Below are 104,555 nucleotides of genomic sequence, written 5' to 3' on the forward strand. Positions count from 1 at the left end.
AACTATGATGATTGGGCAGTTTGTGAATTTTTTTATTCATTTCTTCAAATTTTTTATGATGCTACTAATATATTAAATGGTAGTTATTATCCAACTACTAATTTAGTGTTAGATATTTTACTTCAAATTGCTAAAAAATTTGCTCAATACAGATATAATAACATTTTAAGTGAATTTGTTTTAAATATGAAAGAAAAATATAAGAGATATTGGTTAGATATTCCATTCTTATATGGATTAGGCCTTGTTCTAGATCACAGGTTTAAATTACACGTAGTTAACTGTATAATTACTGATATAGGCCAGCATTTAGAACATGATTATACGTCTTATTTGACTGACTTTAAACAAAAATTGGATAACCTTATTTCTTTATATGAGAACAAGTACAATCGAAGTGGAAGTGGAAGTGGAATGTTCAGGAGAGAGGATCCGGACCTTAATGCAGCCCTCCGTCAAGGATCGAGCAAGTGGACGTATGTGGAACGTGGCAGAAGTAGCAGCTCCAGCTCATACATACATGGATCAAATGAGCTGAATCGCTACCTACAAGTGGACCTGTCCTTTATGACGATGAAGGAGCAACATGATATGGATATTCTTCAATGGTGGAACCAACATGAAAGTCGATTCCTAATTGTAGCCCAAATGGCACGTGACATTTTATCTGTGCCAGTTTCTACAATTGCATCCGAGTCAACATTTTCAACGAGTGGTCAGATTGTTGAAGACAGAAAATGTTCTTTAACCGATGAGATGATTGAAGTGATAACGTGTTTACGGCATTTGACTCATGCAGAAAGAAGACTACAACAACACCCTGAAGATCCTGAACTACTTGAACTCTTTAGGAATACAGATTTGAATGATGTAAATATTGTTGACGACGAAAATGAATAATTTAATTAAAAAAATTATTTAATTGTTTATTTGTGAAGCGTGAATGTGTGAATCGTGAATTTATGTTAAAAATTAAAATTAACTATTAATTAATTACTTATTTTATTATTTTTTAAAATTAATTAAATTTTTAGAAACTTATTAATCTACCCCTAAAAAATACTAAAAACCCCCTACAAAATTTCGTTTCGCCCCCAAAATATAAAAAAAGATCAGGGGGAAAAAAATTGTCCAGGCCCATAGGACTGGTCCTAGGACCGGTCTTGGGCCCATAGGACCAGTCTTGGGCCCATAGGACCAGTCCTCCTAGGACCAGTCCTTAGGACTAGTCCGGGTCCTCATTTTGCTCATGGGGCCAATGAGCAACTGGTCCCATTTGGGACCAGTCTCAAACGGGCCCAGGCCCGGGCCTGCTTGGGAATAGTCCCTGCCCATCTCTAGCCTCAACCTCTTGGGATTAGACCCTGTTTCTGTAACCATAGATTTTTTGCATCTACAAGTCATACAAACACTTTTTCTAAAAATTAAAAGAAAAATGATTTAAGTTTCATTTGACTCAATGAACAGACATTTTTATTAATCAATAGATACTTTTCTATCAATAAATAAACACATTTTTTACACATTTTTATCAGTGCGCACACACACACACACACACACACACACACACACACACACACACATATATATATATATATATATATATATATATTACTAAAAAGAATGACCTTTGATTGATAGAAATGTTTGAATATTGATACAAATGAAAATAAGGTACTTTTTCTCTTTAGATTTTTAAAATAAGTGAACTCCAAGTCTCCAATTAATAGTAACCCTCTTATTTATTATTATTATTTTACATTGAATTGTTAATTATAAGTTAACCAACTTGCCAACAATTATGATTTATTCTTTTCTTTTTGTTTTCTTAGCTTTCCTTTCAATTAATTAATTGAAATTCTTAATTGTTACTATAAAGAAAGAATTTAAAGAATCCTCATGGGACGCTAATTGATGTTTTTCATATTTTATATTATAACATCATTAATGAGTTAATTGTAATATTAACATTCTTACGGTGGCCTCACAAAGAATTTAGAATAATATCATTAATAAATTAATTATAAGTTTTTCAAATATTAATATTAGAATGTCAAATGCATTTTGATTGAATTAATCCATTACAACACAGGTAGATACATATTATTGACGAAATGGTTTACATTAACCATCACTGGAGTTAACCAAATAAAGAAGAAGAAAGTCGTGGAGTGAGAAGAAGTTCGAGTGGATTGGCTTTAACCAAAGTTATTGCCATCCCTTCACCCATGTCAATACCTCATCAAACGGGGTTGCAAATTCAAATTTATGCAGCAAACAAGCAAGTGTAAGTTGCATAACTTGAAGGGCAAACGACACTCCAGGGCACATTCTTCTCCCGCTACTAAATGGCATGTATTCAAAGTTCTGGCTCCTCACATCAAAATCCTTATGCGTCGTAAGAAACCTTTCTGGCTGAAACTTACCAGGCTCCGACCAAACACCAGGATCACGATGAATCTTCCAAAGATTGAGAAAAAGCCGTGTGCCTGCTGGTTCATAGTAGTCAAGAACGGTGCAGTCTTCCATTGATTCGTGTGGAACCGAGAGTGGAGCAGCAGGATATAGACGCAGGGGCGTAGCCAGATTCTGAGTTGGTTCAAAATATCAAAATTTATAAATTTATAATAAAATATATACCGAAGTAATAAACATAAAAATATAATTTTAAAAGTTATACATACCAAATTATCAATTTTACAATTGTCCTCGATGACTTTATATATTATGAACACGTTGTATAATCTTCAAATCTCTACAACTTAGGGTTTCATCAATTCTTTAAACCATTCAAAATTAACTTAATAACTAACCAAAATTTATCAAACCCAACTTAAAACAACAACGAATTAACCCATACCTTAACAGAAAAGATTAAATCAAAACCTATATCAAAATATAGTAATTCAATCTTCTAATTTCAAACTCATTTATTAAACTCAAAAAAAAACTTATAACTCTTGATCTTTCATCAATTAAAAAAGCTAAAAGAAAAGAATTTTAAGTAAAAAAATATAAATATAAAATGAGCATCATTTTACCTTGTAATCCAAAAGGGTAGTCTTTCTTGAATAGCCAACTAAAATGAAAAATATAATTTAAGAGAAAATGAGAGGAAATGAAGAGAAGAGAATAGTTAAAAAAGTGTTAATTAATAATTTATTTTGTGAGATCAATGTGAAGTTAAATGAGGTTAAAATTATAAAATCTATAAAATATTAATATTTTTTAAACTTTTTAAAAGTTAAGTGGATTCAATTGAATCCACAAGTCTCAATGTGGTTACGTGCTTGTATAGACGAATGGTTTCCTTGAGGATGGCCTCGAGATATGTTAATTTTTTTATGTCCGACTCCTTCACTTGCCTATCTTTACCAATCTGGATGTCTAATTCATGGTGAGCTTTCTTTAAAAATCTAGGTTGTTAATAAGTAAAGAGGGAGCCCATGTCAACGTAATTGTTGTGGTGTCTGTGGCCGCCAAGATGAGAGTCTGCAAAGTTGTAGAGAGGGAGTATTGTTGGCCAACATGTTAAAATTGAAAAATAATTAGTGTTAAAATGCGTTTCCTTCATTAATAAATTATGAGTTTAAATAGAAGGTAAGGTGTTCTGAACCTCACTATATATATAAGGTAAGTAAGAGAAAAATAATCAATGTAACAATGTAATAATTAACCACTATTGAGTGGCCAAATGATAAAAGAACAAAAGAGGTTTCATGAGCTCTTGCGTTCGAATCCCTACAAGTCTTAATAAGGGTGATCATTAAGAGGCTTACTTGATCGTCAATTTCAGAGTCCCAAATAATTAGTTGAGGTGTGTGCAAACTCGTCTGGACAACCCCGATTACTAAAAAAAAAAAAAAAAAAAAAAAAAAAAAGAAATTAGACAATTATAAAATTAGTTAATAAAGACCTACCAGGCATGTAGCTTTATTAAGGGTATCAGGATGGTGACCAGGAAACAACTCTGGATCATTGAAAATGGACATCAACACATCCATAAAATCTTCTTGATCTCCCTTTTCTTTTCTCTTGTGCTCTTCCAACCATTCTTGAATATGAATGTCTAATTCTTTAGCCGTCTTCTTCATTAACTTCTTGTCTCCTCCTATATCCAACCACTTGAGATATGGTAACGCATCTGACAACATAAACTTACCACTCAATGCCATAAAGTTCGTCAGTTCCTCTTTCCATCTAGTACTCTCTTCTCTTTCTCCCAAACTATACACTGCTTTCCTACAACTAATCTCAGAATCATGTTAAGGCTCACGTTCCCTAACCATTTTCCCATATCCACCAACACTTTATTCCCACTAGCAATACTCTTCTTCTCAACCCAACCCTCGTATAACTCTTTTAAACTAGTTTTTACCTCAGATTCTCGTACATTTCTAAGCTTCTCAAGACGGTGGTTTGAGAGAAGCTCAACTGTGGCAATCTTGCGAACCTGGCGCCAATAGTTGCCGTATTGGGTGAAACCAAACATGGAAAAATTGTAACTTAACAGCCCCATGCACTACAACAAAAATGGCTTTTAGCTATGATTTTGTTAGCGACAATTTCAAAATTCGTCGCCAAAGGTAACTATTAGCGACGAAATATGAAATTGGTTGCTAATAGTTTCGCAGACCTTCTAATCCTCACACAAGATGGCAGGAAGCAAATTGACGATGGACATAGTGACAACATAATTCGTCATACAATGTTTTTGCCGACAAAAATAAAAAAAGCAACACCCAAATTGTTTCGCGACGTAACTATATGTCGCCGTGGATACTTTTAAGAGATGAAAATAATACAAAATGTAACCAAAAGTATTTTGCAATGCAAATGCACGACACCATAAATTTTTTTTGCGACGAAAATATATAAAGCAACGCCAACGAAGTTTAGCTACGCAACAAAAGGCCCATCGTAACACCTTTTTGGTGACAAAAATATAAAAAATGATACAAAATCCATCTGGCTACACAACAAATTGTGCGTCAGGAAACGTTTTTGGCAACGAAAAATATAAACAACGACACAAAATCCATCTGGCTACGCAACAAATTGTTCATTGGGAAACGTTTTTTGCGACGAAAATATAAAAAACGACGCAAAATCCATCTAGCTAAGCAACCAATTGTTCGTCGAGAAACGTTTTTAGCGACGCAAATATAAAAAACAACGCCAAAAACGTATTGCGACGTAATCTATGTTTTCTCGTGAAAATGTTTTGGTGTCAGTTTTCTTAAAATCGTTGCCATTAGTTTGTTAGAATTTAATTTTTAATATAATTTTATATTTATATGACAATAACTGAAAGCATAAAATTAATGAGTAATTAATAAAAGAAATCAAAATTATTATTATTATTATTTATTTTGTAAATACGAAAAGAACCATGGGGTAAATTGTTTCTCAGGTTTCCATTGTTAGTAGCTTAAGTTTGGTACTTGTTTGTTACTGTTTAGAATCATTATTATTTATTATTGTTATTATTATTAGATTATTGATAGTACTATTTTTTTATTTTATGATAATATTATTATAATAATTTTATAATATTATTTAATATTTATATTTAAATATTAAATTTAGTACATTAAATTAATAATATTTATTAATATTAAAGCAAACAAATTAAAATTAATGCACAAAGAAAAATCACATCACAATTATGCAAATTAAATTTGGATGACAATAATAAATATTATTAATTCTCAATATCATCTTCAACTTGTACATCTTCACTTCTAGTGGTACAATTTTCATCATTTATCTCATTTTCACTATCATCATTTATGAAACCGATATCATTATTACTAACTCTACTACTTGGCTCCACAAATTGAACAACCTCTAGTTCCACATCCACCCTATGAAGTTCTTCTTGTTCATTAACTTCCGCATCAATATGAAAACTAAATTCATTTGAATTATTGGCTTGATATGCATTCTGTGTTGTTGATTGATCTTTCTCAATTTTATCAGGAATGTCGTACAAATGCCTATGTTGCACCTTTTGTATAACTTTCCAATTGGCCCCTAACTTAGGATTATCAATGTAGAAAACTTGTTTAGCTTGATATGCTAACACATAAGGATCATCGGCATACTATTTGTGACTCACATTGATGCTTGTAAAGTGAAAATCCCTTCGCACCCATTTCTTTTTAGGGTCAGTGTCAAACTAAGTGCATTTAAACAAAATCACACTTTTGTCATAAATATAATTCACTTCAACAACTAAATCAAGAATTCCATAAAATTCCATTCTCTCACCACCACCACCACCATTATCATCATCTTCAAGTTCCTCATACACTAAAAAACCACTATTTTGGGTTGTGAGTCAATCATCACGATCTTTCACAGTGAATTGTACTCCATCAACAATACAAGCAGTATATTTAGACACTCGTCTATCAGGCTTACACGCTAATGAATACAAATCATCAAAAGCCTCAATTGCTCCTTGAGAACGTAACACTTTCATCTATTAAAAAAGATGATTAAAATATATGATCAATATAAAAGTTGAAAACCACAAAAAAATAAAAAATAATAAGACTCCAAAATGTTCGACGACTTACCCGATGTTCAAGTCAGTCAGGAAACACTTTTTGTTGCCTTTTCAATATTTCAACCTTTGAAACATTAGTGCCTTCACTTTCTTTTTCCAATTCAAGCATGTGCTCACTAAACATTTTTTCATAAGATACAACAAAAGATTAAACAAAGTTAAAACATATCATATAAAATGAAAAAATAAAAACCTCACAAAAACAAAAAATTCATAAGGTTAGCAAAATATCACTTACTCTAAATAATCATGCAATTTTACACAATTATTAAGCATGTACCAATGTATTTTATCAATTTCTGCTTGTGGTAACTGCATTGGTTGCCTTCCACCACATGGACTAACTCTATGCTTAAAAATAGATGCATCACCAACTTTGTCATTGTCATCAAAATTACGCTCTGATCGGTTGAATTTACTATTTAGTCTCAATATCATGAAGATACATAGAACAAAATGTCAATGACTCATTAACAATGTATGCCTCAGCAATAGAGCCTTCGGGTCTTGCTTTATTCTTTACATAAGATTTATAAGTTCCTAAAACCCTTTCAATTGGATACATCCATCGAAATTCAACTGGTCCTGCAAGTCTTGCCTCACGTGGTAAATGAATAGCTACATGAACCATGATATCAAAAAAGGCCGATGGAAAAATCCTTTCTAATTTACAAAGTATTAACACGATCTGTTCCTCTAACTTATGCAACACATCCTTTGTAACTGACTTTGCACAAACTTGTTGAAAAAAATAAGATAACTCCACCAATGCAGTATAAATGTTACATGGCAAAAATTTTCGAATGTCAATGGGAAGAATTCGTTGAAGTAAAACATGACAATCATGACTTTTAAGTGATCCAAGTTTACCATCTTTAACACTTATATTTTTTGATATGTTAGCTACATAACCATCAGGAAATTTAATCGTCTTAAGAAACTTACAAAAGTCTTTTCTTTCTTGTAGTGTCAAAGTGTATGTTGCATGTGGTTTAATGTATATATCACCAAATGCAATTCCTTCCTCATGTTCATATCTTGCAAATCCATTCGAGCTTTATCAATATCCTTCGATTTTCCATCAATGCACAAAATTGTCCCAACAACATTATCACAAATATTTTTCTCCACATGCATGACATCTATATTATGTCGTACTTTTAAAGATGACCAATATTCCAATTCGAAGAAAATGCTTTTTTTTTTTCATCCAATTCAATTCTGCTGGTGTACGTTTTCGCTTTCTATCTTGATTATTTGGGTTCTTTCCCAATTTCACCATCTCAACACTTCTTAATTGATTCAGAATATCGACCCCTAATAACTCCCTCGGTGCAGCTCGAGTTTCTAGTTTATTATTGTGTAGTCAACTCCATCTCCATGCATGCCCAAAATGTAAGAATCGTCGACGATCTGTATAACATATCTTACTTCTCAACTGCGTAGATGAAGTCTCCTTGTTACATACTGGACATGCCATATAACCTTTAGTGCTCCAACCCGATAGATGTCCATATGCTGGAAAGTCGTTAATTGTCCATAAGAGAGCAGCATCATTTGAAAACTCTTGCCAATTGAAAAATCAAATGTCAACACACCAATAGACCATAACTCTTTGAGTTCTTCAATTAATGGACGTAAAAACACATCAATTTCTCTATTAGGTGATTGTGGTCCTGGTATAAGAAGAGACATCATCAATTATGGCTCTTTCATACATTTCCACGGTGGTAGATTATAAGGTACAATAATAATTGGCCACATGCTATACGTATTAGACATATTACCAAAATGATTAAAACTATCTGAAGCAAGTCCCAATCGAACATTTCATGCATCACTAGAAAATGATGGATATAACCTATCAAACTCTTTCCACTCCTCCCAATCAGCTGGATGTCGAAGTACACCATCATTAACTCGCTTCTCACTATGCCATCGCATATCAACCGATATATGACTTGACATAAATAATCTCTGCAATCTCGGTTTTAATGGAAAGTATCTAAGTACTTTATCTGGTATCTTTTTCCCAGTGACATTATTCAACTTATAACGAGATTCATCACATACATGACAATTTTCCAATTTCTCATTTTCTTTCCAAAACAATGCACAATCATATTTGCACACATGAATCTTTTCACATCCAAGTCCTAGGTCCTGTAAAATTCTTTTAACACCATAGGTGTTTTTTGGCAAACTTGAACCTTCTGGTAGTACCTCATTCAACAATGTTAGCAACATATCAAGTGACTTGTTGCTCGAAAGGTTGAGAACCTTCAAATTCATTAGCCTAACCACAAAAGTTAAAGCAGATAATTTACAACTCGGATACAACTTCTTCCCTGCCTCACTATATAAATGATCAAAAGGTTCATGCTCATTGTTACTATTTTCCTCATCAACTACATCTACTTCTACATTCATGTTATCCTGGTTGAAACTAGTGGAGGTAGCAGGGCGACAAACATCACTTAACACATTTAACATATCATCATTAATGTCTACACCATTAGAAGTTGGTTAGTCCATGTCAGTAGAATGCATTGGATCAGTTGGCCCTCTTACAGCATCAAATAAACTATCTCCATGAAAAATCCAATTTTCATATGTCCTCAAAAATCCACTCATAAAAAGATGTTTCTTAACAACACTGATTGACTTAAAGAAGGCATTAAGACACTTACGACATGGACAACGTGTGTTCCCATCACTATCAACATGATTTCGAGCAATTTCAATAAATGTGGCACACCGTTGGCATATTCAGTTGACAACCTATTAGGATGATGAATCCAACTCTTATCCATCTACATCATGCAATTAGAAAGATTATGAACTATCCACCATACATAGAGAACAAACTTGATCAACTTGATTAGAAAATATAAGACACGAAACAGAATAAACATTCGCACATTGGGGGAGAAGACTAAAATAATATTTGGGGAATTTAAAGAACAATAAAGACATCTAATAATACTGATTTAAATTAATTAATGTTTAATTCCTACTGGAGGAAATATATTAAGTTATTATCTAATCCACCATTGAAAGATACAAGACATAAACAAAAGCTAGCTTATTTTGTATGATAAGACTTCTATTTATTTTGTGTAATACCAGCATTTATAATGTATTGCAAGAATGCTTTTGTTTGGTGACTTTTCCAAAGGGAGATTCACACTAGTCTACTTGTCATTTTGCCCCAATTCATTTTACATTAAATAAACAAAAGCTGGCAATTTGGACCGAACTTTTCTAATTTGATTCTCAGTCTATTGGCACTAATTGAGGCAAATGAGAATAAGTGATGTACTTCTGCATATATAGATTGGTAGTTCATGTGACAATCCCATGTTTGTTTGAGTTGATTGAGGCAAAGTAGGAAAGTGAGATATACAAGACATAGCTTCACATTCAAAAAAGAAAAAAAAGCAAACGGTACTCCATCAGAATCAAGCAATTCAAAACATTTTGTGCATACACAAGACATAGCTCCACATTCAAATCTAAACATTTAAAACTTTGTATGCATATATCTCAACCATTTTAATTGATATAGTTTTCAAAGTGAAAATATATAAAGATATGTTCGTTAGGCTCTCAAAATATATAAAGAAAATGTAGCATAAAAATCTAACCCATGAACACCGTTAACCCAACCAGCAAGAGAAGAAATAGCAAAAGCCAAAAACTATAAATATACATATATGAGAAAGAAATTTTATACACGGGGAGAAAGATTGACATTTCATACCAGTGAAGTTTCGTCGATTTGTGCAGAGAAGAGTGAAGGTTGCACTGTTGCAGAGAAGAGATTGAAGTTTTGTGCGTAAATGAGAGAAATTGCATACACAGGGAGAAAGGCGTATAAGCTGCAAAAGGGTTTTAGCGGAAGAAGGGTTTTAGCGGAAGAAGGGTTTTAAGCGAAGAGGTAAAAAAAAAGCTTGACTTGTTATTGGTTTTCTGCCCCCAAAACGACGTAGTAGGCATGTTTTGTAAATGCCAAGTGGATTCATTAAGAAAACCGTTTGATTTTTCAAGTGATTCTATTTAGGTAAGGAAAATGATTATTATTGGATCCAACCAAAATACTGGATAATATAATAATTTAAAAACTAATTATATTTCTAACATTTTTTAAATAATTTAAATTATATTTCTACCATTTTTTTTATAAATAATTCATTGTATTTCAAATATATTGTAACACTATTTTAAAGCTATTGTATTTTATCATAATGCCTATATTACTCGTGACAAAATAACATTTGATAAAATTAATTTTGTCACAATATAGTATATTTCTTGTAGTGATTATCACAATTATACAAATTAAATTTGGATTACAATAATAAATATTATTAATTCTTAACATCATCTTCAACTTGTACTTCCTCACTTTCGGTGGTACAATTTTCATCACTCATCTAATTTTCATTATCATCATTTATGAAACGGATATCATCATCATTAACTCTACTACTTGGCTCAACAAATTGAACAACCTCTGGTTCCACATCAACTCTACGAAGTTATTTGATCTTGTTCATTAACTTCCGCATCAATATGAAAACTAAATTCATCTGAATTACACTCTGGTCTGTTGAATTCAGTCTCAATATCATAAAGATACATAGAACAAAGTATCAACTCATTACAATGTATGCCTTGGCAATAGAGCCTTCGAGTCTTGCTTAATTCTTTACAAAAGATTTATAAGTTCTTAAAGCCCTTTCAATTAGATACATCCATCGAAATCCAACTGCAATTATCAAGGTTTTAAAAACCCGGCTCGGACCGGTCAGTTCAACCGATTGAATCAGGAACCAATGATCGAGTCGAGCCGGTTCAACTAAAAAACCACAAATATTAAATGATCTAGTTTGAATCGCGGTTGTACCGGATTTTTTGTTACGAACTGCCGGTCCAACCAGTTCAACTCAGCGGATGGACATTTTCATTTTTATTATTTTTTTATATGTCATGTTGACGTTAGAATGATGTCATCACGCTGACATCAGCATGATGACATCATGGTTCAACCCAGCGGTTGAACCGGTTCGACCGGCCAACCCGGTAACCTGACCGACTCACTCCTTGAGTCGGGTTTTAAAACCTTGGCAATTATCAATAGTCACGGTTGGATTCTAGGATGAGTGATATCAACATCCCCTTTATACACCCTCTTTCTATTACTCCATAATGTAAACTAGGTCTACTAATATGAAGATATACACTAGTGATTGATAAAAAAAGGCACTACAACAAAAAACCGGCCACTCAATTGATATCTTAATAATATTATTAATATTATTTAGGTTTAGGTTAATATAATAAACCTACCGTAAAAAAAGATAAAAACAATAAACCCGCCACTCAATTGATATATTATTAATATTTTTTAGGTTTAGGTTACCATATTATCTACAGCAACCAACTAGCTCACAATTAATGCCCATAAACCCGCCGCCTAAGATGATCATTATCTCTTTATTAGAAAGAAAGTTACATATAGCCGCCATTATATTCTTCTGCCTTCAATTTGTTTCGCCAACATATTTTATCTCAAACTCTCTCTCTCTCTCTCTCACTTCAGTTCATTAAGGTGCCAATAGCGTTGTTAAGGTTGGTAGGGAAACACAGCAAATTAAGGGTAAACATTTTATTTGCGTTTCAAAAAAGTTTGGAATTTTAATTCTTTTTTTTTTTTTGGTGGATTCAATTCATTGTTTCAACGTTGTTGTTTGGTAATTTGATTTCTTTTTAGTAGTTAGAAATCTCTTTTTGATGATTTGTTTTATTTTGTAATTCAATTAGGGATTTGTAATTTATTTTAAGAAAATTGTGCGTTTTAATTTCCATTTTATGGATTAAATTCATTGTTTTAACGTTGTCGTTTTGTAATTTGATTTCATTATAGTAGCTAGAATTCAACAGAGTATAAACTTGATTCTTGATTTTCCTTTTGTATGCTTCGAGTTGTTATTTGGCTGATTTGAGGGCAATTAGTGTTGATTAGTTTTGTTTAATTTTAATTTATGATAGTAGTAGGATAGGGCTTATTTAATAGTACAATTTAAGGTTTTTTTTTGTTCATGTGTGCTTTATAAGTTGAGATAACTTTTAGGCAGTGTAAGTTTTGTTATTCAAAATTGAATAATATTTTGAGAAACTAAGATACAATTTAGAAGTCAGAACTATGTTCTCATCTCATTAGGTTTGTTTTTGTTTTTTTTTATTATTATTATTATCTTTTATTTTTTAAATCTAAAAGCTGGTTGGACGGATAAAAAAAAAATTGGAAACATTATGATGACCATTTTATGTTGAATATTTCGTGAACACAATTTTTTAAGTACTAGACTAACTAGTTCACCTTTATAAAACTATCCATGCATGGTTAGCAAGCCAAAACTTTGATATTAATTATTTTATCTATGTTAGATGTTTAATAAGAATAGGAACAAGGGTAAAAAAAATCGACACCGAGCACGATTACTTCTCATAATACTTATATTTTGTCAACTCCTACAGCATCTGCTTCTCCGGCATGGACTCCCCCGACATTATGTCCTTATTCGACTCTTTCGGCTTCAATACATATTACATCTATCAGTCCTATTGGAAATGATGGTATATCAGGTTTGAAATTATTTTATTTTATTCATTATTAATATTGAATGTAAATTTTTAAATATTGCAAGAGTCTCCTCCTTCAAAGAAGAAACTATGTATGACGACACGTGGAGTAGGCACCGAAGATATTGTCAAAGTCTCTGAGAAGATTAGGATTGTGATGGATCCTGAAACTGGGAGACCCACGTGCGAATTAGCTTCAAAGCGACTGTCAAGTGAATATGGGTTTTGGTACGAACCATGGCTCCACATCATGCTAAAAAGTGGATGAAGATTGACCTTGATGATAAAAAGTTGATTATGACTCGTTTATTGGTAAACTTGTTTTTAATTTTATTAATTACAATTTTCTAATTACTAATATATTGAATTTTTTTTTATTTAATTTTTTTTTTTTTTTTTGTAGACAAAGTTTGATATTGATTTGAATGATCCTTTAGTCCTTGAGTACCTTAATTGTCTTATAGGTAGGGCTTATCACGATAATCGTTATGATCATGTCTGGTATTTTCAAAGTTTTAAGGATCCTGAAGAAGGGCGACGACACCCTTATAAAGATGTGCGACCAGAAGATTGGGATTGGTTATGCACACATTTTGCTAGTGAAGATTATCAGGTAATAATTTTTAATATTTATGATTTTTATTGTTAACTTTACATGGATGATTTATACTCAGTTGCTTAATTATTATTTAATGCCTATTATTGAAATATCTAATATTTATTTTGGCCTAACTAAAATATTATTATGTATTTCATTACGCATCACTATTCAATTTTCAGAAACTTTCAAAAGTAAACAAGGCCAATCATGCTAAGGTGTCGTACAATCATTATGGTTGGTCAAAACCCTTTGTTTTTCACCAAATAAAAAATTCAGACGTTTGAAATTTTTATTTTTGAGTAATTTTTTATTTAAAATGTATATTGTAACTGTTATTTATTTGTTTATTTTTTGAATATTAATTGTCTTTCATTTATTTTTTGAGTATTAGGATCTTCCTGAAGGCTAGCTCCAAGGAGAGGTGCATTTATTCCATGACACTCATTTTAGTAGTAAAAGAAATACTTGGATAAATGATAAAGCTAGGGTTCGATATGTAAGTATTATGTAGTGTATTTTATTTATTTATTTTTTTTTGGGTATAAAAGTTTATTATATTTTTATATTATAACCTAATACCTTTTAATTTTTTATTTTATAAAATTATATTGTTTTTATTTATATATTTGTGCGTATGTACATATATATTATTTTTTTAGAAACAAATGAAGAACATTCTCAATCAAGAGCCTGAAGAAGGTTCTTAGCCACCTACTCAATTAGAGATCACTCAACAAGTTTTAGGAAAAAATCTTGGTTATTATCGTGGATTGGGTTATGATCCAAAACCACCTGCATCTTTTAAGACTTCAAGGCGAGTCGATCAAGAAGTTTTAGATGAACTCACACACTTGCGTGAGAAGGTGCAAGAACTACAAGGCATAAGGGAAGAATTATGCCTCGTAGTTCTTGCACCTTCTCACGCAAGAGTGTGAGTTCCTCTAAAACTTCTTGATCGACTCACCTTGAAGTCTTAGAAGATGCAGGTGGTTTTGGACCATAACCCAATCCACGATAATAACCAAGATTTTTTCCTAAAACCTGTTGAGTGATCTCTAATTGAGTAGGTGGTTGAGAACCTTCTTCAGGCTCTTGATTGAGAATATTCTCCATTTGTTCCTAAAAAAATAATATATATGTACATAAGCACAAATATATAAATTAAAACAATATAATTTTATAAATTAAAAAATTAAAAGGTATTAGGTTATAATATAAAAATATAATAAACTTTTATACCAAAAACACTACATAATACTTACATATCGAACCCTAGCTTCATCATTTATCCAAGTATTTCTTTTACTGCTAAAATGAGTGTCATGGAATAGATGCACCTCTCCTTGGAGCTAGCCTTCAGGAAGATCCTAAAACTCAAAAAATAAACAAATGAAAGACAATTAATAGTAAAAAAAAATAAACAAATAAATAACAATTACAATATACATTTTAAATAAAAAATTACTCAAGAATAAAAATTTCAAACCTCTGAATTTTTTATTCGGTGAAAAACAAAGGGTTTTGACCCACCATAATGATTGTATGGCAACTTAGCACGATTGGCCTTGTTTAATTTCGGAAGTTTCTGAAAATTCAATAATGATGCATAATGAAATATATAATAATATTTTAGTTATGCCAAAATAAATAGTAGATAATATTTCAATAATAAGCATTAAATAATAATTAAGCAACTGAGTATAAATCATCCACGTAACGTTACCAGTAAAAATCATAAGTATTAAAAAATATTACTTGATAATCTTCACTAGCAAAATGTGTGCATAACCAATCCCAATCTTCTGGTCGCACATCTTTATAAGGTTGTCGTTGTGCTTCTTCAGGATCCTCAAAACTTTGAAAATACTTGGCATGATCATAACGATTATCGCGATAAGCCCTACCCATAAGACAATTAAGATACTCAAGGACTAAAGGATCGTTCAAATCAATATCAAACTTTGTCTACCAAAAAAAAAAAAAAAAATTCAATATATTAGTAATTAATAAAATTGTAATTAATAAAATTAAAAACAAGTTTACCAATAAACGAATCATAATCAACTTTTTATCATCAAGGTCAATCTTCATCCACTTTTTAGCCTGATGTGGAGTCATGGTTCGTACCAAAAACCCACATTCACTTGATAGTCGCTTTGAGGCTAATTCGCACGTGGGTCTCCCAGTTTCAGGATCCATCACAATCTTAATCTTCCCAGAAACCTTGACAATATCTTTGGTGCCTACTCCACGTGTCGTCATACATAGTTTCTTCTTTGAAGGAGGAGACTCTTGCAATATTTAAAATTTTACATTCAATATTAATAATGAATAAAATAAAATAATTTCAAACCTGATATACCATCATCTCCAATAGGACTGATAGGTGTAATATGTATTGAAGCCGGAGGAGTCGAATAAGGACTCAATGTCGGAGGAGTCCATGCCAAAGAAGCAGATGTCATAGGAGTTGACGAAATATGAGTATTATGAGAAGTAATCGTGCTTGTTGTCGATTTTTTTTTTTTACCCTTGTTCCTATTCTTATTAAACATCTAACATACATAAAATAATTAATATCAAAGTTTTGGCTAGCTAACCATGCATAGATAGTTTTATAAAGGTGAACTAGTTAGTCTAGTACTTGAAAAATTGTGTTTATGAAATATTTAACATAAAATGGTCATCATAATGTTTCCATTTTTTTTTATCCGTCCAACCAGCTTTCAGATTTAAAAAATAAATAAAAATAATAATAATAACAAAAACAAACCTAATGAGATGAGAACATAATTCTGACTTCTAAATTGTATCTTAGTTTCTCAAAATATTATTCAATTTTGAATAAAAAAACTTACACCACCTAAAAATTATCTCAACTTATAAAGCACACACGAACAAGAAAACCTTAAATTGTACTATTAACAAAGCCCTATCCTACTACTATCATAAATTAAAATTAAACAAAACTAATCAACACTAATTGCCCTCAAATCAGCCAAATAACAACTCGAAGCATACACAAGGGAAATCAAGAATCAAGTTTATACTCTGTCGAATTCTAGCTACTATAATGAAATCAAATTACAAAACGACAACGTTAAAACAATGAATTTAATCCATAAAATGGAAATTAAAATGCACAATTTTTTTAAAATAAATTACAAATCCCTAATTGAATTAAAAAATAAAACAAATCATCAAAAAGAGATTTCTAGCTACTAAAAAGAAATCAAATTACCAAACAACAACGTTGAAACAATGAATTGAATCCACCAAAAAAAAAAAAATTAAAATTCCAAACTTTTTTGAAACGAAAATAAAATGTTTAACCTTAATTTGCTGTGTTTCCCTACCAACCTTAACAACGCTATTAGTACCTTAATGAATTGAGGTGCCACAGAGAGAGAGAGAGGGAGAGAGAGAGAGTTTGAGATGAAATATGCTGGCGGAAACAAATTGAAGGAAGAAGAATATAATGGCGGCTATTTGTAACTTTCTTTCTAATACAGAGATCATGATCATTTTAGGCGGCGGGTTTATGGCATTATGAGCTAGTTGGTTGCTGTAGATAATAACATATTAACCTAAACCTAAAAAATATTAATAATATATCAATTGATGGTGGGTTTATTATATTAACCTAAAACTAAATAATATTAATAATATTATTAAGATATCAATTGAGTGGCGGGTATTTTTTGTTGTAGTGCCTTTTTTATCAATCACTAGTGTATATCTTCATATTAGTAGACCTAGTCTACATCATGGAGTAATAGAAACAGGGTGTATAAAGGGAATGTTGATATCACTCATGCTAGAATCCAACCGTGATTATTGATCATTAAAAAGGTTTTAAAACCCGACTCAGGGAGTGAGTCGGTTAGGTTATCGGGTTGGCTGGTCGAACCGGTTCAACCGCTGGGTTAAACCATGATGTCATCATGCAGATGTCAGCATGATGATATCATTCTGACGTCAACATAACATATAAAAAAATAATAAAAATGAAGATGTCCATCCGTCGGGTTGAACTGGTTGGACCGGCAGTTCGTAACAAAAAATCTGGTACAACTGCGGTTCAAACTGGATCATTTAATATTTGTGGTTTTTTAGTCGAACTGGCTTGGCTCGATCATTGGTTCCTGATTCAACCGGTTGAACTGACTAGTCCGAGCCGAGTTTTTAAAACCTTGATAATTGCAGTTGGATTTCGATGGATGTATCTAATTGAAAGGGCTTTAAGAACTTATAAATCTTATGTAAAGAATTAAGCAAGACTCCAAGGCTCTATTGCCAAGGCATGCATTGTAATGAGTTGATATTCTGTTCTATGTATCTTTATGATATTGAGACTGAGTTCGACCGACCATAGCATAATTCAGATGAATTTAGTTTTCATATTGATGCGGAAGTTAATGAACAAGATCAAAGAACTTCGTAGAGTTGATGTGGAACCAGAGGTTGTTCAATTTGTTGAGCCAAGTAGTAGAGTTAGTGATGATGATATCCGTTTCATAAATGATGATAATGAAAATTAGATGAGTGATGAAAATTGTACCACTGAAAGTGAAGAAGTACAAGTTGAAGATGATGTTGAGAATTAATAATATTTATTATTGTAATCCAAATTTAATTTTATAATTGTGATCTGCAACATACACTTTGACACTGCAAGAAAGAAAAGACTTTTGTAAGTTTCTTAAGACAATTAAATTTCCTGATGGTTATGCAGCTAATATATCAAAAAATGTAAAAATGGTAAACTTGGATCACTTAAAAGTCACGATTGTCATGTTTTACTTCAACAAATTCTTCCCATTGGCATTCGGAAATTTTTGCCATGTAACATTTATACTGCATTGGTGGAGTTATCCTGTTTTTTTCAACAAATTTGTGCAAAGTCAGTTACAAAGGATGTGTTGCACAAGTTAGAGGAACATATCGTGTTAATACTTTGTAAATTAGAAAGGATTTTTCCACTAGCCTTTTTTGATATCATGGTTCATGTAGCTGTTCATTTACCATGTGAGGCAAGACTTGCAAGACCCGTTGGATTTCGATGGATGTATCCAATTCAAAGGGTTTTAGGAACTTATAAATCTTATGTAAAGAATAAAGCAAGACATGAAGGCTCTATTGCCGAGGCATACATTGTAGATGAGTCATTGACATTATGTTCTATGTATCTTCATAATATTGAGATAAATTCAACCGATCAGAGCGTAATTTTGATGACAATGACAAAGTTGGTGATGCATCTATTTTCAAGCATAAAGTTAGTCTATATGGTTGGAGGAAACTAATGCAGTTATCACAAGTAGAAATTGATAAAATACATTGGTACATTCTTAATAATTGTGTGGAATTGCATGATTATTTAGAGTAAGTGATATTTTGCTAACCTTATGAATTTTTTGTTTTTGTGAGGTTTTTATTTTGTCATTTTATATGATATGTTTTAACTTTGTTTAATCTTTTGTTGTATCTTATGAAAAAATGTTTAGTGAGCACATGCTTGAATTGGAAAAAGAAAGTGAAGGCACTAATGCTTCAGAGGTTGAAATATTGAAAAGGCAAAAAAAAAAAATGTTTCCCTAACTGACTTGAACATCGAGTAAGTCGTCGAACATTTTGGAGTCTTATTATTTTTTATTTTTTTATGGTTTTCAACTTTTATATTGATCATATATTTTAATCATCTTTTTTAATAGATGAAAGTGTTACGTTCTCAAGGAGCAATTCAGGCTTCTGATGATTTGCATTCATTATCGTGTAAGCCTGATAGACGAGTGTCTAAATATACTGCTTGTATGTTGATGGAGTACGATTCATTGTGAAAGATCGTGATGATCGACTCACAACCCTAAATAGTGGTGTTTTAGTGTATGAGGAACTTGAAGATGATGATAATGGTGGTGGTGGTGGTGAGAGTATGGAATTTTATGGAATTCTTGATTCAGTTAAGCTACAAACAAGTACCAAACTTAAGCTACTAATAGTGGAAACCTAAAAAACAATTTACCCCATGGTGTTTTTCATATTTACAAAATAAATAAATAAATAATAATAATAATAATAATTTTGATTTTTTTTATTAATTACTTATTAGTTTTACGCTTCCAATTATTGTCATATAAATATAAAATTATATTAAAAATTAAATTCTACCAAACTAATGGCAACGATTTTAAGAAAATTGACACCAAAATGTTTTCACGAGAAAACATAGATTGCGTCGCAATATATTTTTGGTGTTGTTTTTTATATTTGCGTCGCTAAAAATGTTTTTCGACGAACAATTTGTTGCTTAGCTAGAGGATTTTGGGTCATTTTTTATATTTTTGTTGCCAAAAACGTTTCTCAATGAACAATTTGTTGCGTAGCCAAATGGATTTTGCATCATTTTTTATATTTTCGTCACTAAAAACGTTTCCTGACACACAATTTGTTGAGTAGCTAGATGGATTTTGAGTCGTTGTTTATATTTTTGTCGCCAAAAATGTTTCTCAACGCACAATTTGTTGCGTAGCTAGATTGATTTTGTGTCATTTTTTATATTTTCGTCGCCAAAAAGGTGTTACGACAGGCCTTTTGTTGCGTAGCTAAACTTCGTTGGTGTTGCTTTATATATTTTTGTCGCCAAAAACATTTTATGGCGCCATGCATTTGCGTTGCTAAATACTTTTGACTACGTTTTGTATTATTTTCGTCTCTTAAAAGTGTTCACGGCGACATATAGTTACATCGCGAAACAACTTGGGCGTCGCTTTTTTTATTTTCATTGGCAAAAACATTGTATGAAAAATTATGTCGTCGCTAAGTCCATTGCCAATTTGCTTCCCGCCATCTCATGCGAGGATTAGAAAGTCTACGAAACTATTGGCAACCAATTTCATATTTGTCGCTAATAGTTACCTTTGGTGGCGAATTTTGAAATCATCGCTAACAAAATCGTAGTTAAAAGCCCTTTTTGTTGTAGTAAGCCACTGGAGTGGAATGTGTTTATAAAATAATTTAGAATATCACATCTAAGGATTATAATTTTTTTTTTCTTTATCTGTGCGTAAATGATTTCTTAGAGAGAGTTGGGCGTCAGAAGCCCAAACGCAAGTAAACTAACTTAAAATAGCTATAACTTTTGATCCGGAAAGAGTTACAAGGCTTATAATATGTCAATGGAAAGCTCGTTTTGAGCCCGATGATGTGGCAACCTGGTTCCCTGGTTGAGGGTCATTTCCGGATCCAAAATCCACTATTTCAACATGTTTAAGGGTCATTTAAGTTTTTTACGCGTTTTTTCCTATTTTATTTAGGATTTCATTTTTTAATTAATTTAGATTTTATTTTTTTATTTATTGAGAGTCTTGTTAGGGTTGGTTGTCACCACCCTATATTATTTAGATTTTACTTTAAATTGTAAGAATTAAATTTTTATGATTGAGACTCATTTGCCAATTCTAAAAATATAATTAAGTGTTAACCTTATTGTTACGCTAACTCATTAGTAAATTAGACGTGATTGATAATTATTAAATTTTAAAAATTATATAAATGTACATACATTTGATTTGTAGTGCCATACCTTTTTCATCGACTAAATCTTAACGTGTAATTGTTATCTAAAACATATATTGATTTGACATGTTATACATTATATATTAATACACTAATCTTATAGACTAAATCTAATGTGTATGTAAATGCCATTATGTTATCTAAATCATTCCTTGATTTGACATATCATATATCTTATATGGAAAAAATCTTAATGCTTATATAAATCTAATTTCCTTATAATTCACGCCGACTTTGAGATTTTTGTGAATCATCATTCCTTTTTATCAATTTAATTATAAAAAATCTAGAATATTAAAGGATATAAACAATTACTAGGAATTACTTAATGATATTGTAGTTACATTGAACGTGTTACCCCAACTAATATGAGAAAAAAAAAATTCCCAACTTTTAGAATTCATAACTTTTTTTTTTTTTAATGAACTGAGTATCTGGGTGAGTTTGTACACATCTTAACTAATTATGGTAGTCTATTGAACGTCTATCAACTCAATATTCCAAAATAAGCCACAAATGTATAGTCTCAGAGTAATTCAAACTAAGAAAGTCAACATTCTTGACCGTCAAAATCAAACACTTGGGGTTTTTAGAATTCAAACTTTACATCTCAACATCACTAAAAGACAATTGTAAGATTTTTACTGTTGAAGAAGTTTATACTTCTATTTTAAGAATGAGCTGTGATATTATGATTTGAATTCTTAATTTAATTTTTTTTTTTTTATATTTCTTATGAATAGTTCATCTTTATTAATCCAAATAATAATAACAGAGAAGTTATACTTTATATTTAATGCTGGTTGAACATTTCTAAACACCATTATTCACAAGCAATGTCAAAAAATTAAGTTAAAAATTGAAGTCACAATATTCGAAACCCTTAAAAGGTACATATATATATATTTTTTAATTTTTAATTTTGTAATGAACTTCTATCTTACTCAATTTTGTACCTATTTCCTATTGACAAAATATCAGTTGGAAATCACTTTAGAGAATGTTATTGAGAAGTAGCCATTTCCTAACCAGCAAACACCAACTGCCAAGCCGAAAGGAATGGTAGCTGCGAAATAGGATGTAATTGAGCCCAAATGGCAAGAGGCAAAAAGCAAAATAATAACCAGCACCAAGAATAACCAGCACCAGTAGTAAAATAGTAAAATCTATTAGACATTAATGGAGGTGATTAGGGCTTTATATCTAATCTATATTTTCAGACTTTAAAAAATTAGTTGAAATACACATAAATTAATCCAAAGGCTTGGATAAGGAAAAAAGGGAAAACACCCCAAAATTAAAAAAAAAAGGGAAGGGGGGAAATAATCATCTGACAACCCTTGGCTTTAACTCCTTCCATGTCATTCATTTGATTGCGAAAACTAGCAATCTCCTGAAGCACAGAGAGTCACTTGTTCCGACATGCCCACTTGTGTGATCTGGTCCCCATTGCATTCCTGGAAATTGGCCATCTCACTACTTCTCTTTAATATCTTGTAGTTGTATCTATATAGAGCATCTCTCTTTTGCCCATGAGCTTTGAAGGCTTCCCACCCTTATCACTTTGATTATACACTCATTATAAGACAAACACAACAGAGATCAGAAAATATCATAGATTATTATTGTGTCCTACTGTATATCAATATAAAGTTAGTATTAGCATGCTTAAAGATTATCATTGATTATTTGATGATATAATCTCCAAAGGAATGAAGTAGCTGATTGATATTCAAGAATTATTGATTTGGTTGGAAAGGATGTTAGAAGAAAATTGATGGTCCGTATACTTCCAATTCTAGTGAGACAAAGGCAAAGGGACATTGACAAATACACTTTTTAGCTCGTTTTCAACATGAAGATTGATAATAAAACAGTGAAATGAAGAAAAAAAGATAAGCTACAATATACAAGAAGAAACTACACTCTCCTTTCACTCCTTCTCTGCTCATCCATGGATGTATTGCCTATAAAACACTCTACTCTCTCATTCAACTCTCAAAACTGCAACTGCAAAGGGAATTAGAGAATAAGTGAATGGCTGCTTTACCTTATTTGCAGCTTGTGTTATGACTCAAAGTCAGTTTCACGTTCCATTTTAAACTCAAGCTTCATAGATCGGCAATCAAAATGTTCTTCATAAGAACGCCTCGTTTGAATTTTTCAAGAGAAATCTTTCTTTAAGGAATGTCGCTAGCGACCAGAAGCAGAAAGCGAAGGAGCCTAAAACTGATGAAGAAGGTGCTTTACTTCAAATCCTTTAATTTCGGTCTTTCTATTTTGTAAGGTTATGTTTTAAAGTTTATTGTTTTGGAGTTCTGTAGAAATTGATGCTTGGCATTGCGTTTAAGAGGTGCTTAATTCTGATGAGAGTTTTCATGCTTTTTATAGCAACAACAATTAGTTTGAAGGGCATTTCGTAACCAACAATTTATTTTTCTTGTCAATCAAGGGCCAATTTTAGCATGTTCTTGGTCATTGACAGTGCTATGAAGTTTTTCTGATGGGACAATTTGCTTCTTTGCAGCTTCCTGGGTACATTTGTCCCAGATTCAGGGGCCATGCATCAAGCATAAATATCATGCAGATTTACACCATCTTTCTCTACGGAAAGCTTTGAGCTCCCAAAGGCGTTCTATGCAACCGCAGAGGTGTCCGTGATATGCTGATAATAAATGGAATCTCACATACAATTACTATGAGAAGATAAATGTAAAGCAGGCATATTATCTGTCTATGGAGTATCTACAGGTTTGCCTGTGCTACCAGTGATTTTTGAAGGCATATCCCTTTGGATTCATACTTTTTTGCTAACAGAAGTATTTATTATGTCACAATGTTGCAGGGTAGAGCATTGCTTAATGCAATTGGCAATTTAGAGCTCTCAGGGCCTTATGCTGAGGCTTTGAAAAAGTTGGGTCACAATCTAGAGGATGTAGCTAGGCAGGTTTGATACTTCTATAATACTTTCATCTAATAAAGTTTTGTTGAATCTCTTACAATTCATTTCATCTCGTCAATTCTATGCCTAGCTGTGGCATAAGGGAATGACAGGGGTAGAAACGTACTGGTTCTGTAAAACCCTAGAAAGTAGAGAACTGAAAAAAAAAAAAAATAGATTTATTGATTTGAGTTATTGAAATCATAGTCTTACTCCATGACTTTTAAGGTGTAGAAGCTTCAAAGCTGGTTCTGAAACTTCAGAACCTTTCTCAACTCTTAGTAAAACACTTGGTTAGGACATTAGTGAGCTGAACTTTCTAAGCCTAAATAATCTATTGTTTGATGAGAAGGGGTTAGGCGATGATTAGAAGTCAATCTTGATTATTGAATTATTTCAACATTGAATTCTGAGCAAATCAAGAAGTGAATCATAGATTATATTCTGATGTTGCCATATTCACTTATATATAGTCTTGGACAGTGCATAATTTTGCTAATATGTCTCATTCTTTTCAAAGAACTTAAACAATGTCGAATATTGATTCTTTTTATTTTTCTGATTTATGCCTCAGGTTTGGCATTCTTTTTTGACAAATTTAGCTAAGATAGTCACATTTTTTCTTTCTAAGTGTTTAAATTTGCCGACTGATGATCAATAGGAACCAGATGCTGCACTTGGTAATGGAGGCTTAGGACGGCTTGCTTCCTGCTTCCTGGATTCCCTAGCAACTCTAAATTACCCTGCTTGGGGATATGGACTCAGATACAAGTATGGCTTGTTTAACAAGCTTATTACTAAAGATGGCCAGGAAGAAGTTGCAGAAAGTTGGCTAGGGTTGGTTCATTTGATAATCTTCTTTCTTCATTTCATATATCGTACTCTGTTTCTCAATATGTAGATTAATGAGTATTTCCTTGCAGATGGGAAGTCCATGGGAGATCGTGAGGAAGATGTATCCTATCCTGTGAAATTCTACGGCAAAGTCATTTGGGCCAGATGGAAGTAAAAAATGGGTTGGAGGAGAAAATTAGTGGCTGTTGCCATGATGTCCCAATACCAGGGTATAAAACTAAAACCACAGTCAACCTCGCCTATGGTCCACCAAAGTTGCACCGGAAAATTTGATTTAGGTGCTTTCAATGCGGAGATCATGCAAAGCATATGCTGCTATAAAAAATGCTGAAAAGGTTTGGAATTAGGAAAATTTGTGTTCTGTTTCTACATTTTTGTTGGTTTCTATTATTTACACTTCAACAACTGATTTGTATTATATAGCTCCAATATAGAGTTACACTGAAGTCTGTTGTGTTCAGATTTGCTACATATTATATCCTGGGGATGAATCAATTGAAGGAAAGACTCTCCGGTTGAAACAACAATATACACTATGCTCTGCTTCACTCCAAGGATCATTGAACGGGTGAAAGAAGATCAGGGGAGTCTGTAAATTGGGAAAATTTTCTGAAAAGGTTGCAGTGCAGTGAATGATACTCACCAACACTATGCATCCCAGAGTTGATTAGAATATTGATGGATGTGAAGGGTTTGAGTGGAAGGAAGCTTGGGATATACTCAAAGGTACTTCAACTTAATGCGGTTTTACAGAATCATATAGAGACCAATTGTAGTTGTAATCTTTATTATTAATTGTTTCAACCAATGTTTAAAACTTACTCCTCAAGATTAGTCAATAGAAAACAGTTGATCGAAGCAATTATTAATTTAACATAAAAGTGAAAATTTTAGTCTTCATTTATCAATGTTGTGGTTAACTTATCAGTTTCTGGCTTCAATGTGCTTATGTTGTACGCTATGCTGCTTTATATTGTTGATCTGAGGTGTGTGTGCATTATTGTCACATTGTGGTGGCTCACTCGTACTTCAACTACTCATTAATCATTTGGTTTTGGCTTCAATTGTTAATAATTCTTTTGATTCTATGACCTTCCTGCCAGAACTGTTGCATACACAACCACACAGTTCTACCTGAGGACTGGAGAATGGAGTTTGGAGCTTATGCAGGAATTGCTTCCTCGACATGTTGAGATTATAAGGATGATTGATGAAGAGGTTAGATTGTAAAATAGGTGTTGTTTAGGTCTAAAAACAATTCAGCCTCTCTTTGTGGGCGTTAATAGGACACATGTACCTGAGCATAACTTTTTTCCTAGAACATACATAACTTTTATTTCTTCTAATATCATCTAATAAATATAAGTGTGTTAACCAGCTTATCCAAACCATAATAGCTGAATATGGCACGAGGATCTTGATTTGTTGCAACAAAAAATGGAGCAAATGAGGATTCTAGATAACATCGAGTTGCCTGAGTCAGTGCTGAATTGTTTGTTAAGTCAAAAGAAAACTCTGTGATTGATCCTATTGAGGAAGTTGATATTTCTGATGAAACTATACCTAATGGTGAAGAAGAAGGATCCGAAGAACAGGAAGTGGAGGAAACAAATGAAGTGACCTCGAACCAGATCCCACACTACCAAAGTTGGTCCGGATGGCAAATCTCTGTGTTGCTGGTGGGTATGCAGTGAATGGAGTCGCTGAGATTCATAGTGAGATAGTGAAAAATGAAGTTTTTAATGATTTCTATGAGGTAAGTATGTTAATAGGCTACTTCTTTAACTATTTATTAGACATTGTTGAGTTGGTGTCTACATAGGACTTTACTGCTGATCAATGTTTTCATTTATCACTGCAGTTGTGGCCGGATAAATTTCAAAATAAAACAAATGGGGTGACACCACGAAGATGGATTCTTTTTGCAATCCAGATCTCAGTAAAATCATAAGCAAATGGACTGGGACAGAAGATGGGTAACAAACACTGAGAAGTTGGCCACACACGTAAGGTAAGTGCTATTGCTAACTTGAAGTTTTATTAAACATTTCAGTATTGGCCCTTATTCTTTTTCATTCCCATGTGATAAAACTAGATTATGAATGGAACATTTTTGTTACTCCGATATAAGGTCTTTATAAACATCATTCATGTTTGATTCAATCACGATATAATATGTTGACTTTACTAAACATCAGTGAAGTACTGCTTTATGTTTGATGAACTAGCTCACTGAAGATATGGGTCTTTTGGGCTCTAAAATTCATATTCACTAATCCTTTCACTTGAAAGATGTTCCAGCCGTTTTGCTTTCTTCAATTGAATTACTGCAACTATTCAATAATGAATTTTAACTTATGCCTGAACTGGTATTTTAGCTAACATTCAATTTCAAAGTGGCATTTTGAATACATAGACAACAAAACTGTCTTTTCAGAGAGTTATAGTTAGATCTAATTATGTTCGCATATGCTTTTTATAAGTTTCTCTGGTAACATTTGGATCTCCAGTATTGCTCCCAACATAATTCTCTCAAATGTTATATTTGGTGTTGATGGAAACCCAACTCTCAGACTCACTTTCAGCAATAGTTTTCACACTTTAACACGTATAACACAGATATTCAACCACAGAACACTTAGAAAATAAAAGGAAACTCTGAAATTTACAGAAAAGAAAAGAAAAAGATAATACTGAGCTTTGAGGGTCAGTTCCTCCTATTCATATTCCCTACTATTTTTCCATATCCCATCCTACGCTACTGCTCCCCTTTTAACCTTGCGCTAGATTCCCTCTCCAACAAACTCTATCAAATTCATCACACTCGTCACCCTTTCATTGCGCCAGCCAATTAATTCATAATAAATTCATCACACCCGTCACCCTTTCATTGCGCCAGCCCATTTGCCATCCATCAATCCTTCATTGCTGCCATCCGTCAACTCTTTGTTGTGCCATCTGCTCCTTTCTTTGCTACCTTGCCACCTGTTCAGCCTTGTCATACATTCATTTCCCTTTTTGCCCTTTTTCTGATAAACCATTTGGTTACCGGGGGCCCATCAATACCGTCCCCAAGGAGTGTCACCTTGTTCTCAAGGTGGAAAGAGGGAAATTGGTGGCAAATAGCTTCGTTGGCCTCCCAAGTGTTGTCATAAGTTGGTAAAGTCTTCCACTTAATTAACACTTCATAAACTGCCATCTAACAGACATCGTTTTCTTAGGACATCCTCGGGCTCTACTTGCAGCATTAGATTACGGTCAAGGATGTCGAGGAGGGGTTGTGGCAAAATAGGGTGGGAGGTGGCTTTCTTGAGTTGTGAAACGTGGAAGACATCATGTATACAAGCTGCAGGGGGAAGATTTATCCGGTAAGCGACTTGACCCACTTTTTCCGTGATCTTATAAGGACCATAAAACCTAGGGCTGAGCTTCTCATTGACTCTGCGTGTCAAGAATTTGAGATGATAGGGTTGAATCTTTAAATAAACAAAATCTCCGACGACGTAATGGATTTCTTGTCTTTTCTCATCAGCATAACCCTTCATACTCTCCTGGGCTTTAGCCAAGTTGGCCTTCAATTCTTCCAAAATGAGATTTCTTTCAGTTAGTTGCTGGTCGACATCATTTACAACAGAATTGTTCTCATTATACTTGAGGATAACTGGAGGGTCTCGACTATATAAGGCTCGAAAGGGGGTCATGCCCGAAGAGCGATTGTATGTGGTGTTAAACTAGTATTCTGCCCATGCCAACCACTTGGGCCAATGTCAGCGCAAGTAGGTTTCTACACAACGGTTTACTACCTCTGATTGACCGTCAGACTGTGGATGGTAGGCAGTACTCATATGAAGCTGTGTTCCTGATTATTTGAACATTTCTCCCTAAAAGATGCTCATGAATACTCGGTCCCAATCAGAAACTATAGTGCGAGGGAGCCCATGTAACCTTACTATCTCCCTAAGGAATAGGCTGGCCACATCTTTAGCGGTGTAGGGATGCTGCAAAGGGAGGAAATCAAGGTTCTGAAAACCGGACCGGACCGTCCGGTCGGACCGGTTCGACCGGTGACCGGCGGCATTTCCGGTCCGGAATACGTAAAAAATCGCTAATTGCATTTAAACCGGATTGGACCGCGGTTGGACCGCCGGAATAGTGCCGAATCGCGGTCCAATCGCAGTTGAATCCTTCGGATTCCGGCACCGATCGAGGGAGAAATCACCGCCATTAGACTTGACGGCATCTCCACTACAAAACCCTGCCATTTTCAGTGGTCGTCGTCCAACCATCGTCGCTCGCCGTCCACCTAAAGTTCACGCGACCGTCAGAGTTCTTTTGTTGATTCCGGCGATTTCCGACGCCGATGGAACTCCTTGGCACCATCATCAGAGTCGCCGGCACTTACACATCAAAAGCCCCAAGATTCCAGCTTCGATTGGCCGTCGATCGTCGCTGCCGTCACCACTCACCAGAATCTTCGCATGACAGGGGTGTTTTAGATAGATTTCAAACCTTAAGGGAGTATTAGAGGGGTGTTTTTGATGAATTTTAAACTTTTAGGGACTAAAAATAATTTTATAGATTACGGTCCAACCGACCGATCCAACCGGTCAAACCGGAAACCAGACCCTTGAACGGGTCATTGTCCGGTTCGGTTTTCAGAACATTGGAGGAAATGACTGTATTTCGTGAGGCAGTCCACTACTACTAGAATAGTATCTACTTGATGAGCCCTTGGAAGTCCAATTATGAAGTCCATTGAAATATCCTTCCAGACTTGGGATGGAATGGGCTATAAGGCTTCATACTTATTTTGCTAGCAGGTTGGGCAAGTTTTTACAAATGCTTGGATGTCTTGTTTCATCCCTTTCCAACACACCACATGCGCTAGCCTTTTGTAGGTTCGAAAAAACCCGGAGTGACCCCCCAAAGGAGATGAATGAAATTCTCGCAGAAGCTGTTGAACTTGTGAGCTTGACTTAGGGAGCACCAAACGATTATCGTAGTACAATTGATGGCCAATTAGCTTAAAATGCGATGACTGTTAGGATCCATAATCAGATCTTGGCAAATTTTCTTCAACTTATCATCCAACCGAATAGCCTCCTCCCATTCTTTTTACAAACATATAGTTCTCATTTGCATATGTGAAACAAATGCCCTGAAATCTGTAACTGTCTCATAAGTTGTCGTCACATAATTCATAGAACTAATTTGAGTTTTCACAGTTTGCAGATAATGAGGATCTTCAATCTGAATGGAAGGAAGCAAAAAGAAGGAACAAGATAAAGGTTGCCTCCTTCCTCAAAGAGAAAACTGGATATATTGTCAACCCTGATGCTATGTTTGATGTACAGGTTATTTCCTTCCAATGACTTTTGCTTTTTGTCCTTTTTCTAATTGCAACTGATATTGAACTATTTGACTCCTGAATCCTATATATATAAGCGCGTGATTGGAGCTGTGAAATCTCATATGGACTTGAAACAATTTGCACATAGTAAGCTAGTTCAAGCAATTGTAGTCCCTTTTAAAGTTCTAGGTAGAAGGTTATATTCAAATTTGAATGGTTGGTGATCACATATGAATCATGGCAATCCTTGTGTTTGATTTTAACCTTGACCTTACAACTGATGTTGTGAAAAAACTATCTAAACAACCTTGTTGGCTGCTTTTACTTTCATTTTTGCTTTTGATGGTTGAAATAATTGGATGGATGTATTATTAGGTGAAGCGCATCCATGAGTACAAGCGGCAATTATTGAACATTATGGGAATAGTTTACCGCTATAAGAAAATGAAAGAAATGAGTCCCGAGGAAAGAAAAGCAAACTTTGTACCTCGGGTATGCATATTTGGAGGAAAAGCATTTGCCACATATGTCCAAGCCAAGAGGATAGTAAAATTTATCACTGATGTTGGGGCTACAGTGAACCATGACCCAGATATAGGAGATCTCCTAAAGGTATTGTTTGTCATAAATATTAATGACAATTTATTTTTAGTTCTCTTTATTCCTGTTTCTTATATCCGCAAGGACTTACGTAAATTTTATTTGCTTCACCAGGCTCTCAGCATACTTAATACGTAATTTGTATTTTATAATGAACAACATAAATGTTGTTGATGATTGCTAATATCCAAAATTTCCGTGACAAATAAAAAACATAGATGAAGTTAAATAACCTTCAGGACCTTGTTCTTTGTATTTCTCTTAGGTTGTGTTTGTTCCGGATTACAATGTCAGCGTTGCAGAGACCCTTATCCCTGGCAGTGAGCTCTCCCAGCATATAAGGTATTAGATATTTCTCTAATCATCAAGTCTCACATAACATCTCTCAGAAGAAGAAGAGGATATTTATGCTAGCAACACAAATGGAAAACTTCTTAACTGCTTGTTCGAGTTAACATTAGTATTCTGCTGTTTAGGTAACTTATTGTATGAGGTTTTCTATTGAAAAGTGGGCTATTTTAAGTCACATGAAAGCAATGACATGTGCAGCACAATGTCATAACACTATGCATGGTCTGAATTACTATTAATTTCCAGTGTCAATTAGTTTCATTTTTAAGTTACTGACCTCCTTTCTGTTATTAGTACGGCTGGAATGGAGGCCAGTGGAACCAGCAATATGAAGTTTGCAATGAATGGATGCCTCCTAATTGGAACATTAGATGGAGCTAATGTTGAGATTAGGGAAGAGGTTGGAGAAGATAACTTTTTCCTCTTCGGTGCACAAGCTGACGAAATTGCTGGCCTAAGGAAAGAAAGGGCTGAGGGCAAGGTTAGCATTATAAACCAGTTTAAAAGTCCTTTTTTTTTTTTTTTTTGCACAGGCAGCCATGACTGCTGAATTGAGGACATATGGTAGGAGATTGTCACAATCTTATCTAAATTGGTATGTTAAATGCAGTTTGTGCCAGACCCCCGGTTTGAAGAAGTGAAGGAATTTGTGAGAAGTGGTGTTTTCGGTCCCTGCAATTATGAAGAACTAATGGGATCATTGGAAGGAAATGAAGGTTATGGCCGCGCCGATTATTTCCTTGTTGGCAAGGACTTTCCTAGTTACATAGAGTGCCAAGACAAGGTGGATGAGGCATACCGAGACCAGAAAGTAAGCGACGTTATTCGCTAATTATACGCACATAAATTAAAGTATAAATATGCATATAAACTTACAATAGGTCCATAAATGAACCAATTTAGGAGTTCTACAGACTTAACCCCCAACAATGTAATTTTATGGTGTTCGAGTATTTACTGTATTCTGATGTTATTTGCATTGGAACAGAGATGGACCAGAATGTCAATCTTGAACACAGCCAGCTCATACAAGTTCAGCAGCGACCGCACAATTCATGAATATGCCAGAGACATATGGAGGATCAAACCCGTCGTGCTGCCATGAAAGGTGGGTACAGGGTACTTAAATTAGTGGGAAATTAACGCAAGTTTAATTGAACCCACACAAAGAAATGTTGATAGCTAAATGGTTTATAGCATTTGTAGGGTTGAGAGATGTGAGAGATCTGAGTAGTATAAAATAGAGTGAGCAACATTTCTTACTAGTATTAGTTACGCTATTTTTTGTGTTGGTTCAATCAATAAATGTATTGCACTTGCATTGCAGCTGGTAAAAACCCTGCATCTGATTGTCCCATTAATAGAAATTTTGAATATCACCAGCTTCTGCATCCTTCCTGCCGATTATATGTTTTTACTATTGGTCTGCCGTAGTGTAGGAGCTGGAATTGATGGAAATTTAATGCAACAAGTATTACCATGGAATATACAATTGTATTTTCTTTTTAAGGCCCAAAGGAAAATATATAATAAGAAGATGCATGCTGTGTGATTGGTATCTTTTTATCAATAGAAAAATCTTTCTATTTTCTCTCAAACCAAACGCTCACCTTTTATTCTTATCAATTTAGGAAAATGATTGAAGATTAGGATTTGTTGCATCGATAAAATACTATAATAATTAGAGAAGACCATGGGTTGTGGGTGTAAACAAATTCAGGAAGGAACAAGTAACACTTAAAATTATTAATTAAGCTTCTACATCCTTCCAAGTTTTAGGAAATCAAGAATTTTGAGTTCCCTTAAAAATATAAAAAAGCAAGAGAAGAATTTAATATAATCTCTCGAATTCAAGTCCTCACGACTCCTAATAAGGGTAGTCATTGAAACTCTTACTCGATCACTAGTTTCAAGGTCTAAGGGATTAATTAAGGTGCGTGCAAATTAACACAAACACCTTGATTAAAAAAAAAAAAAAAAAAAATTGTAGGAAATCACTTTGTTTTAATTAATCTCCAACACGTTGATCCCTTGTCATTAGTAATCATCAAATTATTGTCTTTTTACATGATGTATTAACAAATAATATATTAGTTAACTAAATGAGATTAAGAATTGTAGAAAAGGATGCGTTGGGGAATTGAAGTGGATGGAAAGCAGCCTAATATTCCAATAAGAAACTCATTTTCAAGAGTGTAGCTTTCTGATTGTGAATGCTGCATGTCATATATATTGATGATGCGATTATATAACTTACCTATGCTATGCTAAAGCAAAATGTCCCCAGTAGTCATTTCCAAAGAGGTTCTGAAAATTCAGAACCTTTCTCAACTTTAGTAAAACAACTTGGTTAGGACATTAGTGAGCTGAATTCTAAGCCTAAATAATCTATTGTTTGAGAGACGGGGTTAGGGATGATTAGAAGTCAATCTTGATTATTGAATTATTTCAACATTGAATTTCTGAGCAAATCAAGAAGTGAATCATAGATATATTCTGATGTTGCCATATTCATCCTTATATTAGTTTGGACATGCTATAATTTTGCTAATATGTTCATTCTTTTCAAAGAACTTAAACAATGTCGAATATTGATTCTTTTTATTTTTCTGATTTATGCCTCAGGTTTGGCATTTTTTTGACAAATTCTAGCTAAGATAGTCACTTTTTTCTTTCAAGTGTTTAAATTTGCCGACTGATGATCAATAGGAACCAGATGCTGCATGGTAATGGAGGCTTGGACGGCTTGCTTCCTGCTTCCTGGATTCCCTAGCAACTCTAAATTACCCTGTTGGGGATATGGACTCAGATAAAGTATGGCTTGTAAACAGTTATTACTAAAGAGGCCAGGAAGAATTGCAGAAAGTTGGCTAGAGGTTGGTTCATTTGATAATCTTCTTTTTCTATTTCATATATCGTACTCTGTTTCTAATATGTAGATTAATTGAGTATTTCCTTGCAGATGGGAAGCCATGGGAGATCGTGAGGAATGATGTATCTATCCTGTGAAATTCTACGGCAAAGCATTTTCGGGCCAGATGGAAGTAAAAAATGGGTTGGAGGAGAGAAAATATGTGGTGTTGCTTAGATGTCCCAATACCAGGGTATAAAACTAAAACCACAGTCAACCTGCCTATGGTCCACCAAAGTTGCACCGAAGAATTTGATTTAGGTGCTTTCAATGCTGGAGATCATGCCAAAGCATATGCTGCTATAAAAAATGCTGAAAAGGTTTGGAATTAGGATAAATTTGTGTTCTTTTCTACATTTTTGCTTGTGTCTAGATATTTACACTTCAACAACTGATTTGTAATATATAGCTCCAATATATGATGTACACTGTAATGTCTGTTGTGTTCAGATTTGCTACATATATCCTGGGGATGAATCAATTGAAGGAAAGACTCTCGGTTGAAACAACAATATACACTATGCTCTGCTTCATACAGATAATTGAACGGTGTGAAAGAAGATCAGGGGAGTCTGTAAATGGGAAAATTTTCTGAAAAGGTTGCAGTGGCAGATGAATGATACTCACCCAACACTAGCATCCCAGAGTTGATTAGAATATATGATGGGTGAAGGGTTTGAGCTGGAAGGAAGCTTGGGATATTACTCAAAGGTACTTCAACTTAATGCGGTTTTACAGAATCATATAGAGACCAATTGTAGTTGTTAATCTTTTATTAATTGTTTGAACCAATGTTTAAACTTACTCTCAAGATTAGTAATAGAAAACAGTTGATCGAAGCAATTATTAATTTACATAAAAGTGAAAATTTTAGTCTTCATTTATCAATTGTTGCTGGTTAACTTATCAGTTTTGGCTTCAATGTGCTTATGTGTAAGCTATCGCTTTATATTGTTGATCTGAGGTGTGTGTGCATTATTGTCACATTGTGTGGCTCCATCGTACTTAACTATCATTAATCTTGGTTTTGGCTTCAATGTTAATAATCTTTGATTCTTGACCCTCTGCAGAACTGTTGCATACACAAACACCAAGTTCTACCTGAGGCACTGGAGAAATGGAGTTTGGAGCTTATGCAGGAATTGCTTCCTCGACATGTTGGATTATAAGGATGATTGATGAAGAGGTAAGATTGTAAAATAGGTGTTGGTTAGGTCTAAAAACAATTCAGCCTCTCTTTGGGCATGTTAATAGGACACATGTACCTGAGCATAACTTTTTTCCTAGAACATACATATACTTTTATTTCTTCTAATATCATCTAATAAATTATAAGTGTGTTAACCAGCTTATCCAAACCATATAGCTGAATATGGCAGAGGATCTTGATTTGTTGCAACAAAAACTGGAGCAAATGAGGATCTAGATAACATCGAGTTGCCTGAGTCAGTTGCTGAATTGTTGTTAAGTCAAAAGAAAACTCTGTTGATCCTATTGAGGAAGTTGATATTTCTGATGAAACTATACCTACTGGTGAAGAAGAAGGTCGAAGAACAGGAAGTGGAGGAAACAATGAAGGGACATTGAACCAGATCCCACACTACCAAAGTGGTTCGGATGGCAAATCTCTGTGTTGCTGGTGGGGAGCAGTGAATGGAGTCGCTGAGATTCATAGTGAGATAGTGAAAAATGAAGTTTTTAATGATTTCTATGAGGTAAGTATGTAATAGGCTACTTCTTTAACTATTATTAACATTGTTGAGTTGGTGTCTACATAGGACTTTACTGCCTGATCAATGTTTTCATTTAACTGCAGTTGTGGCCGGATAAATTTCAAAATAAAACAAATGGGGTGACACCACGAAGATGGATTCTTTTTGCAATCCAGATCTCAGTAAAATCATAAGCAAATGGACTGGACAGAAGACTGGTAACAAAACTGAGAAGTGGCCACACTCCGTAAGGTAAGCTGTATTTGCTAACTTGAAGTTTTATTTAAAACATTTCAGTATTGGCCCTTATTCTTTTTCATTCCCATGTGATAAAACTAGATTATGAATGGAACATTTTTTTGTTACTCGATATAAGGTCTGGTAGTTTTGCATCTTATAACATCATTCATGTTTGATTCAATCACGATATAATATGTTGGACTTTATAAACATCAGTGAAGTACTGCTTTATGTTTGATGAAATAGCTCACTGAAGATATGGGTCTTTTGGGCTCTAAAATTCATATTCACTAATCCTTTCACTTGAAAGATGTTCAGCCGTTTTGCTTTCTTCAATGTGATTACTGCAACTATTCATAATGAATTTTAACTTATGCCTGAACTGGTATTTTGCTAACATTCAATTTCAAAGTGGCATTTTGAATACATAGACAACAAAACTGTCTTTTCAGAGAGTTATAGTTAGATCTAATTATGTTGCATATGCTTTTTATAAGTTTCTCTGGTAACATTTGGATCTCCAGTATTGCTCCCAACATAATTCTCTCAAATGTTATATTGGTGTTGATGGAAACCAACTCTCAGACTACTTTCAGCAATAGTTTTCACACTTAACACGTATAACACAGATATTCAACCACAGAACACTTAGAAAATAAAAGGAAACTCTGAAATTTACAGAAAAGAAAAGAAAAAGATAATACTGAGCTTTGAGGGTCAGTTCCTCATTCATATTCCCTACTATTTTCCATATCCATCCTACGCTACGCTCCCTTTTAACCTTGCGCAGATTCCCCTCCAACAACTCTATCAAATTCATCACACTCGTCACCCTTCATTGCGCCAGCCAATTAATTCATAAAATCATCACACCCGTCACCCTTTCATTGCGCCAGCCATTTGCCATCCATCAATCCTTCATTGCGCCATCGTCAACTCTTGTTGTGCCATCTGTCCTTTCTTTGCTACCTTGCCACCTGTTCAGCCTGTCATACATTCATTTCCCTTTTTGCCTTTTCTGATAAACCATTTGGTTACCGGGGGGCCCATCAATACCGTCCCCAAGGAGTGTCACCTTGTCTCAGGTGGAGAAAGAGGGAAATGTGGCGAATAGCTTCGTTGGCCCCCAAGTGTTGTATAAGTTGGTAAAGTCTTCCACTTAATTAACACTTCATAAACTGCCATCTAACAGACACGTTTTCTTAGGACATCTCGGGTCTACTTGCAGCATTAGATTACGGTCAAGGATGTCGAGGAGGGGTTGTGGCAAAATAGGGTGGGAGGTGGCTTTCTTGAGTTGTGAAACGTGGAAGAATCATGTATCAAGCTGCAGGGGGAAGATTTATGCCGTAAGCGACCTGACCCACTTTTTCCGTGATCTTATAAGGACCATAAAACCTAGGGCTGAGGTTCTCATTGACTGCGTGTCAAGAATTGTGAGTGATAGGGTTGAATCTTTAAATAAACAAAATCCGACGACGTAAGGATTTCGTTCTTTTCATCAGCATAACCCTTCATACTCTCCTGGGCTTTAGCCAAGTTGGCCTTCAATTCTTCCAAAATGAGATTTCTTTCCGTTAGTTGCTGGTCGACATCATTTACAACAGAATGTTCTCATTATACTGAGTGAAACTGGGGTCTCGACTATATAAGGCCGAAAGGGGGTCATGCCGAAGAGCGATTGTATGTGGTGTTAAACTAGTATTCTGCCCATGCCAACCATTGGGCAATGTAGCGCAAGTAGGTTTACACAACGGTTTACTACCTCTGATTGACGTCAGAGATGTGGATGGTAGCGAGTACTCATATGAAGCGTGTGTTCCTGATTATTTGAACATTTCTCCCAAAGATGTGCTCATGAATACTCGTCCCAATCAGAAACTATAGTGCGAGGGAGCCCATGTAACCTTACTACTCCCTAAGGAATAGGCTGGCCACATCTTTAGCGGTGTAGGGATGCGCAAAGGGAGGAAATCAAGGTTCTGAAAAACGGACCGGAGTCGGTCGGACGGTTCGACCGGTGACCGGCGGCATTTCCGGTCCGGAATACGTAAAAAATCGCTAATTGCATTTAAACCGGATTGGACCCGGTTGGACCGCCGGGAATAGTGCCGAATCGCGGTCCAATCGCAGTTGAATCCTTCGGATTCCGGCCGATCGAGGGAGAAATCACCGCCATTAGACTTGACGGCATCTCCACTACAAAACCCTGCCATTTTCAGTGGTCGTCGTCAACCATCGGCGCTCGCCGTCCACCTAAAGTTCACGCGACCGTCAGAGTTCTTTTGTTGATTCCGGCGATTTCCGACGCCGATGGACATCCTTGGCACCATCATCAGAGTCGCCGGCACTTACACATCAAAAGCCCAAGATTCCAGCTTCGATTGGCCGTCGATCGTCGCTGCGTCACCACTCACCAGAATCTTCGCATGACAGGGGTGTTTTTAGATAGATTTCAAACCTTAAGGGAGTATATTAGAGGGGTGTTTTTGATGAATTTTAAAATTTAGGGACTAAAAAAATTTTAGATTACGGTCCAACCGACCGATCCAACCGGTCAAACCGGAAACCAGACCTTGAACGGGTCACTTGTCCGGTTCGGTTTTCAGAACAATTGGAGGAAATGACGTATTTCGTGAGGCAGTCCACTACTACTAGAATAGTATCTACTTGATGAGCCCTTGGAAGTCCAATATGAAGTCCATTGAAATATCCTTCCAGACTTGGGATGGAATGGGCTATAAGGCTTCATACTTATTTTGCTAGCAGGTTGGGCAAGTTTTTACAAATGCTTGGATGTCTTGTTTCATCCCTTTCCAAACACACACATGCGCTAGCCTTTTGTAGGTTCGAAAAAACCCGGAGTGACCCCCAAAGGGATGAATGAAATTCTCGCAGAAGTGTGAACTTGTGAGCTTGACTTAGGGAGCACCAAACGATTATCGTAGTACAATTGATGGCCAATTAGCTTAAAATGCGATGACTGTTAGGATCCATAATCAGTCTTGGCAAATTTCTTCAACTTATCATCCACCGAATAGCCTCCTCCCATTCTTTTTACAAACATATAGTTCTCATTTGCATATGTGAAACAAAAATGCCCTGAAATCTGTAACTGTCTATAAGTTGTCGTCAATAATTCATAGAACTAATTTGAGTTTTCACAGTTTGCAGATAATGAGGATCTTCAATCTGAATGGAAGGAAGCAAAAAGAAGGAACAAGATAAAGGTTGCCTCCTTCCTCAAAGAGAAAACTGGATATATTGTCAACCCTGATGCTAGTTTGATGTACAGGTTATTTCTTCCAATGACTTTTGCTTTTTGTCCTTTTCTAATTGCAACTGATATTGAACTATTGACTCCTGAATCCTATATATATAAGCGTGTGATTGGAGCTGTGAAATCTCATATGGACTTGAAACAATTTGCACATAGTAAGTAGTTCAAGCAATTGTAGTCCCTTTTAAAGTTCTAGGTAGAAGGTTATATTCAAATTTGAATGGTGGTGATCCATATGAATCATGGCAATCCTTGTGTTTGTTTTAACCTTGACCTTGCAACTGATGTGTGAAAAAACTATCTAAACAACCTTGTTGGCTGCTTTTACTTTCATTTTGCTTTTGATGGGTTGAAATATTGGATGGATGTATTATTAGGTGAAGCGCATCCATGAGTACAAGCGGCAATTATTGAACATTATGGGAATAGTTTACCGCTATAAGAAAATGAAAGAAATGAGTCCGAGGAAAGAAAAGCAAACTTTGTACCTCGGGGATGCATATTTGGAGGAAAAGCATTTGCACATATGTCCAAGCCAAGAGGATATAGTAAATTTATCACTGATGTTGGGCTACAGTGAACCATGACCAGATTAGGAGATCTCCTAAAGGTATGTTGGTCATAAATATTAATGACAATTTATTTTTAGTGTCTCTTTATTCCTGTTTCTTATATCCGCAAGGACTTACGTAATTTTATTGCTTCACCAGGCTTCAGCATTATTTAGTATTTGTTATTTTATATTTTTTTTTTTATATTTCTTATGAATAGTTCATCTTTATTAATCCAAATAATAATAACAGAGAAGTTATACTTTATATTTAATGCTGGTTGAACATTTCTAAACACCATTATTCACAAGCAATGTCAAAAAATTAAGTTAAAAATTGAAGTCACAATATTCGAAACCCTTAAAAGGTACATATATATATATTTTTTAATTTTTAATTTTGTAATGAACTTCTATCTTACTCAATTTTGTACCTATTTCCTATTGACAAAATATCAGTTGGAAATCACTTTAGAGAATGTTATTGAGAAGTAGCCATTTCCTAACCAGCAAACACCAACTGCCAAGCCGAAAGGAATGGTAGCTGCGAAATAGGATGTAATTGAGCCCAAATGGCAAGAGGCAAAAAGCAAAATAATAACCAGCACCAGTAGTAAAATAGTAAAATCTATTTAGACATTAATGGAGGTGATTATTGGGCTTTATATCTAATCTATATTTTTCAGACTTTAAAAAATTAGTTGAAATACACATAAATTAATCCAAAGGCTTGGATAAGGAAAAAAGGGAAAACACCCCAATAATTAAAAAAAAAAAGGGAAGGGGGGAAATAATCATCTGACAACCCTTGGCTTTAACTCCTTCCATGTCATTCATTTGACTGCGAAAACTAGCAATCTTCCTGAAGCACAGAGAGTCACTTGTTCCGACATGCCCACTTGTGTGATCTGGTCCCCATTGCATTCCTGGAAATTGGCCATCTCACTACTTCTCTTTAATATCTTGTAGTTGTATCTATATAGAGCATCTTCTCTTTTGCCCATGAGCTTTGAAGGCTTCCCCATCCCTTATCACTTTGATTATACACTCATTATAAGACACAACACAACAGAGATCAGAAAATATCATAGATTTTATTATTGTGTCCTACTGTATATCAATATAAAGCTTAGTATTAGCATGCTTAAAGATTATCATTGATTATATTTGATGATATAATCTCCAAAGGAATGAAGTAGCTGATTGAATATTCAAGAATTATTTGATTTGGTTGGAAAGGAATGTTAGAAGAAAATATCTGATGGTCCGTATACTTCCAATTCTAGTGAGACAAAGGCAAAGGGACATTGACAAATGCACTTTTTAGCTCGTTTTCAACATGAAGATTTGATAATAAAACAGTGAAATGAAGAAAAAAAGATAAGCTACACAATATACAAGAAGAAACTACACTCTCTCTTTCACTCATTTTCCATGGATTGTATTGCCTTATAAACACTCTATCTCTCTTCATTCAACTCTCAAAACTGCAACTGCAAAGGGAATTAGAGAATAAAGTGAATGGCTGCTTTACCCTTATTTGCAGCTTGTGCTTATGACTCAAAGTCAGTTTCACGTTCCATTTTAAACTCAAGCTTCATAGATCGGCAATCAAAACTGTTCTTCATAAGAACGCCTCGTTTGAATTTTTCAAGAAGAAATCTTTCTTTAAGGAATGTCGCTAGCGACCAGAAGCAGAAAGCGAAGGAGCCTAAAACTAATGAAGAAGGTGCTTTACTTCAAATCCTTTAATTTTTCGGTCTTTCTATTTTTTTAAGGTTATGTTCTATAAGTTTATTAGTTTTGGAGTTCCTGTAGAAATTTGATGCTTGGCATTGCGTTTAAGAGGTGCTTAATTCTGATGAGAGTTTTCATGCTTTTTATAGCAACAACAATTAGTTTGAAGGGCATTTCGATAACCAACAATTTTATTTTCTTTGTCAATTAAGGGCCAATTTTAGCATGTTCTTGGTCATTGACAGTGCTATGAAGTTTTTCTGATGGGACAATTTGCTTTCTTTGCAGCTTCTCTGGGTACATTTGTCCCAGATTCAGGGGCCATTGCATCAAGCATTAAATATCATGCAGAATTTACACCATCTTTCTCTACGGAAAGCTTTGAGCTCCCAAAGGCGTTCTATGCAACCGCAGAGAGTGTCCGTGATATGCTGATAATAAACTGGAATCTCACATACAATTACTATGAGAAGATAAATGTAAAGCAGGCATATTATCTGTCTATGGAGTATCTACAGGTTTGCCTTGTGCTACCAGTGATTTTTGAAGGCATATCCCTTTGGATTCATACTTTTTTGCTAACAGAAAGTATTTATTATGTCACAATTGTTGCAGGGTAGAGCATTGCTTAATGCAATTGGCAATTTAGAGCTCTCAGGGCCTTATGCTGAGGCTTTGAAAAAGTTGGGTCACAATCTAGAGGATGTAGCTAGGCAGGTTTGATGCTTCTATAATACTTTCAACTAATAATAGTTTTGTTGAATCTCTTACAATTCATTTCATATAGTCAATTCTATGCCTAGCTGTGGCATAAGGGAATGACAGGGGTAGAAACGTACTGGTTCTGTAAAACCCTAGAAAGTAAGAGAACTGAAAAAAAAAAAAAATAGATTTTATTGATTTGAGTTATTGAGAAATCAGTATCTTACTCCATGACTTTTAAGGTGTAGAAGCTTCAAAGCTGGTTCTGAAACTTCAGAACCTTTCTCAACTCTTAGTAAAACAACTTGGTTAGGACATTAGTGAGCTGAACTTTCTAAGCCTAAATAATCTATTGTTTGATGAGACGGGGTTAGGCGATGATTAGAAGTCAATCTTGATTATTGAATTATTTCAACATTGAATTTCTGAGCAAATCAAGAAGTGAATCATAGATTATATTCTGATGTTGCCATATTCATCCTTATATTTAGTCTTGGACAATGCTATAATTTTGCTAATATGTTTCATTCTTTTCAAAGACCTTAAACAATGTCGAATATTGATTCTTTTTATTTTTCTGATTTATGCTTCAGGTTTGGCATTCTTTTTTGACAAATTCTAGCTAAGATAGTCACATTTTTTCTTTCTAAGTGTTTAAATTTGCCGACTGATGATCAATAGGAACCAGATGCTGCACTTGGTAATGGAGGCTTAGGACGGCTTGCTTCCTGCTTCCTGGATTCCCTAGCAACTCTAAATTACCCTGCTTGGGGATATGGACTCAGATACAAGTATGGCTTGTTTAAACAGCTTATTACTAAAGACGGCCAGGAAGAACTTGCAGAAAGTTGGCTAGAGGTTGGTTCATTTGATAATCTTCTTTTTCTTCATTTCATATATCGTACTCTGTTTCTCAATATGTAGATTAATTGAGTATTTCCTTGCAGATGGGAAGTCCATGGGAGATCGTGAGGAATGATGTATCCTATCCTGTGAAATTCTACGGCAAAGTCATTTTCGGGCCAGATGGAAGTAAAAAATGGGTTGGAGGAGAAAATATAGTGGCTGTTGCCTATGATGTCCCAATACCAGGGTATAAAACTAAAACCACAGTCAACCTTCGCCTATGGTCCACCAAAGTTGCACCGGAAGAATTTGATTTAGGTGCTTTCAATGCTGGAGATCATGCCAAAGCATATGCTGCTATAAAAAATGCTGAAAAGGTTTGGAATTAGGATAAATTTGTGTTCTTTTTCTACATTTTTGCTCGGTGTTCTAGTATATTTACACTTCAACAACTGATTTGTATATATATAGCTCCAATATATGATGTACACTGTAATGTCTGTTGTGTTCAGATTTGCTACATATTATATCCTGGGGATGAATCAATTGAAGGAAAGACTCTCCGGTTGAAACAACAATATACACTATGCTCTGCTTCACTCCAAGATATCATTGAACGGTGTGAAAGAAGATCAGGGGAGTCTGTAAATTGGGAAAATTTTCCTGAAAAGGTTGCAGTGCAGATGAATGATACTCACCCAACACTATGCATCCCAGAGTTGATTAGAATATTCATGGATGTGAAGGGTTTGAGCTGGAAGGAAGCTTGGGATATTACTCAAAGGTACTTCAACTTAATGCGGTTTTACAGAATCATATAGAGACCAATTGTAGTTGTTAATCTTTTATTATTAATTGTTTCAACCAATGTTTAAAACTTACTCCTCAAGATTAGTGAATATAAAACAGTTGATCGAAGCAATTATTAATTTAACATAAAAGTGAAAATTTTAGTCTTCATTTATCAATGTTGCTGGTTAACTTATCAGTTTCTGGCTTCAATGTGCTTATGTTGTACGCTATTGCTGCTTTATATTGTTGATCTGAGGTGTGTGTGCATTATTGTCACATTGTGATGGCTCACTCGTACTTCAACTACTCATTAATCATTTGGTTTTGGCTTCAATTGTTAATAATTCTTTTGATTCTATGACCTTCCTGCCAGAACTGTTGCATACACAAACCACACAGTTCTACCTGAGGCACTGGAGAAATGGAGTTTGGAGCTTATGCAGGAATTGCTTCCTCGACATGTTGAGATTATAAGGATGATTGATGAAGAGGTAAGATTGTAAAATATGGTGTTGTTTAGGTCTAAAAACAATTCAGCCTCTCTTTGTGGGCATGTTAATATGGACACATGTACCTGAGCATAACTTTTTTCCTAGAACATATATATACTTTTATTTCTTCTAATATCATCTAATAAATTATAAGTGTGTTAACCAGCTTATCCAAACCATAATAGCTGAATATGGCACAGAGGATCTTGATTTGTTGCAACAAAAACTGAAGCAAATGAGGATTCTAGATAACATCGAGTTGCCTGAGTCAGTTGCTGAATTGTTTGTTAAGTCAAAAGAAAATTCTGTGGTTGATCCTATTGAGGAAGTTGATATTTCTGATGAAACTATACCTACTGGTGAAGAAGAAGGATCCGAAGAACAGGAAGTGGAGGAAACAAATGAAGTGACATATGAACCAGATCCCACACTACCAAAGTTGGTCCGGATGGCAAATCTCTGTGTTGCTGGTGGGTATGCAGTGAATGGAGTTGCTGAGATTCATAGTGAGATAGTGAAAAATGAAGTTTTTAATGATTTCTATGAGGTAAGTATGTTAATAGGCTACTTCTTTAACTATTTATTAAACATTGTTGAGTTGGTGTCTACATAGGACTTTACTGCCTGATCAATGTTTTCATTTATTACTGCAGTTGTGGCCGGATAAATTTCAAAATAAAACAAATGGGGTGACACCACGAAGATGGATTCTTTTTTGCAATCCAGATCTCAGTAAAATCATAAGCAAATGGACTGGGACAGAAGACTGGGTAACAAAAACTGAGAAGTTGGCCACACTCCGTAAGGTAAGCTGTTATTTGCTAACTTGAAGTTTTTATTAAACATTTCAGTATTGGCCCTTATTTCTTTTATCATTCCCATGTGATAAACTAGATTTATGAATGGAACATTCTTTTTGTTACTCATATATAAGGTCTGGTAGTTTTGCATTCTTATAAACATCATTCATGTTTGATTCAATCACGATATAATATGTTGACTTTACTAAACATCAGTGAAGTACTGCTTTATGTTTGATGAACTAGCTCACTGAAGATATGGGTCTTTTGGGCTCTAAAATTCATATTCACTAATCCTTTCACTTGAAAGATGTTCCAGCCGTTTTGCTTTCTTCAATTGAATTACTGCAACTATTCAATAATGAATTTTAACTTATGCCTGAACTGGTATTTTGGCTAACATTCAATTTCAAAGTGGCATTTTGAATACATAGACAACAAAACTGTCTTTTCAGAGAGTTATAGTTAGATCTAATTATGTTCGCATATGCTATTTATAAGTTTCTCTGGTAACATTTGGATCTCCAGTGTTGCTCCCAACATAATTCTCTCAAATGTTATATTTGGTGGTGATGGAAACCCAACTCTCAGACTTACTTTCAGCAATAGTTTTCACACTCTAACACGTATAACACAGATATTCAACCACAGAACACTTAGAAAATAAAAGGAAACTCTGAAATTTACAGAAAAGAAAAGAAAAAGATAATACTGAGCTTTGAGGGTCAGTTCCTCCTATTCATATTCCCTACTAATTTTCCATATCCCATCCTACGCTACTGCTCCCTTTTTAACCTTGCGCTAGATTCCCACTCCAACAAACTCTTAACAAATTCATCACACTCGTCACCCTTTCATTGCGCCAGCCAATTAATTCATAACAAATTCATCACACCCGTCACACTTTCATTGTGCCAGCCAATTTGCCATCCATCAATCCTTCATTGCTGCCATCCGTCAACTCTTTATTGTGCCATCTGCTTCTTTCTTTGCTACCTTTGCCACCTGTTCAGCCTTGTCATACATTCCTTTCCCTTTTTGCCCTTTTCTGATAAACCATTTGGTTACCGAGGGTCCATCAATGCCCTCCCCAAGGAGTGTCACCTTGTCCTCAAGGTGGAAAGAGAGAATTGGTGGCGAATAGCTTCGTTGGCCTCCCTCATGTTGTCATAGGCCGGTAAAGTCTTCCACTTAATTAACACTTCATAACTGCCATCTAACAGACGTCTTTTTCTTAGGACATCATCGGGTTCTACTTACAGTATCAGATTACGGTCAAGGATGTCGGGGAGGGGTTGTGGCGAAATAGGGTGGGAGGTGGCTTTCTTGAGTTGTGAAACGTGGAAGACGTCATGTATATGAGCTGTAGGGAGAAGATTTATCCGGTAAGCGACCTAACCCACTTTTTCCGTGATCGTATAGGACCATAAAACCTAGGGCTGAGCTTCTTATTGACTCTGCGTGCCAAGGATTTGAGACGATAGGGTTGAATCTTTAAATAAATAGAATCCCTAACGACATAATGGATTTCTTGTCTTTTCTCACCAGCATAACCCTTCATACTCTCCTGGGCTTTAGCCAAGTTGGCCTTCAATTCTTCCAAAATGAGATTTCTTTCCGTTAGTTGCTGGTCGACATCATTTACAATAGAACTGTTCTCATTATACTTGAGGATAACTAGAGGTCTCGACTATATAAGGCTCGAAAGGGGGTCATGCTCGAAGAGCGATTGTATGTGGTGTTAAACTAGTATTCTGCCCATGCCAGCTACTTGGGCCAATGTTGTGGTTGGGGTCCCACGAAACAACGCAAGTAGGTTTCTACACAACGGTTTACTACCTCTGATTGACTGTTAGACTGTGGATGGTAGGCAGTACTCATATGAAGTTGTGTTCCTTATTTTTTGAACATTTCTCCCCAAAACGTGCTCATGAATACTCAGTCCCGATCAGAAACTATAATGTGAGGGAACCCATGTAACCTTACTATCTCCCTAAGGAATAGGCTGGCCACGTCTTTAGCGGTGTAGGGATGCCGCAAAAGGAGGAAATGATTGTATTTCGTGAGGCGGTCCACTACTACCAGAATAGTATCTACCTGATGAGCCCTTGGAAATCCAACTATGAAGTCCATTGAAATATCCTTCCGGACTTGGGATGGAATGGGTTGTAAGGCTTCATACTTATTTTGCTCCAGGTTGGGCAAGCTTTCACAAATGCTTGGATGTCTTGTTTCATCCCTTCCCAACACACCACATGCGCTAGCCTTTTGTAGGTTCGAAAAAAACCCAGAGTGACACCCCAAAGGAGATGAATGAAATTCCCGCAGAAGCTGTTGAACTTGTGAGCTTGATTTAGGGAGCACCAAACAATCATCGTAGTACAATTGATGGCCAATTAGCTTAAAATGCGGATGATTGTTAGGATCCATAATCAGATCTTGGCAAATTTTCTTCAACTTATTATCCAGCCGAATAGCCTCCTCCCATTCTTTTTACAAACATATAGTTCTCATTTGCATATGTGAAACAAATGCCCTGAAATTTGTAACTGTCTCATAAGTTGTCGTCGCATAATTCATAGAACTAATTTGAGTTTTCACAGTTTGCAGATAATGAGGATCTTCAATCTGAATGGAGGGAAGCAAAAAGAAGGAACAAGATAAAGGTTGCCTCCTTCCTCAAAGAGAAAACTGGATATATTGTCAACCCTGATGCTATGTTTGATGTACAGGTTATTTCCTTCCAATGACTTTTGCTTTTTGTCCTTTTTCTAATTGCAACTGATATTGAACTATTTGACTCCTGAATCCTATATATATAAGGGCGTGATTGGAACTGTGAAATCTCATATGGACTTGAAACAATTTGCACATAGTAAGCTAGTTCAAGCAATTGTAGTCCCTTTTAAAGTTCTAGGTAGAAGGTTATATTCAAATTTGAATGGTTGGTGATCACATATGAATCATGGCAATCCTTGTGTTTGATTTTAACCTTGACCTTACAACTGATGTTGTGAAAAAACTATCTAAACAACCTTGTTGGCTGCTTTTACTTTCATTTTTGCTTTTGATGGTTGAAATAATTGGATGGATGTATTATTAGGTGAAGCGCATCCATGAGTACAAGCGGCAATTATTGAACATTATGGGAATAGTTTACCGCTATAAGAAAATGAAAGAAATGAGTCCCGAGGAAAGAAAAGCAAACTTTGTACCTCGGGTATGCATATTTGGAGGAAAAGCATTTGCCACATATGTCCAAGCCAAGAGGATAGTAAAATTTATCACTGATGTTGGGGCTACAGTGAACCATGACCCAGATATAGGAGATCTCCTAAAGGTATTGTTTGTCATAAATATTAATGACAATTTATTTTTAGTTCTCTTTATTCCTGTTTCTTATATCCGCAAGGACTTACGTAAATTTTATTTGCTTCACCAGGCTCTCAGCATACTTAATACGTAATTTGTATTTTATAATGAACAACATAAATGTTGTTGATGATTGCTAATATCCAAAATTTCCGTGACAAATAAAAAACATAGATGAAGTTAAATAACCTTCAGGACCTTGTTCTTTGTATTTCTCTTAGGTTGTGTTTGTTCCGGATTACAATGTCAGCGTTGCAGAGACCCTTATCCCTGGCAGTGAGCTCTCCCAGCATATAAGGTATTAGATATTTCTCTAATCATCAAGTCTCACATAACATCTCTCAGAAGAAGAAGAGGATATTTATGCTAGCAACACAAATGGAAAACTTCTTAACTGCTTGTTCGAGTTAACATTAGTATTCTGCTGTTTAGGTAACTTATTGTATGAGGTTTTCTATTGAAAAGTGGGCTATTTTAAGTCACATGAAAGCAATGACATGTGCAGCACAATGTCATAACACTATGCATGGTCTGAATTACTATTAATTTCCAGTGTCAATTAGTTTCATTTTTAAGTTACTGACCTCCTTTCTGTTATTAGTACGGCTGGAATGGAGGCCAGTGGAACCAGCAATATGAAGTTTGCAATGAATGGATGCCTCCTAATTGGAACATTAGATGGAGCTAATGTTGAGATTAGGGAAGAGGTTGGAGAAGATAACTTTTTCCTCTTCGGTGCACAAGCTGACGAAATTGCTGGCCTAAGGAAAGAAAGGGCTGAGGGCAAGGTTAGCATTATAAACCAGTTTAAAAGTCCTTTTTTTTTTTTTTTTTGCACAGGCAGCCATGACTGCTGAATTGAGGACATATGGTAGGAGATTGTCACAATCTTATCTAAATTGGTATGTTAAATGCAGTTTGTGCCAGACCCCCGGTTTGAAGAAGTGAAGGAATTTGTGAGAAGTGGTGTTTTCGGTCCCTGCAATTATGAAGAACTAATGGGATCATTGGAAGGAAATGAAGGTTATGGCCGCGCCGATTATTTCCTTGTTGGCAAGGACTTTCCTAGTTACATAGAGTGCCAAGACAAGGTGGATGAGGCATACCGAGACCAGAAAGTAAGCGACGTTATTCGCTAATTATACGCACATAAATTAAAGTATAAATATGCATATAAACTTACAATAGGTCCATAAATGAACCAATTTAGGAGTTCTACAGACTTAACCCCCAACAATGTAATTTTATGGTGTTCGAGTATTTACTGTATTCTGATGTTATTTGCATTGGAACAGAGATGGACCAGAATGTCAATCTTGAACACAGCCAGCTCATACAAGTTCAGCAGCGACCGCACAATTCATGAATATGCCAGAGACATATGGAGGATCAAACCCGTCGTGCTGCCATGAAAGGTGGGTACAGGCTACTTAAATTAGTGGGAAATTAACGCAAGTTTAATTGAACCCACACAAAGAAATGTTGATAGCTAAAGGGTTTATAGCATTTGTAGGGTTGAGAGATGTGAGAGATCTGAGTAGTATAAAATAGAGTGAGCACCATTTCTTACTAGTATTAGTTACACTATTTTTTGTATTGGTTCAATCAATTTAACATAGTTTTTTGAATTCAAGTCCTCATGACTCCTAATAAAGGTAGTCATTGAAACTCTTATTCGGTCGGTAATTTCAAGGTTTAGGAAATTAGTTAAGGTGTGCGTAAATTGACCCGAACACTCCGGGAAAAAAAAAATTGTAAGAAATCACTTTGTTTTAAGTGATCTCCAACACTTTGATCCCTTGTCATTAGTAATCATCCAATTATTGTCTTTTTATATGATGTATTAACAAATAATATATTAGTTAACTAAATGAGATTAAGAATTGTAGAAAAGGATGCGTTGGGGAATTGAAGTGGCTGAAAAGCAGCCTAATATTCCAATAAGAAACTCATTTTCAAGAGTGTAGCTTTCTGATTGTGAATGCTGCACGTCATATATATATACTGATGATGTGATTATATAACTTACCTATGCTATGCTATGACCTAGATATGCTAAAGCAAAATGTCCCCAGTAGTCATTAATTATTGTTTGATATTTGATCTTCTAATTATTATTTGCTCCTCCCATGTTATCACTGATCACATCGACTTAGGCATCATTCCATTTTCAACTCCAAGCAACTGCATATGCATGCAGATCAAGCAGAAAGTAATCTTTATCAAGAATTTCACCTATTACTATTAATTAAATTCATATTTACTTCCCGAGTTCGAGTCTTCATGATTACTAATAGAAGTGGTCACTAGAGTTAGTATCTGACTAATAGTTTCAGAGTCCTAAAAGATTAATTGAAGAACGTGTAAACTGACCCATGACATCTTCGGTCAAACTTCATATTTACTTGTTAATTAATTGCAAGTAACTGTCCCATAAACTTGTTGAACAAGAGGAAAGAATATAATTCTATCTCATTAATAATATTAATTTCATTCATCACCCTCCTTATATATCAACTTTCCCACCCCCATAATCACACCGTCTTTCATTTTTTTTGGAGCTTACAAGTGTCCTTAATTATTAAGCATCTCTATGATTAAGGGATTAATTACAAAGGTTGATTTGATTTATCAAAATATATAATTTATTATTCTTCTAATCTTCAGCGATCGCGTTCACATAGTGTGAGCAGTTGAGATTCTAGCAAATAAATTTCTTTTTATCATCAATTTGATGATCCTCCACTAACTCTCTGTAATCATGTTATATACTGTATATATATATATATATATTTGAATTTAAATTTTTAACCAATTACATCATCTAATAATAATAATATCATCAAGATTCAATGCTTCTAGTTATAGTATTACATAAAAATATAATAAATATGGTTGGCCCACTCATGCTTCATCGTATCAGTAGTGACAGCAACATGAACTGTTTAGTCGGTGTCGGCCATTAGCTCTCAACCGTTGGATCATACTATCTCCTATTTATATTCCTATATATGCATTTATATTATATATACCATATACGCTACGCAAAGCATCTCTAATAGTATTTGGATCATCAAACTGACGCAAACCAATTTTTCAAATATGTTTGTGTGTGTGTGTGAATTATAAATAAGCATCCACTACCACTACCTTCATTCACGATTCTGCTAGTTGCAGGCAGGATCATAGCAAAAGAAATATATTGAAGTGCTCCACTGCTTCTCTCCTCAAAAACAACACAAAGCTTCAAGTTTGATCGATCGGGCCTGGGAGTCAGCTGGCCCTAAGGGGGATACTCTTTCACCTCCCAGAATCATATTATACAATTCAAGATATGAACATTTCTGGGCTTAATTACGCTATGATGAACAGTGAGTTGAAAAGTATAGAAAAATAATAGGTTATTGAAGCATACATTAAATAAGGTTTGACTGAAAAAAAGAGGGTTAATAAATGGAAGGAAGGGCATAGCAAATAGCAAGATGGGAGATGTAGGTAGGCAGCGGCAGATGAAATGGATGGAGGACCATTCCTGCTTCTGCCAAATATTTAACCCACATTAACATTATGCTTCTAGCCACCTATATATACTTCTATTTATTACTTATTACTATTCTTCTACCCTCTCTCTCTCTCTGCCGTCTTCTTTAATTTATATTTATGATGTCACACTTATGTCTTATCCCCCTCATATATCATAACCTAATTAAACCTAATAAAACTAAATGAATCGCCATGTATCTCTGAACCCTTCTTCTTCTTTAATGCCTAGCTTCTTGCAATGAGGTTAGTTGGCAAGGACAGTCTTAAATATCGTTAAAGCAACAATTAAAATGAATCAATTAAGTCTCTATTAACCATAGAATGAAACTTATCTGGCTTCCCACCAAATGAATCCATCTCTCAATGATAAGCTAATAATATATAATCTAATCTACACCATTAATACTTCACATCATATATATTATGTTTTACCAGTCAAAGCTAGCTACCTCCTCTATCCAATACCCCAAATTAAAACCTCCGGAAGTATTAACTTCTGTAGATGCAGATCATGGAGAAATATTGAGGTTCAACTTAACAAGTTAGCTAGGGTTCAAGACTCAAAATATGTGACAGATAATGGAGAGATACTTCACATCATATATATTATGATATATCCATGCATGCAGTTGATTTTAACAAGTGACCGAAATCTTTGGCACCATAAAATCAATCTCCATAAGATCTGTAATGAAGGAGGTGGTGATGATGATGATGGTTGTTGTCATGTTTATTAAATAAATGATTATGACAAAGAGGGAATGTATATTTATATATTACTTTTATAAAGGTTATATTTAAACAAATTATTATATTGAAATTGGGTGGAGCCAAAGCAAGGAAGACCACAGGGTCCACACTGTACGCTGAAGACGAAACCGCAACCGAATCGAATTGACCTATCAATCCCCAATAACACCTTCATGAATAATTTTATCACATTGCTCCATTCTTTTCTTTTCTTTTCTTTTTTTTTACCAATTAATTTATAAAATTGACCCGCTTTGGTTTTCATTCAAGCACAAACAGTAACACCTTTTCGGTTCATAATTAATATAAATATAGAATTAAAACAGTCAGAGGATTTAATAATCTGTAGCTCTCAAGCAAAATATATAAGAATTTGAAATTTTTGGACAAACCCTCTCCCAACTTATCCTCAATTATATTATTATTTTACTAAATCAAAGTCAATATTAACCTCTCACGTATATACATGATATAATATAATATAATTCAGTATTTCTCACATGCACAAATGACTTTTTTTATCTCCAAGACTCCAACAGAAGATCCCATGGTTTTAGGGCATTTGACTTGACTTAAAATACAAAATGAAATTTGTCTGCATCTCTTTTCCCCTCTTCCCCAAACCAAGTTTTTTGTTTATTTAAAAATCACCGAAAGATATAATATTGTAATTCTCAAAAAAAAAATTTAATGTTTGATATAAAATAATAAATTGACTACTTTTTTCCACTCAGTTTAATAATACTTTCTCACCTATAGATTTTAAAAATACTACTTTAATACCCAAATTTATTTTTCGATAGCAAACATAGAACAAACTCATTCCAGACTATTAGGGCTTTTGAAGAAGGGATGCCGATGAGTCTTTTAATGGTGGAAGGTTGAATTTTGATGGTTGGGATTGATCAAAATTTGACTTAGGAAGAGCGGCTATACAAACCTTAATTGCTCGATTGTTGGCCATTGGCGAGGCCAGTGAGAGTCTGGTTTGAGAGGTTTTTATGAATAATGATTGGAGAAAAGAATGGTAATGGTGTAAGGTTACAACGATGCTAAAATAAAAAATAGAATATAAACTTAGATAATAAAGTAGTATTTTAAAAGTCTATGAGTGGATAAGTATTATTAAGAGGGGAAAAATCGTTTACTCTAAAATAATTTGGGATTGGGCATGGTCGTAGATATGCAATGCATAGAGACGGGTATGGCTTAAAGGTCCCGCAAGTCACAAGTTGAAGTTGATGGTTGAAAAGTAACGGAACTTAGATTTGATTTACATCCATCTTATTATACATTATTACTGATAACCCCACTCCATTCAGAAGATTCCACAATGTAGTTGTGGTGGACCTTCACCCTCACCATCACCACGTGTGTCTTCACCCTATTAATCCCATCTTTGAATGCAATTTAATATCATACACCTTATCACACTAAAAAGATTATATCTTTTCTTCATGGAGATGGAGGTGAATTGAAAAGGACGTGCTTGCTTAAGGATCAAGTTAGCTTTATACTATATATTATACAAATAAATAAATATTACTAAAAGATCGAGATTCGAATCCGTCCCCACAATTGGCTCTTTCTCCTTCAAATAGTCGTGCCCCTTCAATCTAAATCTTATATTTAATTAATATAATTCAAAAATATCTAAATACAACTTGATTCCCTTCAATTCTACCTTTTAATATAATCTCCATCAACGGTGGTGGACAATAAATTGGACCACTCTTACTTTCTCAATTAATATCTATTTATAACCCTTCAAACTTTGTTACCTTCAACATTAATTGTTGATTTTGATTTATCATTTTCGTTAATTTTTTTTAATTATTATAAAGTTATTGTGTTGCTTTCGCTGTTTCACCATATATGGCCATGTTTTAATTGAGTTTTGTCCAATTATTGGCCATTTTAGTTAATTATTTATTTATTTATTTATAAATGTGATTTAATTAACATTGAGGACATAACACCTCCACGTCAAAGGGTATTGTGTACGGACTGAGTTTCAGCCACAAAGTTTACTGTTAAATTAACCAACCACTCTGCAAATCAAATCTAAGTTAGGAGATCCAGACCGTTTGTTTCCAATTTAATTAAATTACATTTCCACCCTGCCGTCACGCATAATAATTATAATAATACGATTTTTTTATTATTATTTTTTTACCGTAATCAATCAATCCCAAGTAAAAATGTCTAATAAAAAAAGTAATTAATTGGTAAAATATTTTTCTTGCATTTAAAAAGTGCATGACTTCAAGTTAATGAATCCAAAAACTTAGTTTTGAAATCAACATCAACCTTCAATTCGTGGGCCAGTCCACCTCCCCAAAAAATGGATATTTTTTTTTTAATTATATATCATAAAATTAATAATGTTGGTAATAATACGACAAAAGTATTATTCCCGCCCTTTAATATTTCATCTATTATTTTCTATTTCCCTCACGCCTGCTTATAAATAGGAGTAGAATTACCTAATTATCACATCAATAATTGATTCCATTCTTATTAATTAAATAAGAAATAATAAATTAATTAATTAAAAAAAAAAAAAGATACCGGCGAACATATATATTTAGCAACAGCACACCATAATGGACTTACTTGAGTGGGTGACTTTACAGCCGATGTTAACTGGAGATTAAAAGTAGGGCTTGTAGCTTGTTGAAAAAAGAAAATTGTATGTTTCTTATAATAAAACAAGTAAAACGATTTTATATTTAAATTATAAAAATATTATTTAATATCAGACTAAATTCTGCTAGTGTATGAGTAAGATAATAGATATGGTCAATTCAATTGCATATATATATAAAATATAATTCCTGAAGGCAAGTAGTCTCAATCATGCTCCACAAATTATAAACAAAAAATTGATGTTCACAATTGTAAACCTTTCTTTATCTATTCAGTAAGCAGCATTATACTTGGTGAACCCACCATCTTCACGCCCACTCTTACTCATCACCTTAGTTTTAGTGACACTATACATTGCAATTGTACAGTCTCATTCAATGAATGTTAACTCCTCTTTAATGTCACTCTTTATTGGGAGTAGTTGAATTTATATTTACCAAATAATGTGAAAAAAATATATAGTTATTAATAAGATGTTAAAATTGCATTCAACATCGCACCATTTATATAGACTAAAAAGAAATTAATTATGACATAAGTGTACCCATTAATTAAGCATATCATATGCTCTCTCCACGAAGAAAAAAAAAATGTATTATTGGATAATGATAAACGATCAAATTTTGTTAATTATTCCGATAATGATACTTGCGTTGTTATTAATAAATTAGTAAAAAAGAAAAGAAAAAATATTAATTTTCCCAAAGTGAATTTAGGAGTAGAATTGTGAAAACAAGGTGCTCGGCTCTTGTCGGGAAGGATCTCTCTATTACACACCATGACACCACTATTTATTCATGCGTGTGGGACCCATATCGTCTGCCTCAATATTAACCTCCCCGTACTATTGCGGTTGACGGCGATTTTTCTAACTTATCTCTTTTCTATTCCTTCTCTCTCATCATGTATTTGACACGACAACAAAAACAATTTCAATTTAAACAAAAAAAAAAAAAAACCTTGAAAAACTACGCGTCCTTCCCAACACAACACAACCCAACCCCAAAACCCTAACATATACACACACAGGCTCTTTCTTTTTTCAAAGCTCCTTCTTTTTTCAAAAAAAATAAACACTTTATCATTCTTATTGCCTTTTGTCTCTAAATCTTTCACTCTTTGTTTTTTCAACTTTCTTCACTCTTCTCCGCTTACCACCACCCGATCTCTGCTTATAATGGGTGATAATCAGAAATCTGATCCAGGTGGCACCACCGTCTTCAGTAGCGACTCCAGCTGGACACTGGCTGAAACTGACACGGACAGCGTTAATTACTTGTTCACCACAGATAGAGACTCTTGTATTCTCAGCGAATTTGGCTGGAATCTTAATCCTCAGAATACACGCTCTGTGGCTGATGAGAGATCCGATTTCGCGGGAAACGACCTCGGGTATACTTTGCCGGAGACTGCTAGTAGCGCCGACTTACATGCTGGTCCGATAAATCCGGTAGCGTCTGCTGACGTGTCGACGTCCAATCCATCTGTGTCATCGAGCTCCAGCGAGGATCAGACGACGGAGAAGTCTACGGGCTCCGGCGTTAAACCGCCAGAGATACCGTGAGTGGGAAATGAATGAAATGAAATGACTAGTTTCGTAATTAAATTTTCTTTCAAGGGCAAATGACTTGTGTTTAGTGTGAAAATTTAAAAATTTTAATTATTTAAAAATTTTAAAAAAAGAAAAGGAAGAGAGAATGAAACACAGTATCAAATCCATGAATTGTAACCAATTCCTTTTGTTTTGCAGTGAGAGCTGTGTCCGTACAGTGTAGACAGTGTCAAAAATGTATGTTCATGCAAGTTGGGATTTGTTAACTGAGAGGCCAGTTTTGTAATTTTAACGAATGTGTTGGGTCGGGGCTGGTCTGGTGAAGAGAATTTTCATTAATTGAAAGTGTCTTCTTTTGTTAACTCCATGAACACCGCCGTTATTGCGGCACGAATGGCGTGCTCTTACCTTTTTTTTTTTTTTTTTTTCGGCTTTTGGGGAATATTTTTTGGGTCCAAATTATGTATACTTATTACTTAGATGCAATTTACAAAAAGGAAGTATATATTAGAAACGTTAATTCTAGATACTAGTGCTAAAGAAAGAGTGGCGACCGTATAAATTAGAGAGAATATCTTTATATTTTTTATTTATGAGATGCTTGTTTTCAAGTGTGCTTCTCTTGTTCTTCATTTAACCCCGCCCGCAGATATTTTTCCTTATCTTGAAGTGTAATTTATGTCTGTAATTTGTATGACATAATGCTTCTCTTAATGGGTTTTTCACAGTTACTTCTTTACGGTTCTTGATTTCTTGTATAGAGTCAGTCATTTATTTGTTTAACTCCTGAACTTATATAACTTTGTTACCAAGAAGATCATCTTCTCCGTCTATTTTCGCTTTTCTGATCTCAGGCTTATAAACTTGTTTCCTGGGAATATGTTCCTGTCACCGTTAGGCTTATATATTTATATATTTGTTTTTCCTTTAACGCTAGGTATTAGTTTGTAGCCTGTAACGATAACATCAGCAGTGGAAGGATAATCAGTTTTACGCTATGTATACATAGTTCATTAAGCATTCATTTCTTCAAACACTGAATGTATGATTCAATGATATCATTTTGTCCCGAGAACAAGCATGAAAAATGATTATAGCTAGCCTTTGTTGTAAATGCTTTTTATTTTATTTTTTTATATATTTCTGCAGTTGCCGATTGCAATATTAAACCTAGGTAGAAAAATTGACATGGTTTTCGTTGCTTTTGAATTTTATGATTGAGGGATTGCAATACTCTCCTCTTTTGCATTTTGGTTGCGGCAGAATATTGGAAAAATCTTCATGGTTCTAGGGAATAGTAGCAGTAGACAGCTACATGCGTACACTTGTTGTTGACCTTTTAACTAACTTCCGACTTATTAAATATTGGTCTCCGTTTATATGTTCTTTTCTCTTTTCTCTCTTTTGTCTTGATTTTGAAGTATTATCACAATTGTGAAGCTGAACCTTTTAACATTTCACATTAATTTATGCTCTTCCTTTACATTGTATATCAGATTTTCACAAAATTTTCATTCCTTGAGCCAACGTATGGACTATTTCTCAGCAATTTTTTTCCTCTAGTTTGAAAGAGAGTAATCACCAAAAGGGAACACCTCTCTTCATGTAAATATCTACATTCTTCATTGGTTTCATTGAGTTATTCCAAGAGAGCAATCTGTTATACATATCCTATGATCATTTTATGTAGTTGCAAATCCCATTAAGATGTTTCTTTTGTAGGAGATTCATGGCCTTCAGTTAATTATTTTCTTTGATATTTTAGATTTTTTTGTTATTTCATAATTATAGGTAAATTATTGTGCAGGAATAAGGTGAGAAAGAAAGGACAAAAGCGAATTCGGCAGCCACGGTTTGCATTTATGACTAAGAGCGAAGTGGATCATCTGGAAGATGGCTATAGATGGCGGAAATATGGACAGAAAGCTGTTAAAAATAGTCCATTCCCCAGGTCTGTTGTTAGCTCCCTTTTTAAAAGGAAACTGACATTTTCATGCTTTAAATTTAATACAAATCTTCTCTCTCCCGTCTTAAGGTTTATAGATGCAATTTTGTGATTTAACTCGCGAGTGATTGTCTGAGAGTTTTGCTTCATATCCTCTGCCCCCTTTTAACATATAGTGGGTGACTTTTTCATAGTTTCATTTTCTTTAACCTCCCAAATCCAAAAACTTCTCTTAGAATCAATAAATATCTAATTTTGAAAGAATTTATTATTATTATTTTTTTCTTTAGGATAGTGTTTTCAATGTTTTTGCTTTCTATGAAACAATTAATTAGATGAGAGTAATTCGGTTGATTTTTTTTTGAAAAATTATGCGGGTCAAAATTTTAGCCATCCCTGTTGGTTTAAGTCCTAATATTTTCCAACTTTATGTTAGATCTTTAATTTCAAATATTAGCTAAAAAAAAAAAAGTAACTATATGTCAACTAAGCTGTATAGATCAGCTGAAATATCCTTCACAATCTTTACTCATATGTTGTAGGAGCTATTATCGTTGTACAAATTGTAAATGCACTGTGAAGAAGAGGGTAGAACGCTCCTCCGATGATCCCACTATTGTAATTACAACTTATGAAGGTCAACACTGTCATCATACAGTTGGATTCCCTCGTGGTGGAGTCATTAATCATGAAGCTGGCTTTGCTGCCCATTTGACTCCTGCATTCTCACCTTATTATTATCCGGCAGTTCAGAATCAGATGCCACATGAAAGGCCCAGTATTGTACGGTCCCATCAAGATGAAGCAGGAGAACCGCCTGCCTTCCCAGACCCAACCCCACAGCTGCCCACTGATGAAGGACTGCTTGGGGATATTGTGCCTCCTGGAATGCGTAATAGATGAGACAGAAAACAATGGTACGTTTTATTTCACTTACTGAAGCTGAATTCTTAAAGTATGCATGTTAGAATGTCTGGAATGCTCTTGAAATCAACCCACTATTAGTTCCCTTAACATCATTCATTGAGTCAAGTCAACCCTTAGCACTTAAATTTTTAAATTTTGTTTACACACCTAGGTGATTAGAGATGTCAAAATTTCTCTTGTACAGCACGTCTGGGAACTGTGCAAATTCGACAATTAAGAAGTGATAGATTTGAAATGTGCGTACAAAATGTTACTCGATTGAGTTCGATCTCTAGGTTATTTATTGATCACTTAGAGGTCACAGAATTTCACTAGAAAGTCATGGAACTTGGTGGTTTGAATCTCAGATTGTAGAAGGCCTTTTGACATATAACCCCATCCCCACCAGCACGAAATATGAATATTTCCACTAACATTAGTCAATAGACATCTTAGAACGATTACTCTTGTTTATATGTGGTAGGCCAATCTCTTGCTTGTGATGTCCATGGCATACTAAATTGCTTCCCAGTGGCAAAACATCATTAATGCCGACAACTTGTATTTCCCATTGGCTGTAAACTTATCCGGCTACTATTGCTTCGGATTTGGCAGTTGACATGTGGACTCATTCTGCCCACTTCGTTATGTTTATCAAGTTTCCAAAAGCTTTTTGGGTAGCTAACTTTATGTAAGACTTCTAATAACCACTGGAATGCCTTCTAATGACGTGTTAGATGTCCTCTCCCGTAAGAAAAGATGCTCTAATAAAGTTTGATTTAAAATATCTTTTAATGTTGTGCTTCATAGCTCCTTGTAGGCCTGAAGTGGGATCTACATATTCAAGAAACTATAACCATTACATATATCTTAAGGTTAGTATTTGTGCAACAATTTGAACCTTTCATTGGGTCTGAAGTGGTTGGTACCTTGTCCTTTATTTTGGGTTGGGTAAAATTTTCAAAAAGAGACTACTCTTTGAGAAATCGAGTCACAACTCTTGGAAACTGACTAGATTTGATGCTTTAAGCAATTTACTACTTTCGAAACCAATTTCGTAGTGCATACTTTATGATCACTTGTGTTCATTAAAGTGTTTATCTTTTCTTTTTTTTAAGGAAAAAAAAAAAAAAAAGGAAAAGAAAACTGCTGGGCTTTTCATTTGGTTAACGCTGGTTAAAGCTGCTTTTGAATTGATGCATAAATGCTCATATGAATATTTAAACTTGTTTGAAATGAGAAAGCAATACCTTTTGGTGATTTGAATCTTTGCCAAACTCTAAAGTCTCTATTAATTTAGTTGTCTATAACGTACGTCCTCTGAGTATGTGATACGTTAACATGCCTAACGATAAAAGCAGGAAGAAATATCATCAGCATATGATTATTATTTTGAGTTATCGAAATGGCAGGCTTGGTAAAAGAGTTTAGGTTCATAACCCTGAAAACAAATACATACCATTTAATTAGTGAAGAAAAAGTTGAAGTTAAAAAGAAAGAAATATCTGGTTCTAAAGTGCAAGCTACACGCAATCTTTATAGAACAAAGATGAGGTGTGGTGAGGAATCTGACAGTTTATATATGCCTTGGTGAATTTGTTTGTGATGCTGGCTGTCTCTCTTTTCTTTTTCCTAATTTTTTATTCATATTTTTGTTTATAGTGTGTGTGAGGCTAATGTTGCGTATTCTCTCACGGTGCTCATGAATTATTATAAATATCTTGTTTATATTCAGTAGTTTGATATTAATATATAGTGTTTCTGAGAACAAAGGGATTCTTAATAAACTAATGCTTGTACAGGTACAGGTACAGGTACAGGGATGAGTGGTAGAGAAGGGAGAAAAAAAAAATATCTTACCTTGTTAGCAGGAGCGTGCCCATGTTGCTATCGATTTTGAAACTGGAAACCCTCCTCTTTATTGATATAAGTACCAGTTTGGTTTCGAGGTTGGCCTCTGGGATGGGAAGAGAGACATGTTATTTGATGATAATATATGTAAATATTGAAGATAGCTTTGGAAAGCTGTAACATAATTGGTGTAGCCAGTTTGATTAAATTCTAGAATGAGCAGATTATTGGAAGATTACTACTAACTTTGTTATGATTCTTATAACTAATTATTTTTAATCGATTTGAAAGGAATCCAGATCCTAGATAGAGTGCTTTTTTTGGTTTGGTTTTGGTTTATGTAGAGAGAGAGAGAGAGAGAGGAAGTATTTGTTCATGGTTTTCTTTCTTTCGTACGTGAAGGTGATGGGAAAATTGAATAAAATATTTGAAATGAAAATGTTGCGTGGATTTCAATGTTGCTTCAGAGTCAGGCAGAGGCAGTCAGTCAGCCGACATTACTTTTTCACCCCTCTTTTAACCTTTTCCCTCCAGACATAGTCGCTTTTTCTTTTTGACCTTTAACCTTTTCTTTAGGTCTACGTTATGCCCCCCTTTCACTTCAAAACAGTATTCACTTTACCGCATTTTTTTTGTCCTCATTTTATAAATCAATTAACTATTCCTTTTACGAATATAACAGTCTCTCTCAAATACTGCTTCACAAAGTAATTAGAAAATATCATTTGACGTTACATATAATTGATTGGTTAGTATCGTATAGGATAGGATAGTATAGTATAGTATAGTATAGTAGAGTAAAAGAGAAGTCATTGTCAAAATTAATGGGCGCCCGTGAACACAATGATGCCCCCTACCCTTTTCAGCCATGTGATGTGGTCTTGTTTTAATTTAAACTATCCTACACGTGTCTTTTTTTTTTTCTCACTCACGTCACGTACTCCACCTTCATCGCCACTCTCATCTCTGATAAAAGTCCCGCCTTATTCGGGTGATTTAATCGCCAATTCCTCGCCTCACAGTTAGGCCGTTAGTTAGCTTCACTTCCACTCACTTATTATTCTATTTATATTGATCGGGTGGTAGGTATGCATCTTAAAACTGATTTGTTGTTATATAAAATTTTAAATTGGTAAATACAAAAAATGGGTGGGTCTTCTTCTCAATGTATCATTTTCCTCGTAAATTAGTTATATATAAAAAGTTAGGCCGATTTTAGGGTGGCACGTCCTAATTTCATAAAGTTTGATTTGATGCAGATTTTGGAATGAGGAATATATTACGGTCTTCATTGTTTCTTTAAATTAGGTGTTACGCAATATCAAAAACAACTTTTTTTTTTTTTTTTTTAATGATTGAAGGTGTTCAGACCGATTTATGTTTATGTACACTTCAACTAATCCCTTAGAACTCTGGAATCATTAGTCAGGTGCGAACTTCAATGGCCACTACTATTTAGCAACCGTGGGAACTCGATCTCAAAAGACCAGATCATCTTTTTACTCTTTACTCTTAAGAGGACTCGAATTTGATAGACTATGTTAGATACTTCGCTTGTCTATTAAATATCAAGAACAACTATGCCACATAATTTACTCCCCCAAAACTAATATCTATTATCTATTTAATATAAATAGTTTGTATATTTTATCCTAAAAACGGAAGAAAAGATGAAAATAAAGGGTTTGCATAAATAATTGAACTTGGTTTGATTTTTGTTTGAAAAGAGAAATAAGATTGTTTTTAATTTAAAATTAAAAAATATATATATAAAATAAAGGAAGAGAGATACCAAAATGAAAGACCTATTAACATTTGCTTTTATATATATTTATAATATTTTAAAAATAATTTTACACATTAGTAATTATTTATTTGTATATAAGTATTCATAAAAATAAAGTTGGTAAATTAGTAACATAAATTGAAGTAGTATTGTGATTGTCATTATTAATTTATTCATAATTACGATGGAATTGATTTAAATGCGGATCATAAGATAAAAATAATGGGCCTAAATCAGAACAAAAGCCCATATCAATTGACTAAGAACTTGAATGAGAAACGTGGATGGCCCAAGACTTTAATTCTTTATCCACTTCTTGATTGATTGGATTCACTCATCAAAGGCCCAGGCCCAAAATAAGCTCTACCCTGATCCACTAAAACACAAAACAATACCAGTATTTGGAATTAATATAATTGGAAGAAAATAAAGAGCATAAAAGAGGAAATGAGTGTGAATGTGACATTATACAATAAAATAAAAAAGGTAAATTTACATTGAAATTTAATTGCAAAAATATTCCTTAGGGTTCTGAATTTCAAAGATGCCCCCTCTTCCTTAGATTCCCCACTATTAAAGTTGCAACTAGAAATGACAAGTATAAAAGCATTAATTCTTTTTTATTTATAGATGTCAGTTGTGAACATTGATTTAAATACCTTATTTTATCATATGAAAAAATAAATAGAAAACTATAATGAATTAATGATCCTATATTTGTTCTAACAATTTAAGACAAAAATATTAACTTACTGTAACCTACCCATTAAAATAACATAAGAGCCTGACCAGAAGGCCGGTCCCAGGTCCATGTAAACAGGCAGGCCGAAACATAAAAGCAACCCAATCATCTACACTCGAAATGCTGCATTATTATTATTATTATTATTTAGTCTGCACTTTTCAGATCCATAAATGGAAATTTTGATGGAAATAAAACTTTGCAATTAACCCTAAGGGGTTGACTTGACTGTAAATGAGGTTTACTAGGGTTCTTTGAGTTTCTGGGTTCAAACCTTAGGGTCACGTACCACAATAACATTCTGACTTATATAGTCCTTTAGGCTTTAGGGTGTTCAATGGATCATAAGTACAAGCTGGCCTAAACACTCGGTTACCAAAAAAAAAAAAAACACTTTGCAAAAGTTTTTAAATAGTGAAAAGGATGAATAGATGAGTCGGGTCAATCACCCATTGGGGAGTCTTGTTTATAGTTTTAGATAAGAGTAATATTACACCAACAATTATTTCTCACAAATTTTCTCTCATAACCCCGACGTACTAGTTTGTAATTAGTCAGCTTGCAATTAATTAGTAGGACCTACACAGAACCCATGTGAGACCTGTTGTAAACTATTATCACGTCAGGATTGTAAAAAAAGGTTTGTGAGAAATGGTTGTTAGTATAGTATTATTCTTTGTATAACTCTACCTGAAGCTTTCTTTGAAACTAAAATTGTATATATATATATATATATATATATATTATATAATGCCAGTTGACTTAAGCCTCCATCCATCTCTCTCTCTCTCTCTCTCTCTCTCTCCATGTGTGAGTGTCTATCACACACACTCAAAGTATAATACAATAAAATAAAAAAGCAAACATTAAAGAGAGCATAACAAGTTATGCGAGAAAAACAATGCATAAACAGTGAGATAAGTTATTTAGTTCAATGGTAGGTGACTTAACAACCACCATCAGTCACATTTGCTCTTCAATAATAAATAAATGAAAGTGAATCAAGTTTTGATTCCTCATAATGTCACAAAACTAATCTTTACTTGGAACTTAAGAGTTTCTCAACCACTCCTCAAATGATCTTCACTTCCCTTTCAATGCCAAGACACCTAAATACCTTTAAGACCTTANAGCATTAATTCTTTTTTATTTATAGATGTCAGTTGTGAACATTGATTTAAATACCTTATTTTATCATATGAAAAAATAAATAGAAAACTATAATGAATTAATGATCCTATATTTGTTCTAACAATTTAAGTCAAAAAATATTAACTTACTGTAACCTACCCATTAAAATAACATAAGAGCCTGACCAGAAGGCCGGTCCCAGGTCCATGTAAACAGGCAGGCCGAAACATAAAAACAACCCAATCATCTACACTCGAAATGCTGCATTATTATTATTATTATTTAGTCTGCACTTTTCAGATCCACAACTGGAAAGTTTTGATGGAAATAAAACTTTGCAATTAACCCTAAGGGGTTGACTTGACTGTAAATGAGGTTTACTAGAATTCTTGAGTTTCTGAGTTCAAACCTTAGGACCATGTACCATAATAACATTCTGACTTGTATGGTCCTATAGGCTTGTAGGGTGTTCAATGGATCCTAAGTACAAGTTGGCCTGGACAAAAAAGCTTTGCAAAAACGTTTAAATAGTGAAGAGGATGAACAGATAAGTCGGGTCAATCAATGTTGACCCATTGGGGAGTTTTGTTTATAGTTTTAGATAAGAGTAATACTACACCAATAACCATTTCTCACAATCCTAATGTGGCAACTCGTAATTGGTCAATTTGTAATTAATTAGTAGAACCCATGTGAGACTCGTTGTGAACTGACCAATTACGAACTGTCACGTCAGGGTTGTGAGAAATAGTTGTTAGTATAGTATTATTCTTTGTATAACTCTACTTGAAGCTTTCTTTGAAACTAAAATTGTATATATATAATGCCAGTTGACTTAAGCCTCCATCCATCTCTCTCTCTCTCTCCATGTGTGAGTGTCTCTCACACACACTCAAAGTATAATACAATAAAATAAAGAAGCAAACATAAAGGAGACCATAACAAGTTATGTGAGAAAAACAATGCATAAACAGTGAGATAAGTTATTTAGTTCAATGGTAGGTGACTTCACAACCACCATCAGTCACATTTCCTCTTCAATAATAAATAAATTAAAGTGAATCAAGTTTTGATTCCTCATAATGTCACAAAACTAATCTTTACTTGGAACTTAAGAGTTTCTCAACCACTCCTCAAATGATCTTCACTTCCCTTTCAATGCCAAGACACCTAAATACCTTTAAGACCTTATTGGATCGTCTTTCTCTGCCAAATAAACTTCTCTTTTTCTTTTTTTTTTAATAAAAAAAATAAGACCTGGGGTTGACCTTAAATGATGAATTATTCTATGGTAGAGAGCAGTGATAATAATTGGAGCATGTGAGGTATGTTGTGTAAAATGAGAACCCTTTTTCATGTAAAGAAAGGATCGCATTAAAAATCAGCAGATGCATTTACTCAACAGTATGTTAATAAGTTCTCTCTCTGAATTACAAATCCTTTGGCTTTGCCTTACAAATGGCTGTGCATGCATAACTGTAGTAAATGTAAAAACAGAGTTTGCCTTTGGCTTTCGCATGTAAATTTGTAAAAAGGAAGCTTCTCTCCTAATCCATAAAAATGCACGCTTTTTAGTATTTCCCATAAAGCAAGGTTTAGGTGGTCCCAGATTCTTCTAGTAAAAAACTGGAAATTCCTTCAAGTTTTTATCATAGATTATACATTAATATTTTCATTACTTGTATAAAGGATTTCAGTTAATTAGGACTGGTATAAAACTAAGTTTGTGTTAACAGAAGACCATTGGTACTTACTGACAAAGACAACTGATATCCAATGGCTTCATATATAAGATAAGGCGATTCTGATGTCTATGTTAAACCAGAAATTTGTTTAAGTTAGCTTGTGAGTTTAAATATGCAAGAAGAAAAACAAATTAACATCAATGTTTTAAGATGAAACACATAAGTAAGTACATCAAGGTTTTGCAATTAAATATGAAGATAATTTTGTAAGGGCTCTCCTTAAAGTCCATAAGCAACAAATAAACATTTTATACCTCTAAATCCATATCCTTGAATGTGAAGCAAAAGGAAAACACAAAAAGCATTCACCAACCTGTCCTGTTTGTACACTCTAAGCCTCTCTTCCATCTTCTTCATCATCATCAAACTATGCTAAAAACTTCTGAATTAGAGATCAAAACCCACCACCGGCAGCAACTCATGCTTCTGTTACTTCCAACCAAACCAAACCGAACCTACCACTGAGCGAACCCTGCTTCGGCAATTGCCTCTTCCTCCATTGGAGCAGGAAGATTAAGATCAATTAGACCATGCATTTCATTTAACTGTTGCTTAAGTACCACGGTTCTATCTTCACTTCCTCCAACAAAATGGGACCTCTTGTGACCTCCTAAAGCTTGGCCAGACTTGAACACCCTGAAGCAGAATGGACATTCGTGGCCCTTACTTTTCTTGGATCCCAATCTTTTCTCAACACTGCAGGACACACTCTGCTCAATTGGGTTTTTGCCATTGCAAGACTTGGAAACTTTATTATTATTATTATTAGGAAAAGAATCCGTCTCTAATCTGTTTTCGCCGCTCTCGTTTATTGATTCGCAGCAGCCATTCATCTTACTATGGCTGGCTGTGTGTCCCCAAAGAGACCGATGTGAATGGAAGACCTTGTTACAGGTCAAACACTCGAATTGGCTTCTCTTCTGAGCGTTGTTGCTGAAAATTTCAGGACTTGAAGAATCATTCTTAGCTCTCTTTCTTGAATCATGTTTAGTTGAAGCCCTGTGTACTTGAGCATAATCTTCTTTTTTGGTCAAATCCTTCCCAAACTCAGTTCTCTTGTTAGAACTTTTCCCCAATTTTACACCACACTCCTCAAATCGAGATTCGTATTCCTCTCTAGACTTCTTGAATTCACCATTCCTGATAAACCCATCAACAGAAGCATCAGATTCAACCTTCTTGGGTCCATTTCTAAAATACCCAGAATCAGAATTATCAGAAACATCAATTTCAGCAGATTTAGACTTGCCGTCTCTTTCTTTCTTCATTACCACAAACTCATTACAATTCGAGACACAATTCAGACCATTCTTCCCAGAAATTTTCATATCAATAGACGATGATTTAGCTTCCAAAACCACTGAATTGTTATCAGAAGAATCAGCAAAAGAATTCAAGCCCTTTTTATAACTAGAATCCCTGGACAACATCATCAAACACATAGCCACCTCTTCCTGTTCGTGCTCTATCCCTGAAACAGCTGAAGAACCATTTGCAATATCAAAAGAAGAAGAATTATAAACATCAGTACTCTTGTAACCAAGTCTCTTGGATCTCCTTAGCCTACTTGGAGCGGATGTTTCAGTATCTGATTCACTATCCATTATAAGTTTTTGCTTCAAATCATGACTACCCTCTATATGATCTTCGAAACCGGTTTTAAACTTCTCAGAATGACAAGCCATGTGACCACAAAGAGCTTTCAGAGATTGAAATCCTTTACCACATTCTTTACAGACCATTTCTTGCTGTAAAGTAAGTGTGCTTGAATCCGCAAACCTCTTTGTTCTCTTTGGATTCTCTCTAAGAACATAACCAGATTGTCCACCAGCTTCGAGCCCCGGCTCCTTTTTAGTGCTTCTTCCATAGAGAATCTTGTCTATGTCGAGCTTAGCCACACCTTCTTCCGCTGCAGCTGAATTGCCGCCATTATTATTCATGTGAGTTCTGATGTGACCGCCCAAGGACTTGCCACACGGATATCTCTTGTGGCAAAACTTGCAGATGAACTTCTTCTTTTGATTTGCTTCCATTTGTTGATCTGATTGTGATCACTAAAAACTAAAAAATACCCAGTAAACAAAACGAGATCAGTAACTCATAGTTTACCTTAAATCTTCAAGAATGCTGCATTCATCATATTAAGCAAGGTGATGAAGAAACAGAGAATCAAATCCAGATCGAAAAGCAAACAAAATGGTCCACCCAGTTTGCTTCTTGTTTTCTTAACTACTGATTGATCAGGAGACGATCAACTACCATGGTGTTGAGATGTGACAGTTTTTTATTTGTGCAAGTACGAGATCCGACCCATGAAAAAGAGACCCCTTGAATCCCATTTGTTCAAGTACACATATACATAGCATAAACCACTCTTGAATATTAAAAAATCAATGGAGTTTCAAAAAAAAAAAAAAAAAAAATGAAATTTCAAAGAGACGGTCCGCCAATGATGGCGATGAAGGGGCATATGAAGAGAAGAATCAAAGCAAAAACCATGACTCTTTCTCTTTCTCTCTCTCTCTCTTCTTTGTTTTGTTTTGTGTTGTAGTTGGAGGAGAATTCCATGCATGGAAGCAAAAGATTAAAAAGGGAAGAAAAGATAGGCAGCACGTGTACTCAAATGAGGACCCTTCGGTGTTGAATTGAACGGTCAGGATTTTGAGTCTTTTGAGATCCCAAGGAGTGAGGAGTACTAGATTTATATTACCAAACTGAAACTGAAACTGAAACTAGAACATCCAAACTATGCCCTTTACTTTGTCTCTCTTCGCTTATAACTTCATCCACAACAACTCAAAGTGATAGCTCAGAATCTCCAACCGTTATTGATTTCAGCTTCCTCATTTAAAGACACTTCATTTCCATTTCTTTTTTGGCCTCATCCCTTTATCAATTTGTTTTAGTTATTGTATTTTATTAAAAAAATATATAAACACTGTTCTTATCTAAAAAATAAAAAATACTAATTTTATCCTAATGTAACTTACACAATCGCTGATGCCATTAGTAGGAGTAAAAGACTTTTTTTCATCCAAATAATGGTTTTATAACACTTTTTCACTCATAGACTTTTAAAATACAATTTTATTATCCAAATTTAAATTATGTTTTCAATTTTGACATCGTTGTAACCTCATACCACCATCATTCTCTTCCATGATCATCACTCATTAAAACCCCTCAAACTCTACTCTCGTCGACCCTACCAATCGTCGACAATTGAACGATTAAGGTTTGTGCAACTGTCCCTCCTAAGTCAAATTTCAATCAATCCCAACAGCCAAAATCCAACATTCCACCACCAAAAGTCTCAACGGCCTCCCATCTTCAAAAGCCCTAACAACCTTGACCGAGTTTGCTCTATGTTCACCTTCAAAATATAAATTTGGATAACAAAATAATATTTTAAAAGTCTGTGAGTGGAAATGTATCATTAAGCTATTATTTGGGTGGAAAAAAAAAAGTTAACTCCATTAATAATGTAAAAAAAAAAATTGTTAATCTATTACCATTTAGTGGCCTTTCCTAAGAGTATACTTGGGGGGTTCAAAGGATATTAAATATTGTGACCTGTCTTTTCTAAAAAATGTTTGGTACAAATTTAAGATCTCATTGGCATAATTTCAATAATGGCAACTAACTGCAGCTTGACCCTCACAATGTGCCAACTCTTCAATTTTTTATTGATAATGGTCTCCCAAAAAATTAGCACCTCAACTGTGCTATAGTTTACGTTTCACCAATCGCCTTTTATTGTAACTGTTCCTCTGATTATGAAATCAAATTCAATGTGGAATTGTTTATAAAGTAAATTCTCATAAAATTGCTGTGTTGTTTCCTTTGACGTTCAAGTCAAGCCAGATTTGTAATCATCCTCTTGTCTAATGCGGCAACAATTAGTCTAAAATCTTTTTATTTCTCTTTATTCTATTGTCTACGGTGCAATGCATCTTCCTTGGTTGGTTTCACTTTTGTTTTTCTAGGGAACGAGGAGGACCCATTTCATTGATAGGTTGAACCCAAATAAATTAACAAGTAAATACCACGACAAGGGAAAGAAAATGTCTTAAAACATGGAAATCAAGCATTGGCAACATTATTACCTCTAGATAGTTTGACTGTTCGTTTGAGATTTTTGAGTGTATTATTCAAGAAATCTCGAGTTTTAATCTCCACGATTATTAATAAGGAGTAATCGTTGAAAACTTATCTGATCGTTAACTTTAGAATGTTAAGAGATTAGTCGAGGTAAATATAAAGTGGATCAAACACTTTGGATAGCAAAAAAACAAAAAATAACGAAAGTCCTGACAACATGTGTTTCCCAAAAGCTTGAAAAGAAAGGGATTATATTATATGGGTTGGTTGGTTCTACAGTCAGCCGACGTGTTACCAGTGCTAGGGCTTTGTCTTGGTTCGTTGGATTCAAGATGACCTAAAGGCGAATAGTTATTAGCTTGTTTTACTGTTTTCAGCGATTATCTCTGAAATTGACCAAAGATGTGGCCAACCAATTTAAAAGATATCACCATTACTGAAAGGATTGACTTTGAATATAAATATTATCATTATACTAACGATCAACGCGTTTTTTTCTGGTCAATCTCTACACGAAAGTGCTGCATCACTAGAAAGCAGCAATACGCTTTTTTTACTTTGTTTTGTTAATTCAATTTCTTCAAAACATTCTTATCCAATTTAATCTTCCACAGAAGCGCAAAAAGAAGTCTCCTATCAAATAAAAAAAACACGCTAATCCCTGGAGCTAGTCAAAACAAGACTACCTGACATAGCTTAGCTGGTCACCGAAAGTATCGAGATGGAGAGTTCATGAGTCAATCCAACCACAAAACTTCGTCTTTCTAGCACTAATTGTTACGGCGACTTCAAGTGTACAGTTAAAAGACAAAGGCACCACCAACAAAATTTGGGTTGTGCAATTATTCAGTGGGGAATGAAAGGGGATTAAAACTTTAAGTTATCACACTAGTTCACTTCAAATTCGATGTAGAGGAGTACTACACCAAACATTAATCAACAAGAACCCAAAGAAAGAGAAAAAAAGAAAAAGGAAAGAACACATCAAAACCTTTCCCACTGATACTTCAGTTCAGTATACACGAAAAAAGGGGAATCATCTCCTTTTTCCCTATCCCACCTGTACAAAACCCTTGACAAGTGTTGTTCAAATGCCTTATACATGTCAAATTACTGGGTATTATTTTATCTTCCTTTATTAAAGTAATTCTAAGTGACACTTTTGGGACCCTAGCAAGAGTTCTGGTTTGGGCAACTCAAAACTGACAAAAAAGATTCCACTGGGAGTGCTACAATTTGCTCATGTACATTTCAATATTTCATTCCACAAAAGAATGTACAAAGAAATTCGGAGGACAAAATATCCTATTTTTAAATAAAAGAAGTTTTCTTGCATGACACTCGTTAACTAAGTTGTGGCCCTACTGAGGTACCAGTAGGGAATTTCTCAATGAGCCACTAACAGATGCCTTAGTCATATCTTGTCTTCGTATCCCAAGTGCCTTGGCCAAAGATCTCTTCAATAATGTTGCATGTAGGCAGGAGATCAACACCTTTTATCGGACTTGGATACCTTCCATCCCAAACTTTAGCATCACAGGAATCCAATAAATTTACATGACCAACCAGATCATTACACTCGTCAAGTTTACCATGCAAACTTTTACAAAGGTCAGTCTTTGCTCCACTTAAATGCAAGGCATGTACAGCATCAAGTGGACCACAAGAATCGACCATGTCATACTCAAAAGACGTACACGAGTCATCTTGAACACTAAGACTGTCACCAGCTCTCCCTGTACTTGTATCTACATGTGGAACTACAGAATCAACCCCATCCCCATTCGATGACATTTCCATGCATGACTGAGATAGATAATCTAACCCATAATCTTCTTCAGTTGCATCAGCACCAAAATTTCCGACATCTCCATCACTGTCATCACCATCATCATCATCTTCATCAGAACAATCCTCTTCAGAGTCTGCTAGCTCATCTTCAGCAACAGGAGACACAATGGCAGAGTCTTCATCTTCTCCTGAAACTTGAACATCATACTGATCCCCATGATTTCCATGCCACTCATCATCATCGCTATCGATAGCCAGAGAGTAACTTCTATTCTGAGTAGCCCGCCTCCGGAGCATGAAGACATTGAAATAATAACTGACTATTTCTTTTTTGGTTCTGGAAGGGAACACTGCTGACAAGTGCTTCCAAAAATTCCTACCTAATGATGCAGGATTAGAATAAACAGCATCATGAAAGGCCTGTTCCTCTTCTTCAGTCCATTTCCAGGACACCACCTCTCCCATGTCACATAAACCCAACTTAACAAATTTTTCATGCCCAAGGGATTTCAAAAGCTTTTCCCGTGCTTCCATGATATGCTGTTGTACACATCTGACAGAGCCCTCGTCCAGGCAGTCGCAGTCCATACTGCCGTCTCCAACCTTGTCAGTGTTCTGTGCAGACGAATTTGAGTCAGGCATCGGAATAACACAAGTCCCCATCAGCTTCTCTTCATAGTCATTGTCAACATTGTTGTCTAATCCCAGATAATTTGAGGAACTGTCATTCATTGTGGCTTTACAATCTGATATGTTCTTGTTTGTGTAGGGGTCCCAAGATGGAAGGCTGGCCTGATGATTTGGTCCAAGAGGAACTTGTTTTTTGGGGGAGCGGTCCAAGACAGAAGAATAGGAATTATCAAATGGAACAAATATTCTCCGTGGGAAGTCATATCCAAAATGTTCTAGCGAAAGAGATGCATAAGATGTTGACTTGGACCCAACATCTTCCTCACTGGAACTGCTGGTGAATTCATTAACAACAGTTTCACTTTCAGATTCCCTTTGCCATCCATGTTGATAAAATCCATCCCCATATTCACCTGGTTCAAACAAAAATACTATTAGTTCAAGTAAAATTTCAACATTTAAAAAGGTTAGCACTTATATTTCAACCATCGTCTTACCCGAAAAAACAGTTTCACTTATATTACAAGGAACTTGTTGATATTGAGTCAGCTTATTGTTAACATCAAGCTGTCTTGAATGTTTACAAGGTAGCTCCTGGAATTCTTCATCATCAAAAGGCCGCTTAAATCCCATGTCTTTAACCTTAAGCTGCAATATAATCACTTAAGAGTCAAGCCACAATGTCTACGATACTGAACTACAGACAACGGTACACGCAGTAGTTCTAACAAGCATTGTTGGTAATATCACATTCCCAGTCTCTGTTCCTTTTTATTTTTTTTTTATAAGAAAAGGTTAAATCATTTACACTAAGAATTCCAAAATTACAAAAACGTGATTAAATGTTATAAAGCATGAAAATGAAAACCAAAGTAAGGGAGTATTGCCACATTCATTGTAGACTGTAGTTCAAATAAATCACTATTCATCAAAAGAATTCAAAACATGCATTACCTCGATGGGTATTGCTTACTGTCAAACACTCCGAAAAGGCATAAATAAATTGTAGGCAGTAAATAAACAAGTACACTTACTGGTAAGTAAAACTTGATAATCTAGTAACATAAAGAATAATAAAAAAAAAAAAAAAAGCTTAGGAAAATGATATTCACAGTAATTTAAATCAATTTTCAATTTTCTATGAAATAAGCTTAATAATAAAAACTCAAATTAATAGAAAAAGATTATACCTCAACAGATATGTCGAGATCAAATTTCAGACGACTTGAGACCCTTAAAGGCTTAGTTTAGACGAAATCAGACGGAATAATACCCTAGAGAAGCTTAATTTGACGTGAATTTACGTTTCCCCAATTGACATATAAAAATACAAAGAAACCCTATTTTATAGAAACCCTAATTTTTTCTACAGAAACCTAACCCTAGAGTCCCAATTTACGGTCAAAAAGACAAATTAACGACACAAAAAAACACGAACCAGTTTCGAATCGATCAAAGGAACCAAACCCCTCTCGAAATTTACAGATTTGAAACACCCTAACGAACCGAAAAATTCGAAACCTAGAACGGAATCAGATCGAGACTTATCTACAAAATTAGAATCGGATGAGGGAGAAATATTAACATAGATCGATAATAGAATTTAAAAACACGAGAGATCGAGAGATTAAGGGTCTCAATTGAGGAGATCGAAACCCTAACCCTAGGATTGTGTAAAATCAACGACTGGGGTTAAAAGAGATACCTACAGATAGAGAATTATGCGAATTGAAAGAAAATATTCGTCGATTTGAAGATTAAAGCAAAAACTTCTATGAAAAACAGAGATCGATTTTGGGGAAGATTGGACGAAACAATGAGTCGATGAGAGAAAAGGGCATACGGTTCGTGCTTTTTGTAAAGCAAGCGGTCTGAAAACAAAACCGGGTTAATTTTGAATACCGAAATTCTCGTTTAGTTTGAGCTGGATTCTGTACTCCTATTTAAGACAAACCGGCCCGGGCTTAAGTGAAATTCCTATAAGGTCCCTACTTCAGTATTTTGTGTTATTTATGCTCGGGATTCGCATAAAGCTGCCCATTTTAATTTTTGTTGTAGAAAATTCATTACCCAAATGATTTTTTTTTCCTACATTTAGCAGAGTAATTTTTTTTAATTTAAATTTCGAACCAAAATTAGAAAAGAATATTCTTTTTAAATTAAAAATTCAGAGTGGGTGTATTTTTAAACTTGTAAAATATAATTATAACACCCATTATTCAATTTTTTTTTAAGACTAAAGTAGTAATTGGGTTTCTTTATTTTAAGTAGATTTTTTTCCGAGTGTTAATCTAATCTAATATTAATATACATATGTATATAAAATCAAGGTGTTCAAAGTCGAATCCAACTTAAATATACCAATATTAAATCCAATAATTTGATAGATTAAATTGATTTTATACGTAAAATAATTATAGAGCACTTATCTTCCTTTAATAAAGATAGTTTTTAATCTGCTAAATATTTTTATTGGGTATGTTAACATTATAAATATTTAATTCGTGCTTCACAAAAAATAAAAATTGAGAATTTAAATTATTATTGTTATGATTTTAGTTCATTATAAAATCAATTATTCAATTTGAAATGTCATTAAAATCTGGTTAAATTTATTAATTTACAATTAACAATGTATGTTAAGTGTATATATACTCCATCAAATGATTTCTTCCAATTAAAAAATTTGCGCTGTAAATGAAAGCTGTATTCCAACTTCCAAGTGGGAAGAAAATTTTATTCGTGAAAAAGTATTTGTTTATTTATTTTTCTCTAAAACAAAGTAAAGTTTTACCAACTACATGAGACTTTTCTATTTACATAAATACCAACATGAGAAATTAATGTTCTTTCTTTTTCACAGCTACCCTGCCAATAACTTAATCAAAACTCTCTTAATCTTAATTCAGTAGAGAATAGTCCATCCTTTGCCAAATAAATTAATTCATCAGCCAGCAATACTGTCAGGCATAAGGTAGAGAAACTGGTACTAACATTCGATAAAATACTGTTTTATTACATTAAATCAAGTAAACAATAATAAATTCGGATATTCTACTAACAGTACCTGACACCAATGAGTCTGGAACCAAAGACAATATGTAAAGTAAGAAACAAGTATTATAATACTATTATATATTACCCGAATGGGAAACAAAACACAAAATTATACGATGATGCTTTTATCTTTCAAGTATCTCTATTCTACCTCAACCCTGCAAATATTCTCCTTGTATAATGCCCTTTTGAGACTTCTTTTTCTCGTTTATGCCATAGCAGGCATGTCCTTGAGCCATGCATCCAGTGGCTTACCAATGGAGTAAACTATGAACCCAATTTGCCTCAGCTTCTCCATATCCACAACATTCCGACCATCAAACACAAATGCTGGCTTCTGCATGTTGTCATAAATCCTCTTGTAATCAAGGTTTCTGAACTCATCCCACTCAGTGAGTATGCAAATCCCATGAGAATCCTTTGTTGCCTCATAAGCATCCCAAGTAACTTTAACTTGCTTGACAGCAGAAGGGCTCATTGGCTGAAGATGAATGGGATGGTCCCATTCATACTTGTTCATTGATAGATCCCTCATTATCTGTTCCTCAGGAACCTGAGGGTCGTATATGCTCAACATTGCCTTGTCACCCAACAGCCCTTTGCAGACATCAATGGCAGGGGTCTCTCTAGTGTCACCAGTGTCCTTTTTGAAAGCAAATCCTAGAATGGCAATCTTCTTGCCTGAAACTGTGTTGAACATTGAGGAAACCAGACGATTCACAAACCGGGTCTTCTGATAGTCATTCACCTTAATGACCTGTTTCCAGTAATTTGCAACCTCAGGAAGGCCATTGCACTCGCAAATATAGATCAAGTTCAAGATATCCTTCTGGAAACAAGATCCACCAAAACCTACGCTGGCATTCAAGAACTTGGGCCCAATTCTTGAATCCATACCAACAGCATGTGACACTTGGGAGACATCTGCACCAGTTGCCTCACAAAGTGCAGACATGGCATTGACAGAAGAAATCCTCTGTGCCAAAAAGGCATTAGCAGCAAGCTTTGAGAGCTCAGCAGACCACAGATTGGTGCATATAATCCTGTCCACAGGAACCCAATGAGCATAAACATCTTTCAGAGCTTGAATTGCCTTTTTACCTTCTGGGGTTTCCCTCCCACCGATGAGGACTCTGTCAGGGTTATAAAGGTCACTAATGGCAGTTCCCTCAGCAAGGAATTCTGGGTTGGACAAAATTTGGAAATTAATCCCTTTGGCATTGTGCGTCAAAATCTTTTCTATAGCCTCAGCTGTTTTCACAGGGACTGTTGATTTCTCAACAACAATTTTATCAGATTTGGACACATCAGCAATCATACGTGCTGCACTCTCCCAATAGGTCAAATCGGCAGCCTTGCCAGCGCCAAGCCCTTGAGTTTTGGTGGGGGTGTTAACAGAAACGAAAATTATATCAGCCTCGGAAACATGTTTCTCCACATCAGTACTAAAGAAGAGATTATTCCCTCTGCACTTTTTGACAACCTCTTCAAGGCCTGGCTCATAGATAGGAAGTTGATCACTATTCCAAGCCTGGATTCGTGACACGGAGATATCAACAACAGCTACTGAAATGTTTGGGCACTTCAGAGCAATCACAGCCATGGTCGGCCCACCCACATATCCAGCTCCAATGCAACAGATCTTTACCATTTTTTATAATCTATAAAATACAAATACAAACAAAGTTATAATTTTAGTATACACAATCAAAACAAAAACAAAAACTAATACGAAAGAACAACAAAATTCTGATCAAACATTCAGCAAATGAATCATCTTGTTTCTGTCATAAAATTGAATTACGTTTAAATATTCAAAAACGACAGTTAATTACCGAAGGATGATTTATACACTTAAATTTCGTTTGAATATTCTAGTGTTTGTGTTAAATTGTTAATGTTAAAGAGAGAGATCAGATCTGGGAACATTAAAATAAACCGATCAAGATCTCCAAACAAAAAGAAATGGAAATCTGTGAAAATGAAATGAAAAGCATTCCCATTTTATAAACAAGCAAATTGGAGCATCGCCACCTTCTAAAATTACAATTCAAACAAACAACAGATATGCGCTTATTAACACACCAATGGCATATAAAATAAAATCACGACAAACAAAAAAGGAAAAAAGAATTGACCTGAAAGCAAAAACACGCAGAAGAAAGAAAGAGATCAAGGTACCTTGTTCTGCGTGAGATTTAGATCTAAATAGATGAATGCTTATAGAGGAAATGAGATGTAGGTGGCGAAGAATGAGGAGATCTAAAGGCTGTGATTTGTATTTATACCCATTAAGTCCCCATAATTAAAGGATGTTTTAAGCTTCTAACACGTTGCATTCTCTCCATTAACCTTTAATTTTATTCTTCTTTTTGTTTAGTTTTCAGATGAGCCACCGACACAAAACTTAGATTCGAGGGACTCACCCTTCACTTTTGTCTTGTTCTTGTATACATATTTATTTAATTGAAAAAGGACTTTTTACCAACCCAAGGTTGCATTAATGACATTTTCCACCTAAAAAATTTCAAAATATCACTTTTCCACCCAAAGTTAATATTTCATTATTACCCAAAACAAATTCTTTTTGTCACCACCATTTAAACCTTTGGTTTCCTCTCTACAAAACATCTCTCACTCTGTTACCTGATTTCTTGTCGATTGTTGACTATCGTAAAGTTAGAGTTTCTTATTCTTAGCTGATTTACGACTAATTCCGACAATGAATATTCAATCGATTACCACCATTTAATCCACCGGTCTCCACTATACAAATCCCCTCTTATCTTGGCTCCTGGTAACTCATCAAAGGTCAATTGAGAAAATAAAGTATATTTTGGATATTAATTGTATATAAGTTTTTGGTGAAAAAGTTGTATTTTAAAACTTTTTGGGTGAGAAAATGTCCTTTACTCTTATTTAATTTTATTTGAAAGTGGGACCGTAACATTCTTCTGAATCTCCTTAGATATATTTTTAAGAGTAAACTTTTCCCTCCCAAGGTTTGGCAAATCTATGTTCCCACCCCTAGTTTCATAAATTGCAGATTTATGCCCTTAAATTAACAGAAAACTGTTTAATCTAACAATTGAAAAGGTAAAATGGTCATTTCAAAGATGAAAATTTTAAAATAACCCTTCATTTCTCAAATCACCCCACCAAAAAATTTCAAAATAAACCTTCACTTCTCAAATTCACCCCACCAGCAATTTCAGGCCATTCCGACCTGTTTCCAGCACAATCGACCCCTCCCGACACCACCATTACAATCCCCTCAACCCCCATACCAAAACCCCTAACCTCCCTGCCTAATTGAACCCCCCAATCGTCGGTTGTCGCGTTTAGTGTCAATCGGCGTTTCATCCAAATTTTAGCAGGTTTCAGCACCGAAAACCATCCCCAAGACCACCAATAGCATCGCTGGCTTCCCCCCACCAAAACCCCCAACATCATCAACGACAATCGCCCGCCGATCGTCGCCGCCTCTCCCTTAGGTTTTCGCGTTTTGTCATGCCTTTCCAGCCAAATTCTGGCACCTCACCGAAGTGCAATCGGGTGGAAAAGTTACGGGTTTTGGTGAGAAGGATAAGGGGATGCTAATGGTGGTGTCGGGGAGGTCCAATGGTGTCAAAAATCAGGCCGGATTTTTGGCTTGGTCGGGATCTCCTCTAGGGGTTATTTGAGAGAAATTTGAGATATGGGATTATTTTAAGAGAAAAATAACAGTGTTAATTTAAGGGTGGAAATCTGTAATTTATGAAACCAAGAGTGGGAGACTGTAGATTAGCCAAACCTTGGGTGGGAAAATGTCGGTTTACTCTATTTTTAATAATATAGATTGAAAGTAGTATAAATTTCTGAAATGTACGAATTAAAAAATAAGATTGAAATATTATTATTATTATTATTATCATCATTTTTATTTTTTTAATTAAAAGATAGAATGATAAATTAAAAAACGGATGTTTCATATTCCTTCGTTGTAAATATGAATATAAGGAGAAAGCTTTAGAAGGCAGTAACAGTGAGGAAACAGTTGGGTGGGGGCCAAAACGACACAGAATTTGAGTAATATTTAAGTCATAGAATTATTTATTGAATAATAAATCACAATGGCAGTTAGACAATTGAATATGAGCTGATGAAATATGTTGGTAAGCGTGAGATGAGATGAACCAGAATAATTATAGAGGTGAAACAAATGGTCGGGTTAGACGAGTTAATCCTAACCTGACCCGCATCAACTCAGGTTCAACCTAGCCTATGTAAACCCCGTCGAGTGGTTGAGCCTTCATAGGCCAACCTGACAAATTATGGTTTAAAAAAAAAAAACCATCCAACCCACGGGTTGGACAAAAAAATTAAATTAATTCTTTTTTTGGGTAAAAACTCATTTTACCCTTAAAATATAGTGGTTTTATAGTAATTGAATGAGTCCTTTAGGTCATTTTCTTTTCCCATTTTTTTTTTTTTTTTTATAAATAGAGCCTAAATTCTCATATTTCCTCACATCCCAAATTCTCTCATTTTATTTATTGAAATCTCTCAATCTCTTTGTTGTCAATTTGCTCTCATTTTAATTTTTATTAGTTTTTGCAATTTTCAATTCATATTTCCAAATTCCAATTCTTCTTCTTTAATTCTTTAATTCTTTGTTAGGGCCAAAAATCGTCCTTGGCCCAAATAGGAGAACGGGACTAAATGAGGAAGAGACCAGGCCCAATCCCGATGCGGCCCAATCCGGATTAGACCTATTTGATACGAGATACAGTCGGCCCAAACCATCGAGTCTAGGCCTCCAAATCCCAGTTCACTTCCTGGACCTATGAGCAAGTCTAGAGCCCACGGGACCCACAGATCACTTTCCTATTCCAGATCAGTCTCCTATCCGATGTCACCTTCCTGTTCAGGTCACTTTCCTACTCGAGGTTACTTTCCTGTTCGGGATCACCTTCCTATTCGAACACTGGTAAGACAACTCACCACCGCCCTAATTTCTCTAGGGTTTGTATCAGAGTCACACTAGGACTCCTACTTCCACCAGGATTGGGAGACCAGACAGTCACTATATAAGCAGAGGTCAGCCCTCTCAAAAAAGACATTACATTGCACCTTCACACCCGAAGCTCCTACTTGAGAGCTTCACATCACTGTCGTAGTCACAGTCCCCGACTAGACTTCCAGTAACGTCTTTACTCTCTAGCCCTCACTATACTAGCCTCTTTCAGCCTTGTTGACTTGAGCGTCGGAGTGCCTACGGCAAACACCACCCTGGTGTTTTCCGTTCGCTTCACGCTTGTTTCTCTACGTGTGCAGGTGCAGCGGATCGCTAGTGGCCTCAACCTCACGGGATCAGATCCCCCTTTCGTACAGGTAGATTTTTACGTCTACATTCTTCTATATCCATTTTTTTTTTTTAAAACTAGAATGGATAGATATTTCCATTCCATCAATTTCGATAATGAAGAAAATTATCCTAGTCCTCCTGAATTTGTAGGAGATTGTGTGTGTATTGAGAAGTTTTTATATATTTATTGTGTTTTGCTAGTGATTTTCTTGTTTTCCACCATTTCCAAGCTTTCCCCCACAGCCTCCCTACCTTGACGCACACCACCTGCTCGACCATTTGCCCCAACTAAAATCCAAGCCTTTCCAGACATCACCACCCCACCTGTTCGACATTTTTCCCCTAGCCAGCCTTCTCCCAGCCTTCTATCACTACACACAAGGCTAGGTGTTGGGATGGTGCTGAAGTGTGTGCCCGGGCATGCGCACATTGCTTGGCATTGGGAAGCAGCCAAAAATCTGGCTGTTTTAAATGGCTAGGGTCACAAAATGCGACTTCATAAAATGCGTTTCTTTTTTTTTTTTTTTTTTTTTTGCAAAAACTCATTTTATGAAGAAAATGTAGCAGTTGAATGGGTCCTTTTGGTCATTTTCTTTTCCCATTTTTTTTCTATAAATAGAGCCTAAACTCTCATATTTCCTCACATCCCAAATTCTCTCATACTCTCATTTTATCTATTGAAATCTCTCAATCTCTTTGTTGTCAATTTGCTCTCATTTTAATTTTTATTAGTTTTTGTAATTTTCAATTCATATTTCCAAATTCCAATTCTCCTTCTTTAATTCTTTAATTCTTCTATATCAATTTTTTTTAAACTATAATGGATAGATATTTCCATCCCGTCAATTTCGATAATGAAGAAAATTATCCTAGTCCCCCTGAATCCTGAAGAAAATAATGCAGTAAATTCAAATAGTCCCACTTTCTCATTCTCAGAATTCGATACTATTACCCCCTTCCTCCCCATGTTGATGCTGCTACAGCTCCTGGTGGTTCTAGAAGTCCTCCTCGTAATCGTCGTCCTCGTCCAACTCCATCTCAAGCAGAAGCGGGTTCATCAACTGCAGTCGGAACCAACGACAAGCACACATCAGACGTTTGGGTGCATTTTGATAAGTTTTACGAGACAGAAAATAGAGTTCAAGTGAAGAAAGCAAGATGCAAGTATTGTGGAAATATTTATAAAGCTGATGCAGGTAATGGTACTAATACTTTAAAAAGGCATGCTAGTAAACATATGAATCAACAAAGAAATAAAGAAACCAATCAAACTCAAATAACTAATATGGGCACTACTTGGCGTTATAATTCTGATGTATATAAAGAACAATTAGCTTTATATATTGCTGCAATTGATCAACCTATTAATATGGCTGAAGATAAATATTTTGAAAATTTTATTAAAAAATCATTTTTTCCATGATTTAAAAATTATTCTAAAACTACAACTAGAGATGATTTAATAAAATTGTTTGGGAAAATGAAATTAAAATTAAAAAATAAAATACATAGTTGTCATGTCAGTGTAACTCTAACCGCCGATATTTGGAGTGGTAGAACTAAACAAGATTATATTTGTGTGATTAGTCATTATTTTGATAACGAATGTAAATTAAATAAATCTTTATTGAAATTTAGATTAATGTATGTAGATCATAGTGTTCAACAAATTTATAATAAAATTGTTGAAGTTTTAGAAGATTATGATATTGTTCACAAAGTGATAAGTTTAACTTTAGATAATGCAAGTGCTAACAGTAGAACTATAGATTTTTTTAAAAAGTAATTTTTCTTTTATGACAATTTGAAGTTTTTTCACCAACGTTGTGCATGTCACATTATTAATTTAATTGTGAAAAGTGATATGAAAAAAATTAAAAATAATATTGATAGAATTAGAGATTCTTTAGCTTGGATTACTAATAGTAATAAAAGAAATGTTAAATTTCAAGATACTTGTATAAAATCAAATATGTCTCCTAGAACTTTTGCATTAAACATGTCTGTTAGATGAAATAGTACTTATTTAATGCTTAATTCATGTTTATCTTATGCAAATTTAATTAGTTATTTTGTAGCAAATAATAGAGATCTTAATTATTTGATAGACAGTGATTGACATATAGCTCAAAAAAATTTATTCTTTTCTTAAATTTTTTATCAATCTACTTTACAACTTTCTAGTGTGTATTATCCTATTAGTCCATTGGTAATACATACAATTATAAAAATTTCAGATTTATTTAAAAAGAACATAAACAATGAAATTTTAGCGGGACCAATAGAGGCAATGAAATTAAAATTTAAAAGTTATTGGAAACTCATTCTTTTTCTTTATTGTTTAGCTGTCATATTTGATTTTAGAATTAAATTAGCGCGTTTAGAAAATGGTTTAGACATGTTAAGTGAAAATTTACGAGACGAAGCATATGTCAATCAACAAGGAGAGATAAAAGAGTGTCTTGCAAAGGTACATTTGCAATATGAAAGCAGGTATGAGAACCAGCAAAGAGGCGAAATACCTGAGGAAGTAGCATCAGAAAAAATAAATGAAGATTTCAACTCCTAGAGTGCACTTCATAGGCCCAAGAGGACCTAAACCTGAAGCATAGCTTCCTCTTTAGAAGCACAACAACGAATATATTGTCCTCCATGCAGCTACAGAGTAATAAGCTTCATCAATATTTGGGAACCCTCGACGTGTTACCAGCAGATCCACAAAAAAGAGCAAACTTTGATGTCTTAAAATATTAGAAAACAAAAAATGTATTTTTTCGGTATTATCAAGTCTTGCTTTGGACGTTTTTTCTGTTCCTGTCTCAACCATCTCATCCGAACAAACATTTAGTGCAAGTAGAAGAATTTTAAATGACAAGAAGACTAAACTTTCACCAAAATTGATTGAAGTCCTCACATGTCTTCAAGATTGGGAACGGTCGCGCCATCAGGATCAATATGAGGTTATCGACGATACTTTAATAAAATCACTTCAATTTTGTAATTTAGATGATACAAATGAGTGAAGTCCTAGTGAACCCTCAAATTAGTTGTTTTATAAATTGTAACTTTGTAATTTGTAAATTAACTGTTAATTATTGCATTCTTTTTTCCTTACCAAGTTTTTGTCCCAATTGGGTTTTCCTTGGTAAGGTTTTTAATGAGTCAATAGTTGTTGTAATTTCTTATTTCTTATTTTATCTTTTGATAAATGAATAAATCTAATTTTTTTATATTACAATTTAATTATATTAAAATTGAATTAATATTTGAAATGTTAACAAAAAAAAATTAATTTAATTGAATTATTGATTTTTGAAAAGTTAACTAAAAAATTATACAAAAAAAAAATCAAAAAAATTTCAGGCCAACCCATCCCCACCCGCACAAAAACTCGTCGAGGTAGGGTTGGCAAGCTAAGCTAGGCCAACCCTTCTGATCAAAGAGGCGAGCTTAATCCAGCTCGCAATTTTGGTTAGCCGGTCACGAGACGGGACGGGTCAGGCCAGACGGGTTATTTTTCCACATCTTCCATATCGCATATTATAAAACCTTATAATATATGGTCCAATATTCTCAAAATTGGAGGATTAATATATTATATTATATATATATATATATTATATTATATAAGATAAGGTAGACCGTAGACCGTAGACGTGTGAGACACTTAAAGCTTGTTTTACTTTTAATTAATGAATGATTAATTTATTCTGACAAAAGAGGACATTGCTTGGAAAGTGTTCTCTTATGTAATATTCAATAATAAAACTACTTGTTAGATTGGATTATTGAGTTTATTAAATTAAATTAATAATAAATCAAACAAAGTTTGAGTACTTTAATGAGCAATATCGAATTATGGTTGAGATAGTGAGGAGCAAATAAAGAATAAATATAAATCCAGCTAATTATTGGTTTATGTTCATGATAAAATGTTGAAGAGATAAATTATACTCTAAAATTAATAGGATAAATTTGATTAGTCTTTTTTTTTTTTTTTTAACTTACCACAATATATATAATTTATTAAAGGTTTTTTTTTTTTTTTTTTTTTTCAAGTAATCCAACATTTATTTCAATATTAGAATACAATTGATATATATTTTTTTATGAATTTTTAATAAAATATTTATTCAGAAAGTTAAGACATATATTTTTTATTAAGAATGAGCTTATATTTGTAGACGATAAAATTTATAGTTGTTTGAAAGGAACAGATCTTCTGAGAAGCAAGGACAATTGGATGGACCTGCACAAAAACAGAGAACGAACATGAAGGCTCGGAGGACACTGGTGTGGTGTTTGTTGTAGGCACTTTGACGCTCAAGTCAGCACGGTTGAAGGTGTTTTAGTGAAGGTTGAGAGCGGGAAGGGTTTACTGTAATAATGCGTCTAGGGCAGGACTTATAATAAAGTGGCCGGAACACAGCTTTGCGAAGGCTAAGGGTGGCAAACTTAGTCGGAACTAAGCTTTACGGCGGGAGAAGTGGCGGCTCTTGTGAACAAGAACTTTGAGAGCTAAAGCTTTAGGCTCTTTGTCAATCCAAAATGAGAGGCATGACTCATGTTTATATAGGAGCTCAGGAGAGCTTGAATCCGAGTAGAACTATGAGTCCTACTCGGTATGGGAGTTTAAATTAGGATGAAACTCTTTTTTCTTGCCTTTATTGGTTCAAGAGTACTAATTCATGTAAGATATTGAATCTTTGATGAATTAGGAAGGTGATAGGATTCTGATTCCTATTTTGGGATGAAAGTAGGCTAATGGGCTGGAGCCTGCTTTAACTTAACTTGTGGAAAGTCTCACCTCATGGAGTGGCCCAAACTCAAGTTGGCCCAATTCGTAGGGTGGCCTTGCTCATAAAGAGGCCTAACTCGTAAAGTAGTCCAGCTTGTGGAGAGAGCTGACTCATGGTATGGTCTAGCTTGTAGAGTAGGTCGGCCCGTAGAATGTTCCTGATTGCGAAATCGGCCATCCCATAAGATGAACTTAAGTGTAGGCACAATCGAGATTGGGCAATCGAGATTGGGTTAAGGCACAGGGACGTATTTAGTATGTATTTCATTATTGGGCCTAGCAAGGTCTAGTACGATTTTTAGCCCATATAATATTTATTCAAAAAGTTAGAAATATTAGTTCAATATTAGAATACAATATATTTTTATCAAGGACCATGAAATATAGTCAAGATTTAATTATGATATCGGGTAAATAATAATTTGGGTAAAGAACCATTTGATTGACATATATATATATCAACTTTCAAATGCTAGAGTGTTGCAAATCAATGTGTTAAAATTCTATGGCACAATAACTTTATTGTTTTGTTAAATATATCAAAATTAGGTATGTTTATAAATTAATATTCCATCAATATCATTCCATATATACGTACTTATGCATATTTTTCATATCGTTAAAATTCAATAAGAAATTATTAATATTGTGAAAATAAAAAAATTAAAATACGTTTGACATATATGTTTGAAAACAAAAATAACTGAATGGAAAGAAAAAAAAATCCATAACCTATATAATTTGATAAAACTGCTCACAACTTTATTTTTATGACAAGATTTTAGGTTCGATTTATGTTTTTCAAAGCATGTATGGCAATTGGCAAATATGTGACTAGAATGAAAATTAGAGTTAATGACATTAATACGATATATAATATAATAACAAAAATCCTAAGGCTTTAAAAATAATAGAAATTCCTCTGCCGTTAAGTTTTAAGGGTGCGTTTGGTTGGAGGTTATACTCCATTACTTCAATAATGTCATCTTATATTACTTATATTACCATGTTTGGTTATCAATTAATATAAGATTTTGATAATCCTCCAAGACCAATTGTAATTACTGTTAATTATACAAATGATAATCTAAATACCACCATTTTATTAGGTATTGTAAGATTACTTGGGCTTCATTTGGCTCACATAATAGTATTCCCAATAAAGTTAAACAGTCAAATTGCAAAAACTCACAATATTATTCAACTTTTTTTAAACCCCCTAAATTTATTAATTTAATTAAATACCCCTAAATATTTTTTTAGAAATTGTAAAAACACCCCAATAACCCACATTTACCAGATTCTAGCCACCACTGCCAGAAGATGGCCGGAATCTGGTATAATGGTGCACTATCAGTTGAATCTGACCGGTAGTGCGCCGATCTAGCCCTTTCCGGCCAGATCTAAGGCCAAAGATCTGGCCGTTGATGGCCAGATCTTTGGTCGTAGCCAGTCGTCAACGACGGCCATATCTTTGGCCATCGTTGACGAGCAAATGCGGCCAGATCTGGCCGACAATGGCCAAATCTAGCCATAGATCTGGCCTTTGCCGGCCAAATCCACCGTGGATCTGGTCGGAAAAGGCCATATCGGCATACGACCAACAAGATCCAGCCTATCATGCACCGATACGGTGACTCTGGCCACCCTCCGGCGGTGATGGCCGGCTGTCTGTATTTAATGGGTGGGTTGGGGGTGTTTTTGTTAACTTTTAATGTTTTATTATAGGGGTGTTTAGTAAATAAACAAACACAGAGGGTATTTTTATTAATTTCTAAATCCTACATCGTAATACCCGCCCAATTCAACTTTTTTTAACTTTTTTCAAAAAAAATTTATAAAAAGTGTAAAAAAGTGAATAAAACGGAGCCTTGGTAATTTTAATTTTGTTACAATTTTACTTATAAAATTTTTAGACAATAATGCCCTTGTTTTGAAAACAATTTACAATAATATTCATGGACTATTTATCCTTATACACAATTTTTTAGGAAATTATTACCCTTGCACTTCCATCGAATTACCCAAGACAGATGACCAGATCTAGCCACCACCAGTGGCAGTAAACCACTATCACCGGATGCCGACGACCATGGCCGGAACGGTGCACAACCGGCTAGATATGGTCGACCGTACACTGATATGGTCGTTAACGACCATGGATCTAGTTGAAAATGGCTATAATAAATCTGGCTTCGGCCAGATCGGTGAATGGTTGACCATTTTCGGCTTGTCATGCATTGTTCAGGCCATTGCCAATGGAGGTGGCCAATGGTAGACAGTGACAGTGGCTTGGGTGGGTAGGGGTGATTTTATTAAAATTAAAACTTTTATTGTGACTGAGGTGTTTTAGCAAAATCTCAAATATAGGGGATTAAAAAATAGTTCAAATAATAATAACAATATGAAAAAAAGGGCAATTCAGTAATTTATATAACATACCCACTAATTTATTCATTCCAACGAAATATATCACTATAACATACCCACTAATATATTATAATCTAACTAAACACATTTAATATAACATTCCTAATAATTTTTAAAGTAATTTATCTTTTTATTAATATAATATTTTCAGTAATACAATATTTCCTAAACCAAACGTGCCCTAAAGTGTTAAAATACTGATTGAGGATAATTAGGTAATAATCCTTTCGCAAATTAATGTTATTAACTTTGAAAGTTAGGGAAAATAAGAAATTGATGTAGGATGAGAGAATAGTAAGTTTTAAAAAAAGTCGGCTGCCTTTGGAAACAAAAGGGAGACTTTATGTGAACGCAAATTACATGAATTACGAAAAAATAAAAAATAAAGGTGAAAATAAAACTTTACGCGGTTACGGAACAAAACCTTTATCAACCCACAACTAACTAATTGGTTGATGTGGCACAAATTGAGTCACATCTCAATAATTCTCCAGCTAACTTATTGTCTAAAGTCGGGTCCCGGATTCGAGTCAAATCGGTTTGTTTCAGGATATATATTGGAAATTAAATATTGTATTTATTTCAATTTTTAATAAAATTATTTTGTTCATTTTCGAGAACCATACACATAAATTGGAATTGCTTTGAGTTGACATTAATGTTATGCTTTTTCAGGTTCATGTCAGTAGTCAAACTATGTATGATAAAATAATCATCCCTGCTGCTTTTCCAGATATTGATAAAATATGGCTTAATATATAAGGGAACTGATAGAATTTGAGGTAGATTTCACTCCGACTTCACTCCTTATTCAATAAGACCTTATTAAATGGGAGGATTATCATCTCTTATAAACTAGGAAGCTTGAGTATGCCTAGTCAGTATGAGACTCTAATACTCTCCCTTATGGTCAAGCTCATATATTGGATCATGCCTGTTATTTGAGGTAGTTGTCGGTAATCTGGGCTCTGATACTATGATAGAATTTGAGGTGAGTCTGACTCCTCACCCAATAAGGTCTTATTGAATAGGAAGATTACACCCTCTTATAAACCAGTAAGCTTGAGTGTGTCTAGTCAGTGTGAGATTCCAACAACAATATCAAAAATCTTCTTTTAACTTTTCTTATATCAAGGCAAAGAAAACAAAGGGAAGGAGTGGCAGTTTGTATTATCTGAATTTGGTCTCCACCTGAGCTGACTTAATTTGCTGCAGATTTGTTTGTTTGTTTTACTTTCTAGGCCATTGTTGTTACTGTCTGGTTTGCATTTAACTTTGCATACAACACAACTCTCCATATGAAATAAACCAGATCAAAACCAACAACGTTTAAGTAATTAAATTACAATACAACTGCACTTATCAAACACTAATGCAATTAGTAAGTTGTTGATGCTTGATTTTGACACCAACTAATCACACTTGGGAAAGGCTGAGTTGACGCAGAAGACAAACATGTATATGGGGGTATTAGGTTGAATAAGAGATGAAGAACAATGTTTAAAGTGGTTCGGATGCTTAAATAAGCGAATCCTACGTCCACTTGTATTGTATTAATATATGAGATCAGGTCGCGTTCAACAAGCTGATTTATAGCTTAGAGAATACAAGTGAATACACGAGAGAGAAAGAGAGAGAGAGAGAGAGAGAGAGAGAGAGAGAATGTATACAATTTCAGAGACAAATTAGCTAATCCCATAAACGGGAGAGGAGCCCTCTATTTATAGTATGATGAATTGAGGTAATGATTTCTGAATCTGTGAGTGGGTCAGATTGCCGTGCAAATCCTTCTTTATGTCCCGTTGCTCACCTGCTCGATTGATTTTCTCGACTTGTGCAGGGATTGGACACGTGGAACGTTTCCAGCCTTTCGCCACTCTGGTGCATACCCACTACACTGGCAAGAGCATGCTGCTCACATCAGCTGCGACGTGGCTACATCTGAACGGCTGTAGAACCTACCTAAACTCTGACCGCCCACGCTAACAAGGCTTGGCGTCAACCCTACTTTTTCAAGCATAACAGAAGTCCCTAGTTTTTAAAGTTTGAGGATCGAACCTTGAGAACTACACAATTATGCCTTGATTTGATGTGCGTCGAATGAACACTGGTCGATCTGACCTGGTTGCAAAGAGGTCACGGAAACATTCCCATGCAGGCGACCTGAAATGATATTCCTCAAGGCCCGCCACCTGTTCTAGATCTTATCCAGTGCCATAACGATGATTCTAGTCTTCGACCGAGGTTCTCAACCTGATTACACTTGGCAGATTTTTTGTTGAAAGTAAAGTCACATCGCTTCGCAACTGACATGCGATGAGGGCAAAGAGTCACGTCGCTTGGCGATTGACACGAAGAAGAGTGTTTAATGTAACGACCTCTTCAGATGTTATCCGTTGCACTTTTGCAGCTGATACATTAAATAGAACACCTTTTGCTCTGACAAACGTGTCATGTGTACAATAAGTGCCAACCATGCGCATTAAATGCGAGCCATGCTGAAACGACATTCCCTATCAGAGCATTAAATGTGGATGTGAGCGCATTTAATGGGGAGGAGGGAAAAGATCCGTCGCTTGAGTGTTTCAACGGAAAAGAATGACGGTTTGGTTTCTCGAAGCATGTCGGTCACTCTTCTTCACTGATTAGCGACACGTGGTAGCAATCAATGGTGAGAACTGATTTCCGCTCAAATGTCGTTTGACTTTGGGAAAACAAAACGCTACTTCCTTCACTATAAAACCTCAGGCTCACCTCAGGTAATTGCGCAATATTCACTTATTCAAAGAGAGCAAGAAACTTTCATGAGCCTTGGTTTTCCGTCTTTCAGACTGGTGTGCGCTTGACACTCAGAGTAGGAGGATCAATCTTCATACTCGAGAGGTAAGGATGATTCTCCTATTATTTCCCTTTTTCTGTTTTTTGATGATAGCCATGTGGTAACGATGATCGTTTGCTGGTGATTGGCTGAAGAGTAAGCTTTCTCCTAGGGTTTGAGCCATTGGGGATGGCTCAAGGATTCTTTTTAGGTTTTTTTTTTTTTTTTCTAGGGTTTAAGGGAGGAAGTATTTATTTTTTCCTCCATGTCATCATACGTAACAGTGTACGACAACTGAGTGATTCCTGCATGTCACTTTTTTCAGACCCCAGAAGAATGGACCCTTCAACGACCAGGACAGATGAGGGAACTAGCTCGCTGGTTTAGGATGCCCCAGCGGGTCCCTCTTAGGAGATTCTATTGGCAATCACTGCCAAGGAGATTCAGAAGGTGGTAGACTAATACACTCTCAGCGTAGAGGTCTTCCAGCATAGGACGTACACAACTCAGAATCCGCCAGAAGGAATGGCTGCGATCCAAGAATATCTTTAAGAGTGGAGGGTTGATCCCTTTTCACCATTTCGTTAGGTCAGTCCTAAATCACTTCGGGATCGCACCACTACAGCTTACGCCGAATGTGTATATGATAGCTGTGGCTATGTATATTGCATGCGGCAAAAACGGTTTGGGCAAGCTAACCGCATTAGAGCTCGATTGCTCTTACATCTTGAAGAAGAGCAAAGATAAGGATTCCTTCTACCTTTCGAAGTGGGAATACATAGTTACCCTAGCAATGTTGAGGCGTACTAGACGAAGTTTTTCTTCTTTCGATATGATGTCATTTGCCAATTTCAGGAGCCGAGTAGGTTCTCTTTTCTTTGATTTCGTGAATTTCCATTTAGTCTTCGCTAACGAGCTTTTGTTTCTTCGCAGTTAACAAGACGAGCAGGTTATCGACTCTCGAGGATCCTGACAGAATCACTGCTTTTGGCTTTTTGCCCAAAGAGAGTCGCGACGCAAGACTACTCATGACAACCGCGAACTTGCGAAGATACGGTTTCTTCAATCCCGAGGCGACTTTAGAGACCATACCAAGTGAGTATCATAACCTTAGCTTGTTTTTTTTAACTTTGCATGTAGCGAACTGTTTTACTAACGATGTTTGCATGCAGAGACCATGCCTCCCAAAGTGCCCAAGTAGTCGCGGCCAAGGCAGTTCACCTTCCCCCGAGTAAACGTCACCGGACCGGCTGGAGCGGCTCCCAGCGGTCCCCCCATCGAAGGGACACTGGCAGGTGCTCCGGCTCGACCTGCAAGCGCTCCCCATTCTTTGGCTATTCGCCCAAAGCATAAGACCATGACCCAAAAGTCCAAGAAGCGAAAACAACTTCGGGCTGAAGAGTAAGAGTCCGAACCGGAGGGTCTGGGCATTCAGCCTGAGAGGTCGCAGCCTTATTAAGCGTTCCACTCGGGAGGGCCTTCTAGGGGCGCGATCGGCATCTCCATTACTTTGGGGGGATCGCGAAAGAGGCAGAACGAGGCCGTAGATCTTGGGAGGAGACCAGGCATGGAACCAATGAGTGAGACGCTACTTGCTGCAAACATAAGCACGAGCACACCTGTGCTGGGGCAACTTCCAGATCATCTGCAGTCGATAGTTTTTACCCTGCTGGAGAACGGGATAGCGGAGGCGTTCGAGAAGTTCGTGGCCTCCAACCCCATGGACCTGATGTCCACATCCTTTCAGCACCTGAGCCAAGTAAAACGAGCTGTCCTTGACGAGGACTTTAAACTTACTCTTTTTAGTAGAAAGGAAACTAACTTTTTATTCTCTTCGTTCACAGGCCCTACTCTCCATGCACTTGTCCCTGCAAAAGGTTCAGTTGGGAGCCGTTGAGGGGCTGGTCGAGCTGAGAGAGGAGAACGCGCGGCTTAAACGGGACTTAGGAGCTGCCGAAGCAGAGAAAGACTTATCCACCGCTCAGGCGAACCAGTACTTGTCTGAAAAGAATGCTGTTCTTCGCACAGTGGACTATCAGAAGGCTGAGCTGGAGAAGCGAGGAGAGGAAGTAAAGGAGCTCAAAAGGACGGTGGCCAGACTCACCAAGGAGGCTGGCGAGAAAGAAAATGAGCTACAAACGAACTCCGAGTAGGCCTTGTGAGCAGAGCGGGAAAGGGTGGAGCTGCGGGAGACCACCGAGAAGCAAAGGTGGGCGCTTGAGGCCGAACTTCAACTCAACCAGGGTTGCGTCGCTTCGTTGACTGAAGAGATACGATGACAAGAGTTGGAGATCGAGAAGAGGGCTGCTGAATGTGCAATTCAGTCCATCTATGCCCTACGGCTGAAGAATCCTCATATCAATCTGACTGACCTCCCGGACGAATACCAGGACATCCTCGCCTCCATGGCGCGAATTGAGGTTGACGAGGCAGCCCGAGGACCTGACCCGGAAGACCATTCAGAGTTTGTCCCAGAGGAGCTCGTGGCCAGCCAGGTGGTTGGTGACCAGCCTGGGGAAGCTGAGGTCGCGCCTCCGGGACCTGGGAATGAAGGCCAATGATTGCCTCTGCTTTTGTACTGCCTTTCCTATGCTCGCTTTTTTGTACTTTTTATTTTTATCATAATAAATAAAGACATCGCTTTCTAAATCTTTTGTGAGTACTTATAATTTTTCGTACCCCACAAACGTTACACATGAGGTCGCATTCTAACTGCTTACAATAACATTTGTACAAATAATATCTATGTGAATAGAATTGTATACATGTAGAAAAAGCAATTACAAAAGAACTTATATTATTTACAAGCTTGAGAAAAGTAAAAGTCTTTACAAGAAAAAAATGAGTTCGGAATTACTGATAATATGGGCGGAGATGCTCAGCATTCCAAGCTCGCGATACTCTGGAACCGTTTAGCCTTTTGAGGTAATAATTTCCCAGTCTTATCACTTTGGCGATACGGTATGGGCCTTCCCAATTCAGCCCCAATACTTCCGCACTCGACTCTCTTGTACCGAGAATGACTTCCTTTAGGACGATGTCGTTGACCTGGAAGTCTCTTCTTCTAACCTTAGAGTCAAAAAACCTTTTCGCGCACTACTGATAGGCTGCTATTCTTAGTTGAGCCTTGCTGCAATGTTTTTCAACTAAATCCAGACTTGCGCGCATGAGTGCTTAATTGTCTGTTTCGTTGAACAGGTCTCTCCGAACTGAACCAGTTCCTACATCTACAAGGATCATTACTTCGCATCCATATGCTAGCGAGAAGGGTGTTTCTGAGGTAGAGGTTCTTGGAGTTGTCCTGTATGCCCATAAGACTTCAGGGAGGTCGTCGGCCTAATTTCCTTTGGCTGCGCCAAGTTTGGCCTTCAGAGTGTGCTTGATGGTTTTGTTGAAAGCTTCAACCTGACCATTTGCTTGCGGTCTTGCAACTGAGGCAAATTTCTTACGGATACCCAGCTCATCGCAAAACTACTTGAATTCCTTGTTATCGAACTGCTTCCCGTTATCAGAGATAAGGGTATGAGGAATCCCATAGCAACACACAATGTTTTTGAAGACGAAGTCCTTGAGCTTTTTGGTGGTGATCATGGCCAATGGCTCTACTTCGACCCTCTTGGTGAAGTAGTCTACTGCGACTATCGCATACTTGACTCCCCATTTACCAACTGGCATGGGTCTGATGAGATCGATTCCCCACATGGAGAATGGCCAAGGGCTGGACATGGTTATCAACTGGTGGGAAGGAGCTCGCGGTATGTTCGCGGACCGCTGGCACTTGTCCAACATTTTAACAAAGTTGTAGGTGTCTTCTTGAATCAAGGGCCAGTAATATCCTTGATGAACAACTTTGTTGGCGAGGGATCGTATGGCCGTGTGATTACCACAGATTCCTTCGTGTATCTCCCTCATGATGTAGTCTATTTCTTTATCGGTTACATATCGGAGAAGAGGGGTGCTAAACCCTCGCTTGTATAGCTGATCTCCTATAAGTGTATAACAAGCCGCTCTGGTTCGTAAGGTTCTTGCCTCTACCTTGTCGTTGGGCAAGGTCCCATCTCGGAGATACTAAATGATAGGGGTCATCTAGGAGACTGACTCGGTCACATTCACGGCTTGTTCAGGCGAGCTGATGTTGGGGGCCTCTTTGAACCGAATAGGAATGCTTTCTGGCGCATCCGAATCCAGCGATGAGGCTATCTTTGCTGAGGCATCCGCAACAGAGTTACTGTCTCTAGGGATCTATGTGATCGTGAAGTGCTTAAATGGCTCGAGTGCGACCTTAGCTTTCTTCAAATAGCCGACCATGTTTTCTTCCTTGGCCTGATACTCCCCCAAAATCTGGTTAACAACCAACATGGAGTTGTTGTGGATGCTGATTGCGATTGATCCCATTTCTCTTGTCAACCGCAATCCAACGAGTAGAGCTTCATACTCGGCCTCATTGTTGGTCGCTTTAAACCCGAAGCGGAGAATGCCATGAATGCGAGTCCCTTCGGGACTTAAGAGAAGAAGGCTTGTCCCGACCCTTTTCCTGTTTGATGACCCATTGACATAGAGGCTCCAGGTCGATAGGTTCTGAACAGTTTCCTGGGTGAACTCGTTGGCTTGTTGCTTAGATTCCTTCATTGGATGATATGAGAATTCTGAGATGAAATCGGCAACAGCTTGCCCTTTGATAGTTGCTTTTGGTCTGTATTGCAGATCGAACTGACTTAGTTCCATGGCCTACTTGAGTAATTTACCCGATGCCTCTGGCTTTTGGAGGACTTGCCTGAGCGGGTAGTTAGTTAATACATGGATTGTGTGGGCGTGGAAGTAAGGTCGCAACTTTCTAGAGGTGATCAGTAGGGCATAAGCCAATCGCTCCATTTTTGGATATCACATCTCGGCATCCAGTAGACGTTTGCTCGCGTAGTATATTGGCCATTGAACCCTGTCATCTTCCCGAACTAAAGCTGCACTGACCACGTATTGAGAGATTGACAGATACAGGAGGAGAATTTCTTGCGGGAGAGGTTTAGACAGAAGAGGTGGCTTTCCGAGGTGCTCTTTAATACTCTAGAATGCCTATTTGCACTCGGGAGTCCACTCAAACTTCTTATTGGCTTAGTGTATATTGAAGAATGGCAAACATCGATCTGTTGCCCTCAATATGAAGCGACTGAGTGTCGTTATTCGCCCATTGAGACTTTGAACCTATTTTCAGTTGGTCGGGCTTTTCGTGTCGAAAAGAGCTTGGATTTTCTTGGGGTTGATCTCTGTTCCCCTTTGGTTAACCATTTACCCCAGAAATTTTCCTGAGGATACTCCGAATGAGCATTTGAGAGGATTGAGCTTATTCTATACTTCCGGAGTATGCCGAACATCTCAGCCAGATGTGCTATGTGATCTGAAGCGACATGCGATTTGACCAGCATGTCATCAACACAGACTTCCATCAACTTTCCGACCTACTCGGAAAACATTCGGTTAACCGGTCGCTGGTAGGTAGCTCTATCATTTTTTAGGCCGAAGGGCATAACCCTGTAGTAATACAGCCCCCAATCTGTAACAAAGGAGGTATGCTCTTCGTCCAACGTGTACATCAGAATCTAATTGTATCCCAAGTAGGCGTCCATAAAACTCAACAGCTTGTGCCCGGAGGTGGCATCAACGAGCTGGTCAATTCTTGGCAGGGGAAAGTTGTTTTTAGGACTGCTTTGTTGAGGTCGGTGAAGTCGACGTAGATCCGCCATTTGCCGTTGGACTTCTTTACCAAAATTGGGTTGGCAACCCAGCTCGGGTAGAGCACTTCCCGGATGGATCCATTTTGAAGGAGATTATCTATCTCAATTTTCAAGGCAGCATATCGCTCTGGATCCATTGCTCTTCTCTTCTGGCGAACCGGCCTAGCTTTACTATCGATGTTCAGAGCATGGCAAATGATATTCGGGCTAATCTCAACTATGTCGGCATGTGTCCATGCGAACACATCGATATTTTCCTTGAGGAAGCTAGTCAAGTCGCTGGCGAGCAGTGGGTTGAGTTGCTTCTGATCTTCAACACTCGACTCGACTCGCTCTAGTCGACTGACACTTCGGATAAATCCTCAACCGGCCCACTGGAAGGGTATTCTTGGATATGAGGATCCAAGTTATCCTCTGCTGGACCAAGCTATGGTTCGATCCGGCTGATCGTCATTACCTGTTCGGGAATGCCATGCAGAGTGCTTTTTCCCCTGCATACCATTTGCACTACCCTTACATAGCAGTCGCGAGACGCACGCTGAGATCCGCTTACTTCCCTTATCCCTATCGGGGTGGAGAACTTCATCTTGAGATGGTAAATCGAAGTGACCACTTTGAAGTTTCTCAGTAAAGGTTGCCCTAGGATGCCATTGAAAGCGGACGGGCAGTCCACTACTAAGAACTCAGTGATCTTGGTCACCTCGTCGGAGTCACCCAATGTGACCGGGAGCGAGATCGTTCCCTTAGAGATCAGGTGATCCCCGGTGAAACCATATAGAGGGATAGAGGCAGGCTTCAGGTCGGCCTCATCCAATTTCATTCTTTCGAAAGCTCGTTGGAACAGGATGTTCACAGTGCTTCTGTTATCCACTAACATTATGTGGACGTCGTAACGCCCTATCTGGGGCATGATGACGAGACCATCGTCATGGGGATGATGTAATCAGACTGCGTCTTTTTCAGATAAAGTGATTTCCTCCTCCCTACGAACCTTTGACGGTCGCGGCATCGTGTTCATTACACGAATGGGGTCGTGATGGGCTGCGCCAGCATACCTCTCTTAGGCACTTCACGAATTCCCTCCGAGATGCGGTCCCCCAAATATTATCCCTACGTTGCAGATGCCCTTGCGACCACGACGCTTCTTACCCAGTCCTCCTGATTTTTCTCCCGCAAGGGAGTAGAGTCATCAACATACTCTTTGAAGTGTCCCTACTTAACAAGGTCTTCAATTGCTTGCTTAAAGGCCCAACACTCATCGGTGTGATGCCCATTGTCCCGATGATAGCGATAATGCTTTTTACTATTTCTAGCTGAAGGAGAGCCTTTCATGCGTTCAGGCTCTCCAAGCAGGCCGGCCTCTTCTGACTTATCAAGAATAGTCGAGACCGATGCATTCAGAGGGGTGTACTGACTCTTGTCACTATCGCGACAAGGAACTAGAGCGTAAGATTTCTTGGTCTCATATCACTACTTCTTTCTTTTTCATTGATCGTCATTAGCCCATATGCGATCAGCCGTCCTATTCTCCCCCCCACCAGGCTCACTGTCCAAAGGGCCAGGGTCATGGCAGTTGAGCGCCGCCACGGAGTTCTCAATACAGAGGTATTTTTCTGTAAGGTTGTAGAAGTGGGTGAGGGAAACATCGTCCTCAGATTGCAATTCTTTCCACAGGTCTGTTTGTATACGAACTCCCGCAATGATGAGAGTCCGAACGAACTCTTCAAGAGTATGAGCTACCTTATGGAGCTCCCGATGGAACCTGTTGATATAGAATTGGAGGGCCTCATCCCTCTCTTGTCTTATGTTACTAAGGTAGCTTAGAGGCATCGAGAACTTCCCATTCGTTTGGAAGTGTATCAGGAATGTCGAACTCATCTGAGGCCACGAGTTGACTGATCCTGCTGGGAGTGACCTGAACCATCGCTTGGTATGAGAAGTCAGAGTGATTGCCAAGCAACGACATTTTGCCAAGTCAGAGACTTGGTGAAGTTCCATGAGGTCATTGAACTCGTATAGATGATCACGTGGATCGAAATTTCCATCAAATGCTCGTATATCGGGCATTCTGAATCTTGATGGAAGATGAGCGGCTAACACTGCCAGAGAAAAAGGAGATGCCTTTGCGACCTGCCCTTGCTCATTTCGTTGAGCCTTTAACTGATCCAGGGCTCGCTGTAGTTCCTCAATCTAAGGCAGCGGAGCCATCTGGGGATCGCTTTCTGCAACACGGGTTCGACCCTTGCGGTTGCAGTTAAGGAAAGACTATAGGTCGGATTCCTCCTCACCTCGGCATGCAGTCTCAACCGCTCTTGACACAAGCTGGCTAGAGTCGTGTGATGGTACTGAATGGTCCGGGGAACCTTTCTAACCTCCGCGGTGGTGCGAACCGACCCGCGAACGGTGCGAACTTCCCATGAGACGACGATTGAAGTCGTCATTCTGGCGATAATGGGAATCTCCCTCCTTGTACTTTTGTGGGAGTGCTCGCCCGACGTGGTATGGGGCAGCTCGGGCCGCGACATGTCACTGAGTCTTTACGCCACCAGTATTCTACCCAGGGTGCATTCGGTGTTCGCTGGTCCCTCAGAGCCTCTAGGCCCGTTGTTTTCCACTTGCTTTCCCTTTCTTTGACAAGCTGTAGTGCATGCGGCATGGGCTATTGCCTTTTTCCGCACTTTCATGCAACCTGCAGGCATTTTTTACGGTGGCATCACCTCATTTGATTCGGGTGGCACGACCCGATCCAACCGGTCCAGCCTTTGGCTGACCGTTTGGAGAGTATTGTTAAACCGCTCCAGGTAGCTCATGACAGCTGGGTCAAGCCGAGAGCTTGAAGGGATATCCCCCATGGTATTTTGCGAGACTGAGGGCACTTCGGGAGAAGTGTCCTCTTGTACCTGGAGGATCTCCTCATCACCATGATTGGTTCGCCCAGATTCAAATCGACGAGCCATTTGCTGCTATGGGACCGATTAGTCAGAGATTCTCCTGATGAAGAAGAAGTACTAAATCAGGATCTCCTTCTAGCGCCAAACTATAGATGCTTGATTTTGACACCAACTAATCGTACGTAGGAAATGCTGAGTTGACTCAAAAGACACACGTGTATATGGGGGTATTGGGTTGAATAAGAGATGAAGAACAATGTTTAAAGTGGTTCGGATGCTTAAATAAGCGAATCCTACGTCCATTGGTATTGTATTAATATATGAGATCAGGTCGCATTCAACGAACTGATTTATAGCTTAGAGAATAAAAGTGAATACACGAGAGAGAGAGAGAGAAAGAGAGAGAATGTATGCAATTTCAGAGACAAATTAGCTAATCCCACAAACAGGAGAGGAGCCCTCTATTTATAGTGGGATGAATTAAGGTAATGATTACTGATCTATGAGTGAGTTAGATTGCCGTGCAAATCCTTCTTTATGTCCCGTTGCTCACCTGCTCGATTGATTTCCTCGACTTGTTCAGGGATTGGACACGTGGAACGTTTCCAGCCTTTCGCCACTCTGGCGCATACCCACTATATTGGCAGAAGTATGCCGCTCACGTTAGCAAGCAATGTGGCTGCGTCTGAATGGTTGCAGAACCTACCTAAGCTCTGACCGCCCACGCTGACAAGGTTTGGCGTCAGCCCTACTTTTTCAGGCATAACATAAGTAATTACCTTTCTTTGAACGGTTTCATCCCATGCAAAGGATTGAATTATTGAAGGATTAACTCTAAATTCATGCATTACCCAGTGGGTTCTTGTCCCTTTTGGCGCCTTCCCCTCATAGAACATCAAAGTTTTCTTGAATCCAACAATTGCATTGTTATGAAATGTCTCTTTATCTCGACCAGTAGTCTTTCAATAACCATTCTTTGTGGTCTGTCTCGTCTGTCCCTTCAAGTCTATTTCAAGATTGGTGAAGAAATATGCCTCATTGGGTTTACCGTATTTGAATTCACCTTTATTCAAGTTTCAAACTTATTAAATTGTACCAGAGTAAGGTAAACTTACTGAGAATATTAGTGAATGAAATTAAACTTACTTATGGGGAGTTGATGAGGGTTATAAGCATAGAAATCGATATCTCTAATATTATTTGCAGGAAGCTGCTGGCTGAAAATCTTGTTCACCAAGTAATGCATAACTAGCAAAAAATGATATCCCAATCGTAAATTCAACTCTTCTTCATTACTTGACTAAATCGTCGAATTGCATATCGAATTAGGTTGTAGTTGGTTGAGATTCTTCTCTTCTTCTTCTTCTTCAGAGCAAGTGTATCTGGATGAAGAAACCATGGCTGAAGGAGCCACTAACACAAGAATGTATATGTTGGTTAACGTTGTAATGTTGGAACAATGCTCACAGAACTCCCTTCTTATTCAGAAGAACAACACACAGACAAGTATAACTGAACTTGGTTCTTACACAACATATATATAGGGAGTGAGATCTTGTCCGAATTATTTGTCAAAGTAAACACATGAACAAGGTCGTATTCCTATGCTTGGACGAATTAATTGATCGATTATTTAATTTATCAGAAATTTTCCTGTTTTAATTCATTGGCTGCCTCTGTTAATGAGGATTCAAGTTTGCTGCTGGATTTCTATTAATTAGAGTTTTTGTACGGACTAGATCTTTACCCTTTAAAACAATGACTCTCAAGTCCTATATTTATTTATTTATTTAAGAATTATAAATATATTTTATGTTAAATTTACCAAAAGAAGATGTAGACGGTAAAAATCTATAGTTACAAAACGGATTGATCTTGTGAGATTAAGACCACTAACAATTTGCTGAACCTGTACACACAAAGAAAGTAAGTGCAAAGCTCACGAGAGACGCCGGTATGATGTCTGTTGTAGGCACTCTGACAAAGTAAGCGTGAAGCTCACGAGGGACACAGGTATGGTGTCTGCCGTAGACACTCCGATGCTCAAGTCAGTGAGGCTAAAAGAGGTTAGTTAGTGAGTGTTAAGGGGAGGAAGGGTTACTAGAATATGATCGGAGACTAGAACTACGACAAAAGTGTTAGTTCTTATAAGCAAGAACTTTAGGAGCTAGTAAGTGGTATTAAATAATGGATCCCTATGAGAGGTCAAGCCTCTGTTTATATAGTGAGTCTAAGATCTTTGACTAGTAAAACTCTAGGTTCATAATGACAGAGTTTCAGTAAATAGGAAAGTCCTGATTTACTTGCCTTTGTAGGAGCAAGAGTCCTAATTCATGTAAGATTAAGGATCTTAGATAGATTAGGATATATATGGAGTAGGAACGTTCCTTGGAGTGATCTTGGGCCAATGGGCCTGAGCCCAAATGTATTGATGGCAAGGCCCAATTCGAGACAAAATCTTAGTGATTGGATGATCCAATTCGTGAGTATCTTGGGTGGTGTAATGAGCTGACCCATGAATAGATCTTAGAATAGGCCCAATCGGAATTGGGTCATGGCGCTGAACCACATAGTAGATGTTTCGTGTTTTATTAGGTCCAAGACGATTTTTGACCCTTACTGAAGATATATATATTTTAAAGTACATTATAAAAGACATTTCTCTAACCCACTAGTGATCCAGGAGAAAAATCAAAGTAAATGGAATGTCTTGGTGTATATGCGTCCAAAAACTACATTGAACTTAAACGGTAAAATTTTGGATGGAGTATATGGCTTCAACATTCTTGCTGCAATATCTTCACCGTGAGGCCTTCTTTTCCTAGCAACAATTGGGAAGATAGGCTTTTCCTTAATTCACACTGAAAATATAGAAATTGTCTGAAAATTATGGAGTTACGAAAATCATGGTTATTTCAAAATACTCAATTTTACATGGGAAAAGGACATCGGAAGCCCATAAGAGCAATCTTGCCCAACTCAATTCCAAGATGGGTGCTAATTGGGCTAACACCTCCACCCACTTTCATGCTCATTTTCTGTGTTAAAGCCATATTTTGTCCTACATAAATTCTCTATATTAATCATTTTGCCCTTTTTTTTTTTTTTTTTTTAAGGTAACTGAGGTATTTAAACCTACTATTCAAGCACAAGACTCTCTGGGTATAATTAACTCTAAAATTAACTCTAATGACTAAAAAGTTTGCCATCCAATCATAAGGGGAGAGGTTTTTATCAATCATCATTGCCCAAAGAAAATTTTCAAATAAATTTGATCCCAAGGATAATGCTTTTGCAGGTGTGACTGTTTCAATTCTTTATTTTGTCTTAGAAAACATGGACTCCTTAGTTTATTTGAATGTAATGGAATTATATACAGAGAGAGGAATCATGTGGCGGGTCTCAATAAAGAAAAGAAAAAAAAGGGCCGAA

The 104,555-nt window shown here is 35.9% G+C and overlaps 5 protein-coding genes and 3 pseudogenes across 6 annotated transcripts; 4 read left to right on the plus strand and 4 right to left on the minus strand.

The window, feature by feature from the left end:
* Positions 1-4,519, minus strand: part of LOC116127874 — an 8,425-nt pseudogene extending 3,906 nt beyond the window's left edge.
* Positions 4,520-19,322: 14,803 nt separating this feature from the next.
* Positions 19,323-32,611, plus strand: LOC116127875 (annotated as a pseudogene).
* Positions 32,612-34,079: 1,468 nt separating this feature from the next.
* On the plus strand, positions 34,080-40,221 carry LOC116127876 (annotated as a pseudogene).
* Positions 40,222-41,594: 1,373 nt separating this feature from the next.
* LOC116127890 (alpha-1,4 glucan phosphorylase L-2 isozyme, chloroplastic/amyloplastic-like) lies at positions 41,595-50,763 on the plus strand. The gene is made up of 15 exons (XM_031413547.1): positions 41,595-41,920; positions 42,217-42,446; positions 42,544-42,645; positions 43,312-43,488; positions 43,578-43,853; positions 43,989-44,260; positions 44,642-44,759; positions 44,926-45,306; positions 45,413-45,565; positions 48,163-48,291; positions 48,663-48,899; positions 49,153-49,229; positions 49,533-49,719; positions 49,849-50,049; positions 50,227-50,763. The coding sequence occupies exons 1-15, from the start codon at positions 41,713-41,715 to the stop codon at positions 50,341-50,343; spliced, it is 2,865 nt and encodes a 954-aa protein (XP_031269407.1). The 5' UTR covers positions 41,595-41,712; the 3' UTR covers positions 50,344-50,763.
* Positions 50,764-56,926: 6,163 nt separating this feature from the next.
* Positions 56,927-62,436, plus strand: LOC116128012 (probable WRKY transcription factor 57). Its single transcript, XM_031413683.1, has 4 exons — positions 56,927-57,433; positions 59,233-59,376; positions 59,913-60,287; positions 62,091-62,436. The coding sequence occupies exons 1-3, from the start codon at positions 57,051-57,053 to the stop codon at positions 60,271-60,273; spliced, it is 888 nt and encodes a 295-aa protein (XP_031269543.1). The 5' UTR covers positions 56,927-57,050; the 3' UTR covers positions 60,274-60,287; positions 62,091-62,436.
* Positions 62,437-67,673: 5,237 nt separating this feature from the next.
* Positions 67,674-70,096, minus strand: LOC116127966. The gene has a single exon (XM_031413627.1). It carries the CDS (start codon positions 69,562-69,564, stop codon positions 67,987-67,989), a length of 1,578 nt encoding a protein of 525 aa, XP_031269487.1. The 5' UTR covers positions 69,565-70,096; the 3' UTR covers positions 67,674-67,986.
* A 2,507-nt stretch (positions 70,097-72,603) lies between these two features.
* On the minus strand, positions 72,604-75,954 carry LOC116128018. Its single transcript, XM_031413690.1, has 3 exons — positions 75,244-75,954; positions 74,551-74,701; positions 72,604-74,466 (listed from the first exon to the last, which is right to left on the minus strand). The coding sequence occupies exons 2-3, from the start codon at positions 74,684-74,686 to the stop codon at positions 73,043-73,045; spliced, it is 1,560 nt and encodes a 519-aa protein (XP_031269550.1). The 5' UTR covers positions 74,687-74,701; positions 75,244-75,954; the 3' UTR covers positions 72,604-73,042.
* Positions 75,955-77,043: 1,089 nt separating this feature from the next.
* LOC116127859 (UDP-glucose 6-dehydrogenase 1-like) lies at positions 77,044-79,438 on the minus strand. Of its 2 annotated transcripts, none has more exons than XM_031413522.1 (2): positions 79,292-79,438; positions 77,044-78,771 (listed from the first exon to the last, which is right to left on the minus strand). In XM_031413522.1, the coding sequence occupies exon 2, from the start codon at positions 78,759-78,761 to the stop codon at positions 77,319-77,321; it is 1,443 nt and encodes a 480-aa protein (XP_031269382.1). In that variant the 5' UTR covers positions 78,762-78,771; positions 79,292-79,438; the 3' UTR covers positions 77,044-77,318. The 2 variants fall into 2 exon arrangements, with proteins under 2 accessions (XP_031269382.1, XP_031269383.1); XM_031413523.1 differs by having other exon boundaries at positions 79,249-79,394.
* Between the last annotated feature and the right edge of the window lie 25,117 nt (positions 79,439-104,555).

The sequence above is a fragment of the Pistacia vera genome, unplaced genomic scaffold, assembly GCF_008641045.1.
Source record: "Pistacia vera cultivar Batoury unplaced genomic scaffold, PisVer_v2 Contig196, whole genome shotgun sequence".
NCBI lineage: Eukaryota > Viridiplantae > Streptophyta > Magnoliopsida > Sapindales > Anacardiaceae > Pistacia > Pistacia vera.

What these genes read in the sequence shown, in the direction of transcription:
- LOC116127966 (XM_031413627.1), bottom strand. Translation starts at nt 69,564, where the DNA reads ATGGAAGCAAATCAAAAGAAGAAGTTCATCTGCAAGTTTTGCCACAAG.
- LOC116128018 (XM_031413690.1), bottom strand. Translation starts at nt 74,686, where the DNA reads ATGGGATTTAAGCGGCCTTTTGATGATGAAGAATTCCAGGAGCTACCT. An exon ending in AAGTGAAACTGTTTTTTCGG is followed by an intron (nt 74,467 to 74,550) that starts GTAAGACGATGG and finishes TGTTTGAACCAG; the next exon opens with GTGAATATGGGGATGGATTT.
- LOC116128012 (XM_031413683.1), top strand. Translation starts at nt 57,051, where the DNA reads ATGGGTGATAATCAGAAATCTGATCCAGGTGGCACCACCGTCTTCAGT. An exon ending in GTTAAACCGCCAGAGATACC is followed by an intron (nt 57,434 to 59,232) that starts GTGAGTGGGAAA and finishes ATTATTGTGCAG; the next exon opens with GAATAAGGTGAGAAAGAAAG. An exon ending in AAAAATAGTCCATTCCCCAG is followed by an intron (nt 59,377 to 59,912) that starts GTCTGTTGTTAG and finishes CATATGTTGTAG; the next exon opens with GAGCTATTATCGTTGTACAA.
- LOC116127890 (XM_031413547.1), top strand. Translation starts at nt 41,713, where the DNA reads ATGGCTGCTTTACCCTTATTTGCAGCTTGTGCTTATGACTCAAAGTCA. An exon ending in AGTTGGCCACACTCCGTAAG is followed by an intron (nt 45,566 to 48,162) that starts GTAAGCTGTTAT and finishes GAGTTTTCACAG; the next exon opens with TTTGCAGATAATGAGGATCT. An exon ending in GAGCTCTCCCAGCATATAAG is followed by an intron (nt 49,230 to 49,532) that starts GTATTAGATATT and finishes TTCTGTTATTAG; the next exon opens with TACGGCTGGAATGGAGGCCA.
- LOC116127859 (XM_031413522.1), bottom strand. Translation starts at nt 78,761, where the DNA reads ATGGTAAAGATCTGTTGCATTGGAGCTGGATATGTGGGTGGGCCGACC.